Source organism: Sorex araneus, chromosome 11 (assembly GCF_027595985.1).
Source record: "Sorex araneus isolate mSorAra2 chromosome 11, mSorAra2.pri, whole genome shotgun sequence".
Lineage (NCBI taxonomy): Eukaryota > Metazoa > Chordata > Mammalia > Eulipotyphla > Soricidae > Sorex > Sorex araneus.
In genome coordinates, this window is record NC_073312.1 from 2,674,754 (window position 1) to 2,810,728 (window position 135,975).

General features: G+C 67.3%; 4 protein-coding genes across 9 annotated transcripts; 2 read left to right on the forward strand and 2 right to left on the reverse strand.

Annotated features, from left to right (window-relative positions):
• Positions 1-3,606: 3,606 nt before the first annotated feature.
• Positions 3,607-20,833, forward strand: MKI67 (marker of proliferation Ki-67). Its single transcript, XM_055119125.1, has 14 exons — positions 3,607-3,712; positions 5,766-5,844; positions 5,930-6,045; positions 8,035-8,101; positions 8,509-8,551; positions 8,972-9,715; positions 10,766-10,932; positions 11,222-11,447; positions 11,528-11,655; positions 11,737-11,908; positions 12,353-12,508; positions 13,343-19,074; positions 19,295-19,642; positions 20,771-20,833. The coding sequence occupies exons 1-14, from the start codon at positions 3,621-3,623 to the stop codon at positions 20,831-20,833; spliced, it is 8,133 nt and encodes a 2,710-aa protein (XP_054975100.1). The 5' UTR covers positions 3,607-3,620.
• A 1,991-nt stretch (positions 20,834-22,824) lies between these two features.
• On the reverse strand, positions 22,825-105,860 carry PTPRE (protein tyrosine phosphatase receptor type E). Of its 6 annotated transcripts, XM_055118732.1 has the most exons (21): positions 105,721-105,856; positions 69,273-69,292; positions 48,450-48,568; positions 45,485-45,584; positions 45,193-45,266; positions 44,204-44,340; positions 40,322-40,412; positions 38,103-38,179; positions 37,801-37,837; positions 36,198-36,295; positions 34,813-34,932; positions 32,924-33,087; positions 31,552-31,687; positions 31,006-31,155; positions 30,824-30,917; positions 30,073-30,149; positions 29,234-29,368; positions 27,544-27,669; positions 26,797-26,963; positions 26,167-26,302; positions 22,825-25,041 (listed from the first exon to the last, which is right to left on the reverse strand). In XM_055118732.1, exons 3-21 carry the CDS (start codon positions 48,559-48,561, stop codon positions 24,967-24,969), a joined length of 2,106 nt encoding a protein of 701 aa, XP_054974707.1. In that variant the 5' UTR covers positions 48,562-48,568; positions 69,273-69,292; positions 105,721-105,856; the 3' UTR covers positions 22,825-24,966. The 6 variants fall into 6 exon arrangements, with proteins under 6 accessions (XP_054974707.1, XP_054974708.1, XP_054974705.1 ...); XM_055118733.1 differs by lacking the exon at positions 69,273-69,292 and having other exon boundaries at positions 44,204-44,335; positions 105,721-105,860; XM_055118730.1 differs by lacking the exon at positions 69,273-69,292 and having other exon boundaries at positions 32,924-33,084; positions 105,721-105,860.
• Positions 49,541-52,738, reverse strand: LOC129399320 (uncharacterized). The gene is made up of 2 exons (XM_055118735.1): positions 50,915-52,738; positions 49,541-49,619 (listed from the first exon to the last, which is right to left on the reverse strand). The coding sequence occupies exon 1, from the start codon at positions 52,683-52,685 to the stop codon at positions 51,741-51,743; it is 945 nt and encodes a 314-aa protein (XP_054974710.1). The 5' UTR covers positions 52,686-52,738; the 3' UTR covers positions 49,541-49,619; positions 50,915-51,740.
• An 11,910-nt stretch (positions 105,861-117,770) lies between the features above and the next one.
• Positions 117,771-129,845, forward strand: CLRN3 (clarin 3). Its single transcript, XM_055119652.1, has 3 exons — positions 117,771-118,101; positions 124,873-125,052; positions 129,267-129,845. The coding sequence occupies exons 1-3, from the start codon at positions 117,873-117,875 to the stop codon at positions 129,545-129,547; spliced, it is 690 nt and encodes a 229-aa protein (XP_054975627.1). The 5' UTR covers positions 117,771-117,872; the 3' UTR covers positions 129,548-129,845.
• The last annotated feature ends 6,130 nt before the right edge of the window (positions 129,846-135,975 follow it).

Consider the following 135,975-nt stretch of genomic DNA (forward strand, 5'->3'; position numbering starts at 1 on the left):
CGTGGAGGGGTGGAGGGAGGGGCCTAGCTATCTACCTGCCCCCCAGAGGGAGGGGCCTAGCCATCACCCCGCCCCCCGGAGGGAGGGGCATAGCCATCACCCCACCCCTGGAGGGAGGGGCATAGCCATCTACCTGCCCCCCCGGAGGGAGGGGCCTAGTCATCACCCCACCCCCTGGAGGGAGGGGCCTAGCCATCACCCCACCCCCTGGAGGGAGGGGCCTAGTCATCAACCCGCCCCTGGGGAGGGGCCTAGCCATCACCCTGCCCCCCCTGGGGGAGGGGCCTTGCCTTCTCTCGCCCCCTGGGGGGAGGTGCCTCACCTGCACCTCGCCCACTGGAGGGAGGGGTCTCACCTAATCCCCGCCCCCTGAGGGAGGAGCCATATCTAGGCCCCACCCCTGGAGGGAGAGGGAGGGAGAAGGAGGAAGCCGTGTCCAGCTGTGCCCAGGAGTGGGCGGGGCTGGAGCCTTCGTCCTTCAGGGCTCAGTCCTTCAGGGCTGCTGAGGGGATCCGGCAGGAGTATGGGGTCTACTCTGCCCCCCAGCTTCCCGCCTGGGTGCTGGAAAGGTCTGAGCTGGTGGAGGCCCTGACCCCCACACCAGGCAGTGGGGGCCCAGGAAGGCCAGGGGAGGGCAGCCCGCAGCAGGCCACCGCCCTGTGGTGTGCCAGGGACGGGGGTCTCTCCTCGAGGCTCTGCAGGGGCTGGTGTGGGCCTCTCTGGGCATGAGCCCCCAAAGTGACTCCGCATTCAGCAGGTGTCTAATGACTGACAGGCCTGGGCGGACCAGCACTGGACATGGCCGGGAGAGGTCTCAGAGAGCAGAGTCCTGGAGGACAGACTCACAGGACACTGCCCCACCCGCCGCCTTTCCGTCCTGACCCCCACGTTCAGGTCAGTGTGTCCCGTGATCGGAGGGTGGGGAGGCTGTTCAGACTCCGGGCACAGGAGCTGGGCCCCAGGGCCCCGACCTGCCCCAGGACTCCCTCGAGGGCCGTGAACTCCCAGTGCGTGCCCGGGCTCTTCTGGGGCTGCCCTGCTGACTGCCAGCTGGACCCCACTTGTGGGTGGTGGGTGCCCGGACGTCTCACTGGGACCCCTCCGCCTGCGGCCAGCCCACCCCGGCATCCGGACGCCACGTGGAATCAGACGTGACGTTCGTGGGGACTCAGTAAACAGCGGAGCCCTTTCAGAGGTGACTGGCCCGAGGCGGGGGCACTTTGAAAGGTGTCCTCTGCCCTGGAGGGACCTGAAGGGCGTCCCGGGGTGGCTCCTCAGACAGGGGCGTGCGACTGGCAGCTGCCTGGCTGGGGGCAGGAGCTTGTGCAGGGAGGAGCTGGGTGGGTTCCGAGACCAGGTCCCCCTGCCCCCAGGAGAGTTGCTGCTGCCCCGGGTCCGGGGGCTCTGATCCGGCTCCTAGGCCAGGTCTCATTCAGGCCTGCCCACCCCAACGAGGAGGTCAGTGCAGCGCCCACTCCCTGCACCCCCAGCTGTCAAGGGTGGAGTCTAGCTGGCCCACTCGAGTCCCCAGGAAGGACAAAGCTGGCAGAGGAGAGCACGGGGGTCCAAGACCACCCACGGCCGGCCACATCCTCTGCTTTTCTCACTGATCTGGTGTCTGGGTGCTGGTGTCTGTAGGGCGAACTGCCAGGACCCCAGCTGGGGTAGCCCCCCACACACACCGCCCCCGGTCTCCCACATAGCAAGCAGAAATCCTGCCCTGAGCGGCCTCTGCCCAGGCGTGGAGCTTCCCTCGGAGGCGTGGGAGGGGAGGGAACCCCGTGGGAGTGAACACGCTCAGACACTCCCCGTGTGTCTGTCTGCCTCTTCCCGGCCTCTCCCCTGCCAGGGAGTCTCTCTGAGTCCTTTCTCCAGCAGAAAGGCCCAGAGTCTGGGTTCAGAGTTCTTCCCGCTCTTCCCAGTCCCGGAGAGGGGGCTGGAGGGGCGGCCTGAGAGAGCGGCCCCTCGCCTTGCTCCCGGCACCGCGTGTGGTCCCTGCAGGCGTGGAAACCCCAAGGGTGGCGAAGGAGCTCGGGTGTGTAGGGCCAGCTCTGAAAGCAGCTGCACACCGCCCGGGGTTCCACTTCTGCTTCTATTCTTGCGACTCTCTGTCTCTCCCGGAAACCAGCTGTATTCTCACCTCCTCTGCCCTTGGCAAGCCTCACCCTCTCTCCACAGCAAACCAGAGAGGGCCCAGAGTGCATGCTGTGGTCTCCGGAAGCCGCCGGAAGCCTCGCAGAGACACCCAGGGGTCCCCACCACAAACACAGTTCTTGATCGGGAAAGCCGGCCCGGTGTGTGCAGGGCTGGGGCGGGGCTGGAGGAAACGGGGAAGCTGAGAGCTCTGAGCTCTCAGACAACAAAACCTTCTCCCCTTCCGGGTTGGAGCGACTGTGGCCGTGCAGGGCACCTGCCTGGCACGCAGCTGACCTGGGTGCGGCCCCCAGAGCCCCCAGGAGTGATCCCCGAGCACAGAGCTGGTGTGACCCCCAAACAAAAACATACAAGAGGGGCTGGAGAGATAGCACAGCGGGGAGGGCGTTTGCCTTGCACGCGGCTGACCCGGGTTCAAATCCCAGCATCCCATATGGTCCCCTGAGCACGGCCAGGGGTGATTCCTGAGTGCATGAGCCAGGAGTAACTCCTGTGCATCGCCGGGTGTGACCCAAAAAGCAAAAAAAAAAACCAAAAAAAAACCAACATACAAGACACCCTTCTCTCCCGCAGAGGGGACCCCAAGGCGAGTCCCGGGTCAGTTATTGTCTAGCTCAGCTGTCCTGTACGGGGCCTGCCGGGCCGGGGCCTTGGCCCGTCCACCGCGCTCCTGCCCACCCACGTCCCGGCTCCAGGTGTAACCGGGAAACAGCAACTGCTTAAGCGGTTCCCGCGTGCGCAGGGCGGGGCCCAGACGGGCCCCCAGACCTCCCGGCCAGGGGCTGCAGGGCGCGCCTGCGCCTCCAGGAAGCCGCCGGGGCTGGCCCGCCGCCCCCGCGCTGGCCACCGGGGGGAGGACGCGCGAGCCAGCCCCCCCCACCCGGGCCCGGCTCCGGAGCCCGCGCGCCCGCCCCGCGCCTGGCCCCGCCCCACGCCAGGCCCCGCCCCCCGCGCTCCCCGCCCCGCGCCCGCCCCTCGCGCGCTCCCATTGGCCCGCCGCCGCCGGTCCGGCCAATCGGCGCGCTGAGCGCCAAGTTTGAATTGCGGGGCTTCCTTTGAATCGGGAGGACGCGGGACCCGCTCTGCGCGCGCGGCCGGCGCCGGGTGTCGGGACGAGCGGGGCCGGGGTCGCCGGGCAGCGGTGGGCGGGAGCGGGGCTGCGGGGGCTGCAGGGGCCGCAGGGGCGCGCAGGTGGGTCGGGGCCGGCGGGAGGCCGCGAGGGTGGGCGCCGCCCGACGTGTCCGGGCGCCCGCCGGGCTGGCGCTGGACCCTCGGGGGGCGGCGGGGGGCCGGGGCCTGCGCGGGGGCGGGGCGGGGCGGGACCCTCGGGCCCTGCCTCGGAGGCCGACCCCGAGTGGCCGCGGGCCCCTCCCGACCCCCGTCACTGTCCTCGCTCCAGGGCGCGGAGCGAGGCGCGGGGCGCTGTGGACGCGGCCCCCGCGGGGGCAGTTGCCGGCCGGCCGGACATGGGGCCCGCGGGGCGGCTGGTGACCATCAAGAGGAGCGGGGCGGACGGAGCGCCCTTCCCGCTGACCCTCAGCAGCTGCCTGTTCGGAAGGTGCGTGCGGGGCGGTGGGGGGGGGCGGGCTTGGGGCCCAGCGGGGGGCCCGGGGTCCGGTCCTGTCCACTGCGCAGGCTGGGGAGGACACTCGGGCTGCCCCGAGACTCCTGCTGCCCTGCAGAATCCTCCCTGCTCGCGACTTGCGGCTGGACGTGCCCCCGGGCCGGGGTCCGAGGTCTGAGGAGCCTGAGCCTGGCCAGCTTTCACGCTTCCGGGAGCACTGGGGGCGGGGGGCTCGGCCGGGGGCTGCTGGGTGCTCAGGGTCACTCCTGGTGGCGCTGGGACGCAGCCCAGACCCTGCAAGGCGGGAGCCTGATGCCTGCGCTTTCTCCTGCTCGCTGAGCCTCACCCTTACTCTCCCCTCACCCCTGTACTCTCCCCCTTCACCCCTGTACTCTTCCTCACTCCACTCTCTCCCCTCACCCCTGTACTCTCCCCTCACTCCACTCTCCCCTCACCCCTGTACTCTCCCCTCACTCCACTCTCCCCTCACCCCTGTACTCTCCCCTCACTCCACTCTCCCCTCACCCCTGTACTCTCTCCTCACTCCACTCTCTCCCCACACCTCTATACTCTCCCCTCACCCCTGTACTCTCCCCTCACCCCTGTACTCTCCCCTCACTCCACTCTCCCCTCACCCCTGTCCTCTCCCCTCACTCCCCTGACTGTGCTCTCTACCTTCCTCCCCCTGCGAGTCCGGCTTCCGGGCTGGGTTTCAGCCAAGGCTCTGGCCCCTGTCTGCTGAGGAGGGGTGCCTGTGCCCTGCGGGGAGATGGTGTTTGCCCCGCGGGCAACCCGGGCTGGGCCGTGCCCCCTAGTGCAGGAGCTGTTCCCTTGGGAGGGGCCGGGGCGGGGGCAGCGCAGGGCAGACTCCCCCCAGGCGTCTCAGCCCGCAGAGGCTCTTGAGCGGAGGCGTCTGTGCTGGCTGGACGGGCTCGACTGCCGGGAGCCGGGCCCCATCGAGGGTCCCGCCCCGCGAACCCCAGGGCTTTGGGGCTGCCTGAGGCAGAGGCAGGAGCCGGTGGGCGGCCCGCAGCCCTGGGGCCCCGCGTGTGGTGGCTGGCGCCCTGCGAGTCGTGACGGGTGTCAGGCGTGGCTGTGTGTGAGACTTTGCCACGTGTGGTGGTGTGTGTGTACATCTGCCTTGCGTGGCTGTGTGCGTGGGAGTTTCTGCCGCACCTGGCTCTGTGTCTCTCTGTGTGTGTGTCTCTGTGTGTGTGTTCCTGCTGCTCCTGTCTGTTTCTGCCGTGTGTGGCAGTGTGCATGCGTGTTTCTGCTGCTAATGGCTCTGTGTGTGTGTTTCCGCTCAGTATGGCTCTGTGTGTGTGTGTGTGTGTGTGTGTGTGTGTGAGTGTGTGTTTCCACTCAGTGTGGTGCTGTGTGCAGTGGCCTGGCTCTGCGTCTTTGTGTCTCTGTGTTTCTACTGCTCCTGTCTGTGTTTCTGCCATGCACAGCTGTGTTTCTGTTGCTTATGGCTCTGTGTGTGTGTGTGTGTATTTCCGCTCAGTGTGGCTGTGTGTGTGTGTATTTCCGCTCAGTGTGGCTGTGTGTGTGTGTGTGTGTGTGTGTGTGTGTGTGTGAGAGAGAGAGAATCGTGCAGCCCCCTCACATCGGTACTCATGCGACCCCCTCTCTGTATCTGGAGAAACCGAGGCAGAGGCGCTGCCTGTGGTACGCGGGGAGGAGGGGTGGTAAGAAATCTTTGCTGGAGTATCACTTGCAGCTCAGTACAAAGTTGAGAAAGAAACAGAACCAAGGATACTGTTTCCAGACGGCCACAGAGGCTTCCTGCTCGTGCTGGGGAGCGGGCAGGTTTCCATAAAAAGCTGTCAGTGTTTTCATTGTACTTTTAAGACACTTTTAAAGATGTGAAACTCCAGCCTGTACCATTGTGAGAAGCTTTTGCGAAACACTTAAGTCAGTGCTGGGTTGCTGTTTCCTTCCCGTCACTGACGCGTGCCAGCCAAGCGCACGCCCGGTCGTCACCCCAGACACGGAGGAAACTGCTTTGCGTTGCTGAGACCTAAACATTTGACTCTCTTGAATGAAGGGACATCGAGTGTGACATTCGCATCCAGCTCCCGGTGGTGTCCAAACAACACTGCAAAATCGAGGTCCATCAGCAGGAGGTGAGTCGCTCCCGCGGCTGTTTGGGGCCCTCCCTGCCGGGTTTCTGCCGCCCGAGACTGACTGTGGCCCTTGCCCCGCCCGCAGGCCACCCTGATTAACTTCAGCGCCTCGAACCCAACCCAACTCAACGGCAGGGCCATTACGCAGCCCGTCCGCCTGCAGCACGGGGACGTGATAACTATTGTCGATCGTTCTTTCAGGTAGGTGACGCCCGGCCTGGCCCAGGGAGGGGGCCGCCACACCCCCCCGCTGTGCCTCTGATGCTGCCGTGCGAGGAAGCCCAGCTGGCCGGTGCCGTGGGGCGCAGCGTGCCCCGTCCCTCCCTGACACGGCCTGGCCGGCCGGGCGAGCAACAGTGCTGACTGGGTCTGCCACTCCCGGGAGGACACTGGGCTCGGGGAACGCCGCCCGCCACGCGCCCCCTGAACGGACTGTTGTCTGGAGACGGGGCCTGCGAGGGGCGGTTGTGCCACACGGAGGCCCCCAGGGCCCCGCCCCGTGTGACTTTAGAAGAGAGAAGGTCACAGAGGCCCTTAGCGCAGCCCCCACGCCATACCCCCCAGGACCCCCGGGCCAGCCTGCAGCTTCCGGGAAAGGGGCTCGCGGCGTCTCAGGCCACGTGGTGTGTCACTGCGGCCTTGGCTGACGCGTGCGTCCCTGCAGCCAGAGCCGGCTCCGTGCTGGCTCCTCTGCGGCTCTTCAGCCCACCCGTGTTCCTTCTCTGGCCTGAGCACTTAGGGGTGTGAGGCCACCACGCACGGACACTGTCACTGCCAGGTCCTGCCAGGAGGGGGCGCTGGTGTCACTCGCCGCCGAGGCTGGAATGTTCCCAGTGCTGGGTGTCTGCCCCGCCTGCCCCCGCTACTGAGGTCACACGTGCGGGATTATGATTTTCCTTTCCGCCCGTGCCCGCTCTCTCTGTTTCGGAGCGAGCCTACTGCTAGGGTCCAGGAGCAGACGCTGTCCTCACGGGTGCTCTGGAATGTTCTAGACCTTCAGGGGCTTCCTTGGCACAGCTGTGACTTTTCCCATCCCGTCCCTCCGGGTGCTGACCGTGAGGCTGTGTTCTCGACACCCGCTCTGAGCTCTGAGCCCATGGCTTTGTTTTTGTTTTGGGCCACACGCTGCGGTGCTCAGGGGTCACGCCTGGTGGGACTCGGGACCCTAAGGGTGCCAGAGGTTGGGTCTGGGTTGGCCGTGTGCAAGGCGAGCGCCCACCCCTGTGCTGTCCCCCTGCCCTCTGAGCGCGCGTTGTCAGGTGGCCGGTACTTCGGTAGGTGACCCTCTGATCACCAGCTGCTCCTGGTCCCCCGGCCTTCGCGGTCGAACTGTGGGCTCCGGGTCAGAGGCATCTGGGTAGAGGAGACGGGAACGATTTCTCCAAAGGAGGTGCCCAGCACAGGTGTTGGGAGGCGGAGAGCTCCTCGCCAGAGAGCGGGGGACACCTCACAGGAGGAGGGTCCGCGCGGAGTTCTCTGCGGGACCCCTGGGAGCCCGCTGCTCCTCGCCTCCCCAGGTGTCCGGTCAGATCCGACACCTCCGCCTGAAGCAGTCACAAGCAGCCTGCGGCGTGCGGACCCGCTGGAGACGTGTGTGTGTGTGTGTGTGTGTGTGTGTGTGTGTGTGTGTGTGTGTGTGTGTGAGAGAGAGAGAGAGAGAGAATATGCCTGTCCTTGTGTGTGAGACTGTCCTTGCTGTGTGTGTATGAGACTGTCATTCCTCTTTGTGTGTGTGAGACTGTCCTTCCTGTGTGTGTGTGTGTGTGTGTGTGTGTGTGTGTGTGTGTGTGTGTGAGGGAGGGGGGGGGGAAAGAATGCCTGTCCTTGTGTGTGTGAGACTGTCCTTGCTATGTGTGTGAGACTGTCATTCCTCTTTGTGTGTGTGTGTGTGTGTGTGTGTGAGAGAGAGAGAGAGAGAGACTTCCTGAGTGTGAGTGAGTGTGAGTGTGTGTGTGTGTGTGTGTGTGTGTGTGTCTGAGTGCGCCTGCCCTGTGCGGAGCGGCGGGGCTGTCCCAGGGTGCAGGCACAGCTCCTGCACCCTGACCCAGTGGTCCCGGCTTGGCCCTCCTTGTCAGACCCCGCGGCACTCAGCTCTGGCCCGGAGCTGCTGCCTCTGGCCGGCCAGTCTCCGGGGGGAGGGACCCTCAGGGCCACCCACGTCCCACACGCCCCCGTTGCTCTGTGCGCCAGGTATGAAGACGCCCGTCACCAGGATGGGGACAGACCAGCCACGAGTGCGGGGCGGAGACACTCACAGGTGCGGGGGGGGTCTCCCCTGCGAAGACGGGCCGGGTGCGGGGGGAACGGGCCGAGCCACACAGCTGGGCTTAGAGGCGGGAGTCCTGCCCCCCTCGCTGGAGAGGGTGGCGGTGGTGGCGGAATTATCATCATGATTATCATTATTGTCATTGTTATTAATATTATTATTACTGGCTTGGGGCCACGCCCAGCGGTGCTCAGGGCTCACCCCCCCGCTCTGCACTCAGGAGTGACTCCTGACGGGCCTGGGGCCCATGTGGGCTGCAGGGGCTCCGGCGTGGCCTCGTGTGAGCGAGCCCCCGCCTGCTGTGCTCTCCCCCCTCGGGGCCCCCTCTCGCCCCCGAGAGTCTCAGGAAAGCCAGGGCCAGTGGCCCCGGAGCTAAGCGCGTGCGTCTCCGTCCCCAGGGGTCTCTGCACCTGCTCGCTGCACCCGGCTCATCAGGCCACGGTGAGTGTTTGGTTCTGCCCGGGGACTGGCCTGAGGGGCCTTCGGGCCAGGAGGGGGCAGGAGAACCAAGTGCCGGGAACCTTCCGGAAGTCGGGGCAGGGCTGGGGGGCCGCACGCGTGGTCTGGCTCGGCTGTCAGCCTGACTCTGCCCTGCGTGTCTGGGGGGGGGCCTGTCGTGGAGCACGTGCTCGGAGCACTGTATCGAGGCTGCTGTCGTGGGCACCTGAGGCCTTGAGCACTTTAGACCAGAAAGCCACTGGGAATACTTGTGCTGTTTAGGGGGCGGTTCCCCTCGGCGTGCCGGGGATGGAGGGTGGGCTCCCAGGAGCCCTGCCGCGGGCGGTGTCCACTCCCGGGTGGGCGCTCCCGGGTGGGGCGGAGAGGCCCTGACCTTGTCTTCTTTCCCGACTCGCTGCCCAGACGGGAAAGTTCCAGGCTCCGGAGTCCGTGAAGAGAAGGTTCCGGGGCGCTCCGGGGTGCGTTCGAAGAGCCTCGGGGCCGGCAGGAGAACCCCGGAGCTGGCCGGGGAGCCGGGCAGGCCCCCCGGGACCCCGGGACCCGAGAAGGGCCGCACGAGCCTCTCTCCGTTCCAGCAGCTCTACGAGTCGCTGAAGGAGGAGCTGGACGGCCGGGCAGAGAAGGAGAACGTGCCCGGGGCCCCTCGCAGGAGGTCGGGCTCGGCGGGGCCCGGGCGGAAATCGGCCCCGGCGCCCGCAGAGCAGGGGCACACCCCGAAGGAGCGGCGGGGACCCGGGGCCGACCCCGTGAGCTGTCCCCGTCCAGGCACCCCCCTGGCCAGGAGCCCGGGGCGGCCGGCCCAGTCCCCGCCGACTTCCTCCCGGAAACGGCGGCGCAGCGAGGCCCTGGGTGCTGAGGCCGGGAGGGGGTCTCCGAGTCCGGGGCCCCGGAAGCTCCCAAGGAAAAGCCAGACCCCCACGAAGGCGGAAGGCGCCTCCGTTCCCGGGGACACGCCAGAGAAGCCCCTCGCCGAGAAGCAGAGAAGGCTCAGCTCTGGCCGGGCGCAGAGCCCCTCCGTCCTGGCGCCCCTGCTCACGCAGGGCGCGACCCCGCCGGCCCCCCGGCCTGAGAAAGCAGCCGGGCGCGCGGGCCCTCGCTCCCCTGGCCTGGGCCCCACCGACGTGAGCAACCGCGGGAGCCCCGTTCGTAAGTGTCACGCTGGACTGGCCCCAGGTGTGGGCGGGCGGGGCCCGGGGGCCTGCGGGGGCGGTCGGGGGCCAGCCAGGAGGTGCAGGGGTGCGGGCCCAGGAGGGGGGGCGTCTCCCCACACGTGTGTGCAGCAGAACTGAATGGAAAGCTGTCGTGTGGCACACTGGCCTTTCCCGGGGATGTTGAGCGAGAAACTGCCCCCGGGTCGGGCTCCTGGGCCACCAGGGCACCCGGGGGGTCTCTCGCCTCCGCTCTCGGAGCCTGGCTGGGTGCGGCAGGTCCAAGAGCTGCACTGACCCGGGGCTTTCTTTTCCTTTCCTTCTTATTTGTGTTTTGTGGGTTTTGTTTGTTTGGGGGTCAGGGGCCACTCCGGCAGGCTCAGGGGCCAAAAGCGGCGCCAAGGCCCAGTGCTGACCCTCTGCACGTGAGGCCGCGTGAGGCCGACACACGGGGCGGGCTTCCCGGCTCCCTCTTCGCTTGAAGCTGCTGCTTCTTGCGAGGTGCCCAGTGCCCCCGTGCCAGGCCCGCGCCCGGCCGCAGAGCTCTTCTCCCAGTGCTCGCACTCAGACCCGCAGCCGCCCCACACGGTCTCCGACAGTCGTTTCTTTTAAAATTCTACTTTTTAATCTGTCCAGGGGCCTCCCGGGAAGCTCGGCTGGACAGGCCTTGGGGTTCGGGCGCTGGGGCCGCGGTGCCGGGCGGAGCCAGGGCGCGTGTGCTCTCAGTGCTGTCCTGTCCCCACTTGCTCTCGGCGTGTCCTTACAAGTGGCCGGGGGAGGGTGGGCACTGCGGCCGTTTGGTGTCTGTGGCTCCCGTCAGCCCGAGGGGCTCTGCCGGCCTCCCTGCAGGGGGTGGTCTCCTGGCCCCCTCGAGCCCCCAGGCACGGCCCTGCACAGTCTCACGGGAGGCCCCCTGGGAAGGCCCGAGGCCTCGGCCGGGCCCTGCTCACGCAGGGCCGCTGCCCTGGCCAGGCCCGCGTGGGTGGCTCTGTCTGAGGTGGCGGGACTTGGGGCTGCCCCGCAGGCCCTGACCCCGCCCTCCCCGCAGAGTGGGCGGCGGGCGAGCCGGGGAAGCGCCGGCGGGTGTCCTTCGGGGGCCGCCTCAGGCCCGAGCTGTTCGACGAGAACCTGCCCCCCAACACGCCCCTGAAGAGAGGGGAGACGCCGCGGAGGGCCCGCTCGCTGGCGCCCACCGTGCTCAAGACCATCATCAAGGTGAGGCGCCTGCCCCGCGTCTGGACGCCTCCTCGGGCCTCTGCCCGCAGCTGGGCGTCCTGGCAGGGCCGGGTCTGCTGTGAAAGGCCCCGGGAGGGCTCCTGGGGCCTCTCCCCCAAGAGGGGCGGGAGCGAGGGGCCGAGCGGTGGCGGCTGGCCCTGGTCCTCCCCGTCCACCCCCTAGGTGATGGGCCTGGCGGCCGTGAGCCCTTGGCTCGGGGCGAACTCTGGGTGGTTCCCGGGCCTCCCGGCCTGCGGGGTGGGCTCCCCTGACAGTGCCCTCCCAGCAGGGGCGGCCGCAGAGCCCAGCACGAGGCGCGCCCGGCTCAGGCCCGCGCCAGGAGGCTGCTGGCAGGCCCAGACAGCCCGTTGCGGCCGCGGACACACCCAAGCCGGCCTCGAGGCGGAGCAGCCAGCAGACCCCCCGGAGAGCGTCCCTCGGGCGCGGCCAGAGGGGCATCCTCCAGATGATCCGCTCTAAGAGGAGGAGCGGCGCGTCCGAGGCCAACCTCGTGGGTGAGTGAGCACTGCGACGGGAGCAGCGGGTGGCCAGGCGGGCGAGCTGGCGGCTCCATGTGTGGTTTTCCTCGTGCCAGTGGCCAGGTCGTGGGCGGACGTGGTGAGGCTTGGCGCCAAGCAGGCGCAGGCGCAGACCAGGGCGGCGAAGCGGGCGCCCGCCCGGCAGCCACCGAGAAGGCAGAGAAGGATCCAGAACACCCCGAAGGTGGGCGCGGCCCCCGAGGCTAAGACGGGACCCGGGCAGGGGGGAGGCGAGGGGCCGGGGCCTCACTTCCGTGTCTTGCAGAGGCCCGCGGGCAGCGTCCCCGACCACTTCAGCACCGGCCACGCCAACTCGCCGTGCACCATCACCGTGGGCAGGGCCCACCTGGAGAGGGTGCGAGGCCCGGCCCGCCCCCAGTGGGTGCTGAACCCCCTGGTGTCCGGACACAAGGCGGGCCTCCCCGAAGACCTCTCCGGTAAGGCCTGGGCCGGCGAGCGTGCAGGGCCCGGGAAGCCGACGTTCTTCCCGGGGGGTCCCTGCACCTCCTGAACCCTGCTTGGTGCCCCCCCACCCCCCCCGCCCACAAGGGAAAAGTCCATTCCCTCCGCTCCCTGGAGCTGCCCTTGGCCCTCGCCTGCGGAGATGCTGATGTTCCAGCACTTAAGTTAAAACAGGGCCTGGGGGCTTGTTTGAACATAATCACATCTGCAGAACCTCCGGCTTCTTGATGCTCTCAGGGAGGGGCTCCCAAATAGTGCTCAGGGGCCCCGTCTGCGTCGGGCGGAGCTGTGCGCGCCTCTGCCGTGGGCACCTCTTCCTCCCCGGGGAGGGCCCTGGCCCTGCTCAGCCCCGGGGGGCTCCCGGGGTTCCTGGGCGGGCCTGGTGCCAGCGGCCCCTCACGCGGACGCTCCTCCCGCAGGGCTGGCCGAGATGTTCCAGACGCCCGGGAGAGGGGCCTCCCCGAGGGGGAGCACGCGTCCCGCCCGCCGGTCCGCCTCCAGGGGTCTGCTGGCGGCAAAGCTGCCCGCCCCCAGCCCCGGCCAGGAGCCCGTCCCCGCTGCCCCGGACACGACAGGTAGGTGCCCGGCGCTCGGCCCGGCCTGGCTCAGCATCGGGGGCTCAGCTTGCGGCGTCAGACATCTCTGTGTTTGCAGGCGGGTGGGGGGCACCCAGGGGTGGGGCAGTTCGGAGCCAGCCAGGCGCCCGAGGGTGCTGCCGGGCCCACTGGTGCCAAGGACGGCCCGGCCGTGCCAGGGACCGAGTGGGCCAGACCCCGAGCTGCTTGACCCCACGCAAGGCGGCCTTCCCCGTGCAGCCTGCGCCCCACCAGCCCCCGTCACGGCGTCCGGGCTCTGCCCAGCTGGTACCCGTGAACTCTGGCCTTTGCCTTCCCCGCCCCGGGGTCAGAGGGGGCTGCGCACGCAGGGGTGGTCTGGGCTTCCAGGGAGGTTCCGACCAACAGCGCGCAGATGCCCACCGGAAGGCGTCCACACGGCCATGTCCCCCTGTGGCACCCCTGCCCTGTCCCCGGGAGCCTGCCACCCCGTTCTGGCACCGAGGGACTGTGGCACAGAAGCGGGGGGGAGCAGGCAGGGCGTTGTGGGGGGGTGCACAGGCTGCTCCCAGCGCCGAGAAGTGTCTGCGTAGGTCTCCGTGACGGGGCCCAGCCACTCTGGGCTCTGGTGTCCCGCCTGGTGCCAGAGGAGCCGATGCCCAGGCAGCTGCCCCCGGTGCTGCCCTGTCTTGGGTCTAGGGGTGGCGGCTGTCGAGTCAGAGCAGGACTCCGGCGAGAGTGCGCAGGAGGACGCGTGCCCTGCCGACAGCTGAGTCCCCGGCATCTCCCTGGCGCCCTGAGCTGGCCCGGAATGAGCCCACGTGAGCTCACGTGTTTTCTTTTCCTTCCTTACAGCGGAGGCCCCCTCGGTCGGGAAGTCCCCACGCACACCGGGCACGGCCACCCCCACATGCAGAGGACGAGCCAGTGACGCGGGAAAGCTCAGGTTTCTGCAAGAAACTCCACAGCAGGACCCGGGCCCGGCAGAAGGCGGGACTGAAGCCCCAAGGCGGCCGCGGACCCGCAGGGTGAAGGCGCAGCCCCTTGAAGACCTGACCGGCCTGGAAGAGCTTTTCCGAACCCCAGAGCAAGTCAAGGCAGCAAGGCCTGAGGACGGGCCCTGCCCATCTGCCAAGCCAGAGCCAGCCGGCACGCCCAGCTCCAACAGGCGACTCAAGACACCGTCCCGGGGCCTGGCGGAGCCCCCCGCAGCCAGCACGACCCCCCACACACCAGGGAGGGCCACCCCCACACACAGAGAGCCAGCGGGTCTGGATGGAGTCACGGGGCCACAGGAGGCTGCAGGGCAGGACCTGGGCCCGGCAGCAGGTTTCACGGGGACCAAGAGGAGGTCAAGGACCCCCAGAGTGAAGGCGCTGCCCCTCGAAGACCTGGCCGGCCTGGAAGAGCTTTTCCGAACCCCGGAGCACGTCAAGGCAGCAAAGTCAGAGGACGGGCCCTGCCCATCTGCCAAGCCAGAGCCAGCCGGCACGCCCAGCTCCAACAGGCGACTCAAGACACCGTCCCGGGGCCTGGCGGAGCCCGCCACAGCCCGAACAACCCCCCACACACCGGGCAGGGCCGCCCCCACACACACGGGCCCGGCCAGTGACACGGGAAAGGTCAGATTTCTGCAGGAGACTCCAAAGCAGGGCCTGGGCCCAGCAGAAGCTGTTGGCGGGAGCAGGAGGAAGCCGGGGACCCCCAGAGTGAAGGCGCAGCCCCCGGAGGACCTGGAGAGCTTGGAAGACCTTTTCCGAACCCCAAAGCAAGTGAAGGCAGCAAGGCCTGACGACGGGCCCTGCCCGTCTGCCAAGCCAGAGCCAGCCGGCACGCCCAGCTCCAACAGGCGACTCAAGACACCGTCCCGGGGCCTGGCGGAGCCCCCCGCAGCCAGAACAACCCCCTACACACCCGGGAGGGCCGCCCCCACATGCAGAGGACCAGCGGGTGATGCGGGAACGCTCAAGCTACCACAGGAATCTCCAAAGCAGGGCCTGGATCCAGCAGAAGCTGTTGGCGGGAGCAGGAGGAAGCCGGGGACCCCCAGAGTGAAGGCGCAGCCCCCGGAGGACCTGGAGAGCTTGGAAGACCTTTTCCGAACCCCAAAGCAAGTGAAGGCAGCAAGGCCTGACGACGGGCCCTGCCCGTCTGCCAAGCCAGAGCCAGCCGGCACGCCCAGCTCCAACAGACGACTCAAGACACCGTCCCGGGGCCTGGCGGAGACCCCCGCAGCCAGAACAACCCCCCACACACCCGGGATGGCCGCCCCCACATGCAGAGGACCAGCGGGTGATGCGGGAATGCTCAAGCTACCACAGGAATCTCCAAAGCAGGACCTGGACCCAGCAGAAGCTGTCGGCGGGAGCAGGAGGAAGCTGGGGACCCCCAGAGTGAAGGTGCAGCCCCTGGAGGACCTGACCGGCCTGGAAGACCTTTTCCGAACCCCAGAGCACGTCAAGGCAGCAAGGCCTGAGGACGGGCCCTGCCCGTCTTCCAAGCCAGAGCCAGCCGGCACGCCCAGCTCCAACAGGCGACTCAAGACACTGTCCCGGGGCCTGGCGGAGACCCCGGCAGCCAGCACAACCCCCCACACACCGGGCAGGGCCGCCCCCGAACACACAGGCCCGGCCAGTGACGCAGGAAAGGTCAGATTTCTGCAGGAGACTCCAAAGCGGGGCCTGGGCCCGGCAGAAGGTGTCAGCTCGAGCAGGAGGCGGCCGGGGACCCCCAGAAGAGAGGCCCTGGAAGACCTGGTGGGCTTCAAAGAGCTTTTCCAGACCCCAGAACAAGTCACGAAACAGAGTACTAGGGCCGGTGGCAGCACACCCCGCTTGCCCTCCGGGTCCGAGCCGGCCAGCAGAGTGAAGAAGCCATCGAGGGCGTCCCTGGGGCAGAGGGACGTGGAGGGGGGACTCCCCACACCCGGGAAGGACCCCCATGTGCCGGGGAGAGCCACTCCCAGGCGTGGGGAGCCACAGGGCAGCGACAGGGACCCCCCACTGACAAGGGGGGCTGCAGACCAGGGCCTGGGTCCGGCAGAAGGCGGGTCTGGAGCCCCGAGGTGGCCGCGGACCCCCAGAGTGAAGGCGCAGCCCCTGGAGGACCTGACCGGCCTGGAAGACCTTTTCCGAACCCCAGAGCACGTCAAGGCAGCAAAGTCAGAGGACGGGCCCTGCCCATCTGCCAAGCCAGAGCCAGCCGGCACGCCCAGCTCCAACAGGCGACTCAAGACACCGTCCCGGGGCCTGGCGGAGCGCCCCGCAGCCCGAACAACCCCCCACACACCGGGCAGGGCCGCCCCCGCACACACGGGCCCGGCCAGTGACGCGGGGAAGGTCAGATTTCTGCAGGAGACTCCAAAGCGGGGCCTGAGTCCAGCTGAAGGTGTCGGCGGGAGCAGGAGGCGGCCGGCGACCCCCAAGTTCAAGGTGCAGCCCCCGGATGACCTGACAGGCCTCCGAGAGCTGTTCCAGAGCCCTGACGGCACAGGCGGAGCGCAGGCCGATGCTGGAGCCTTGGCCGTGCCCCGCACAGCTGCTCGCACACGCTCTGTCCGCACACCAGGGGGCGGGGAGGGGCGTCCCCCCACCCCACGGGCGAAGGAGGACTCGCACCCCACCCTCAGCACGCCCGCCCTCACACCCGGAGGGCACGGCGGGGAGGCCGAGTGGCTGCAGAAGACGCCAAAGCGGGAGCTGACCCCGGCAGCGGGTGCCGGCGGGAGCAGCAGGCGGCCCGGGACCCCCAGAGCCAAGGCGCAGCCCCTGGAAGACGGCGCGGGCTTCCAAGAGCTTTTCCAAACCCCACAGCAGGGCAGGGCCCCGGGGGCCGAGAGCCGGACCAAGGCTCCTTGCTCGTCGGCCAGGCCAGAGCCAGCCAGCACCCCAACGGACACCGACTGGAGACCCAAGACACCGTCCCGGGGCCTGGCGGAGCCCCCCGCAGCCAGCACGACCCCCCACACTCCAGGGAGGGCCGCCCCCACGTGCAGAGGACCAGCCAGTGATGCGGGAAAGCTCGGGTTTCTGCAGGAAACTTTGAAGCAGGGCCTGGGTCCGGAAGAAGGAGGGTCTGGAGCCCTGCGGCGGCCGCGGACCCCCAGAGTGAAGGCGCAGCCCCTCGAAGACCTGACCGGCCTGGAAGAGCTTTTCCGAACCCCAGAGCACGTCAAGGCAGCAAAGTCAGAGGACGGGCCCTGCCCGTCTGCCAAGCCAGAGCCAGCCGGCACGCCCAGCTCCAACAGGCGACTCAAGACACCGTCCCGGGGCCTGGCAGAGTCCCCCGCAGCCAGAACAACCCCCCACACACCGGGCAGGGCCGCCCCCACACACACGGGCCCGGCCAGTGACGCGGGGAAGGTCAGATTTCTGCAGGAGACTCCAAAGCAGGGCCTGGACCGGGCAGAAGCTGTCGGCGGGAAGAGGAGGAAGCCGGGGACCCCCAGAGTGAAGGCGCAGCCCCCGGAGGACCTGGTGGGCTTGAGAGAGCTGTTCCAGACCCCCGAGCAGGCCGAGGGCCCCCGCGAGGCCCCGCGCTCAGAGCCTGCGGGGAGCAGCAGGGGGAGGCGGCCCCGCGCGGCTGCTGGACTGGAGCACCAAGGCAAGGAGCTGCCGCCTGCTCGGCGCCGGGCCCCCCGCACAGCCCCCCGCGCGGAAGGCGCCGAACCGCCGACGGAGGAGCAGGAGCTGGAGCCCGCCGGGAAGCTGCCGGCGAGGGGCGGGAGGCCGCTGCGAGCAGCCCGGGCAAAGGCCGGGCCCCCGGAAGGCTCTGCCGCGCTGAGGGAGCCCCCCCAGCCCCAGGAGGACACAGACCAGCCCGCGGCTGTCGCTGAGACCCCCAGAGTGGCCCATGCAGACCCTCCAGCCAAGACCACCGTCGTGGCAGCCAGAACGAGGCGGGGCCGAGCCCCTGCAGGTCCAGCGCAGGGAGATGTGGAGCCGCCCGCTGGCCGCCGGCCCACCCGGGCCGCCGCGGTGAGAGCCACGCGCTCGGACCCGGCCAACAGCGAGGGAGGCGCCGCCGCTTCTCTGGGACCGGCCGGGCAGAGGCCCCAGCCTGCAGGAGGAGAAGCAGGAAGCAGGAGGCAGCCGCGAGCAGCCCGGGCAAAGGTCGAGGCCCCCGGAAGCCCGGCTGAGCTGAGGGAGCCCCCCCAGCCCCAGGAGGACACAGACCAGCCTGCGGCCGCCGCCAAGACCCCCAGGGTGGCCCCTGCAGACCCTCCAGCCAAGACCACCGTCGCGGCAGCCAGAACGAGGCAGGGCCGAGCCCCTGCAGGTCCAGCGCAGAGAGATGTGGAGCTGCCCGCTGGCCGCCGGCCCACCCGGGCCGCCGCGGGGAGAGCCGCGTGCTCGGACCCGGCCAACAGCGAGGGAGGCGCCGCCGCTTCTCTGGGACCGGCCGGGCAGAGGCCCCAGCCCGCAGGAGGTGAAGCAGGAAGCAGGAGGCAGCCGCGAGCAGCCCGGGCAAAGGTCGGGGCCCCCGGAGGCCCGGCTGAGCTGAGGGAGCCCCCCCAGCCCCAGAACACAGATGAGCCCGAGTCCACTGCCGAGACCCCTGGGGTGGCCCCTGCAGACCCTCCGGCCAAGCCCACCGCCTCGACAACGAGGAGGCGGCAGCCCCAGGCCCCAGCAGGTCCAGCGCAAGCTGCCGTGGAGCCGTCTGCTGGCCGCCGGCCCACCCGGGCCGCCGCGGGGAGAGCCGCACGCTCGGGCCAGGCCGACGGGAAGGGGGGTGCCGAGGCCCCTGCGGGACCGGCCGGGCAGGAGCCCCAGCCCGAAGACGGGGCGGCAGGAAGCAGGCGGCAGCCGCGAGCAGCCCGAGCACAGGTCGGGGCCCCCGGAGGCCCGGCTGGGCAGGGGCCCCCCAGCCCCCCAGAGGACACCAGCGTGCCGAGCCCTGAGGGCGGACCCTCAGAGGCGCCCCCCGGGGCCCCCCGGGCAGACTCCGCCAGCCCAGGCAGCAGGAGGCGGCGGCTCCGGACCCCAGCGGGCAGAGAGGAGGCGCCCGCCCGCCCGAGGGCCAGCAGAGCTGTGGGAGAAGCCGCGAAGGGTCCCCGGGACGCAGCCACCACCTCACCCCAGGGACCCGCCTCGCAGAAGCCGGGCTCGGGCGACCCCGAGAGCGGGAGCAGGAGGCCGCTGCGGGCCCAGGCTGGCACCCCGGGCGAGGAGGCCAGGCCGAGTGTGCGATTCCAGCTGGCCCAGGCGGCCGGCGCCCAGGCTCCGGAGCACACAGCCCTCGGCACGCGGCAGCGGCCGGCCAGGACTCCCCGGGGCCCGCCGGCAGCGCCCGTGGAGGAGCCGGGGAGCAGCGCAGACCCCGGGGCGTCCCCCAGCCAAGGCCCCGCTCTCCCGGCAACCCCAGCCGGGCGGGTCACCAGAGGGAAGAGGCAGCGCCCGGAGCTGGCGGCCGAGGAGAGGCCGGTGCAGAAGAAGCAGCGGGGGGCGCCCCCGGACCCCGCCGTCACGGCGCAGAGCCAGAGGGTCCGGGCCCGGGGGGCGCAGCCCACGGCGGAGCAGCCCGGCGGCACCGAGCAGGAGCACGCGGAGGACCCCCCGGCTGGCAGGGCCGGCACGGCGCGTCAGGTGATGCAGGGGCAAGGGGGCAGGGGCGAGGGGCAGTGTGGACATTGGCACGCGGGCAACGGGCGTTTCTCCAACCCCGTCCACGCCCCGTGCTCATGGCAAGACTTGCACGGGACATGGGGTCCGCAGGGGGCTGCTGGGAGGTCGAAGCTGCCGGCCCCGTCAGAGCCCCCTTGCCCGGGCCCCGCTGCTGCTCAGGCCCGTCTTGTCTCGTCTCCAGGTGTCCCAGGGGAGGCCCCTGCGCTCCCGACGCCCCACGGAAGCGAGTGTTGAAGCGCCAGCACCCGAGTCTCTGGGTCCAGCGGAGAAGACGCGAGCCAGGAGGGACAGGAGGGCGCCACTGGGAGCCACACAGGACCCAGAGCCCCCGAACCCGCAGGGGGCAGCCCCCACGGACAGCCGGGCCCCGGCCAGGGGCAAGAGGGCGCCTCTGCCCAGGGCTGCCGAGGAGAGTCCAGCCGGAGCCCCGGCAAAGGCCGCGCCCAGGACCAGCAGGACGGCCGTGGGCCCAGACTCCAGGCCCAGAGTGACCCGGGGCAGCAAGCGAGGTGGTGACGACTCAGAGAAGGCAAGTCCCGCCCCCGGTCCTGGCACAGACGGTCACGTGACCCGCGCAGCCGCTGGGCTGCGGAGGGGGGGAGGGGCGCGGGGGCTGCACGCTGGGCTTTGAGCCCGTCCTGGGCTTGGCCCCCTGGGTGAGCGTCCGCGGCTCTGACCTGCCCTCCAGGCTGGGAGGACAAGGCTGACCCAGCGGCCTCTGGCCAGGGCCACTTCCCTTCCCCGTGGGTGACCCGGCTCCGGGCAGCTCGTGTGGCCCGAGTGTCCTGGCACATCCATGGGCTCCTGAGGCCACGCCTGTCAGGAAGCCAGAGGGACAGGTGGGGTGCTGGGCCTTTCCGGGGGCGGGGGAGTGGCCCCTCCCTGCTGGCCCTGAGGTCTGTGTCCAGGGCGGGGCCGAGACGTCCACACCGAGACACGCTGGGCAGTTGCTGGGACCAGGGACCAGCAAGGGGGTGGGGGCTGCAGACCCCGGGGCCTTTCTTGTCTGTCTGCCTTTGCCTTGGGGCCTGCGGCCAGACCCGAGGGGCCCCGCTCTGACCCCCTGAGGTTTCCCGGGGGCAGCTTCCCCAGGGGAGCCCCAGAGACCGGAGCTGGCCTGGACGCTGGCAAGGCCCTGCCCGGCCCACTCCGGCCGGTCGCCAGGCCTCCCTCGGGACGCCCGCCTGTCCCGTCCCTGCCAGGACCTACCCCGAGGGTCCCTCCTGCCAAGCTCAGGCCACTTGTCCCCGACTCGGCTGCTGACCTCCCGACTCTTGTGCTGACCCTGCAGAGCACAGTCCCGGGAGGCTGGGGGGGGGCGCGAGCCCCCGCCGTGGTGCTGCTCGTCCCTGGGCGCCTCTCGGGAGGGTGTCGGGGTCACGCGTGTGCGCCCTCGACGGCTCTAGGAAAGCCAAGTCCGGTGCGCTGGGATTCCCTGTTCACCTGCAGAGCTGGCCCGTGACCTTGGGACAGGCACGAACTCTTCTAGCGAAAGACAAATCGCAAACAGCCAGATGGAAGTGGGGCGGGGGGTCCGGGCACCGCGCAGGGGCTGGAGGGACTCGCCTGCGGGGGAGGGGCAGCCCGCGGCCCCTGCGGGTGGGCAGGCGGGTGGAGCCTGACCGTGCCGTGACTGACACCCACCCTCTCCCCACAGGAGAACGACGCCGTGGACGCCAAGAAACTCCGCCTTCGGAGCCGGCGGGAGCGCGCGGCTTAGCTGAGCGCGGGGGCGGGTGGGCGGGGGGGGGGGTAGCACCCGTGCAGACCCTGTAAATAATGCTCCGGGCGTGTAGGGGAGAAAGTTTGATTTGTTTTGTTTTGTTTTGCTCTTTTTGGAGAGGCCCCAGCAAAGCTCAGGGGCCACTCCGGGCTCAGTGCTCGGGGCTCACTCCCTGCGGTGCTTGGGGGCCCCTGTGCCGGCGACTTTCCTGCTCTTACTCCCTGTCCTGGCCGCAAAGGGGCCGCTTTCCTCCTGACATGGTGAAGCTGTACAGCGGGGTGGGGGGCGGGGGGCGGGGTCTGACGCTGGGAGCCACAGGTCCCCGCACTCAGGAAAACGGGGGACCCTGGAAAGGTCCCTCCACATTGGGGATGTTTGGCTCCAAGCCCGCGTTGGAAGGTGACAGCAGCCCGCGGAAGCCGTGGTTGCTCACTCTTTCTGGTAGGGTGCTTGTCTCAGTCTGGGTGCTTGTCTCAGTCTGGGTGCTTGTCTCAGTCTGGGTGCTTGTCTCAGTCTGGGGTGCTTGTCTCAGTCTGGGTGCTTGTCTCAGTCTGGGGTGCTTGTCTCAGTCTGGGGTGCTTGTCTCAGTCTGGGTGCTTCCTGCTGAGGGCCGAGGGACGCCCTCATCCGCTGTGTCCTGGTCCTCCCCGAGCCTGGTGCCAGGTGGGTACTAAGGGCACCAAAAATAAATGTTTTGTTAAGAAACACAGGAGTGAGGTGTGATTGGGGAGGGGTCTGCCGGGCTGGAGGAACAGCTTGGGGGTGGGGGAGGAGCACCCCAGGGCTGGGCTCTAGGGCACCCACACCCCTGGGCCCCGGGCCCGTCAGAGCACACGGGCCCGTCACGCAGGAGGTGGTCTCTGGCCCGCTGGTCGTGTGGGAGGCGGGCAGGGAGCCAAGCGTGGCTGGGTGGCCGAGGGGACGCCCCGGGGACAGGGCTCAGCCGCAGTGGACACTGGGCACCTGGGCCCACCATCTGCCCTCGGAGCCCCCGGCCCCAGCAGCTTGGAAGTGACCACAGGTGTGTGGACACGGAGGCAAGAGCCGGTCCCGCCCAACTCGGGGGCAGCCGGTGGGCCTGGGCACAGCCTGATTCCAGGGCCCGGGTCCGAGTCTTGTCACGCCATCCCCAGCTCAGCCCCGCAGCCCCTCGGGCCGGCCTGGACAGCAGCGGCTCCAGCAGGGCCTCTGAGCGTGGTCTGAGCCCCCCGAGTCCCGGACACACGCTCCCTGCAGCCCTTCCCGGCGGGGCCAGCGGCTTCTCCCCGGCCCCTCCTGGCGGGACACCCCGGGGGCCGCCACAGCCCGCCACCCCTCGGTCCCCTTCCACGGCCTGTTGGGTTTGGGGCCACCCACACCCGGCCGTGCTCAGGGGCTCCTCCCGGTTCTGCCCTTAGGGATCACTCCTGGCTCCTAGGGAGACCGTCTGGGCTACTGGGACTCGAACCCGGGTCAGTCACATGCAGGACAAAAGCCTGCCAGCTGCACTCTTGCAGTGGCCCCCTTTTCTGTTTTAAACTGAAATCTACGCCCCCCCAAAAGTGCCGCGTCAGCACCAGTGAGCCCCCAGCCGCTCCTGGGAGGGAGACGGCACAGAACACGGCCACGGCCTCCCACCAAGCCTCGACTGCGGAGGCTGCAGCGGGCCGAGCTGGGACAGGAGGGGAAGTGGGTGCCACAAGCTGCAGCGCCCGGCGAGCTGAAAGACGGGTGGGGGGAGGGCGGGCAGGAGGGCTGGGAGAGGGCCTGGGCTCCACCGGGCGGCGGCACCCCTGGAACCTTCCGGAAAGCACCGTTCACAGCTCGGAGCTGCCACTCCAGCAGACCGGGGCCCTCCGGGCGGGGCCCACTGCTCGCTGGGCCCAGGCCGCGTGTCCCAGGCGGGCGCCTCTGCCGGGCTCCCTGCCCCACGCCAGGGACCTCGCAAAAACGCCTCCACCTCCGCCCACCGCCTGGCAACTCTGCCCGGTGAAGAACGAGACACAGGCGAGACTCAAAGATGGCAAGATTTATCCCCGCATCGGAAGGTTCCGGATCTTGCGATCGGCGTATACAAAGAATCCACGACATTCCCCTGCAGTCACCAGAGCAAGATGGAACTGTCCCCGTGAGGAGGAAGTCGTGGCCGGGAGGAGGACACGCGTGGGTGACCGGGGCCGCCTGCGCGTGACGCACATGGGGTGGGGGCGGGACACGGGGCTCGCGGCCGGACGGCGTGGAGAGAAGACGGGGAAGACGGGGCGTCTCCGGGGGCGCCCGCGGGCTCAGGCTCATTTGGAAAGTTTTTAAACACACGTACAAGCCCCTTCGAGGACGGCGGTGTGCGCCCTCTGCAGACAGCACGGGAGACGGTCACGGCGTGGGGCCTGCTGGTCACGTGGGCGTCCGGGGAGACTGCTGTGGGCATGGCGCCGCGCAGGCGGGCAACGCGTGTCCCTGGGCCAGCGGGGAGAGAAACCTGCTCCCAGCGGGACACAGAGGGACTCGAGTCTCCGGTGTCCCCCGGGACAGCCTGGGCCTTTCAGTGACCGGGAACCCTCCACTCCCCAAAGGCAACTGCTGCCTTGGACTGGGGCAGGAAGGTTCTAGAACAAGAAGGACGGGACCAGCGGCCAGCATCCCTGGGGACAGCCCAGGGGGGCAGATGACCACACAGCCGGGCACTTCTTCGGGGCACCCGAGGGCCTCGGAGAGACAAGGTTCATCCCCCGGGCGGCCAGGACTGCGGTTAAGGCACCTCCGCCTGGACCCAGACCACGGCCTCCACCCGGCACCTCCAACCCACAGAACCAGCAGGTTCTGGTGGGGCCAAAGCTGTCGCTCCCCTTTGGTCAAAGAAAGGCTCTGGCTTGGGACCGGAACAGGGGGAACACAGAAGGGACGGTGGGCCGCTGACCAGCCTCGCCCCCGGCCTCCGGGACCCGGGCCGGGGACCTGGCGCAGGGAGGGGGTGGGGCGCGAGCTGGACGCCGCGAGCTGGTGCTTCGTCCTTGCAGCGGGCCACGGGCCCCGGGCAGAGCCGACGAGCTGCTGTCCACACCGCCTTCGAGTGCTCAGAGCCGTGTGCAGTGAGGCCCGGGCTGGTCGTCTCGCGCTGGCCGGGGCTGCCAGGGCCCTGCACACGTCCCTGGGACTGAGCTCAGGCCTCCCGCCCCCACCCGCCTCCCCGTGCGCGGCCAGTCCTGCCGGCAGTGGCCATCGCTGTCCAGTGTCAACCGTCTCAGCAGCATTTTCATTCAAAAATAAGTTACCCTTCCGCGAAGGACCCTCTTCTTTCACTAAACATCGAGAAGGAGGAACTTTAAAAAAAAAACGGTATAAATCTATAGATTTTTTTTTTTTAAAAAAAGATTTCCTTTCTTACAAACAGTTTTTACAAGAGAGTTTTAAATACCAAAATGCATCCTGGAACAAAGTGTGCTCCCCCCGGGCGTCAGGGCGGGGCTGTCTCGGAGGGGTTCAGGCATGCCGGAGGGGCCACTGGGCTCAGGGCTGGCCTGGCGGCACAGAGGCCCCGGCCACCAGCATCTTCCTACCCAGCCCCTGGGGCCCAGACACAGCCCGGGGCCCGGGGGAGAATCAACCCAGGCCCGCACTCCACCGACAAAGACTTTGCTCTTTAAGGTGTGACGCTCAACCGGAGCGGGGGGGCACGGGAACTCTCCCCGCTGCCGGCTTCCCAGTCCCCAGGACGGGGCCTTGCAGGCGGCCGGCGAGAGCAGCGCCAGCAAAGGGGCCGGCATCACTCCTCGGTCCTGGCTGCTTCCTCAGTATTGGAGTCGCCCGGCAGTTTCTTGCACCCTCGCACTGGGGAGCCTTAAAACCGCTAACACTTAGAGGTGTCCAAAGTGTGAAACTCAAGGATAGGAATCTAACGGAAAAATTACAAATATTTACTGATGTTAGCAGAAATATTTGGCTTATGGGATTTACGTGACCTTAATATGTTATTCCAGTTCTTGAGAGGGGGCATTTGGGGTTTAATAACATTACAGCACGTGGCCTTAGACACATAACAAAATATATACAAGGAAATTAGGGAGATATTAATGTGAACCATGAAATAAATTAACATGATTTTTACAAAATATACTGACCATTAAATTAAAAAATAGTTTAAGGCAGGAGTTTCATTTGAAATTAGCATAATCAGAAAATATATCGATAAAGTCTTGTACCACTTTGTAGCAGAATTCATACTGTTCCTGAAAGAGAAAAATCGAGAAAACAGGAACATGAGACACTGCTTCCTTCCTTTCATCGGTGGAAACGTTCAAAGGGCGGGGAAGATCTTGAGACCTCCCGTGGGGATCAGCAGGGACGCACGGGGAAACCCAGAGGCGTGTGGGTTTGGTCTGCTCCCCCAGGGCCGGCACCCGAGCCTCGGGTCCCCACTGGGCTGTCTCCCGGCCCAGGGAAGCCCAGTACGTCTGGACCATTCGAGACAAAGGCCTGTGGTTCTCCCATTTAAACTGGGAGACACTGATTCCTGCGCGGGGGAGGAACGGAGCGCGTCACCTCCGGGGGACGCCCCAGGGGCCCACGTTCCGTGGCAGCTAACAAGGCCATTCACCTCCCACTCATTCCCGTGGGAGACGGGCTCAGAACGGTCCCACAGCAGCCTGGAGCCATCGGCCACCACAGGCCAGAGAGCCGCTCCCGGAAGCTTCCGGGGCCCGAGGGGACTGGAACCGGGGCATATGGATGCGGGGCTGGGGTCAGGGGTCTAAGGCGGGCTTAGGGGGTCCGGCCCTTCTTGCTTGCCGGCCCCGCTGTGGGGCGGGTCCAGGGACAGGGGCACAGGAGCCAGCAGACACCCATGCTCCTGGCCTGCTGGCCCCGGGTTCGAGCCACTCTGGCCCTGGTTCCCAGCTGGCAGCAGCTGTGATGCCCTGCGGGCGGGGCTCCCCTGGGACCCTGGGTGCCAGCGCCAGGGGCAGCCGGGGGATGCTCTCTGCCTTCCGACCACCCCTACCAGGAGGGAGGAGCTACTCCAGGGTCCTGTCCAGCCCCCAGTAGACTGAGCCACAGTCCAGAGGTCAGGGCAGAGTGGACGGGCCAGGGCGGGAACGGGCAGCCTCTGAGCTGGAGGAGAGGCTGGGGCGGGTTATTCCCTGGAGTCAAAGGGCCCAGGAGGGAGCAGGGGCCGGGGAGACGCCGGGAGGGGCTGAGAAGCACCAGCAGGCATGGACCTGGGTCACGGGCTACGTGTCGGCCAGGGCAGCCCCGCCCCCGTCTGCCCGGCCGGGCCAGGCTGAGGCGGGCGCAGGGTCCCCCCGCTGGGCTCGCCCCCCGCGCCCCACCCCCGCGCCGTCGGGGCCCGTCCTCACCAGGGTCTGCACCATGTGTGGCCGCTGCAGCCGCAGGCTCTTCACCGCCTGGAACACGTCCAGCAGCCCCTCGGCCTTCACCCGCTCCAGGATGTTGCTGAGCGCGATGAAGGTCCCCGTGCGCCCGGCGCCCGCGCTGCCAGGGAGAGCAGGCTCGAGCGCCGGCCGGGGGACGAACTGGACCCCGCCACCGCCCAGCCAGCCCTGCCCAGCCCAGCCCAGCCCAGCCCAGCCCAGAGCCAGGCCGACTCCGCCCGGGAGGCAGCTGGCAGGCCACCCCCAGAGGACAAACGGTGTTGGGCAGCTGCTCAAGCTGGACGGGGAGCCTGGGAGGGCATCGAGGGCACTGGGGGCGGGCGGGAGGGTGTGTGTCCAGGAGCTGGGCCACCCGGGTGGACACTACTGCAGTAGACAGTGACAGGGTCACTGCAGTGGACAGTGACGGGGTCACTGCAGTGGACAATGATGGGGTCACTGCAGTGGACAGTGGTGGGGTTCCCTGGCTGGTCACTGCAGTGGACAGTGATGAGGCCCCCTCCCCTGGCTGGGTCACTACAGTGGACAGTGATGGGGCCCCCTCCCCCGGCTGGTCACTGCAGTGGACAGTGGTGTGGCCCCGGGCTGGGTCACCTGCAGTGCACGGTGATGGGGTGGTTCCCCGTCTGCTGCTGCTGCTTCTGCACGGCCGCGATGAGGTCGATCATGCCCCTGCCCTCGGCGGGCACCCCGATCTCTGGCCAGCCGTGGAAGTGGAACTGGCGGACCAGGCGCGGCTGCTCCTCCTGGCGGCCGGGAGGCTGTGGGGGTGGGGATGCTCAGAGCTGACAGGGGCTGTGGGGGGTGGGTGGCCTGCGCTGACCTGCGCCCCAGTGTGACCCCAGGCCCACTCTCCAGGGGCATTCCCAGCTGGCCAGCCCGGGCCCTGTCCCCAGGAAGAGGCCGGCGCACCTTCCTGCAGTTCCGAGACAGACCACTAGAGGGAACCCTTGGTACAGGCTCGGTGGAAACTGCCTCTGGCTTTCCGGGAAGGGGTCACTGTCCCTTCCAGGACCCCAGGAGGGGAGCCTGGGACAGGGGTCAGGGGACGGGGTTGCCTGGGAGGTGGGGACACCGTGCTGAGGGCCTGGGACCCAGAGCTGCTCCTGCTGGGCGACTGGGCAGTGCTGGACCCAGTGGGGCGGGGGCTGACCAGGGGTCCCTGCAGCCCAGCCTTGACCTCACCCACCACCGACTCCTCCTGGCCTGGAGTTGGAGGGGGGACGCCAGCGTCCCAGAGCTGCCCCACCCGGGGCCACACGGGCCAGCGGGGGCTGGGCGGGCCCCCTCTACACCGACCCGGGGCCACACGGGCCAGCGGGGGCTGGGCGGGCGCCCTACCTGCTTGCACGTGACCAGGAAGTCCCGCACGCTGATGCCTTCCGAGAGTGTGTCGCTCCTGGTCTCGATGGTGACCTCGCCGTGGGTGACCGAGCCCTCTGAGGGCCAGTACTGGTAGCATTTGTCCTGGGGGGGGAGGCAGGACCCTCAGGGCACAGCGAGTGCCCGCAGAGCGGACCCCCCCGCCCGCCATGGTTTGGGACGGACAAGGCAGCCGCTCGCCCCACGACGCATTAGGGTGCCCAGCGGTGGTGCCCATGGAACCAGGCTCACACAGGGTGTCCGCGGGAGTGACCCGTGGGGTCGAGCGGGTTGGGCAAAGGGACCCGGAAGCGCTGGTCCCCTGGTAGACCCCCAACGTTAGCCCCCAGGCGGGGGAGGCAGCTGCGTTCTGGACCTTATGACAGGAGGGGCAGTGATGGCTGCAGGCCTGATGCGGAGACCCCCGGAGCCGCCGCACAGAGGACCCCGACCTCAGCCGCAGCACGGCCACGCCCCAGACAGACGTGACCGCTCCTGGGGGAGGGGCAGCTCACGGCCACACACAGGCCGTGGAGGTCTGGAGCCAGGGAAGGACCAGGCTAGGCCCCAGAGAGGGCAGGAGCCGGCCTCCGGCACGGCCCTTGCAGGGTGGGAGCACTTGGGAGTGGAGGGGGGAGCGCTGCCCCCGCCCGGGGCCCCCGGGGTGAGAGCACAGGTGCAACAAGACGAAGGACCCGCAGGGCCACGCCAGCCGCGGCCACGGCGCAGCCTCTGCCCCCGCAGTGCCCGCCTGCATGGTGAGGGCCGGGCCGCCCGGGACGGGGCTGGACACGGGGCTCGGGTTTGGGGAGACGGTCACGTCACCAGGACACTCGGCCCAGGCTCCAGACGGAGATGGCCGTCCGGGACTGGGCAGGAGCCCCCCCGCTCCCACTCTCCCGGCAGGGGCGCGACAGAGAGGTCTGGGCAGCTGAGGCCGCAGGCGGCTTCACTCGCCAGGACCGGCCGGGCCGGGAGCGCCCGAAGGCCTGTTGGGCCCCGCACGCCGGATGCCGTCCAGCAAGGACGCGGCAGTGCTGGCCAGGGAAGAGGCCACGGGGGGTGGGGGACGGAAATGGTGCAGCTGCTTCCCGGGAGCGGGTGGGACGTGCCTCGGGGGGAGCACGGATGCCGCCCGGGGCTGCCCTGGGAACAGCCCCGAGGGGGGAGGCCCAGCCCCGGCCCCCCCACCCCCACACGGACAAGAGCTCGGTACCAACCCAAGGGAGGGAGGGCACGGCGGTCAGTGAAGGAGGAAGAAGGGCTGCGGAGGCAGCCTGGGAAGGACGAGGGCCTCGAACCCCATCCACAGGACACACGCACAGGGGCCAACCCCAAGAGGAGCCTGGGGCTGCAGGGCTGTGGGGGTGCAGGGTTGTAGGGGATTGCAGGGGTGTGAGGGTACAGGGTGTGAGGGCTGCAGGGGTGGGGGCACAGGACTGCAGGGGATAGGGTGTTTCGGGGGGGAGCTGAAGGGGCCCAGAGGCCCTGCTGGGGGTCCCGGACAAGACAGGACACACAGAAGGCCGGGGTCGTCCCTTCGGACCCGGATGCCGTGGGCCCGGGGTCACGGGAGTGCCCAGGACGGCTGGCGCGTTGCCCAGGGCCCCGGCAGGGCAGGGCAGGGCAGCGTCCCCCTGGCGCGTGAGCCGCGGCCGCCCGCTCGGACCTGCTCTCGCTCCTGCACCTCCGTGAGCATGACGATCGTGTGGCACTTCCACTCCCACACCATCCTCCAGAAGTCCTCCACCGTGTGCGCCAGCGGGCCCTGCGTGGCGATGAAGTGGTCCTTCTGCCGGTAGCCCTGCGCGGGAGCCCAGGGTCACCCTCTGCCCCCGGCACACGGACCCGGCCAGCGTCTCCTGGCGAGCAGGGTGGGGCCGGCCCCTGCAGGCCCACACACATGTTCACATGCGTGTGCACCCTCGGGGCCCAGGCAGATACGTGTGCATGCTCAGACCCAGGCACACATGTGTGTACGCTCAGATCCAGGCACACACATGTGCATGCTCAGACCCACACACGTGTATATACAGTCAGAAGGCACACACGTGTGTGCACACAGACCTAGGCACACACACGTGCATGCCCAGTTGCAGGCACTCATGTGCACACTCATACAGGTACACCACGTGCACGTACACACTCATATGCAGGCACACATGTGTGTATACACTCAGACCCAGCACACACATGTGCACACTCAGACCCAGATGCACACGTGTGCACACCCAGACCCAGACGCACACGTGTGCATACAGACCCAGGCGCACACGCGTGCGCACTCTCAGGCCCAGACGCACACCACCCTCCCCTCTGTCAGGGCACTGGGACCCCGGGGCTTGCGGGTTCCCGGGACACTCTGGGGTCGAAGTGGCTGCAGCGGGGAGGAAGCAGGTCCCCAGGAGCGCCTGGGCCACCCCGTTCCCAGCACCCGCACCTCCCTCCCGTGCGGCCAGGAGCTGTGCTGAGGTGGCGGGAGCCGGGCAGGCCCACCCACCCACTCACGTCGATGAAGGAGGCGTTGATGTAGTCCGTGTACTCCTGGCCCCGCTTCATGGACAGGATGACGCGGTTGAAGTCATCTGTGAGGCAGGGGGGTCCGTGAGCGCCGCACCCGCCCGCCTCCTGCCCCCCGCACCCCACTCTGAGGGGAACGGCCGGCCAGCACCCTCGGGGAGCCTGCGGGCAGCGCCAGGGTCTCTGCTCCAGCAAACACGAACTGCACCGAGGGCAAGGGTGGGTCTGGCTGGACGTGAGGCCCCAGGTACAGGCACGAGCACACGCCACGGCTGACCACAGCTGGGTGTGACCCTCAAGTGTAAGCAGGTGTGAGTGTGGTCTCACGTGAGTGGGTACAAGTGAATAGGTGTGAGCAGGTGTGAACGTGATCTGGTGCGAGCGTGTATGAGTGTGAGTCTGAGCGGGTGTGAGTGAGCAGGTGTGAGTGGGTGTGTGAGTGGGTGTGTGAGCAGGTGTGAGTGTGAGCAGGTGTGAGCAGGTATATTAACAGGTGTGAGTGTGAGCGAGTGTGAGTGTGAGCAGGTGTGAGCGAGTGTGAGCGTGAGTGGGTGTGTGAGTGGGTGTGAGTGGGTTTGAGCGGGTGAGTGGGTGTGAGTGGGTGTGGGCAGGCACAACTGTGTGGGTCTGAGTGGGTGTGTGACCTTGTGTGCAGGGACGAGTGTGAGCGGGTGTGGTGTGCGTGTGGGTGTGAGGGGGCGCGTGTGCGTGTGGGCGGGCGTGCGTCCAGGCTCCTCACAGGGGATGATCTGGATCACCCTGGCCTTCTTCATGTTGGCCGGCAGGTTCCCCGTGCGCATGTTCTCCTTCATGATCCGCACATTGGTCAGTTTCTGCAGGGGCGGGGCAGAGGCGGGGTGAGGTGGGGCGTCCGGCAGCGCCCGCCCACCCCGCTGGGCGCGTCGGGCAGTGCCCACCCACCCGGAACTCCTCCTCCAGCCCCAGCCTGTCGCGGGCCGGGGCGGGGCTGTGCAGGGCCTGCAGGTGCTTCTCCAGGGAGGACACGTCCATCTCCGTGTCCCCGTACAGGTAGAACTCCAGCAGGGCCTGGTAGATGAAGGTGTACTGCATCTGCGCGAGAGACACCGCCGTCACGCCCGCGGCCGGGTCCACCCGCCGGCCATCCCACTGCCTGCGTCCACCCGCCGGACACCCGCCGGCCACCCCACTGCCTGCGTCCACCCGCCGGACACCCCGCTGCCCGCGTCCACCCACTGGCCACCCCGCTTCCCGCGTCCACCCACTGGCCACCCCGCTTCCCGCGTCCACCTGGCCATCCACCCCCTGCCCGCGTCCACCCGCCATCCACCCTGCTGCCCGTGTCCACCCGGCCATCCACCCGCCGGCCACCCCGCTGCCCGTGTCCACCCGGCCATCCACCCTGCTGCCCACGTCCAGTGGCCGTCCACCCCGCTGCCCGGGTCCACCGGCCGTCCACCCCGCGCCTGCCCCGCCCAGGACACTCACGTCCGTCTGCACCATCTGTGGGCGCTGGTTACGGATCCTCGACACGAACTCGAAGACGTCCACTTTCTGCTCGGCGAGCATCATGTCCATCATGGCGTCGATGACGATGAAGGTGCCCGTCCGGCCCACGCCCGCGCTGGGTGCAGGGGGCAGCCCGGGGTCAGCCTCTCCCTCTCCCCGGGGCAGGCTCCCCTGCCCACGGCGAGCACTTCCAGGGCGCCGCCACCAGAGGGCGCCGCCGTCCCAGTCAAGAGCCTCAGCTGAGCCTGGGAAAAGACGCGGCCGGCCCAGCTGGGCAGCCCCGCTGGAGTGACCGAGACCGCGCTGCCCGCTCGGACCCTTGGCTGGGGCTCCCGGGAGCAGGTGACAGCTGCCCTCTCCCCCCGGCCTGCCTCAGTAAGGACGGGCCCTCGGCGCCCCCGGGCTCCCTGTGGGCATGGGCCTGGAGACCCCCCACGGCTCCTGGCTGGGGGCAGGGGCTGGGCTGCCCCGACGACCTGGGCATAGGCAGGGGTCGGGCCACCGTCTTAGCCCTGGGGCTGGAGCCCGGCTTGGCACGTGGGAACCCAGGGCCGACCCCCCTGCTCCCTGGCATTGCCGACCTCTGACCCCACGGCCCTGGGAGTAGTCACTGAGTCCCCGGCTGGGGGGGACAAGGCCAGCCCAGGGTCACGGGGACAAACGTCGTGTGCCCCGAGCCGCCGGCTGGCATCGAGCCTGAGAAGCCTCGACATGCGCACGGGGCCGGCACTGAGGGCTGAGCACGGCTGTGAGGGGCCCAGAGCACGGCCGCAGGAGCCCCCAGAGCAAGACCCACGCTGGGCCCGGGCGGGGCTGGCCTGCTGCCGCCCACCTGCCCCTGCAGCCCGTCCCCGCGGAGAGACCCCCAGGGCCTCTGCTCCCGGCCACCGGGGCCCAGGGGGAGGTGCCCAGGGGACGGCTGGTCAGACCCCGGAGAAGCTGCCGGCTGTGAGGGGGTCCCCTGGGAGCCCGCACCCCTCCGGAGGGCCCCACCCCTGCGCTAGAGCCAGAGTGGAGTCTCGGAGCCTGTGAGCTGCCAAGGGACCTGACTCCCCGCCCCGCACCGACTCCCGCCCCGCACCGACTCCCGGCCCCGCACCCACTCCGGGCCCGCACCGACTCCTGGCCCGTCCAGGAGAGACAGGAGGAAGGGCCGGGCACAGGCAGCGTCCGAGCAGCCACCCTGAGCCCCACTCTCTGTGGGGACTCGGCTCCCTCTGACGGGGTTCGGGGCCCCAGGCCTGGGCCAGCGCCCCCCCCCCCTCGCCCGCCCTCTGCCCTCCAGCTGTGCCTGTCCCGGGTACCGGGCCCGGCCCCGCCCAGAGCTGTGCCCCCGAGCCGGGGCGCGTACCTGCAGTGCACCACGATGGGCCCGGCGTGCGCGGGGTTGAGCGCCTTGACCTTCCTCAGGAACTTGAGCATCCCGATGGGGGTGAAGGGCACCCCGAAGTCAGGCCAGCTGGTGAAGTGCAGCTGGGACACCAGGCGGGGGGCTTTGCAGCTGCCGGGGAGCTGCTGTGGGGACGGGGGGCCTGAGAGGAGGGAGCGGCCCCCCACCCACGGCCGGGGCAGGCGGCGGCCCCCCGCAGGGCGCCCGTGGCTGGCTGCAGCTTTGGGCGTGGCCTCGGGCAGAACACGGGAAACGTGCCCGAGAGACACGCGGGCCGCACCCCTGCCCGCACACCCCCGCCTGTCTCACCCCTGCAGGTCTCACCCCTGCCCGCCTCACCCCTGCCAGTCTCACCCCCGCCTGCCTCACCCCTGCCTGCCTCACCCCCGCCCACCTCACCCCTGCCCACACCCCCCCCCCGCTGCTTCATCCCTGCCTGTCTCACCCCCGCCCACCTCACCCCTGCCTGTCTCACCCCCGCCCGCCTCACCCCCGCCTGTCTCACCCCCGCCCGCTTCACCCCTGCCCACACACCCCCGCCTGTCTCACCCCTGCCAGTCTCACCCCACCCGCCTCACCCCTGCCTGTCTCACCCTCACCCACCTCACCCCTGCACAGCCCCACCTGTCTCACCCCTGCCAGTCTCACCCCCACCCACCTCACCCCTGCCCGCACACCCCCACCTGTCTCACCCCTGCCTGTCTCACCCCCGCCCGCTTCACCCCTGCCCGCACACCCCTGCCTATCTCACCCCTGCAGGTCTCACCCCCGCCCGCCTCACCCCTGCCTGTCTCACCCTCACCCACCTCACCCCTGCACACCCCCACCTGTCTCACCCCTGCCAGTCTCACCCCCACCCACCTCACCCCTGCCCGCACACCCCCACCTGTCTCACCCCTGCCAGTCTCACCCCCGCCCGCCTCACCCCTGCCCGCACACTCCCACTTGTCTCACCCCTGCCCGTCTCACCCCTGCCAGTCTCACCCCTGCACACCTCACCCCTGCCAGTCTCACCCCCGCCTGTCTCACCCCTGCCAGTCTCACCCCCGCCCGCCTCACCCCTGCCTGCACACCCCCGCCTGCCTCACCCCCACCTGCCTCACCCCTGCCAGTCTCACCCCCGCCTGTCTCACCCCTGCCAGTCTCACCCCCACCCGCCTCACCCCTGCCTATCTTGCCCTGGGCACCTTTCACCTCAGACGGGCCTTCCTGGGAGACAGGAGGACGCAGTGGGCCTCGTCACAGCCTCCAGCACTTCCCCGCCCCCCACCCCCGCCTTCTCTCCGGCCCTGGAACCAGCGTGAGGGTCCAGGCCCAGACCACGGGCCTGTGGAGGCGTGTACCAGCACCTGCACACACCGTGTGCACACAAGCAGGACCCATGTAAACACGCGTAGTGCATATGTGCTGCACGTACACACGGCGCACGGGTGGTGCACGTGCAGAGATGCACACATGTGCTGTGTGCTGCTGGGAGCGTGCTCGCATGGAGCGTGCGTTCCTGTACACAAGTGTGTGGGCACGACTGGGCATGTGCACGTGGCCCTGACTCTATAATGTGGGCCGTGGACGTGGCACGCAGGTGTGTCTGTGGCTCTTGCGTGGAACGTGGATACATCACGTGTGTGACTCGTGTGGGTCCTGGCACGTGGGTAGGTGCCTGGGGGTGTGGCTCATGCGTGGACCGTGGATATATCACATGTGTGACTCATGTGTGGGCGATGGCATGTGGGTAGGTGCATGAGGGTGTGGCTCACGCGTGGACCGTGGATCTACCCCGTGTGTCTTGCGTGTGGGCCATGGCCGGGCGCGTGGCGGTGCGTGTGGCCCGCGGGGGCAGGCGTGCTTACCGACTGGATGCAGAACTTGCGGACGGTGTAGTCCACCAGCGTCACGCAGTCCTCCACGCACACCCGGACGTGGCCGTAGGTCCAGCAGCCCTGGTCAGGCCAGTACTGGAAGCATTTCTCCTGCGTGGGGCAGGGGTGGGCGGGTCAGCGGGCGGGGCCGAGCCCCAGGACAAGGACCTGCACCCGCAGGCCACACCCCGCCGTGGGCTGCTGCTACCGTCCGGCCACGCCCGGGGCCCAGAGCCCGGACTCCCCGAGCCCGAGCCCAGGAGGGTGCAGACCGGGGGCCTCAGCCGCGCCAGTGACCAGGAGGCAGGCCCGGCTTCCTGGCCCGCCCAGCGCAGCCTCTGCCCCCCCACGACGCCCCGGCTGTGCTGAGCCGCCCAGGGTGGGCTGCACGGCTGCATCCGGGCACCGGCAGGAAGCAGGGCAGTGGGCAGGGAATGGGCTTGAGGGACCGTTTGCCCCAGGAGGAGGCACAGGCGGGCCTGAGTCACCGCGTGGAAGCTGGCAGGGGCCTCGGGCCGGGCCCTGCACGGGCCTGCCGGGCCCCGGGGCCCCTCCCCACTGAGCCCCACGCCTGCACCCCCGGGCGGAAACCGTGGTCAGCACCTTCCTGTGCCTGAGGCGGGCGGGTGGGGGCGACTCAGGACGGCCCCTTCCCGGGTGGGGTGAGGGCACCCCGCGGCCCCTCCCCACCTGGCACGGCCTTGCTGGTGCTGGGACGCAGGGGGACATGCTGGAACATGCTGGAGCAGCCCCAGCCCGAGACAAGTCTCTCAAACCCATCCCTCAAAGGGGGCCTGCCCAGGAGCCCCGCCCAGGCCCCACTCAAGGGGGCCGTCAGCCCAGCCCCCGCTGCGCTCCGGGTGAGCCTGGGGCCCCTGACCGTCCGCCAGGGGCTCAGCCTGCCACACGCCCCGGGCGGGCCTGGTCCCGGCCCCTCCCCCAGCCTCAGGGACCTGCCTTGGCTTCCCCAAGGGCGGCTCTGAAGGCACCGGGCAGGGGTCCCGCTGGGGCCTTTCCTAGCCCAGGCCCTGGCCCCTCCCCTCCGGCACCGTGATGCGGCCTCTGACACCGCCCGGGGGAGGGGCCGGCAGGGGAGGGTCGGCTCGTGGGCGGGGAGGCACAGGCAGGCTCAGGCCTTCTCGAACACGTGAACACGTGGGCACCGGGACCCGGGGGCCTTGGGGTGGGCCCTGAGACTGGGCCCCCGAGGTGCACGAAGGGCCAGACGGCCGCTGCCTGTCCCAGCACCCCCCCTCCCCGGGCCCCCTCGGAGCCAGCAGGAAGCGAGAGGCGCAGGGCACACCGCAGGCAGAAGCGGGGAGAGGAAGCGAGAGGCAGGGGCGGGGGCGGAGGGCGGAGGGTGGAGGGCGGCTCACCTCTTTCCGCTCCTTCAGGCTCGTCAGCATCACGATGGTGGCCGACTTCTGCTCCCAGACCATCCTCCAGAACTCACTGACCGTGTCCTGCTTGGGGCCTGCGCAGAGACGGGCCGAGCCCCCAGGGCAGCTGTGGGCCCCCGCTCGGCCCCCTCCCCGTCCCCACCCACGTCCCCTGGCTCATGCTGCTGACCCCGTCCGTGGCGGCCCCCCCCTCTCCCACCAGCCACAAGGTCAGCGGTGGTCTGGGGGTTCCCACAGAGCCCCAGGACCCAGGCTGGGAGGAACCAGGCCTCTGGGGCCTCCTGCCCTGCTCCAGGCCCCGGGGCGTCGCCTGGGGCTGTGAGTCCCGGGGGGGGCTGCAGAATCTGTCAGGTCTGCTGAGTGTGAACCAGAGAATAAGCATGTGCACCGTGTGCCTGCATGTACCCACAAGTGTGTGTGTGGACGTGTGTGTGCAGCGCATGTGTCTCTGTGTGCACAACATGCATGTGCAGCATATGTGTCTGTGTGCACATACACGTGTGTGCAGCAGTGTCTGTGTGCACATACACGTGTGTGCAGCAATGTCTGTGTGCACATACATGTGTGCGCAGCACATGTCCATATGCAAATACACACATGTGCAACACATGTGTTTGTGTGTATAAGCAGGCATGTTTAACACATGTATCTGTGTGCACGTACATGTGTCTGTGTGCAGCACGTGTTTATGTGCGTACATACGTGTGCAGCGCATGTGTCCATGTGCACATACATGCATGCGTGTCACACGTGTATAAGGAAAGTCCCCCCCAGCTCCCTCTTCCCCTCCTCCCTCCATCCCAGTGGCCTCTCGGGATGTGGGGGACGCAGGTCCCTGCGGGGGGCACAAAGGTGACGCGTCCCTGAGAGGAGAGCCCGGCCGCTGTCCTGTGCCCGCCCCGTGGAGCCCCGCCTGCAGGGGCCGTGGCCGCTGCCCCTAGGCCGTGTTCCTCCCAGGGAGAAGCGTGGCCCCAGTTGCAGCTCAGGCCCGTGCGGGCCCCGCCCCGGGGGCTGTGTCTGGGCTTCCCGGAGGAGCCGCCCGTCCCGCCCGCGCCCAGGTGGCCACCCATGCCTGGGCGCTGCTCACTCTGCTCTGGGCCTGGGCCCCCCAGCGGGGCTGGGGCCGACTCCTGCCGTGCCCTGGGAGGCCGGCGGGACCCGGCTCGGCGTGCGCCAGGTCCTGGCTGCCCACGTGAGCGCCACAGGCCTCAGCCCTAAGGCCGGGGGGACTCGGGGTCGGGCTGGGGGCCTGGGGGGACGGGGTGCTTCCGGGCCGGACTACGCCCTCCCGGCCCCAGGGACCCCCTGGGTCGACTCACTGGCCCTTGGGCCCAGGTGTGGCGAGAGGGCCCGTCTACACGGCACGAGGCGGGCTGGACCCCGCGTGTCTCATTCCCACGTGTCCCTGCCTCCCCCATACACACACGAGCCCCCGGGGCTCCGGGGCTGCTGCTCTGTGTGTCCCCCCCCCCCCCCGCCCACGCTGGGCTTCCCCGTGTCTGCAAGCCGGGAAGCTGCCTCCTCCAGGCAGCCCCAGCCTGGCCGCGGGGCTCAGACGTGGCGCCCGCCAGGAGCTCACCTTGGGCGGCGATGAACTTATTCTTCTCCTTATAACCCTAGGGAAGCAACGTCCGGCGCTTAGCTCCTCGGAAGGACGCGGCAGGGCCGGCCCGGCGGCAGGGGAGGGCGGGGGGGGGGGGGCGAGAGCGAGTTTCCCGTGACAGCAGCGGCGTCTGCTCCTCACATGCTCCGGCCGGCCTGCCTCCCGATCCGCAGGGCCCCTCCCCCCGGTGCAGGGACGATGGGGGGGGGGGGGGCGTCAGGGGGAGGGAGGAGGGGCCCCGCGCCTGCGCCCGCGCCCCAGCCAGGACGGAGACTCACGTCGATGTAGGAGGCGTTGATGTAGTCGGAGCCAGGGACCCCGTCCACCGGGCTGAGGACCACCCTGGAGAGGTCATCTGCGGGGAGACGGGCAGTCAGGGGCGGCCGGAGCCGCGGGAGGGAGCGAGCCCGGCCGTCACCGTGCACCCTCGGGGCCGCTCAGGCCTGGGTTCAAGACCGAGGGCAGAGCTGCCCAGCGCGGGCCCGGGGCGCCCTCCCTGGGGCCCAGATCAGCCCGCGCCGACGCGGAGGTGACCGCAGGAGAGCCCAGGACATGGACGGTGAGTGCCCAGCGCCCAGGAGAAGCCCTAGGGCCCCTGGATGAGGGGACACGGGGGCACGGGGGACACAGACCCCGTCTCTCCTGCAGGCTGCCCGGGGCGGACAGTGAGTCGAGGCCAGGGCGGGGGGAGAAGCAGCCCCGGGTAGTGGGGGGTGGGGTCCTGGGGCTCTAGAGCATGTGTGTGTGTGTGTGTGTGTGCGCACGCGTGCAGTGAACATGGGTGCTGTGTCTCAGTGTATGTAGTGGATGGTGGGTGCTGTGCATTAGTGAAATGCATGTGGATGGTGTGTGTGCGTGTGTGAGTGTGTGTGTGTGCAGTGAAAATGGGTGCTGTGTGTAGTGGAATGCATGTGGATGGTGTGAAGTGTGTGTGTGTGTGTGTGGTATATGTAGCGAGTGGGCACGGGTGCTCTGTGCCACATGCATGTGGATGAGTGGACTGTGGTGTGAATGTACGTGCACGCTTAGTCTTTGAGTGTGTGTGCTGGCACAGTAGTGGATGTGGGGGGTGTGGCATGTATGCGAATGTGCAGTGTACATGGGTTTTTATGTGGGGTGCGTGCACGTGTGTGGAATGTGATGCGTGTGTGTATGTGGTGTGTGTGTCTCTAGGATGAGTGTCTCCAATGTCTGAGTCTGGGTGGTCTGGAGGGGACCCAGTGCATGTGTGTGTACGTGTGTGTGCGTGTGTGTGTGCATGTGTATGTGTACGCATGTGCATGTGTGTGTGTGTGTGTGTGTGTGTGTGGCTCTGCTCTCCCGGGTGCTGTGGCCCCAGGTTTCCGTGTGAGCCTCTGACGGGGCGCCAGTGCAGGGTCGGGGCCGGGTCTCCGCAGGGAGGTCAGGGCTGGCGCTGCCCCTCCTGGCACACAGCGGCTGCTCGGGCAGCACCCCCGGACGTGTCCACGGTGACTGTCGGTGCCTGCAGTGCCCGAGGCCGGGGTCACGCCTGGGCGCTAGACGCCCGGGTGTGGACTGTGTGCCAGGTCGGTCAGGCGCCCAGGCGGCGTCAGCGCCCCGTGGCGGGCGGGAACGGGAGCGCGGCTCAGGCTGAGGCAGGGAGTGAAGATACCCCGGGGCTGGGTTTGGAGCCTCGTCATTTCCGAGAACTTCCTGCTTCCCGCCTGACTCCGGAGTCACGCCGGGCAGAACACGGATCCCAACCCGCCCGCCGGCGTCTCCGGCAGGAGGGGGCCCGGCCGGGCGGCCTCGGCTCTCACGGGCGTCTGGGGCTGCTGGGCCCGGGTGCCACGGGGTCGCCTCCAGGGCTCGGCCAGGGGCAGCGGGGAGGGGCCTGGGCTGAGGATCAGGTCCTGGGCCCCTCCCGTGCCGGACACTCCGTGGGGTGGGCAGCGCTGACCACGTGACTCGGCCAGGCCTCGCGCTCGGCCAGTGGGAGGCTCGCGGCCCCTCGGCGCTCCTGGGCCCTGGGCGGCGGCACAGCCTGTGTGCTCCACCGGGGGACAGGCCGCCCCGCCCACAGTGCTCGGCGTCCTGGAGGGATCCCAGCAGGGGCCGCCCACCCGCCGCCCCGTCCGTCCAGCCCACCCAGACAGGCACGGCAGGGCCGGCGCGGGGGGGGCGTGGCCACTCGCTCCCTCTAAAGCCAACACGGTTTCTGCCTCTCCGTGCTCTGGCCCAGGGGGGCCCGGGGGACCCTGTGTGGCGCCGGGGACCAGATGAGGTCACCCTGCCCACGGGTCAGCTCCCGGCCCCCCGGGCTTCCTCTCTTTCCCTTTGGGCTTGGGGCCACACTGGCGGTGCTCTGGGACTACTCCCGGCTCTGTGCTCGGGGCCCCTCGTGCGGAGCTGGGCCCAGCCTGGGTCGGGTTCACGGAGGCCAGAGCCCTGCCCGCTGCACTGCCGGCCCCGGCCCGCGAGTGCCGCTCTTTAATCAAGACGAGAAGCATCGGGCGCAGACGGGCCGCCCGCTTACTGGGAAGGATGTTGGGGTATCGGTTTTTCTCTCGGTTCTCCTCTCTGTTGGCCACGTCAAACGTCCCCTGCATGTGTCCCGATGGCAGCGACTGGAGAGAGAGAAGAACGAGCGGTCACGCCCTCACTTTGGCTCGGCTGACAGTGCCTGCCCTGGGCTCAGCACAAAGTGCTCGCATAGGACTCACATCACAGTGCTCGCCCGGGGCTCAGATCACAGTGCCCACTGGGTCTGCACCCTGGCTTTGGGGAGGCCATGCCCAGCAGGCAGAGCTGAGGCTCTGCCAGGCAGTGCTGGACCCCCGGGAGAGGACCCTGCGCCTCTCCCGCCCACTCGTCAGAACTGTCTCTTGCTGACCTCCTAGGCTGACCCACACATGACAATGGAGCCATGGTCTAGAACCTTCTCTGTGTCCACACTCAGCGCTCTTGGAGCTCAGCACCGAAACTCCAGAGGAGGCACCGGAGGCCTTTGGGTCAGCGAGGCCACACTGTCCGCACCGCGGGGGCCCCGGGGGCCCAGGCACGGGCCCAGCCTCCCCTCTGACCCGAGAGCACACGGGGACAACAGAGCCGAGGAAACGCCAGCCACCCTCCCTGGGGTCGGGCTGCGGCCCAGGCACCGGACACGGCCGCTCCGGGCTGCTCGAGCCTCCGCCCCCACGGCCTCCACCACAGCCTCCACCCTCAGGCAAGGCAGCCCCGGGCCGCGGCTGCCCAGGTCAGCCCTGCAGTGGGCGCCGCCGGACCCTGCCGGGCGTCTGTCTGTCCTGGGCGACGGCTGTGGGCCCACATCCTGCACACGCAGGCGCACGCTCACACACCCACACCCCACACAGACACAGCCCCTAGCCACGCACACACTCACACCAGACACACCATCCTCACACACAGACACACTCCAGCCTCACACACACACCTCACACCCCACACATCACACACACACTCCACCCTCACACACACACCCTCACACCCCCCCCCCACACACCATCCTCATACACAGACACACTCCAGCCTCACACACACACCTCACACCCCACACACACACTCCACCCTCACACACACACCCTCACACCCCCCCCACACACCATCCTCATACACAGACACACTCCAGCCTCACACACAACCCCACACCCCACACATCACACACACACACCATCCTCACACACAACCCCACACCCCACACCTTCACACACACACACCCCACACACACACTCCACCCTCACACACACCCTCACACCCCACACATCACACACACCACACACATCACACACACACTCCACCCTCACACACACACCCTCACACCCCCCCACACACACACCATCCTCACACACAGACACGCTCCAGCCTCACACACAACCCCACACCCCACACATCACACACACACACCATCCTCACACACAACCCCACACCCCACACCTTCACACACACACACACCACACAGACACACTCCACCCTCACACACACCCTCACACCCCACACATCACACACACACACACACTCCACCTTCACACACACAACCCCACACCTTCACACACTGCACCACTCTCATCCATGCACAACACTCACACACATACCACATCCCCACATTCACGCACGGTCCCAGAGCAACACCGACAAGTAACACCCTCACACCCACACATCCACACACTGCACCCAACACCCTCACACATCCACACCCTGACAAAACACCCACACAAGACCCACACAGACTCAAACACTCAGACAACACCCTCGCACCCAAGATCTTTACACAATCATGCCTCAGACACACAACTTAACTCACACACACAAGACCCTCACACGCCTTCACACTCCCTTCATATGCACACCCAACAGCCTCACACCCACACCCAACACCCTCACACCCACACCCAACAGCCTCACACCCACACCCAACAGCCTCACACACACACAACACCCTCACACGTGCACACACAACACCTCCCAACTCGACACCTCACACACCAAGCTCCAGGTCCCTTGATCCTCCCGCGCAGGCCGGCAGAAGTGGCCTGGGGAGGAGCAGAGGGCAGGGGTGCGGCCCCAGGGCACGGGAGGCTCTGTTCCGGCGGGGCTGTCGGCGCCCTGCCAGGCTCTCCCTCGCCCTGGGCGGGCCGGGCCGGCGAGACCTAACAGGCTGCTGGCAGGTCCCGCTCAGGCCCCGAGGGCGGAGGCCCGGCCAGGCCCGTCATGGCTGACGTCCCAAGCTCGGGTGGGAGGAAGCGGCCGCAGGGGACCCGGCGGAGTCCCGAGTTATTCTGGAGACAGAATCAACTTCCCCTGCGAGGCGCGAGGTTGCACAACTCCGCTCCGGAGCGGCTTTCACTCTGACCTCATTTCTCCAACGGGGCCACAGCTGGCAGGGGCTGCGGGAGGCAGCTGGGCCGGAGGGGGGAGTGGGCGGCCCCCGAGACGCGGCCCCTCCGTGTGGTGTGCGCCCGGGAACTTGCCCCGGGCCGTCACGGCGTCCCTGCTGCCCGAGTCTCCCGCTGGGGCCCTGGCATGGACACAGGCCCCGTCCCCACTGACGGCATCTCCCGGACACGGGATGTGGACTCGGGCCCAGAGCCCCGAGCGGTCAGCCCGCCTGCCGGCACTGCCCCCTGCCATGCCCAACACCCAGCACACGGCCACGCGCAACCGATGGGGTTCACGAAACAGACTCAACCCACCGACGGCAAAGCCCAAGAACGTCTGACTGCTGGCCACTCACCCGGCACCCACCCGGCAGCCGCCCACCCGACCTCCACTCACCTGCTTTATCCGTTTACCTACCCACCCTCCAGCTACGGTCCCACCCACCCGTCCATCCTGCCAGCCACCCACGCTCTCACCCACCCAAACTATCATTCCACCTGTATAGCCAGTGACGCTTTTAATTACCCACCCACCCACCCATCCATCCATCCATCCATCCATCCATCCATCCATCCATCCATCCACCCACCCATCCACACATCCATCCATCCATCCATCCATCCACTCATCCACCCATCCATCCATCCATCCATCCATCCATCCATCCATCCATCCATCCATCCATCCACTCATCCATCCATCCATCCATCCATCCATCCATCCATCCATCCACCCACCCATCCACCCACCCATCCACCCATCCATCCATCCATCCATCCACTCATCCACCCATCCACCCATCCATCCATCCATCCATCCATCCACACATCCATCTATCCATCCATCCATCCACTCATCCACCCATCCATCCATCCATCCATCCATCCACCCACCCATCCACCCACCCATCCATCCACCCACCCACCACCCATCCATCCTTCCATCCACCCATCCATCCATCCATCCACCCATCCATCCATCCATCCATCCGCCACACATTCATCTATGCTTCTACCCACCCGACACCATCCATTCTCCCACCCACCCACCCATCCTTCCATCTGTGTCCCTTCACTCATCCGTCATCCCTCTATCCACGTATCTGTGCTCTTCACGATTTGTGTGACACTGAATAGAAAGCTGACAACAGAAGGCAGAGTGTCCCAAATGCGGAAAATGAGCTACAGAGAGCGCAGTGTCACTAAGGCACGTCCGTGCTTTCTGTCAGGAGCAGAACCCGCGGGCAGGTCCCCCAGTCCCGGCGGGCAGGTCCCCCAGACCCCGGCGGGCAGGTCCCCCAGACCCCAGCGGGCAGGTCCCAGACCCCGGCGGGCAGGTCCCCAGACCCCGGCGGGCAGGTCCCCAGACCCCGGCGGGCAGGTCCCCCAGACCCCAGCGGGCAGGTCCCAGACCCCGGCGGGCAGGTCCCCAGACCCCGGCGGGCAGGTCCCCAGACCCCGGCGGGTAGGTCCCAGACCCTGGCGGGCAGGCCCCCAGTCCCGGCGGCCCCGAGCCGACTCACGTTGAACTCCTCGCGGAAGAGCTTGCCGTCGTCGGCGGAGCGCAGGCGGATCTCCTCCTCCAGGAGCCCCAGCGGGATGGGGAAGTACTTCCTGGGCCCCGATGGGGAGCTGCTGAGGAGCAGCACCCGCTGCTGCTCTGCAGGGCCGGGGGGAGCGTCACCCACGTCCCTCGCGTGACCCCCGAGGGGGTGCCTCACGCTGCCGAGTCGGGGCCGCCTGCCCCCTCGCCCCACGCCCACCCTCGGCCCCCACGGCCCCGCACTCCTGGCTCCGCTCAGGAGGAGACGGGACCCCGGGTGGGCTGCAGCCCCCGGCAGGGAGGGGCCGGGAGCGAGGGTGCTCACACCCGCCCTGGGGTGTCCTGCCCCCTGCAGCCAGGGAGACAGGGCTGCCCCGGGCGGGGGTGGGACAGGGCTGCAGGGGGTCCCCTGTGTGTGTGCGTGTGTGCGCGTGAGTGTGTGCATGTGTGTGCATGTGTGTGAATGTGCATGCGTGTGCATATATGTGCGTGCATGTGTGTGTGCGTGTGTTTGCATGTGTGTGCGTGTGCGTATGTGTGTGAGCGTGTGCGTGGAGGGGTAAAGGCAGAGCTGCTGGGTGTGTCTTCCGAGACTGCAGGGGCGGGGAGTGTCCTGGCCAGGTCTGTGTGGCCCCCAGGCCCAGGGCCTGTCCCCACCTGTGCAGCCGGGAACCCGCCCCAGGGGGCTCAGCAGAGCCACCGATGGCCAGGAGCGAGGGTGGGCGGGCACAGGGCAGGGGGCGGCCGGATGCCCCCTGCGCCCGCCTGGGTGTCGGGAGGACGTGGCCCCGGGGCAGCAGGGCCTCTGCCTCACGCCTGCCCCTTTCCGGGCCCCTCAGCCGAGGCCTCGGGGGCAGGACAGGGCAGGGGCCTGTGGGCAGGGCAGGGGCCAGGAGCCGCGGCCCGACCAGAGCCCGGGGGGGCACGGCCCCGACGGCAGCGGGGGGCGCCGCCCGCCCGCCCACTCACCCTGCTCCTCCAGGATCCCGTTGGGCAGCTTCTTGTCGCCGGCGCTGACCACGGCCTTCCTGTGCTTCCGGAACCTTGGGGACACACTGGGTGAGGCCGCGGCAGGGCCGCCCCCCGCCCAGCCCCGGCCCTACCCACCAGGTGAGCCGGGAGAAGCTCTTCCTGCTGCTCATGGCTGAGCCGCGCCACTGCCGCTCGCGCTCGCGCCCCCCCCACCCCGCCGGCCACACCCGCGGCGGGCGGGCCCACGTCGCTTCCTCCCGGCCTGTCGGGGCGTGTCGGACACTCCTACCTGCAGCAGTAGGCGGCGGGGGGCAGTGCCAGGGCACACAGCAGCAGCGGCAGCAGCAGCCAGGCCAGCGGCGGCAGGGGGGCGCCGGGCTCCGGGGGGCCTGCGGGCAGACGGAGGGGGGGGGGTCCGGGTCTGCCCACGAGGCCCCGACAGTGCGCGGCAGCCACCCCTGCCCGCGGCGGCCGCCCTCCCGGCCACAAGGCCCTGGGCAGTCTGGCCGTGCCCACCGCGGCCTCCGCCCGTGCGGGCCCCGCTGGACAGAGCCCCAGGCGGTGCCTCGGGCCCAGCGCTGGGCGCTTGGGAGGCAGGAGGGCAGGGCTGGCCCCGGGCCTCACGGGGTCGTGCAGACCCTGGCGTCCGTCCCGGGTACCGGCCTCCCCCCGCCCCTCCCAGCCGAGACTCCGCCTGGGACCCCGGCCTGGCCTGGCCCTGGGAGGCTGGTGACGGGCATCACTGCCTCCGGGAGCACTGCCAAGCCCACCTCCTCGCGGGCATCCACACGCTCGCCCCAGTGTGACCCCTCGTGGTCCGACGGCCCAGGTCCCGGGGGCAGAGGCAGCCTGCTGGGTCCTGTGCCACATCCTGTCTCCCAGCCTTCCCAGCACGCCTGCTCCAGGGTGCCCCCGAAGGCACCCTCCTCCAGGAAGGCCCCCTTGGATGCTGCCTGCCCTCCTGTCCCAGGGGAGCCCCTTAAAGTGACCCTGGGCTCCAGGCACCAGGTCTGGCCTGAGCCCGTCCGCTCCCTCCACGTGCCGGAGCACTGACCCTGGCCCTCAGCTTGCCCCGAGCTCCCGCCATCCGCCACCCCCCTCCCCTGCAGCTGCTCTCCGCCTGTCGCCTCCTCCCTGCGGGAGCGCAAACAGGCGTGGGGAGTCCACCGGGGACTGTGGTCACAGGTGCTTCCCCGCGCTGGACGGTCCGCCCTGGGCCAGAGGGAGGCTGGAGCAAGAGTGAGTGGACACCAGCCACGCCCGATCCCTGGTCCACACGCAAAGTCCCCTCCCCGCGTGACGTCAGACCCCGCCGCCTCTCTCAGCCCCGGCCTGGTCGTCCACCCGCCCGCCCCCCCACCCCCCCCGGTCGTCCACCCGCCTGCCCCCACCCCCGGTCGTCCACCCACCTGGCGTCTCCTCCCTCTTCTCGCCTTCTCCCAGCTCCCCCCTCAGCACGCGCCGTCCCCGGCCCAGCCCCAGGCTCGCCCGACTCTGAGGAGCGTCAGCACGGCTGGTGACCCACATCGGCGCGCTGGAGTCTGGGCGAGGTGCCGCCCGCTCCTGCCCACCTCGCCCCTGCCCGCTACCCGCCCGCCGCACTCGCTGGAGGCACAGCCAGAGATCTCTGTCCGGGCGAGGCCACGGCGGGTTTGCCTCCTTCCTCTCCCAGCCCTCGTCCAGCACTGCTGCCCCCCCGCCCGTCTCCCCGAGGGTCTCCTCCGCAGGGGTGGGGGCACCCCCACGCCCCCCCTCGCCACCTCCACTCTCCCTGGCGGGAGCGGGAGCTCAGGGGCGGGAGGGGCAGGGCCAGCGCCTCCCTCTGTGCTGCCTCAGCCGGAGGACCCCCCACCCCCACCCCTGCGCCGCCGGACGCTCAGCCCTGCCCCCCCTCGGCGCAGGCTCACCCCCTTGGCCCCGTGTCTGGAGACCTTTGCTGCCGGACAGGAGCCTCGGGGTAGGGGAGGAGAGGGTGACGCGCCCCAGGCCGCGCTGGCCGCCGAGAGGACACCCTCAGTGCAGGGCTGACCCAGGGCACCTCGGATGCCCAGCAGAGCCCACCGTCACCGCTTCCAACGGTGGGGAAACTGAGGCATGCAGGCAAGGGGAGATTGGTGAGGGGGCTCAGGGGAGAAGGAGATGAGGAGCACTCCAGTGCCCCGCCTCTGCTCTGCCTGCTCCTGCCCTGCCCCTCCTCCCCCTGCTTCCTCCCCCTCCTCCCCTCCTGCTCCTCTGACCTGACCCCTCCTTCATCCCCCTGCTCCTCCTCCTCCCCCCTCCTGCTCCTCTGACCCTCCCTCCTCCCCCTGCTCCCCCCTCCTCCCCTTCTGCTCCTCTGACCCTCCCTCCTCCCCCTGCCCCTCCTCCCCTCCTGCTCCTCTGACACTCCCTCTCCCCCTGCTCCTCCTCCTCCTCCTGCTCCCCCTCCTCCCCTCCTGCTCCTCTGACCCTCCCTCCTCCCCCTGCTCCCCCTCCTCCCCTCCTGCTCCTCTGACCCTCCCTCCTCCCCCCTGCCCCTCCTCCCCTCCTGCTCCTCTGACCCTCCCTCATCCCCCCTTCTCCTCCTCCTGCTCCTGCTCCCCTCCTCCCCTCCTGCTCCTCTGACCCTCCCTCCTCCCCCTGCCCCTCCTCCCCCTCCTCCCCTCCTGCTCCTCTGACCCTCCCTCATCCCCCTGCTCCTCCTCCTCCTCCTGCTCCCCCTCCTCCCCTCCTGCTCCCCCTCCTCCCCTCCTGCTCCCCCCTCCTCCCCCTCCTGCTCCTCCCCTCTCGTGGAATCGCACATGCCCCGCGCACGTGAAGTCCCGCTCCAGGGCAGCCGCAGATCCGTGCCGAGGGCACCAGGGTCTGGTCTGGGGACGTTTCCCGCCCAGCTGTGGGCGCTGCCCGAGCTCCCTGGGCACCCGTGTCCCAGCCTGGGCTGCCCGCGTGGGGACCCGCGGCTGGAGCTTGGCGGCACCGACACTCCCTCTCCGGGCATCAGAGGTGGAGGGTGAGACCGGCCCGTCGCCGCCCGTCCGGCTCCCGACTCCCGACTCCCCGAGGCCCGGGTGTGCCTGCCCCGGGGACCTGCACGCGCCCGGGGGACGTCCCCGCGCGTCTCTGCTGGCCCCCGGGCCGTGCAGGGGGGCCTCCCTGTGCTGCTGCTGGCTCGGGCTGGGGGTCTGCGGGAGGCCACGTGCTCGCCAGGGCATCCCGTCCCAGACCCCACCGGTCCATCCCCCCCCAGGGAGTCCCTGGGGTCAGAAGGGCCTTACCTGAGGTGCCGGGGGTCCAGCTGCCGTTGGCCGTGCTGGTCTCGTTCCCGCCGAGGGCCCTGGCGAGCGGCAAGCCAAGGCCGGCCAGCAGGAGCGGGGAGATGGGCTCCATGGTGGGCCTGCGGGGGCACGGCCGGCTCAGAGCTGCCCGCGGGGACACGCCCGCCCCCCGCGCCCGGCCACCCTGCCATCCGCGGGGTCCCTGACGGGTGCAGGCCCAGCTGGGGGGCCCGTTCGGCCGTAGCTGGTCACGGAGCGGGCAGCGGGCCACGTGGGGCTCACGCCAGGAAGTGGTGACGCGGCTCCCACGCGCCCGGCCCGTGGCCACCAGCGCCCGGCCAGGGCTCCCGGTTTCCTTCCGGGCTCGTCTGCTCTGGGGGCTTGGGGGGGCCCTGAGGGCTGGCCGCGAGGGACACGGGGCCTCAGCCAAGACTGGGCCCGTCCCGCCCAGCACCTGCCCGAGGGGAGGGTCCCGAGATGGCGGGGGGGGCGGGGTCTGGCCCATCTGCCCAGGTCCCACCTCCGACTCTCCGCCCCCAGCACCTGTCCATCCCCCAGCGCTGACCCCGTCCAGGCGCTGACCTGGGGGGCCTGAAGCCCAGCCTGTGCCTGCCTGCGCCCAGCAGGGGTCTCCTACCCGAGTCTCCCACCCTGCAGACCCGTCACCCTCCCGGGGCGTCTCCAGCCCAATCCCGAGCCCGGGGGCCTCCCGCAGCCTCTCCCGCTCCCCAGGCCCCCTGCACCCACCCCTTCCCGCAGGGGAGCAGACACCGAGGCCGGACCCACAGCCCCCGCCTGGCACCCGAGACCCCGGCACCACGTGGTCGGAGCACCAAGGTCTGTGCGGACAGTGCGGGCAGCCCGCGGGCGAGGCCCCCGGGTGCTCGCAGGCAGGGGTGGGTGGGGCAGGGTCTGTCTGGGGAGTGGGGGAGCCAGTGCAACCGGGAGTCCGGGGCGCGTGCCCTGCCCCCTGCAGCCCCCATAGCCCCAGGCACGACCAGGGGCCTGTGCTCCGAGCCCGGACCCCAGAGGGGGACCCCGGGGTCTCTGTGCCCCTCTCCCTCCCGCTGCCCCACCCCCCCTCACCTCCCAGCACCGGGCACTGGGACGCACAGGTCATCACCCGTTCTGCAGTTCTGCACCTGGCCTGCAGGGGGCGCTGGCCACAGCCTGAGGGGGGAGTCAGCACTCGAATACAGGACCGAGGAAGGAGAGGGGAGAGGGCCTCAACCCGCACCCGCAGCTCTGGGACATGCAGCACCAAGGAGCCGTTTAATGTTTTAGAACATTTGGGGCCCCCAGAGGTGCTCAGGAGGCCCGAGAGCTGGGGTCCGTGCGGGCTCGAAGCCCCTGACACCCACCCCAGCCCCATCTCACGACTTTGCTCCCGTGAGGGGCGGGGTCAGCCCATGACCCACCCAGGGGCCCCGGCAACCTCAGGGCTGTCCCCGCAGGAGCAGGCAGGCGACAGCGCCCCCTGGGGGCGGCGGGGCGTGGAGCAGGCGCGGCCCGGCTGGGAGCTGACCTGGGTGACCCTCGGGTCAGTGGGGACCCCCGCGGCTCAGGCCCTCCCTGGAATCTGCTCCTGCTGCTGCAGAGGCTCCCGGATGTCGGGGACCCTGGGGTCACCCCGGAACCCGCAGTCGCCTCTGCGGCCCGTGTGGACGGGGTGTGGACGCCCTTTGCCCTTGGGAAGTGGGACTTTCACCTGCACTGACCAGGCCAACAGGGGTGGGGCGGCCAGCACGGGCCATGCCGGGGCTCTGGGGAGCCCAGTTCTCAGGGCACCTCTCCCGGGACCCGGCTCCCTCGGCCCCTGGGGTGGGTGCGGGGGGCTCTGGTCTTCACCGCGGGGGACACAGGCGCCCGTCTCCAGCTGCCTCCTCTGGGCAGGGCGCTGGAGGCGAGGCCGGGGGGGGGGGTCCAGCCCCCAGCGCGAGGGCCACCCGTTCCCCTCCCGAGGTGCCGTTTCTGGGCCGGCTTCTCCCCAGTCCCGTCGGACGGACGGACGGACGCCGAGCTGACGGGCCCAGGGGCGGGACATCAGGGAGGGGGGAGGCCACGAGGCCACGCCGGGGGCGACACCAGTAGACTGACTCCCGGGTCACTCGGAGAAGCTCCGGGATCAGGGCGGGAGGCCGCTGGGATCCCGTTTCCCGACAGGGGTGTAGACGGAGGGTGCAAACACCGCAGTGTGGACGCCACGGACCGAAGGTCACTCTAGCTCCTGACCTGGGGGTGACGGGCACCCAGCCCTCTGCTCCCGGGAAGCTGGGGGTCCCGCCCGTGTCTGGGCGGAGTGTGGGGTCTCGGCCCTGGGGTCTGCGCCTGCTGGGCCGAGCCCCAGGTCCCAGGGGTCCCTGCCACCGCGCCTGTACCCGCCGGCCTGGCACCACCGTCCCCACCAGCCGGCAGGTGCTTTGTCATCACCGGCAGGCACTTTGCCTGTCACCGGGAGTATTTACCTGGCACCGGGCGGGCAGCGTCTCACGTGCCACCTGGGAGTATTCTGCCTGTCACCCGGTGGGGGTCTGCCTGCCACCTGCTGAGTATCTGTCACCTGGAGGCGCTCTGCCCGGCAGCTTTGTCACCCGGCAGGATCCTGCCTGTCACGACTGGGAGTTTCACCACCACGGCCGGTGTCAACCTGCCACCTGGAGGCATCTGACCTGTCCCTCTGCTGGAATCTACCTGTCCCCTGAGGGCCTGGCACGTGTCCCCTGGTGGGCCTGTCACGTGTCCCCTGGAGGGCCTGTCACCTGTCCGCTGGAGGGCCTGCCACCTGTCCCCTGGAGGGCCAGCCACCTGTCCCCTGGAGGGCCTGCCACCTGTCCGCTGGAGGGCCTGCCACCTGTCCCCTGGAGGGCCAGCCACCTGTCCCCTGGAGGGCCTGCCACCTGTCCCCTGGAGGGCCTGCCACCTGTCCCCTGGTGGGCCTGCCACCTGTCCCCTGGAGGGCCTGCCACCTGTCCCCTGGTGGGCCTGCCACCTGTCCCCTGGAGGGCCTGCCACCTGTCCCCTGGTGGGCCTGCCACCTGTCCCCTGGAGGGCCTGTCACCTGTCCCCTGGTGGGCCTGCCACCTGTCCCCTGGAGGGCCTGTCACCTGTCCCCTGGAGGGCCTGTCACTTGGTGGGCCTGCCACCTGTCCCCTGGAGGGCCTGTCACCTGTCCCCTGGAGGGCCTGTCATGTGTCCCCTGGAGGGCCTGTCACTTGGTGGGCCTGTCACGTGTCCCTTGGAGGGCCTGTCACCTGTCCCCTGGAGGGCACTCCACCTACCACCTGTCACTGCTCAGGGCCAGGCCCAGGAAGCGGTGCTTGGGGCTGGCCCTCTGCAGCTGGGACCCCATGTGGGCTGAAGGGAGAGCCCCCTGCCCGCCCCCTGCCTCCCCGCTGCTCTCTGCTCAGCCCCTGCCCTGTCCGGAGCCCCTGGCCACGCGCGAGTCTGGCTCACCCCCTCTCTTGCCCTCCTGTCCCCGTCTGTCCACCACACTCTGGCCCCGCAGCAAACACCCCCTCGTGTCCTCCGTCCCCGACCGTGTGGGGATCTGAGCCCTGGGGCAGCCTGGACGCTCTGTGCCCGTGTGCAGTGTCCTGGGCACAGGAGGGCCGAAGGTCTTTCTCTGGGAGCCTCCCCTGGCTCCGTCCAAGCTCCTCTGCAGCCCCCTCCCCGCATGGGCACGCCCGTCACCAGCCCCCACCTGGGCACCAACGCCGTGTCTGAGGCAGGGGCAGAAGTTCCGGCAGTTTCCAGAGTCACACGCCCCCACCCCCCAGCGGCGGTGCCACGTGGCCGGGCGTCCTGGCCTGGCCGCAGACACACTAGTCGCGATCCTGCGTCCAGCCTCGCCACCTGGCCACCTGAGCAAGTGCGTGACCGGGGCGCAGCCTGGTCTCGCCTTGCCGGGTGGGCCTGTCCCCCGGGAGAAAGAGGGGCCTGGGCGTACCCCCTGCAGACCACCGAGCCGGGGAGCCGGGACCCCGCGTCTCTGGCCCTCTGGAACAGTGCCCCCTCCCCGCTGGCCCCAAGGTGCCCAGGACCCCTGGGTGCCGCCCACCGGGGTCGACCCGCTTCATGCGCCAGCTGCCAGTCACACATGGGCACGCGGGCACCTGCCCACCTCGGCCGACGCACAGCCAGCCCAGGGCTGTGGCACCACGCAGGGCACAGACCGACCAGGGAGGGCGGCGGGGGAGTGCGTAGGGCAGGAAGAGCCCCAGCAGAGTCCCAGCTCATTCATTCATTCACACCGTCTGCTCACTCTCTCCATCACCCCATCACTCACTCACTCCGTCACTCACTCCATCACCCACCCCGTCACCCACCCCGTCACTCACTCCATCACTCACTCACCCCATCACTCACTCACCCCATCACCCACTCTCCCACTCACGCATTATCTCGGTCACTCTCTCACTCAGGCTCTCTCTGACTCATCCATTCACTTATTCCTTAATGGACCTATCCACTCACTCATTCACTCGCCATTCATTTACTCATTCACTGTTTCAATTGTTTGCTTTTTTTTTTTTTTTTTTTGCTTTTTGGGTCATACCCAGCGATGCTCAGGGGTTACTCCTGGCTTTGCACTCAGGAATTACTCCTGGCGATGCTTGGGGGACCATATGGGATGCCGGGGATCGAACCCGGGTCGGCCGCGTGCAAGGCAAACGCCCTACCCGCTGTGCTATCGCTCCGGCCCCAATTGTTTGCTATTTTGCTGACCCAAATAAAGAGAGCAGCACCCTTGGGCACCCGTCAAAGGTGCTCTCTGCCTACCGGGGCATCTCTGGGACGTTTCCCAGCCAGCTCTGCCCGCCAGGCTGACATCTGTCACAGTCCTGTCCCTGTGTATCACCAGCCCAAGTGCACTCAGGGAAGGGGCTGTCCCGGCTGCCCTAGGAGGGACCGTGTGTGCCCTCGTGTCCACCACAACCAGGGGCTGCAGCTCGGCCCTGGGCAGGACACTGTCCCTCGCACCTTGGCGCCTGTGCACAGCCCTGCTTCCACCGGGAAGGCTGGCCTGGTAGGTGAGGTGGCACGGGGCAGCGTTCTCCTTACCGACGCTCTGTTGGCAAACGGCAATCAGCACCACGTAATTAGGGGAATTAGAACGGCGGTGTGGCAGCAAAGCAAAAAGTCACCCTTCGGGAATATTAATCGGCACTCTGCTCTTTAACACAGCACTCACGCCAGTTTCAGGAAACGAGCTGCTCTCACGCGGGAGATGCCACGCACTGACGTGTCTGAGGGACCCCGATCTCGGTGCGGCCGGGCGCCAGGCGTGAGACGCGTGTTTATTCCCCAGCAGGTGCGTCCTCGGCCCGCCAGAGGCAGAAGCAGCAGTTCTGCCCCCGGCGCTGGCCAGAGACGCGTCCTCAGCGAGTCCCCTGCCCAGGGAGGCCGGGCGGCGTGGCTGGTGCCCCACTGGGGCTGGCACCAAGCACAGGAAGTTGGTGTCCCGCGCGGATTCCGGGACCCAGGTCCTGGCGCTGCCTTTGGGAACAGGCGGGGGCAGCCACGAAGCCTGTCCCCGCCCGGGGACTGGGCAGTGGGAGACGCCCCGGGGTGTGCAGGGGTGACCCGGGTCTCCCGAGGCCGGGGCGGGGCGGGATTGCCGGGGCCTGTCCACCCCTCACCCCCAGGACCGACGTGGCCTCAGGGGACAGCGGGAGGACTTGGGACCCATTTCCGGGCAGCCGCTGCGGGTGGGGCCTGTCCAGGAGACCCTGTACCCGGGGGTGGGCTCCTTCGTGGAGTGCTCGCAGGACCCACAGCTGGGCTCCAGCCCACCGGGCACCCCCCACGCCCCCCGCAGTGCTCACACACACAGAGGGCCTGGTGTGAGGAGGGAGCCCAGAGGAGGGCACGGATGCTCACGACGGGGGTCTCGAAGCAGGACACGGGGGCGGGACGGCGTGTGCACACGTGTGCTGGGCGGGTAGCTGTGCGCATGCGGCAGAGGAACCGCTGCAGTCCCGCCGGTGACCAGCAGGTGGCGCTGCAGGGAAAGCCAGAGTACCTGCCTTGCACCCGCTGGCCCCTCGCGTGCACCCCTGGCCCTCGCCAGGGGTCCCCCAGGGTGTAGTGCTCGCACTCGCCCCCAAGGCCGGCTCCACCAGAGCCAGCGTGTGCTCCCCTGCGCCCCCCAGCTCTGGGTGGCTGAGTAGGGGCCGGCCGGTGGGCACTCCATCTGACCCCCCCCCCCCCCCCCCGCCCAGCCCAGGGTCTCACAGCCCGTCCCTGGGACCAGGAAGCCCAGCCCAGCCCGACGCTGCCCTCAAGCCTGACAGGAACAGCAGGGGGGTGCGGGGCCCCCGGCTCTGCCACAGCAGCTTCTCCGGATAGTGGCCGGCAGGGGGGCGTCCAGCCCGCTACAGGGGTGTCCAGGCAGGAAGTCGCCCAGGGCGTGAGTTTCTGACCGGCTCACCACAGGCCTTTGGTAAGTCAAACAGCAACAGCTAGGGTTAAAGCTCCAGCGTCCAGGGAGATGAGACCCAGCGAGGGGGAGGAGGGGAAGGAGAGGGAGGAGGGGGAGGAGGAAGAGAGGAGGGAAGGAGAGGGAGGAGGGAGAGCAGGAGGGGGAGGAGGAGGAGGAGGAGGAGAGGAGGGGAAGGAGAGGGAGGAGGGGGAGCAGGAGGGGGAGGAGGAGGAGGAGAGGAGGGGAAGGAGAGGGAGGAGGGAGAGCAGGAGGGGGAGGAGAAGGAGGAGGAGAGGAGGGGAAGGAGAGGGAGGAGGGAGAGGAGGAGGAGGAGGACGGGGGAGGAGGAGGAGAGGAAGGGAAGGAGAGGGAGGAGGGAGAGCAGGAGGGGGAGGAGTAGGAGGAGGGGGAGGAGGAGGGAGAGGAGGGGAGAGGAGGCAGGGCAGGGCCAGGGTGACAGGGGAGGGGCGGGACAGCAGACCGCCCGTCCCGGCAAGGGCTCAGGGAGGGGGCGGGGCGCCCCCAGGCCACCCACAGCCATCCAGCTCCGGCCACTGGCCCCTGTCCATGGTCCGCACTGCTGGGACAGCGGCCGTGGAGGGTAGAGCCGGCCTCTGCCTCCAGCCCCGGGACCTGCCGGGACCCCTGCACTGTCCTGGGGCAGGCCTGTCGGCCCTGCCCGCCCCAGCCCCCACAGCGGGGGTGTCGGGCCTCTCCCCCTGCCTCCGGAACCGCTGGCCTGGCTCGCGGGCGTGGGGACAGAGCTGGAGGCCCGGAGCCCGGAGCCCCCTCTCGCCTCGGCCTGCACACGTCACGGGCCCCTCAGCTGCGTCCCTTAGGGAGCTGCCGGGACGCAGGACCCCCAGACCTGAGCTGCCCCCGAGAACTGAGGGGCCCCAGGAGGTGGGGGCTGGCGTGCTGGCGGCCCCGAGGCCTCGCACCCTGCACCCCGACGAGGGCCGCGGCTGACCAGTGCCACCGCAGTGACCACGCGGGTGTCCGACACGCCGGATCCAGAGGTCTCCTTGGCGCGTGCCCGGCGCTGAAGGGGAGAGCACTGGACCCCGGCACCGCCCGGCGTGGCCCAGAGCCTGGCGCCACGGAACCGCACCCACGGGCCAGCCCTGAGCTACGGGCCTGCTCGTCGAGGGTCCCTGGGGTGGCCCTGAGCCTCCAGCCCAGAGGGGCGCACAGCTCTGCAGAAAGGCCCGGCGGGCAGTGGCCCCAGCGGCCAGCGGGGCAACTTAAACTCGGCCCCTGGCAGCTGCCGGCGTCGGGGGGCCGTGAAGGGGAGCAGAGCACGGCGTGGCCGCACGGGGCCGCAGACGACGGGCCCCAGACACGGGGCCCCTCAGTGCAGGAGCCGGCACCCACCACCCAGGGCAGGGCGGGCAGGCACAGGCTGGCCCACGCGCGACCGACAGACAGACAGGACAGCCGGACACTGTGGGCTCAGTAAGGGCCACCCGGCCTCGCGTGCCCTGGACACGGGGGGTGGCACACGGTCCCCCGCGACACGGCGGGAGCTGAGGTGTGGGCGCCGGGTCACGGTGATCTCCGCCGTGGAAAGGGCAGCGGCCAGAGATGGCCGGACGGGGGGCTGGGGCTGGGGCGGCCGCGATGGGGAGAGCCCAGTGCTCCCTCCCTCCCTCCCTCTTTCTCCTCCCTCCCCTCCCTCTCTCCCTCTCTCCTTTCTCCCTCCCTCCCTCCTTCTCTCCCTCCCTCCTTCCTTCTCCCCCTCTCCCCTCCCTGCTCCCCCTCCCCTCCCTCCCTCCTCTCCCTCTCTCCCTTTCTTCTCCCTCCCTCCCTCCTTCTCTCCCTCCCTCCTTCCTCTCCCCCTCTCCCTCCTGCTCCCTCCCTCCCTCCCTCCCTCTCTCCCTCTCTCCTTTCTCCCTCCCTCCCTCCTTCTCTCCCTCCCTCCCTCCTTCTCCCCCTCTCCCTCCTGCTCCCTCCCTCCCTCCCTCCCTCTCTCCTCCTCTCCCTCCCTCCCTTCTTCTCTACCTCTGTCCCTCTCTCCTTCCCTCCCTTCTTCTCCCCTCTCCTCTCTCTCTCTTTCTCTCTCCCCCTTTCTCTCCCTCTCTCCCTCCTGCTCAGTCCCTCCCTCCCTCTCTTTCTCTCCCTTTCCCCTCTCCTCCCTCTTTCTCTCCCTCCCTTTCTCTCCATCTCTCTCCCTCTCTCTTTCCATATCTCTCCTTCTCTCTCCCTCTTCTCTTCTCTCCCTCTCTTTCCCCTTCTCTCTCTCCCTTTCTCCTCAATCTCTCTCTCCCTCCCTCTCCGTCTCTCCCTCTCTCTCTCTCCATCTCTCTCCCTCCCCTTCTCTCCCTCTCTTTCTCTCCATCTCTCTCCCTCTCCCCCTCTCTCTCCCTCCCTCCCCTCTCCTCGCTCTGCCCCCCCATCTCTCTGTGGAGACCCGCAGGCCCAGGCAGGGCAGCACCCAGACACAAGGCACAGTCGGGCGGGCTCGGGGCAGACGGGGGAGGTGCGGGCAGGGCTCAGATGCCCAGAGGGTGCCAAGGTGGCCGCGGCCAGACAGGAAAGCACAGGGACAGAGTGGGGGGCTGGGCCAGGAGAGGGCAGGCGCTCAGGGTCGGGCGGCTGGTGAGGACGCAGGCCAGAGGGAGAGGCCCGGACACCGGGGAGGGACCCAGACCCTCCCCTTGTCCGTATAAACTCTGGCTTCCACCCCCCGGGCTCTGTGTGCGAGTCCCAGCCACTCAGGACGCCCAGCGCAGGGAAGGCTGGTCCCAGGCTGCCGGCAGAGGCCCGGGGCCCGGGGGCTGCTGCCGGACCCCCAGGAGCCCCCAGGAGCCCCCAGGAATCCCGAGGGGCTTCTCCGGACCACGCCCCTCCCCCGCCCTCCGCTCTGACTCTCCCAGGCTGGCAGGAGCCCCGGCCTGTGTCTGCGCTGGGCTGACAGGATGGTGGGGTGTGCGGGACCCTCCCCTCCCCGGGGTGGCTCTGGGGCTGCGTCCCACCCTCGCCCGCTCCTCCCGGTGCCGCCAGGGTGGCCGCGACAGACGGCGGAGAACAGGACTGGCTGCGGGCTCGTACACTCACCACCTAGTGGCTCCCGCTTATTTTTATTGCTTCACTTTCTGATCAGGTTTCACTGCCCCATGCTGCAGGTCTGGGCACCGAGTGCCCTCCCGGAGATGGACGGTCCTCACGGCCAGTGGCCAGACCGCCCCTCCTCCGCCCTGCCCCGGGAGCCATCCAGACTTTGCAGGTGTCTCGGTTTTCCTGGCTTTCTGCATTCCGCACCGAGGGCCCGTCTGGTCACGCGTGTCCACAGGGCTAGTACTTTAAACGCGTCAGGAGAGAATCTAAAGTTTGTTTCCTGCAGCCCAGCTGGCTCTGGCCTGCTTCCAGGAACACGCGTGACCACACGAGGGCAACGGCACCGTCAGGAGCGAGCCTGCACCCTGGGGGCCCGCGGGGAGGACGGGGCCACCTGAGCGGGGACGAGTCTCCCGGCCACTCCCAGGGGGCACGAGGCAAAGCCAGGCCGGTGCAGCCCTGCCGCCACATGGGAGAGACAGTGCTCACGCCTGGGCCGTCCCTGCCTGCGGAGGGCTCCCTGGCCGCATCCACGTGCCGCGCAGGGCCAGGAACTGGGAGACACACGCACACAGACACACACGCACGCATATGCACACACACATACACGTGGACACATACATGTATACACACATGCACAGGCATACATGCACACGTGGACACACAGACACATGCACACGTACATGCACATGCGAACACATGCACATACCATCATGGGCACGGCATACACAGCAGACCATTTGCTCACACGCGCAGAGCACACATGCACAGTACACTCATGTACACACACAACACGTGTGCCACATGCACCACTCATGTACACACACACACAACACGTGTGCCACATGCACCACTCATGTACACACACAACACGTGTGCCACATGCACCACTCATGTACACACACGTGTGCCACATGCACCACTCATATACACACACGTGTGCCACATGCACCCACACTCACGCGCAGGCGCACACAGTCCCCAGAGACCCTGCCTTAGAGGCGACACAGCGCCGTCCCCTCCCTGCTCCCAGTGTGGCACGGGCAGGGGTGCGGGGCCGGGCGGGCGGGAGCCGGGCCGGGCAGGCCAGCTCGGGCGGCGGCGGCCGGAGACTCTGCCCGTCCACCCGTCCCGTTGGTGCCTTTCGCTCTCTGCCGCGCGGGAGCCTTGGAAGCCGCCACCCACCCACGGCCTCTCCGCGCGGCCAACACGCCCCCCAGTGCTCGGCTGCTGCCACGGTTGCCATGGCGGCAGCACACGTGTCCCCTGAGGTCCTGGCACACGCCAGCACCAGGCGTGATGCTCAGCTGCAGGCCCTGTAGAGGCCCCGCCAGGGCCCCCCTGCCCCATCCAGCCCGGGGAACAGCCCCCGCGGGCCGCACGCCCGAGTCTCAGGCTCAGGAGCACCCACGGGGTGCGGCGTGGTGGCCAGTCCAGCCGCCCGCGCCGAGGGTGGACACCGGTATCGTGTCCACACACACAGTTCAGCCTGGGGCCTCTGCGGGGTCCGGCTTGGGGCAGAAACACACAATGACCTTAGCCTGCGACTCAAGGCCACGGGCACTCGGCGCCTGGCCCGGAGCCGGGCTGCGGGGGTGGGGGTGTCCGCAGGCCTCCCGTCGTGGCCCTGATGGCGGCAGCGTCTCCTTGGCCCCCTCGAAGCCCGCACACGTCTGCTTGCACGGACACGTGGGGCTCGGCTGCGATGCTGGGGGCAGTTCTGGCTGCAAATGGTTTTCCCGGGAGCCAGGGAGGGCTCCCAGCACAGTGCTCCTCTCAGGAGGGGAGAGATGACCTGCTCGGGCTCAGAGGCTGCGCCTCAGAAAGCAGGGGGGTGACTAAAGGCAGGTGCCGGGAGGGGCGCGCCTACGCCAGCCCCCACGCTCCGCCAGCCTCCGCTCTGGGCGCTCTGGGGCGCTCTGGTGCCCGGCAGCCTTTGGCTTTGCTCTGAGCTCCCTCCCCTCCTCCCCCCTCTTCCCTCTCCCTCCTCTCCCTCCCTCTCTCTCTCCCTCTCTCTCCCTCCCTCCTCTCCCTCTATCTCTCTCCCTCCCTCTCCCTCCATCTCTCTCCCTCCCTCTCCCTCCATCTCTCTCCCTCCCTCTCCCTCCCTCTCCCTCCCTCCCTCTCCCTCTCTCTCTCTCTCCCCCTCCCTCTCTCTCTCCCTCCCTCTCCCTCCACCGCTCTTCCCTCTCTCCTTCCTCTTCCTCTCTCTCCCCCCCTCTCCCTCTCCTTCTCTCTCTCCTCCCCCCCACCCCCTCTTTCTCTCTCTCCCGCCGTCCTCCCCTCTCTGTCTCTGTGTCCTTCCCCAGCGCCATGAAGCCCGGCCAGGCCTGAAGCTGAGAAGGTTTGTTGTTTCGGGGTCCGGGAAAGTCTGCCGGGAAGAATGCGGCGGGGGCCGGCGGCGGCTGAATAGACGCGCTCTCGCGACACCCACTCCCCAGCCGAAGGAGCTGTGACATTTGCAGCGAGTCCCAGCCCCCGGGCCGGGAGCGGAGCCTGCTGTCGTGAGTGAGGGCAAGCGTGCAGGGCTGGAGGCTGCGGGCACCGCCTTCTTGCCCCTCCCCCTGCGCGGGAGAGAAGAGTTTTGGGCAGAGTCTGGGCGAGGCCAGAAGGGTGGGTGGAGCGGTGGGTCCTGACGCCTCCCCAGACGGGACCCCCCCGGGCCCCGCACTGCATAGTGGGCGCGGGTTCACTGACTGGAGGACGGCCTGGCCCCCGCACTGCATGGCAGGCGCAGCTCCCCGTGGGAAGTGCTCACTTTGGCGCCGGGCTGAACTCCCGGAAGGTTCTGTTACCGAACCTGGAGGTGGGAAGTGCCTGCACGGGCCTGTCCCTCAGGACGGAGACGGGGACGCACTTTCCCCTCAGGCCAGCATGGGCAGGCAGCACCACCCCCGCCCGCGGCACGGTGCCCCTTGGCCTGGCACGCAGAGGGCGTCTGGCTGTGTGACGGTGGGCAGGAAGCAGGCAGAGCCCGTGTTGCCAAGGAACAGAGCTTGGGGCGGGGACTCAGAGGGAAGCGCCTCCCTCCCAGGAGCGGGGCGCCACTCGCTGCTCGGCCCACGTGCCAGGGCACGCCTGCCACCACGCACAGCAAAGTGCACGGCCTCGGCTCCCGGCAACGGGAGGCCACGACAGGCACCTCCCCGAGCAACCACGCTCTCCCGTCAGGCCGGCTGTGGAGCTCGGGGCCGGACCTGAAGGAGGGTCTCGGCACCACGCTATGGCTAGGAACAGGCGTCAGGCCCCTCAGGGGTCTAGGAACAGGCGTCAGGGCCCCTCAGGGGTCTAGGAACAGGCGTCAGGGCCCCTCAGGGGCCTAGGAACAGGCGTCAGGGCCCTCAGGGGTCTAGGAACAGGCGTCAGGACCCTCAGGGGTCTAGGAACAGGCGTCAGGACCCTCAGGGGTCTAGGAACAGGCGTCAGGGCCCTCAGGGGTCTAGGAACAGGCGTCAGGCCCCTCAGGGTCTAGGAACAGGCGTCAGGGCCCTCAGGGGTCTAGGAACAGGCATCAGGCCCCTCAGGGGTCTAGAAACAGGCATCAGGACCCTCAGGGGTCTAGAAACAGGCATTGAGACCCCTCCAGAGGTCTAGGAACAGGCCCCTCCCCCAGGCGCGTGCCCGGCCTCTGGGACACCACACACGGGTCCCGACAGGCGCACCCACGCCGGCTGACCACCACCCTCAGGTCCCGCCTGCCCAGCAGAGCCAGAGCACGGCCACCCCGGCTGGCCCCAGGACCCTGCCCACGGCCACGCTCCCGCCTCCCGGGCCCTGGACGCTGCCACACACCGGAGACGGGTCCTGTGAGTGGCGTGAGTGCGTTCAAGCCCAGGGAGCACCGGGGGTTTCTCTCCGGGCCGAGCGTCCGGCTGGAGTCACCTGGATCTGACGGCGGCAGAGCCCCCTGCACGCCCCGCCCCACCCCCGCCTGGCTGGACAGAGATGCGGCTGGAGAACAGGCCAGCACCGCCTTCCTGCTGGACCTGCCTCCCAGAGAAGGCCACGGATGCCGGGCGTGGGCTCCGGACCCGGACCCCGGTCATCTTTTCTTTTCTCTTTTTTTTAATTGAATCACCACGTGAAAAGTTACAAAGACCTCAGCCCTACAGTGCTCAACCCCCCATCCCTGCACCAGTGCCCATGTCCCACCGCCAGGAACCCCAGTACCCCCCACCCCAGCCCCGCCCCCCCTGTGTAGCTGATCATTTTCACTTTCCCTTTACTTTGATTACGTTCAACGCTTCAACATGAAACTCACTATTATTACTTGGAGTTTCCCCCCGGAATCGAACCTGCTGGAAAGGCAGCATTCGACAGTTTGTTTTCCCTGCTGGGAATGGAGAGATACGAGGTTTTGGATTTCTGTATTTTGGTAACTAGGTCCAGGGAGATCTCTGCCAAGAATCGCATCACTGCAAGCTCGGACCTCTGTTTAGTTGGGCCTTATAAGATGGTGGTGGCCACGCCGGAAAGGAAGAGCCGAGAGAGAGAGAAAGAGAGAGGGAGAGAGAGAGAGAGAGAGAGAGAGAGAGAGAGAGAGAGAGAGGGGGGGGGGGGGCGGCAGGGGCCGTGGCTCAGTTCACAGTCCGGAGGCGTTTCTGCAAGGCGCTGCGGGTAGTGAGATGGCCTCTGGGATCAGGGGCGCTCAGCAACGGGGGGGCCGCTCGTGTGCGGCCGCTCAGATTACATCTGGGCGGAGAGCGGTGCCAGAAAGCTTTTCTTGGAGGTCCTGACCTTGATCTTGACCCAGGCCCTGAGCAGGGTCCTGACCCGATTCTGGTGCCGGGTGCCCGCTGGGCTCAGTCCGCCCTCAGAGCCGGCTGGGGTGTCTCCTGCACCTCCCCACTTGGCGCATGCGGCCAGGCCCCCCATTACCGGAAGGAGGGGGGCCAGCTAAAGCAGAGCCTGGGGCCCAAGAGAGAGCACAGTGGTTAGCACACGTGTCTGCACGCGCCTGACCCCACGTGGTTCCTGCTCATCACGGTACAGCCCTGAGGCCCCACAGCCCCCGGGGGTGTCCTGAGTCTCCCTGGCACCACAGCCTAGCAGCACCCCCCCACCCGCCCTCTCACTGCTTCTCTCTGAGGGCTGCAGGGAGGGGCCCACCCCGAGGGGCGCCAGCACAGACGCCAGGCGCTACTAACTGGCACCCAGCACCTCCGCCCAGGGACCTGGGGATGGCCAGAAGCCCAGACCTCGCAGCGCCTGGGGCGGGCCAGACTCAGTCCCACTGCACCTGCGGGGGGGGTGTGCAGACAGGAGGGGCTGAGGCGACCCTGAGGGCAGGCGGGCGACTCAGGCTCGGGGCCACCAACCTCCCACGGGGCTGCCAAGTGCCACAGATTTGCAGCAACACGAAAAACATGCTTGGGACAGACCACTGGCCTCCCAAGGACACCAGCAGGCGTGGCGCGTGGGGGCGCTGGGGGGACGGTGGCCCCCGGGACGCCCGGCCGAGGCTGCAGGACGCGGCCTGTCCCTTCCGAGCCCGGGGTTACTCAGATTCTATCAAAACATTTTTTTTCTAAAGGAAGCATGACTTCATCCTCGGAGGAAGAAAACATCCCTCGATGGGCCGTGAATCACTCATTAGAAATTAAATAAATCCACCCACACCGGGAACAGCAGGACAGAAATGTGGTCCTGGCTCTGCGTGGGGAAGCGGCAGCCGGCCCGGCTCAGGGACGCCCAGGGCCGCGCCTCGGGCTGGCCCGGCCCACGCCGGCCAGAAGGCCCCGGGCGGCACTGGCGTCCAGGCCTCTGGGGAAGCAGCCGCCCGGCCCGGCCTCACGCGGCCCCGGGGGACATGGGCGGGGAGAGCCCCAGAGTTTAAATTACTTTGTTTCTGCTCAAAAGCCGGATCCCGAGGGTCCTGGCTCGAGGGCCCCATCGAGGCAGCACGGGGGCCACGGGGGCCGTGGGCATGGAGGACCCCGGGGCGGACGAGGGCCACGCGGAGCCAGGGGACGCCCCAACAGCCCCCGGCCCCAGGATGGACAGAGCGGGGCGGAGGGAAGCCTGGCCAGTGTGTGCGGGAGAGCAGGGGCTGGGCCTGGTCAGCAGCTGGGCCGGGACACGGCATGGCGCGAGGGCCCGGAGCCAGCCGAGGCCCAGAACATCCTTCCCGGGCAGCCAGTCACCCAGCGCGGCAGCCGCGCGGGCCGGGCCCCAGGCCTCTCGCACGGAAACTGCCAAGTGCCATTTGCCCGCTGTGGGTGTTTTCATTCCCGTTAGTTCCGGCAGGTCTGCCCAGCCCTTTGCTCGTGATGAACCACAACCCGCAGCCTGTCTGTGTGTGTGAGTGTGTGTGTGTGTGTGTGTGTGTGTCTGTTTTTGATGCTCAGGAGTTACTCCTGGCTCTACATTCCCCAACGCTCGCGCATGTGTGTTCATGTGGTGTGTGTGTATGTGTGTGTGCGTGTTTGCACGGGTGTGTATGTGTGTGTGTGTGTGTGTGTGTTTGATACTGAGGAGTTACTCCTGGCTTTACATCCCCTGAGGCTCACACGTGTGTGTGCATGTGGTGTGTGTATGTGTGTGAGTGTTTGCACAGGTGTGTATGTGTGTGTGTGTGTTTGATGCTTAGGAGTTACTCCTGGCTCTATACTCCCCCTGGCATGTGTGTGCCGCGTGCGTGTGTGTGTGTGTGTGTGCACAGGTGTCTGTGTGAGTATGTGTGTGCGTGTGTGTGTTTGATACTCAGGAATTACTCCTGGCTCTACAGTCCTCCTGCCATGTGTGTGCTGTGTGTGTGCATGTGTGCACACGTGTGTATGTCTGTGTGTGTGCATGTGTGTACAGGTGTCTGAGTGTGTATGTGTATGTGCATGTGTGCACAGGTGTCTGAGTGTGTGTGTGTGTGTGTGTGTGTGTGTGTGTGTGTGTGTTTGATGCCCAGGGCTTCCAGGTCTGGCTCTGCGTTCAGCAGTCACTCCTGGCGATGCTCGGGGGACCAGGTGGGGTGCCCGGGGTCTAACCAGGGTGGGCCACGCCGCAGGCCAACGCCCTCCCGCTGTGCTGTCTCGGGAGCCCCAGGTCTGGCCGTGCCCCCCCCCCCCCCGGGAGAACCCCTTCCCCCGAGCCTGCCTGGCTCTGCTTCCTCAGCCCTTCAGGGTCCGAGCAGACACAGGCCCGGCCCCGGCCCCCGGCACGCTGCCGACATGGCAAAGCGCCATCTTCTGAGACAGGCGCGGGGGCCCTGACAAAACAGGAAGTAGCCCCAGTCCTGCGTGTGTGAAGAATCACTTCCACCAGCCGGCGCTGAAACAACAATTTCTCAGCGGCGGCGGCAGGCGACACTGGCTCAGCGACGGGTGGATTCGTGATCAGGCGCACGAGCGCCGGCCCGGCCCCCACCGCTGCCCCCGCAGCCCCAGCCTACTGGGGTCGGGCAAAGTCAGCGACATGCCCCGGCAGGCTCGATCCCGAGGCTGTCAGCAGCCCACAGGTGGCACCCGTGCCTGGCACAGGCCCTCCTGCGGGCCGGGCAGCAGCTCCAGGGCCCGCGGGGCGGGTTTGGCCCTGCCAGGCCCCGGGGAGCCTCTCCCAGGTCTCCAGCTCTCACGACTCTGTCTACTCCGGGCTGCGAGCAAGCAGCTCCGAGACTTCGCTCCGAAGGACAGTTTTGGAACAGACGGTGGCCCGGTGGCCCACAGCCCGCTGTGAAGGACGTGCGAGCGCTGCCTTCCTCGTCCCCGCTCGGAGGAATCTCTCTGCCCGTCACACCCCGCCCCCCGGGCTCCTGCAAGGTTCTGCTCTGTCCCCCCTGCACGGGGGGTGTCCCCTCAGGGCCTGGTGGCTGATGCGGCCATCTGCTTCCCCAGTGGGAATCACCGCAGAGCCGGGGGGGGGGGGGGAGCCCCGCGCCCAGCCCGCCCGCCCCCTACCCCCCGGCCAGGCGGGCATCTGCCGGGAGCTGCAGAGCACCCAGGGCTGCGACTGAGGATAAAAATAGCCCGAGCGGTAACCGTGGGGTTTCCGGCCGCGGGTTCCCCCAAGCGGGGGCCTGTGGCCCTGAGAGGTGAGACCCCTGAAGTCCTGGGAGACGCCCCCCCGCTCCCTACCCCCATCCCAGAGTGCCGCTGGCCGAGCGGGGCTGGGTTAAAAGGGCTTCCTGAGCCCTAAGTCCCAGATTTCCTGTCCAGGGCGGACCAAGTTGGCTGGGGAGCCGGCGAGGAGGGCTTCCTGCGTGCCCCCACGGGCCTGGTTCCGAGTACGCGGGGACCCCAGGAGGAAGCCACGGGGACTCACTCTCAGGGCAGCTGCAGGTCCCCCCCCCCCCCCCCGTTGCCGCCCCGTTGCCTCGAGCGGCCTGGGCGGGCCCATCTCCTGGGGGTGGGAAAAAGGCTTTTCTGGATCTGCTGTGGGCTGCGTGAGGCGGCGGGCGTGGGCCGCTTCCGCCTCCGCCCGGAGCCATGACTGAGCAGAGGCCTCCCGTGACCAGCCGTGCCCTCGCGCCTGGCCTGCGGGGCTTCTTGCGGGAACGCGGAAACTTCCCGGGAAGTGGCAGGGGGCGGAGGTGGGCGGGCGCGTCCGTCTGTCACCGCCGCGCCAAGGCTCACTTCCAAGCTGCTGTCGGCGTCTCCTGGCAGCCTCTGGCACGGGAACTCTCCTCGCCGGGGGCCCGCAGAAGACGGCCGAGCAGAGGAGGCCGTGACACGCGGTGGGAGGCCGGCGCCCGGGGTCCGGGTCGCTCCTAAGCCAGCACCCTTCGGCTGAGCCCCCTGCTCTGTGATCGGTCCCCGGACCAAGTGTGGCACTCAGTGACACCAGGGGCAGCCTGCACCCGCATAGCTCGCACCAGGGGGCAGAATCGGGGGCCGCCGGGCAGAGGGGACCCGCCTGGGGGCCAGGCACCGCCGCAGCCACGGCAGAAAGCGGGCTGGAACTCCCGCGACCCCGTCTGTCCACGCTGGCAGCCCTGGAGTGTCCTCTCCTCCGGGCGGCAGGAGCACTGGGCAGCGGGCAGTACCCCTCGGGGAGATCCTGCAGAGGCCGCCGGAGCCGGAGCAAGCAGTGAGGGTGGAACTCGCTGACACCTGATTCCCGATTCTCAAGTTCCGGCGTCTCCCGTGGGTCCATGTGGTGGGGACCCGCCGGGACGAGCACCTCCTCGGTGGGCATCGCTCCCGACCCCATCTAGGTCTCAGGGAACACCCGGACGGGGCGTCTGGTCAGCGCAGCTCGGCGCGGGGCAGGGCTCGAGGGCAGGAGGGGGCAGTGCCGTCAGCAGGGACCCGGGCGGGTGTGCAGGAAGGGGCTCGTCCATCTGTCTGTCCCTGCCGGCCGGGCAGGGGCACCAGCACCCAGCCGGGCCCCTTTACACACGCGGGCGAGGCCCAGACCCACACGCCAGCAGGAAGTGAGGACCCCGGGGAGGACATCGGACACTCACCACGGGCACCCCAGCCCCCCGCCCGTCCTCACTGACCAGAAGCGACTCTCCAACACTGCGAGGCGACTAAACTTCCTGACCGCGAGTCCAGGTCCAGAAATGCCCATGAGTGACCCGCTGCCCTCGGCCCCAAGACCAAGCTGACCGTGTCCCGCTGTCCCCGCCATGGGAGACGCCCCTTCGCACCCTCCCCAGCAGCAGGACCCTGAGAGCGAGGCCCGGCCAGGGCGGGTGCGGCTGCCCGGGGGCTGGGCACCAGGTGCCACAGGAAGCGCGAGGGTGGACGACGCAGGGAGCACGGCCTGCCCCCCCTGCAGGCCTCGGGGGCTGGCGTGGGGGCGAAGCAGCCCTGGGGGTTGCTGACTACGGACCCAGGCGGCAGGTCGGGCCACCCGAAGGCCGGCCCAGCCCGGCAGCGGTCACAGCCTCTGGAGAGGCCTGCGCGGGGCTGACCCCCAAATGCTTCACCCCAGCACGGCACCATGTGGCTCCGATGAACCGGAACCATCCCAGAACCATCATGACCTTTCACCCCGGAACCATCATGACCTTTCACCCCAGAACCATCATGACCTCCTACTCCAGAACCACCGTGACCTCTCACCCCAGAACCACTGTGACCTCTCACTCCAGAACCACCGTGACCTTACACCCCAGAACCACTGTGACCTCTCACCCCAGAACCCTGTGACCTCACACCCCAGAACCACCATGACCTCTTACCCCGGAACCGTCATGACCTCACACCTGGGCTCTGAGCAACATGAGATCGAGGCCCGTGGCGGCCGGGACTCCAGCCCCGACTCATCGCTCCAGGGGCCCCAGTGCTGAGGGGTTCAGAAGTCCGCGTGGTTGAGCACGAACACGCACCCCTCAGCTCGCTGGCCACTGGCCAGCCCTCACCGGGGACTCTGGTCCCAGTGGAACAACCGTCTGGAAACCATGTCACGCAGGCCGACGGGCAGAGGGCACCAGCGACACGCACAGCACGGCAGCCAGGACGCCCCCTGCTGCCCGGCGGCCCAGCTTTCCCCGGGGATGGACAGTCCCAGCAAATGACCAGGCCACCCCCGTAAGCCCAGCTGGAACGTTCACGCCTACAAAGGCGCGGGCCTGCCGCGGGAGCAGGCGGCCAGAGGCCCCACACTGGCCTTCCGGGCTCCCGGGGCACGACCAGGGCTGTGGCACCAGTCAGAGCAGTGGGCACCCACCCCCCGCCTCCCGCCTCCGCCACGCTCACGTGGACTCTGGGCCCTCAGCGCTTCAGGGACCCGCAGCCCAGCCACGGCAGCGGAACCACAGGCCCGCGGGGCTGCTTTCCGGGACACGCGCAGACCCGGCCCAGAGTCCTCCCGAGGGCCGCACTGGGGCCCGAGCCACCCCGGGAAGCAGGTGCACGCGAGAGGCATGTCCACGCGAGAGGCACGTCCACACAAGGCACGTCCACGCAAGGCACGTCCACGCAAGGCATGTCCACGCAAGGCATGTCCACACAAGGCACGTCCACGTGAGAGGCACGTCCACGGGAGAGGCATGTCCACGCAAGGCATGTACACCCGAGAGGCACGTCCACACACCGGCACGTCCACACACTGGCACGTCCACACACTGGCACGCCCACGCGACAGGCACGTCCCACCCACGTGCTCCTCTCCCCAGGGCAGGTGGAAGGAGTGTCCCAGGCGGAGTGCTGGGTGTGTCACAGCTGGGCCCGATTTTAAACGCAAAGAATACCGCCCAAAGCACAACCGCACCCGGCCCTGAACTAAGACGCTGTAAGCAGAGCGAGATCTGACGCGGAGAACACAAACTTCCACGGGAACAGGCTGCCCATCTGGCCGCCGCTCCGGGAAACAATGCGGCTCTGGCAGCCAAGCCCACGTGGCCGCGGCTCTGTTCTGGGGCGGGTGACGGCGACACGGGGAGGGGCTGCAGAGTCTCTACTCACCGCGCGGCGAGGGCTACGGCCTGCAAGGGAAAGAGAGAAGGCGGTTAGTGTGCGGACGGCACGGGGCGGCTCTCGCCACAGCTCCCGGCCCCGGGGGGAGCTTCCCACCCGCAAGGCACGCGCGCGGCGGCTCCCGGCCCCGGCTCCCTGGGGGCTGACACCGCCTCAGGACCCGGTGCTCCGCGCCCAGCCCCTGCCGGTCACCCACGAGGTGCCCCCTGCGCCCCTGCAGAGACAGCCTGGGGGGCCTCGCGTGTCACCACCCTCTGACTTGCTCAAACACGGATGAACCGACACGGCCACGAGTGAAATGGGGGCATCCGGTCGACTTAACGAGCTCTCCAGTCGTCACCTGTAGCTTCCTTCTAGAACATTCTCAGGATCTGCCCACAGGGAGAGCCCAAAGCACCCGGGTCGAGGTGCTTGCTTGCCTCCCAGGGGGCCCAGTTCAGTGCTGGCACCTCATGATGCCTCCACGCCCGGAGCCCTGGGGAGGGGACTGGGCAGCACTTGGAAGCCCCCCGGAAGGCCACTGTCTTGTTAGTGCCCCCCAGCACACACCCCCAGCCGCCAATCTGCTTCCTGCACGGGGGCTCCCGCAGCACGTGGCCCCGTGGCTGGGGGCTTTCGCTTCACGTGGGGTCTGAGGGCCGGGCCCTGGCACAGCCAATCCCACCCGCTGGCACGGACAGGCCTCCCGTCCCCGCGCCCCGCCCAGCGGCAGGCACTGTCCTGGCTGGGCAGGGGGGCTGACGCCCGAGTCTCAGACGGGGCTCGGGGCAGCTGCCTGGGTGGCCCGAGGCTCACGTCGCTGCGGTTTCCCCCGAAATAGAGGCTTCCTGGCCGCGCGCGGTCGGCCCCAGCCCAGGGCAGACGCCGCCCAGCGCTGATTACAAGGCGCAGGGCAGCAGGAGGCTGCAGCAGGGCGGGAGGAAGGGCCCCCCGAGGGGCAGGAAGGGTCTCTGCCTGCGTGGGGACACGGCGCTGAGCAGGAGTGACCCACTGTGAGGCCCCGCGGCTCCCGGCCCCCAGACCCGGGCGGAGGCGGGACGGGAGAGCTGCAGGTTTCCGGGGAGCCGCCCGGGGAAGGCCCGGGAGCACCTCAGGGGACGGAGCGAGGCCCCCAGGAGGCTGCTGACGCCTCTCAGAGGCGCCTGCTCACCTTCAACCCAAGATCCGCAGAGGCCACGCTGGGGGTCCCCGGGAGGAAACGGGCAGGTGGGGAGTCAGCAGGACTCAGGCAGAGACAGCACGGAGGACAGGACCCAGCACGCCGCCAGCACGCGTGTTCACTAAGGGGGCTAAGCCCGGCCAGACGCCAACACACATGTTCACTAAGGGGGCTAAGCCCGGCCAGACGCCAACACGCGTGTACAGAAAGGGGGCTAAGCCTGGCCAGACGCCAGCAAGCGTGTTCAAGTCAGCTGCGCGCTAACGTGGCGGTCTCGCCGTTCAGGCACGGCTGACCGCTGCCCCTGCAAACAGGAAGGCTCTCTGGGCCGGCTCACACCGTTGGCGTGAAACCACAGTGGTCACCATCTGCACAGAGAGCGCCAGAACAGCCCAGCGCCTGCCTCCTGCGTCCTGGGAGCGAGCCGGTGGCCGGCCGGGGGCTCCAGGGTGGCAGCGTGGCCCAAGACGGGCTGGGGTGCGGGACGGGGCTCGCCCCAGAGCTGGGCCTCGGGGTCCTCCAGGGGGGCGTGGGGGGGGAGCTGCTCGAGCAGCGCCTCGGCCTGGGGCGGGGGCTTCCCTTTGGAGACGAGGGCCAGAGCTGGACCCCTCGGCCAGTCCTGCGGGCCGACCCCTCTCTGAGGCCCCCTCCCCTCGCCCCGGGCAAGTGGCCTTTCCTCCCCGGCAGGAAGTGTCTGCTCTGCGCGCCTCTGCTTCCGGGCGCTGCTGGGCCGGGCTCCACAGGACCTCAGCTACGCCGGCGCAGCAGGAAGACGGGCAGAGGCCAGCGGGGCACTCGGAGGCGGTGCACGTCTGTCCCCGCGCTCGGACACGGCCCTCCCCGGGGCCGAGCCGCCCGCTGGGCGAGACCCTGGACAGCCCGGCCGCGCACACGCTCCTGTGTCTGTGTGCAGACAGACGGCAGGCTGCAGGGGCTCGCCGGGCCCGGGCGGGCGGAGGGAGGGAGGGAGGGAGGCACCGTCTCCCTTGGGCGCCCCCGCCCAGGGCAGAGCCGCGCACTGTCCTGCAAACGGGCAGCGGGGTGCAAGGTCCGTGGGCTGCACGTTTGCATCCTTTTTACACGCATGCACAGTCCCACACGGCGACGGTAGCCAGGCGTTCTCTGAAGGGCCGGACTTTGATACAGCGAGGGAGCAGCAATCAAGATCCAACTACTGGGCTGGAGCAATAGCACCCGGGTTCGTTTTCCAACATCCCATAGGGTCCCCCGAGCACCACCAGGAGTAATTCCTGAGTGCACGAGCCAGGAGTAACCCCTGTGCATCGCCGAGTGTGACCCCCCCCAAAAAAAAGCAAAAAAAAAAAAAATCCAACTACCACCAGGCCCGCTGAGCCCCCGCCTGCTTCTCCCTCCTGCCACCGGCCCTTGGGCTCCCCGAGCACGTGGGCAGGGGTCTGAGCAGCGAAAAGCAAGTCACCCATGCCCAGCCAGGGGGCACTCCACCCCAGGACAGCTACCCGGGTGGGGGACCTGCAGAGGAAAGGCCGAGGGCGCCCCCAGAGCAGGGCCGGGGACTCCCGCTCCCTGGGCCGGCCGGTCCAGTGGCAGGTGGGACGGGCAAGTGCACGACGGCCGAGCCCCCGCCTCAGGCTGCCCCGCCAGGCTCTTCCAGGCGGCCGCCAGGCTGTGGGTGGCGCGGGCTAGAGGCGGGGCAGTGGCCCCGGGCGGACAGGCCTCGGCAGGGCTGTGAGCCCACGGAGGGCCCACCTGGCAGCCACCCCCAGGCTGCGCCTGAGAAGTGGGACGCCCACGTGCCGGCGACTCTGAGCAATAGCACACGGGCCGCACGTGAGGGGCCGCTCCCCCCCCCCCCCCCGCCGCCGGGGACCCCTTTTGGATAGGAAACAACGCGAAGGAGCACCAGACGATCCCAGCTGTGCACGCACGAGCCGCCGCCAGCTTCCTGCTAGGACACGGTCTGCGCCGGCGTCTCTCAGCCGGGGCCACCCTGGGGCCACAGGGAGGAGACAGGGCAGAGAACGGCCGCGAGCACTGAGCTGGATTCTTGTCAGCACGGACTGATCTGTCTACACCAGGCCCACCAGCGTGGCTTATCCGTCTACACCAGCACACACTAGTCTGTCTACACCAGCACAGCACAGAATTACCTGTCTACACCATGCGCACGTGTGTGGGTCGCGCTACACGATTCTCAGCAGCTGGGCCTGTGTGTCCGCGCCACGCTCACCGGCCGGAATGAGCGAGGTCCTGCTCACCACGTGGCATTAGCACGGCGGCGTGCGCAGCAGAGGGAGGCCATGCCAACGCCGTGCTCATGGCCTGAGTCTGCACCGACTCTCAGTGCTGAGTGACTGCTCTTCACCCCGAGGCAGGGCCTGGGTCATGGTTGAGAGGACAGACACATGTGACCCACCGGCAAGGGGCAGCCCCGGCCCCCCGTCCTCCACAGAGGCTGCCGGGAGGGAATCCAGGGGCTGCGCCTCTGTGGGATGGACCCATTTTGCAGACGGGAAGACTGAGACCCCTGACCCGGGTCACCTGTACAGGAGTCAGACAAGGCCCAGGAGCTCCCAGGACAGAGCGGGCAGCTCTCGGGACAGGCAGGGGCCTTCCCAGGCGTCAGGGTTTGTGCAGGACCCAGTAACCCTGCACGTTCTCTGCTGGGGTCAGCAGGCCCGGGCCCCTGCAGGCTGGTCCACACGCTGCTTCCTTCTCTCTGCGGAGCTGCCACCAACCCCACGGGGGTCTGAGCACGGAGGCACGTGCTGGGCGGGGATTGGAGCCCCGGAGAGAGAACTGGAAGGTTCTCCCACCTCCCGGAGGGTCCAGAGCGCCTTGGGCCAGAGAGCAGCAGAGCGGGCCACAGCAACGGGACAGCAGGAGGGCGCTCTCGTAGCACACGACCGGCCCAGGTTCAAGCCGCAGCACCACAAGAGTCCTCCGAGCTGCCAGGAGTGATCACTGAGCACAGGGCCAGGAGTACCGCCAGGCATGGCCCAGACCCACCCACCAACCAAGGGCCGCAGTGACGGGGCTGGTCCACAGGCAGCCTCGGGCCGCGGGGCTCCCCCAGACTCACGGGCCGGACCCCGGGAGTCCCGTGTCCACCCACCCAGGGGGACCCCGGCTCTGCTGGGCGGGGGAGGGGCGGCAGCCTTATGCCTCCACCCAGGTTTCCACCCGAGGAATAAGGGACACCAGGACTGTCCTCTCGGACCCGCCAGAGCAGGGGGTCGGGTCCACGGACACGCTGGGGAAACGCACGGCCCGCGGCTGCCCTTGTCCTCAGGGGCCGTGCTGGGCCGACGCCCCCTGACCCCGTCCTTACTGCGACCCGTGTGACAGGCGCCTCCAGGCCCCTGATGAGGCCCCTCCCCCCGGCCCCTCCCACCTCTTCTTCCCTGGTGCTCCCAGTTCCCGCCGCAGCTTCCTGCTGATGCGGTAAACTGAGTCACGCTCAGCCTTGTGCTGAGACGTGGTTGGGCCAATTCCCTTCCCGCTCGGGGGCCTGGTCTGAGACGGGGCCCCCCCGGGGAGCCTGGGCTTCCTGCGGGAAAGGGCCGGGTCCAGCTGCGCGAGGCCTCCTGCTTCCCTCCCGGCCTGTGGGTAGGGGGCGCGGGGAGCAGGGGGCGGGGCGCGGGGAAGCAGGGGGCGGGGCACGGGGAGCAGGGGGCGGGGCGCAGAGGGTGGGGGGGCACGGGGGAGCAGGGGGCGGGGTGCGGGGGTCAGGGGCGGGGCTCAGGGGTGAGGGGGCGGGGCGCAGAGGGTGGGGGGGCGCGGGGGGTCAGGGGACGGGGCGCGGGGAGCAGGGGCGGGGCGCGGGGAGCAGGGGGCGGGGCGCGGGGGTCAGGGGACGGGGCGCGGGGAGCAGGGGGCGGGGCGCAGGGCACAGGGGGCAGCACTGCGGAGCTGCCTCGGGGGCGGGGATGTGCTCGCCTCCCTCTGAGCCTGGACACGGTGTCCACTCACTCGGAGCAGAGCCGGCCCGGCTCCGGACCCCCTGTGTGTGGGGGGCCGCAGAGTGCCCCGAGCTCGTCCCCCCACGTTCCTGCCGCTGAGGCCGCTCTCATCTTCTGGGCGAGCCCCTCAGGCCCAGTGTCCAGCTGCAGCTGGCCGTGGAGGGAGAGACCAGCGCTGTCCTGACACTCGGCAGCCACTGCAGAGGGCTGGGGCGGGGCGAAGGCCCCAGCAGCCCGGGGGGCTCTGCTGGCCGAGCCGCTGGACCCTGGGACTACTCAGGAGGACCCCCAGGAGGGAAGGAAACTCTGCCCCGCCTCCCACCCAGAATGAGCACTATTTGAGTGAACCGAGACGGGAGTTACTGCCAATCCCCCGGCCGTGGCAGGGAGCGGCCAAAAGCAGCACGTGGCTGGTGCGCAGGACGGCTCACAGCATGGTCACGAAAGTGGCCACGGTCAGGGGACCCGGAAGTCACACTCGGCCGACGGGTGGGCTGGGCGGGCCATGAGGAGCAGGAAGGGCAGGGGAGGGAGTCGGACCCACCGCCAGAGCCCGGACGGTCCAGCCGGGGAGGGTGAAGCACAGAGGCAGGACGGTCTCCGGACCCCCCTGCACCCCCTCCTCCAGCCTCAGGACACGGGGACCCCACCCCGCCCCCGCCTGGCAGCTCCGTCCCCTTCCATAGGGACCAGCACCCAGTGCTTGTGCGTTTCTCTGTGTGTGACGCCTCCCACTCCTCCCACTTTGGGGCGCTTTTTGTTTTTGTTTTGGGTCACACCCGGCGATGCTCAGGGTTGTACAGGAATCGCTCCTGGCGGTGCCCAGGGGACCCTACGGGATGCCGGGGATGGAACCGGGGCGGCCGCGTGCAAGGCCCACTCCCTCCTGCGCAATGGCTCCGGCCCCTCCGTCTTGTTCCCGGGGCCTTTGCCGCCTGAGGGCGCCCGGCAGAGCTGCGGTGGCAGCAGGCGGCTGTCGTGGCCTGTCCTGGGCACACAGGCCCCCGGAGGCAGGGCCGGGCCGGCGGCACCTTCGGTGGGGACCTGCCACCCAGTTTCGCAGACGCCGGCACCAGCTCACGGTCCACAGCGTGCCGCTCGCGCCCTGCCGTGCCCGCGGCAGCTGTTCCCAGCCCGGGCGGGTGTGGGTGGGCACGCACGGCCCTGAAGGCCAGCACTGCCGCCGGCGCCCGCCGCGCTGGGAGAGGCGGCACTTGAAACCATCCGCCCGGCTTCAGATCTGCTGTCTTCCCTGCGGGGGGCCCGTCGTGCGCGAGGCCGGGGCAGCGCGGGCCAGCGGCTGGGTCGGGCCCGGCAGCCTCTCCCCGGAGGGGGCGTTTGATCTGTCTCACTACACAGAACTCTCTGCCGCCCTTTGCACCCGACTCGTCTCCCCGGGGCTGGTCCCGCTGGCTCTAGCGCCAGCCTCTCTGCAGAGCCGGGCTCCACCCTCCGCTCGGCACCTCCCGGCCTGTCCCCTCAAAGACCCCCGAGCCCCGGGGGGCCGGCGTGTGCTCCTGCCAGGCCCTGTCCTTGCCGCCCTCCCGAGTGGCTCCTTCTCTGAGCCTCGGCCTGGAGCTGGTGCCCGAGGGGCAGGTGCCCCTGAGGCCGCCCCTGAGGCCGCCCCTGCCCGGAGGTGGCCACTGAGGACGAGGCGCAGACACTCCCCCGAGAGCAGCCGTGAGCCTGAGCTTCCTGCCTCCTCCAGCCGGAACCTCTTCGCTGTACGAACCGACCTGGTGCCGCCAGCAGCCCGAGGCCTGCAGCGGCTGGACCCCACGAGGCCCGCTGGGCGGCGCTGGGCTGAGACCCGCGTACATACTTGGGCATCCCGCAAAGGCGCCTGAAGGTGGCCGAGGGGACGACGTGGGGCCCCCTCGGGGACAGGGCGACCTCGCCTCACCTGGTGGGGGCAAATCTCGAGAACGAGAGGCCTGGGCCGCCCACGTGCTCAGGAAGTGAGAGGCTCACGGAATGTTCTGGAAATGACAGGAAAGGGCTCCCCGGCTTGGCGCAGAGCTCTCCATGGGGGGCCGTTTGCCAGCTGCAAAGGGGCTGGCGCTCGTCCTGCACCTGCTGGTCGGGTCTGCGGTGACCAGAGGCCCCGGGGCGGCTGCGGGATGGCCCGGGGTGGGGGGTCTCAGCAGGGATGGGTGTGAGGGCAGCGGGGCCCCTCCTGGGGGCGCACACGGGAAGCGTCAGGAACAGACAGAGCAAGAGCGACGTCACTCCTGGTGGTCCCCGGGAAGAGGCGGCCGGGGCCGGAGGGGAGGAGACCCAAGGTGAGGGGCTGGGGTGCGCGGGGTGGGGGGGCAGCTGAGCCCGGGATGCACTCGCGTGGCTTGGCCACGCCCGGGGAAGTGACAGCAGGAACCAGGCCTGTCCCCCCCGCTCTGCCCCGCACCCTCGGGTCTGCGTCCCTGACGCCCTGCACGGGCTGGCAGGCGGAGAACCCGCGAGACAGACGCACTGGCTCTCCCGTGGGCCGGGGGGGCCTCCTCGGGGAATCGCCACCCCAGGTCTGGGCCAAGCTGAGTTTTCGGGGATCCACCCGGCAGGCCGCGGGCGGGGGCCGCTGCCGGGACGAGCACCTGATCCCCCCAGCTCCGATGGCCGCATCGGCCCTCGCCGCGCCCTCCCCCGCACCAGAACAGAGCAGCATTCATGCGCAAACAACACGGCTTTATAGCGAAAATATGCAGGCTCGGCTGCGACCAAAGTGGCCACTGGGAAGGTCACGCGGGCTCAGGGCTGCCTCAGAGGCCGCTCGGGGCCACTGGGCCCTGGTCAGCCGCGTCCCCGAGTGAGGGCTGAGCCGGGAGGGGGCGGGGCGGTGGGTCCGCAGTTGCCAGTCACGGGGGTTCTCCAGGGCCCACCTGCCTCTCGGGGAGCCACGGGGCAGGAGGCAGCTCGCTCGGGAGCCCGGGCCCCGGGAGCGGTGACTGAGCCCTGCCCCAGGGCCAGCAGGGCCCGGCAGAGGTCAGGGCCAGAGAGGGCAGGGTCAGAAACGCAGGAGAGCCCTGCAGACAGGTCCCGGGGACAGATGTGCCCACAGGTCCCGGGGACAGATGTGCCCACACGCGGGGCTGGGCCCTGCCAGGCCCTGAGGGGCAGGAGGGGCGTGTGCCCACTCAGACCTGCCACCCCGCCCCGGGCCCCGCCCCTCTGGGCTGTGGCTGCGGGGCTGCCCCTGCCCCGCCCGCTGCGGCCGCCCCCTGAGATGCACCTGGCGTGACCCTCGTGGCCCGGAGCAGCGCCAGGCCTGGGGTCCCGGAGGCCCGAACACACTGTCGGGGTCTGCCCTCCCGGTCTGAGGCACCGGGCACTCGCTGTCCACGCGCCTCAACTGGCCTCACAGACACGGGTCCCGCGGGGGAGCGTCCCGCCCGCCTGCCGCTGCTCCGGGCAGGGCTGAGGGCACAGGCCCACCGCCTGCCCAGGCTCCCGAGGGCCCGTCCCCGCGCCCAGCTCCCCTCCCCGGGTGGACACGAGTCTGCAGCGCCCCCCACCCCTGGCCGGCCAGGTGCACACGCGCGCGGAGAGGACACAGGCCCATCTGCTGGACACCGGACGCCAGCACGGCCGCGGACACCAGTGGCCGAGCACCGGCCTGTCAGCCTACGGCCCAGGGTCAGCCCTTCTGCCCGCTTGTTCCAAGGCCCCACCAGAGCGCCAGAGGGGAGACGGCCAAGCCTCCGCCGTGGCTGGCCGGGCCGTCACGGACCCACCAGGCCAGCCGCACCTCGCCGCGCCCGCACACTTGCCCCTGGGCCTGCAAGCCAGGGCGCCTCAGAGTCGGCCTCAGCAAAGTGCTGCTGCTCCCGGGACAGTGCTCCCGCCAGTCCTGGCTGGAGGGGAGCCAGGGCCGCCCCATGACCGGGACCTCCCACAGCCAGCCCAGGAGCCCGCGAGGCCAGGGGCAGTCACCAGAGAGGAAGGGGCTGGGGGGGGGCGGGTGCGGACCCCGCGTGAGGGCCCAGCAGCCTTGGCCTTGAGCGTCGCCATTCTCCAGTTCCCGGAGCTCCCGCGTGCTGGACAACTCGCACACAAGGTCACTCAGCAGGGGAGCAGCCGTGGCTGCCCCTCCGGCCCCAGACCAGAGGGACCCGTGTCCAGCAGCCGCCCGCAGAGGCCGCCCGCGTCGCCGCTGCTCTGTTTGCCTCCAGGCGTATTTATTTGACAATAATTTCCTGGTTTTTAACCCTCTGAATCTCCATTCGCATGTGATCTCTTCTTGGGGGGCTCGGGGCGCGGCTCGGGGCCTTCCTGGGGGGGCCCTGGGTCTGCAGGCGGGTGAGCTCAGGCTGGGCGTGCTGGCCCGGCCTCCCCCGGCCCTGGCCTCCTCCAAGAGGTGCTGGCCTGGCTGGTGACCAGCTGCCCCGCGTGGGCGGGCTGGGGACGCCCCCAGGCTCCCGCTGTGGGGAGGGGGCCTGGAGGGGGCAGCTCGCTTTCCGGAGCCGGGGGTGGGGAGTGGCCGGGGACTTTATCTACTTGCAAAAGATCCGTCCACCTTGGTCGGGAGGCAAAAGCCTGGCGAGCTCCGAGGAAAGTCCCACGGCCCCCAAGGCCACGGCACGGTCAGGGGGACACGTGAGCACACGCGGGGCCTGTGTGGTGCCTGGCACACACGTGTCGGGGCCCCGTCACAGGCCTTCCCCAGTCACACAGGCCACTCGGACCCAGGCAGTGCTGCGGCCACAGGCGCCACTCACGGCCTGGGACAGGGGAGCAAGGGCGGGGCCTCGCGCATGCAAGGGCCTTGGAGCCGCCCCCCAGCCCCCCAAACACCCACCCCACATCCCCTGCTGCTCTGTTGCCCCGGAAACCTGGCCTGGCTCTCCTGGGCTCTGACAGCGACTGGAGACCTTCTGGGGATTTCTGTGAGAATGAGGACGTCCACCCGCCTGCAGGGGGCCAGCGCTGGCCTCAGAGGCAGCCCCCTGCCGACTCCCAGACATCGGCAGCCCCCCCGCCCTCCCCAGACACCGGCAGGACAAGGGTCGTGCGCCCCCGGGCTCGCAGAGCTGCTGGGATGCCGGCTTCACCCCACAAGCTCTGCAGGGGTCTGTCTCTGAGGACCACCCCCCGCCCAAAGGCCCACGGCAGGCCCTGAGGTGCGGGGCCCAGGAGCCCGGGGCAGGCCAGCTGTCCCCGCACAAGGACACGGCCAGGCAGGGCGGCCAGCAGCCCAGCTCGGCCCTCTGGGCCCCTCCCGGCCCAGAGGAGCAGCTAGCGGACGCGCGTGGGCGACAGGCAGACATCCTGAGCAGGCAGGGAAACTGAGGCCGCCCTGACCCGGGACCCCGCGCCCCTCCCCTGGGTGCCGGCCTGCCCGGCAGGGGAGAAGGAGCCGTTGGCAGCCGCCCCCCACCCGCCGCAGCGCCTTTCCGCGGGGAGGTGAATCGATTTCAGGCCTAAAATAGTCCGCGGGGAGAGGGAGAGGCAGCGTGTTTCCATGGGGACGCCGAGGGCCGCTCCTCTGTCTCCAGGGGCCTCCCAGTGCCAAGCCACCCCCCACCCCAGCCCCCAGGCTCCTGGGGAGGATGCACGGGGGGCCGGCAGCCCACGGGCCGGGGAAGCCCCCACACCACGGGCCCAGACCGTCCTGACCTCAGCCGGGGCCCGTGTGGTCCAGCAGCCCGTGTGGACACGCCGCCGTCCCCGGGGCAGGCCCTGACCTTGTGCTCCCGCCCCGAGGGAACCGAGGGAACCGTCACCGCGGGCACAGCCCACAGCCGGGCGCCCGCTGGCCGGGAAAGAAGCAGACGGACGTTCCTTTCACCGAGACGCGAGCCCTCTCGAGGGCGGCGAGAGACGCGGGACACAGGCCTGACCCCGCGGGTCTCCGGGCACGGGCAGGGGCTGGCCAGCTGCAGCCCAGGGCCCTGCCTGTCCCGAGAGTGGCTGGGGGCCGGGGCGGCGCCTGGGTCAGCCTCCTCCAACACGGCCTCCGCGCCCGCTCCTGGCCACGGGGCTCAGCAGGATCCCTGGCGTGGTCACGCTGCGTGGATGCGGGGGACGGGCCTCCCCCCACCCCCAAGGCCACTGCGTCCCGGCCGCCTGCTGAAGGGGCAGCTCTGAGCCTTCCACAGAGCCCCCCTAACCCCCCCGCGGTCAGCCTCTGGCTCGTCCTGACCTTGCCCCTGGCCTGACCCACTCCCCCAAGGCTCACCCCCCCTGTGCTCCCGGGGGCGGGCGGTGGGGGGTGACAGCCCGCACGGATCAGGAGCGGGACCGTGAGCAATTGCGGGGGGGGAGTGAGGCCCGGAGGTGCGGGGCCACCAGACAGGCTGCCCGGGGAGCCCGGCTCTGAGCCCACCAGCCCTCGCGCCCTCTCCTCCGCCCGCGTGACCCTGGCCCAGGCACACCCCGCGGGGAGGCCGGGCGCGGCCCAGCTGCCCAGACCCCTGCCTCACTCTGCTCCCCCAGCTGCAGCGGCCGCAGACGGAACACGGGCTGTCTGGGGACGCCGGGGCCCCAGCTGCACCCCCAGGACAGTGCTCACACCTGCCCCGGGCCGCCCCTGGGGTCCACGTCCCGCCCCTGGACCCACAGCTGTGCTGGGGGCGCCTCCCTGCCGGGCCAGAGCCACGGGACCGCAGCAGGGAGGAAGGTGCAGTCCTGTGCGAGTCGCCCGAACTTCAAGGCCAAGCGACATGGCCTCGTGCCCCCAGCCCAGGAGCAGGAGATGGCGCCCCCCCCTTGAAGGCGCATCTGAGTCGCCCCACACGCCGGGCAGAGACCCCCGCTTCCCTCCCCCTCCCTCCTTCCCACTCTCCTCGTCCTCTTCCCCCTTCTCACCTCCCACCTCCCCCCACCCCTTCTTTCCTCCTCCACTTCCTTCTCCCTCCCCTCCCTGACCACCCCTCCTCCTTCCCTCCTTCCTCTCCCTCCTCTTCCGCTTCCTCCTCCCTCCCTCTCTTCCCTTCTCCTCCTCCCCGTCCACTTTACTCTCCATCCCTCCCCCCTCCCCTTCTCTCCCTCCTCTCCCCCTTCTCTCCCTCCCTCTTTCCCTCCTCTGACCCCCTTCCCTTCCTCCCCCTTCCTCCCACTCTCTCCTCCCTCTGTCCTCACTCTGCTTCCTCTTTCTAGTCTCCCTCCCTCCCTCCCTTCCTCCCTCCCTCCCTCCCTCCTCCCCCCCAGCCCTTCCCCCCTCCCCCCAGCCCAGCCCAGCCCAGCAGTGAGGCTGGGCCTGAGTCTGGGGTGGAGCCTGGGTCCTGCTCAGTGTGGCTCAGGGACGTGAGCTGGGGGCCGAGTGGGACCCCAGGGCACAGTGGCGCTGGGCAGGAGGACAGCCGTGTGCTCCCGAGCTGCCCAGCCCCCCACGCCCCACCTGTGCCGCCCCTGCGAGGTCTGGGCCAGCCCCTGGCGCCTCTCCCGGCCGCCCCGGCCTGCGCACGGCCCCAACAGGCCCACACTGTTCTCCCGCTCCTGCCTCTGCACCCAGAGGCGCGGCGGTGCCAAGGCTGGCAGGCGCGGGCGCAGCTGGGCCCGCTGAATGCAGAGCCGCGTCCACTTGCTGGCAGAGACAAGCACGTCTGTGCCCCCAGGAGCCCACCCAGGGCCGGCCGCGTGGGGGACCCCTGAGATCACAGCGGGGCCTTGAGCAGCTGGCACAGCCCGAATGCACCCCTCTGGCACGGCGGCGGCCCGGGCCCTGTCAGAACGCGCCTGGCGGGCGGCTCTGTGGAGGGCGAGCGAGCCCGGAGACACGGCAGCGCCCCCGGCCCAGACAGGCAGCGATGGGCGGGGCGCACCTGCGCATGCTGCGTGTTATCTGTGTGCAGGTGCTATGTGCGCACGCGCCGTGCCCATGCATATATGTATGAGCTGTGAGTGCCTGCGTGTGCATGTGCACGTGGAGTCATACACCCCAAAGACCAGAGACGTGTTCACTGTGAACCCCGACATCCAGGGAAAGATTCAAACCAACTCTGATCTCCTCAAAAAAAATATAAACATGTGCATGCATGTGCGTGCATGTGTCTGCATGTGTGTCTGTACATGTGAGCATATGTCTGCATGTGTGCACATGTCTGCATTGCTGCATGTGTGAACATGTGTCTGCATGTGTTTGCATGTTTGCATGTGTCCATGTATCTGCATGTGTGCCTGGGTGTGCTTGTGTGTGCGTGTCTGTATGTGTGAGCATGTGTCTGCACGAGTGCTTGCATGTGTGTGTCTGTATGTGTGAGCACGTGTCTATACAAGTCTGCATGCGTGAGCACGTGTCTGCATGTGTGTGCAGACATGCACATGTCTGCATGTGTGAGCACGTGTCTGCATGTGCCAGTGCTATGTGTACACACAGATGTGCAAGAGGCCTCAGGGAGCTGGTGACCTCAGGGGAAGAGGCCCAAGGGCAGCCCCCCGCCCAGACGTGCCTGTGTCCAGGCCGAGGGCTCGGCTCCCTGGCAACAGGAAGTGCTGCGGAGCCTCCGGCAGGCACGGAGGGACACGCTAGATGCCTGGGCACGGGGTTCTGGAAACTTCCCTCCTGGCCCAGCTCAGGGCCAGCTGGTGAGGCGCCCCTCTGGCGTCTCCAGGCCCAGCAGCCCACACGGGGGGAAGTGGCCTCTGGCTGGGCGTCAGCGCCTGGACGCTGCCCTCGCCCCAGCCCGACTCGCCACAGCCTCCCAAGCCCTGCCCAAGGCAGGCAACGACCTTCCAGCCTTTTCTCTGGGGTGTGTGTGGGGGGTTGGCCACACCTGGCGAGGGTCCAGGCCAGCGGGGGACACTGTGGTGGGGGCTCGCCACAGCAAGGTGAGCACCTTCGCCCGCCGACCCGCTCGCCCCTCCCCGCGGTCTCAGGACACCTCAGCACGGGCCCACGGGGAGCGGCCGGGCCCTGTGCCCAGCCTCAGTGCCGGTCTCACACACCCTCCCCAGGGCTGGCGCTGGGAGACTCCCTGGACCCCGCCCACTGAGCCCGTCCCTGGCGAGGGGGTGTCGGCGCTGTGGAAGGGCCCTTCACACCACAGCCCTCCCAGCAGCGCCCGAGGCTGGCGTGAGGCTAAACCACAGCCCAGGGTCCCTGCACACTTCACAGACGACTAGTGGAAAAGTGCTCACACGGGGCCCAAAGGCGGGGGTGCTCTTACACGGGGCAACACCCCAAGGGAGGGCAGGGGGTAAGCGAGCTGCTGTTCAGAGGCGGGACGAGGGGACCCAGCCCCGTCCGCTCCCGCGTCCTGCCGGGGGGACTTGTCCTAGAGGCCCAGTCCAGTTCCACAGAGCTTTCGTTGCCAACTAAACGCAATCCGTCGGCAAAAGCTCTCCCGAGCAGGAACGCCTAGGAGTCCCCAACGCTGAGGGAGAGTCCGTGCCAACTGTCTATAGTCTCCCCCAAGGAAAACGGGAGCAGAAGAAATGCTTCCCAGCTCGTCCTGTGAGACCAGCACTGAGCAAGGGGAGAAATCACAGGCCAGTGTCATGCACGTGTTCTAACGCAAAAACCTTCAACAAAACACTGAAGAGAGACTCCGCAGGGTGGAGGGAAGCTGCACGCAGGGGGCCTGGGTCTGACCCTGACCCTGGAACCAGACGGACACCACCGGGAGTGAGTCCTGAGCCGAGTCAGGAGAGCCTCTGCGCATAGCCGCAAATTGAATGCACTGATGGGTCGAAGACTTACAGATTATGACCAAGTAAGATTTACCCTAGGCAGGCAAGGTTGATTCAACGTTTATAAATCAACCAACGTAATCCATTAACTAGTGCAATCCATTAATTCCATTACATAAGGTAATGAATCCATTCACAATCTACAGAAGAAAACTGGTGTGATCATATCAACAGTCTCAGACGGAACATCTAACAAAATTTAACACACACACACATGACGAAAGCTCTCAGCAAACTAAGAATAGATGGGATATTTCTGTCCGTCATAAAGAATATCTACCCCAAACCCTGTAGCTAAAACCACAGAGGCTTTCTGTGAGACACGAGATGCTGTCGGTATAAGGAACCAGACACAAGTATCTGCCTTCTTTCATCATCCCTCACTAACGCAATAAGACAAGAAAAGGAAACAAAAGGTCCCCCAACTGGGAAGTAAAACATAAACTGTGTTTGCACACATGATAAACTGCCTCTGCAGAAATGCTGCGAGTGTCAAGCAAACAGAAGACTGGAACTCGCGAGCGACGATAGCAATGTCGCAGGAAGGGAGACAATTCCGAAAGAAGCCGGTGGTTTACCGGTAACGAATAAACAGGATTTGAAATTCCAAACAGCAAATGGACTTAGTAACCCCCAAAGAAATTACTTCGATATAAATGTGTGAAAATAAAAAAAAAAAGGGGCTGGAGCGATAGCACAGAGGGTAGGGCGTTTGCCTTGCACACGGCCGACCCGGGTTCGAATCCCAGCATCCCATAGGGTCCCCTGAGCACCGCCAGGGGTGATTCCTGAGTGCATGAGCCAGGAGTAACCCCTGTGCATCTCCAGGTGTGACCCAAAAAGCAAAAAAAAAAAAATGTGGGAACATATGTGTAAGAAATCATCTACAGGAGGAAAACTGCAAATCGAGGATGAATGAGAGCAAAGAACTCAAGCACCTAAACAAACCATGCACGGGTCTGGGCAAGAGAACGCAACGTTGCCAGTCTAGGGATCCCTCCAAACTTGACCCGTAGATGCGGACACAATCGGGTCAACCCCCAGAGCCGTTCTGGGAGCCGCATCCGAGTGAGGCCCGAGCTTCCAGGGTGGAGAGGCCAGAGCAGCCTCCAGGGAGTCCAAGCGGAAAAGCAACGCTGAGAAGACCACCTGGTTTCACCCCTTCCCGCGAAGCTACAGAAGCCCGGAAAGCGTGTCTGGGTGGGAGCGGGACAGAACACAGAGGCCTCGCCCAGACACGCGTAAGCACACACAGCGCTGGGCCGGAGAGACAGCCGTGAGTCGGGAGCTTGCCCTGCATGCACGGGCCCGGCCAGGCCCCAGCAGGGAGTGGACCCCCACGCCCGGGCCCCCAGGAGTGATCCTGAGCTCAGAGTACCAGGTGGGACCCCAGACCAAAGACAAGGACTAGAACTTTGGAAAATAAGAGCACTGCAGCGGGGAAGCTGCTCTTGCCACTAAAGAGCGGGGCCGTGTGGGACGTTCTGCTGGGAAGAGGTAAACGTGGGGCAGAAAGTTCACTGGCCTGAAACGCAGAACCGTCTCATTGACAGGAGAGCGGAGAAGGGGAGCCGGGGACGACCTTGGTTCCGACCCGAGGTCAGACGAAGTCTTTCTGGGTGGAACACTGAGGCGCACGCCCAGAGCCACAGGCGCGGGAAGTCAGGCCCCTCGGGGACTCAGAGCCTCTCCCTAAGCCCCGAGGCCGGCAGCAAGCTTGTGTTCCACCCCAGGACTGTTCCTCTCCTCTCCTAACCAGGGGCCCGCAGCCCCCCACGGCCTCCCGCTACTGCCACGGGAGAGAGAACGCTTGCGGGAGACCTCCCTGACGGCAGGGGTCGGCGTCACAGAGAGGGCCGAGCAGGGGGCCACAGCGAGCACCCTGGTGTGAAAACGGCCAAGGGAGAGACGCGTATGACCCATCAGCAAACCAGGAGCTTGTAGGCCCGGAGCCAGACGCCTCCCGACTGCTTCTCAGAACCGCCCAGGTCCAGAACACCAGCGGCCGGAGGGTGCGGCTCCGCAGACGGGACCGAGCGCTTCCCGGGAAGCCACGCCCTCTTCCACCAGACCCGGGGCAGTCCCGTAGCCACCACGATGTCCACAGCAGGGAGTGGACGGACGGCAACACCTCTAGGCAGTGGAAGAGTGTCCAGTGCCAGAAGACGGTGGGCGGGTGGTGACGCCAGGGAAAGACACGGGCGGTCCTTCAGTGCAGACGACGGAATGAAAGTGGCCCGTCTGCAAGGCCCGAGGGGGCAGATTCCAACCAAAGGACATTCTGGAAAAGGCAAAACCGTGGCCACTGTACAAAGAGGAGTGAGGCTGCAGTGGGAAGGGAGGGAGGAGAGGGGCCGGGGGTCCGGAGGGGGTGTGTGTCAGCAGAGCGAGGCAGCCCATGGCACTGTGCACAGCGAGACGAGTGCCAGCCCCCCGGAGAGGGCCCGGCGAGCACCGGTGGGCACGGGGGGCTGTGGGCTCCGTGATTCCACTGGCTCTGGCCGGGAGGTGGGCGTGGGCAGGCCCACAGGGGAAATTCCTTTACCCTCCAGCCAAGCTCGCTCTGAACCTAACACTGCTCTAGAACGTCGGCCCCTGGCCTGCACACCCCGGCCGTGCAGCCCGACTCCTCAGTCAGCCCAGCCTCAGGTGCCCACCCCCCCGGAGACAGCAGCCCCGAGGCCCTTCATCAGAGGGTCCCACCTCGCCGGGCCCCCCGGGGCTCAGGCCCTGAGCACTGCTGACCCGCCAACTCCCGGTTCTCCAGTGCTGGATCTGGGGGGCTCCTTTCCACTCTGTCTGTGTTTCCTGGGGGCTTCTCCGGGTCTGCGGCGTCCAGCCCGGCCTCCAGGGAGACCCGGGGAAGACGCCCCGGCACCCAGGGGTCCCATGGGTGGGGACGGGAAGACCCGGGGAAGACGCCCCGGCACCCAGGGGTCCTGTGGGTGGGGACGGGAAGACCCAGGGAAGACGCCCCGGCACCCAGGGGTCCTGTAGGTGGGGACAGGAAGACCCGGAAAAGACGCCCCGGCACCCAGGGGTCCCGTGGGTGGGGACGGGAAGACCCGGGGAAGACGCCCTGGCACCCAGGGGTCCCGTGGGTGGGGACAGGAAGACCCGGGGAAGACGCCCCGGCACCCAGGGGTCCCGGGTGACCCATCAGCCGGTGGGACGCGCAGCCTGTGACGCAAACCTGTCGAATACGGCAGGGCAGAGAGTGCGGGGTGGGGGCACGTGCTCCGCCCCGTTCCACCCCGGGCACATCTGGCCGCCGAGCATCGCCACGAGCACCCCGGGGTGTCCGAGCAATGCCAGGGTGCGAGGGCAATCGACGCCCGTGCCAGGGAAACTCATCCTTGCGCCAGAGCAGCTGATCCTTGTGCCAGGGCACTCGATCTCCCTCCATACCCAAGTGCCTTTCACAAAGGCCCAGACGGCAGTGCTCTGATACCAGTGCTCAGTCCTGCACTCACTTCCTGCCTCAGTGTCTCCCTTCCTCGCCCCGCACACGGAGACTCCACGGAAACTTCATGTCTGTACCTACTGCTCACGATCCTGCACTCCTTAAAGCGCAGGCACACACTCTGAGGGACACACGTCCCTGCCGTGTCCCCGTGTCACACAATCACACGCTCTGAGGAACACAGCCCTGCTGAGTGCCCACTCCTGTCCCACGCGGTCACATGCGCTGAGGGACACATGTGTCCCTGCCGAGTCCCCACACCTGTCCCACGTGGTCACATGCGCTGAGGGACACATCCCTGGCGGGTCCCTGCCGTCTCACCTCACAGTGCTCCACTGGCAGAGACAGCGCTGGTGGCTCTGCTCCTGCCGCTCACCCCAGGGTGCTCGCAGAAGCCCCTGCTCCGTCCTTGGCCTGGGGGTGGCGGGCGCGCTCTCAGAGGCCGCTCGTAGTGCAGATGTGGGTGACGCCCAGCGCCTCTCCAGCAGCCCCACGGGGTCTCCACGCTCTCCGGGCAGCTGGGGCAGAGCAGCCCTTGGTCCTGGCCAGCGCGGCCCGTGCCACGCGCGAGGGCTCGTCACCCCCAGCACACCCACACCGGCCTCCACGGTCCTGGGCAGAGGCACGGCTCAGCCCGAACCGCCGTCACCGCTCCGCACGGTCTCGGCGCCACCCTGAGTGTCCGGGGATGTTTGGGGGACGGACCCCCCCATCCTGCACTCTGCAAAGGTGACACACCGCCCGCGTCCCTTCCTCAAGTCCAGCACGGGCTGAGTAAGGGCAGGACCGCCCGGGAGGGCAGCCTCGCCCCTGGGGGAAGGAACTGCCATTCTGACAAGAAAACAGAGTGGCCCCGGTCCCTGTCCTGAGGGCCGTGAGAAAAGCCGTGTCCCCGCTGGGCGGCTCCACCCTCGTGTCCGTGTGCCTGCCCGGGCCCGTGACGGCTTCCTCAGGACGCGTCATGGCGGTGAGCAGCTGGTGCCAGCCCCTCCCGAGGAGGGAGCCCACACGCCCCGCCACGCCGCCTCCTCCGTGCTGTGACCCACACTCCGAGGACAGGAGCCCGACACCAGAGTGGGGAGCAGGTGAGTCCCCGGGGGTGCTCTGGGCACAGAGCACAGCCCCCCGCTGAGACGGGCCTCAGGCTCCCGCCTCTCCGCCCGTTCCACACAGAGACCCTTCAGAGCGCTCTGGAAGCTTCTCACGGCAACCCGGCGCGCGTGAGCGTGAGCGGGACCCCGCCCGCAGCCCGGCCACGCTCCTCGACTCCCCACGGCCTCTGAGTCACTGTTTCCCTACTGTGGCGCTGACACTGTCTCCATCCGGTCACCACTGGCTGCCGTTATCTCCGCTCCCCACTCTCCAGCCACTCGCCGGCTGCCAGTCTGTCCTCAGCCGCATCCGGGGGGAGGGGAGGGGTCTTCACAGGGGGAGGGGAGGGGTCTTCACAGGGGGAGGGGAGGGGTCTTCACAGGGGGAGGGGAGGGTCTTCACAGGGGGAGGGGAGGGGTCTCCACAGGGGGAGGGGAGGGGTCTTCACAGGGGGAGGGGAGGGTTCTTCACAGGGGGAGGGGAGGGTCTTCACAGGCCAGCTGCCACTGTCCTGGCTTAGGGCCGCATCGGCCTTCCACACGGGCCTGACCAGGGTCCATGCTTCCTGCCTCACTCACCAGGGGCAAGACTGGCCAGCTGCTAGCCCACCTGCCTACCTACCCACCTACCTATCCGCTCACCCACCGCCTGTCTAGCCACCTGTCACTAACACGCACCCATCCACCCCCCACCCACCCACTCACAGCCCGTCCATCCACCCCTCATCCATCCGCTCACCCATCCACCCATCAATCATCGACCTACCCATCCACTCACCACCCGGCACACACCATCCATCCCCCCACCCGCCCACCCACTCACCCACCCCCCACCCACCCACTCACCACCCAACCTCCCGCCTGTCCAGTGCACCCCTCCTGGCCCTCCGGAGACCCTCCTTCTCCCAGGGAACATTTCTGCATGGACCATCCCACAGAGGGGCTGTTCTTCACGAGAGGCCCCAGAGTGAGTCCACATCCCCACCCACTGCACAGGGGCCAGTGGGAGGGAGGCCCAGCCACAGCGTGTGCAGGGCCCGGGTGCTACCGTGTCACCTCACTCTCCAGCACCCGCCTTCACACACGCTTGTGCTTCATTCTCCGGGCGCTGCTGGCCTCTCCTCCACAGTGCAGGGGTGGGGTCCCCAACCATGGGGTCTTCCCCAGGTATGCCGGTGCGAGGCCCGGCGCTTCTGTGTCTCGTGCCCAGAGCACAGCCACCTTAGCTCTGGGCACCGCACGGGCAGGCTCGGAACTCTTACCCAACGACTCTCAATCATCTCCCCGATGCCAGTCACTCTGCTTTAGGGACCCCCAGGGGAGAGCCCGAGTTCACACACCACTTTGGAAGGGGCTTCAGACACTGAGCGCCGGGAAGCTGACCCCTGACCCCGGAGGCAATGGAGCTGATCCCCTGATCCCCTGAAGTTGGTTCCCTGACCCCCAGAGCTGACCCCCCGGAGCTGAGCCCTGGTCCCACCAGTCGTGCCCGCGAAGGTGCTCCCAGCATTAGGCTCCCTCAGGACAAAGCCCCTCGAGGCTTCCACGCAGGAACACCTGCTTCCCCACAGCCCCGGGAGGGAGAAGCTTCCCCCCAGTGACCTGCCAGGAGGCGTCTCTCCATCCCGAACTGGTGGGTCGGCAGGTCTGCAAAGAGGCCCTCGGGGGCGCATCCCCAGAGCTGTGCGCGGTCACAGAGCACCGTGGAGAGGGGGACAGCGGGAGGCAGAGACCCCGCGGGGGCCGAGGGCCCTTCCCGGGGTGCTTCAGAGGGGACAGACAGCGCCACCTTTAAGCTTGGTTGCTCTCGGGCAGCTGGGGCCCAGCCGGGGGGCCTGCGGGGGCTGCGGGCTGGGGAGGGGCTTTCAGTCAGGGCTGCTGGGGAGAGGGGAGGAGTGCCGGTGGGCAGAGGGGACAGTGATATGGACGTGCACAAATGCTGGTCGCACCTGAGGGTGCTCAAAGGAGCGCGCGCGGTGCCGGGGTCCACCCTGGGCCCAGCCCTGAGCACCCCCCGCCCGCTCCCCGGTCACCCCGAATGAAAGGCACTGTCAGAAAACTCGGGGAAATCGTGTCACGTCTCCGATGCGGCTCTCACTGGGAGACGGGGCTCGGGCCGGGCTCGGGCCGCCGCAGGGTCTCACCCGGACACCACCTCGGCCCGGGCCCCGCGGGCGATCCTGAGCTCAGAGCCTGGAGTCGGCCCTGAGCCAGCGCCTGTGCCTGGAGCCTCAAACACACCCCGGGGACAGAGCTGGGCCGCACAGGCGCACGGCCCACGGCCCACGGCTGGGCTGAGGACACGGACGGCTGCGGCCCGGGGGCAGAATGGGCACCAACAACCGAGGGTGTCGGCGCGGGCCAGGGCAGGGCGGGCTCCTTACACACAAGGCCACAGTCAGGGGCGCGTGCAGGACGCCCCAGGGGAAGCTGACCGCGGGGGGCGGGCGGGGGAGCAGTCTGTCTGTCTGTCTGTCTGTCTGTCTGTGCCGCAGAGACTCAAGCTGTCACCTCTGCCTCCCCCACGCCAGGAGCTCCTGCCTCAGACGCTGGGGAGGGCCGTGCCCAGGCCCAGGGCAGGTGGCAGGGGCCGGGCACCAGCCCAGGGCCCCAGGGGGCGGTGGAAGCGTCTCCAGGCAGACTGTCACCAGCCGGAGGGGCCTCCCCGGGGCAGCGCCGGGGCCAGGCGGGAGCTCAGGGCCAGTGTCCCCGGCAGCTGTCACATCCGGCGCGTCCGTCACCAGCCTGCGGAAGACCAGGGCACAGCCGGGGCACAGCCGGGGACATCCCCTGGCACCCGGCTCTGCTTCGGAAATGGGTTGACCTGAGACGCTCCCCCAGCCAGAGCCAGCCCGGCTGCCCGAAGGCCCCTGGGGGTCACCCGAGCCAGGAGCAGGAAACCTGGGCCAGGCAGAGCATGGGGCGGGGGGACCCCTCCCAGGGGGCGGCTCTGAGGGCGGGCGGCCCCACCCGTCATAGGGGCCCCCCAGAGCCCCCTTACTCTCCTGAGCACCAACAGAGGGCGGAGGGCGTGCAGCAAAGGGCAGGCCCGGAAAGGGGGCAGGAGCCCCCAGAACCACCGGGAGAGGTGCTCACGGCCCCGGAAGGCCCCTACGGCCTTGTCCCGTGGCTCTCGGACAGGCCTCCCGGAACCCGCAGACACCCGACTCCCAGGATGTGACCGGCCTGGGCCCTGCCAGCTCACGCACCTGCTCCTGCACCTGTGCTGGGCACCTCACAGGGGGCCCGGGGCCAGCACTCACCCTGGGACCTCCCGGGCGGCCAGCACCCACCCCGGGACCTCAGCCTCAGGGGCCGCAGCCCTTCCCCACGGGCTCCCTGCTCCCGGCGGGCTCCCTGGGCAGAGCCGAGCCGGCCAGGGCCCGAGGTGCATGGCCAGGCCTGCTGGGCCTGGGGGAGGGGCAGGCAGGGAGCAGCCAGCCTCGCCCCGCCAGCTGCCAAGTCAACTAGGGTTTCCTGTGGGGAGCGAGCCAGGGTCCAGCTGCGGAGAGGCTGGCCGTGGGGGGGGGCGGGTGGCTTGGGGGGGACACGGATCCCACGGGCAAGTCCCCGAAGACCACGGGGGTAATGCTCTCCCCAGAGCAGGCAAATAGGGTGACAGGCCAAAGGGCAAGAAGGCCTCAGCTCGCAACCCGGGGGCCTGCGGGGACGAGGGGGCCCAGCTGCGGCCGGGACTAAGGAGACGCGTGCTCGGGTTGGCTTATTCCTGACTCCGAGGCGCTCCCCTGCAGAGACCTCCCTGTAGAAAGTCCCAGAATTTCTCAGAACAAGTGTGAGAAAGCAAGCTTGTGAATGACAATCTCTCTCTCTCTCTCTCTCTCTCTCTCTCTCTCTTTCTCCCTCTCTCTCTGTCTCCTGGTGTCACTAGCAGATGTCGCACCCGTCCTAAGTTACACATTATTTCCTTAGACTTAACTTCATTAAATCTGCAGCCAAGATTTCCAGCCTATGAGAGGGGGATGGATATTTGCCAAGAAAAGCCCAGTCTGGGGGGGGGGGCAGGGAAGGGGGGCGGCGAGGAATCCCACCCTGTCCCCAGCCCCGAACTCCTCGTTCAGCCTCACAAAGACACACCTGGGCTCCCAGGACCACCCCAGGCAAGAAGAGGACGACGTGCATCTCCCTCCCCTGCTCCCTGGGCAGCCGGGGACCTCAGGCCGAATATTCTAAGCGGGTCTGGACTATGAGCACGTGGTTCGTGAGCACAGCGACTCTGACAGCCCCCAAACACATCCTCCTCCTGAGCCCACATCGCACCCTCACACTTGAGAATTCTCCCGGAGTTTAATTTGGTCCGTGGTGTAAACAATCCCTCATTTTCATCCAGAACGTGTGGCATGTCGCTATGTTTACAGGGGAAGGGAAAATCGTCCTAATTTATGTAAAGAGTATTCCTAAAGATCTGCGCGGCCGCGCCCGCCGGAGTAAACACCGACTGCAGAAATACCACGGGCGGGGCCGAGCAGACACCGGGACAGCACGGAGAACACCTGCAGCCTCGCGCGCGTGGGGCAGAGGGGGCGGCAGGATCCCGAAACCAGGCCCCGTGATGCCAGCGCCGCCCCAGCCTGGCTCTCGGCGCTGAACACAGGCTTGGCGCCGTGGTGCTTGGGGAGGACGAGGCTGGCTCGGCGGCGGCCAGCAGCAGAGGCGCCTTTAGGGGCAGCACGGGGACCCCCGGAGCGAGGCCGCGGGAGCCCCCAGCCCTGCTGGGCGGGGGTGGGGGTCTCGGGGGCCCAGGGAGATGGGCAGGGTGCCAGGGAGGCCCAGCCACAGCGACACGGGAGCGGGGCCCTGACGTGGAGGGACCGTGCAGAGGGGGACCCCCGGGGGACCCCCCTGCCCTGCTGGCTGGCCAGGAAGTGGGCACCGGGGGACTGCCACCGTGGCCAGAGGCAGCACCGACGGGGGAGTCCACACCCGCAGTAGCCACGGCTGCTCCTGTCTCTTACCTCGTGATCGGAGAGAGGCGAGGACCCCAACGCATAAGTGTGTGGGGGCAGAGTCCAGCAGCCCCCTGGTCTCACTCTAGCGACCCCCTTACCCTCTCCACACCTTCAAAGTCACAGTGTAGCCAGACGGAGAGCACAGAGGGGAGGGCACTTGCCTTGCCTGTGGCCGGCCTGGGTTTGACCCCCGGCACCGTCTATGGGCCCCTGAGCACCGCCAGGAGTCAGCCTGCACACAGCCCCCAAGCAGCGAGGACGGAAACAGAAGAAACAGTCCCGGCCTCCAGTGAGGGGCACCGGGAGGGGCTTCTGAGCCCAGGGGCCGGGCAGGGACGCAGTGTCAGGGTGGGGGGTGACGGTCAGCGGCCGGCGGAGGAGGCACCTGGAGAGGCCACATGTGTGGGCCTGGCCGGGGACACGCAGGGTGGACCCTCTCTGTTACACACTGGGCCTGAGTGGACTCCCGAGCACTGTCAGGACTGAGCCCCGGGTACGACCTCAAAACCTAAAATGAAAGCAGTGAGCCCGGAAGACAGTTAGGGGGCAGGATGTGCACGGCCGGCCGCGGGTCTTGGTTCTGGCCCCAGCACCAGGCGGCTCCCAAAGCACCACAGGGTGTGACCCTGGGGACCCCCAACCCTGTGGAGTGGCCTGGGCAGCCCCGGCACTGCAGGGCCCTCGGGGTCCTGTATGGAGCCGCAGCCCGCGGGCCACGGGGCGGCACTGTGGCGTACGCTCAGAGAATGACTTAGTGGCTTGACCCGTGCCACCAGCAGGGGAGAAACACCAAGTCCCCGAGCAGGAAGAGACGGGGACGCCCCGGCCTCGGGGAACCTGCACCGGGGCCGGCCCAAGACCAAACCCAACTCAGCAACCGCGCAGAGGGAAGAAACTGACGGCAGCTAGCGCAGGCGGAGACGCCGCCGAGACAGCACTGCCGGCGGGGACGCAGTCACCTGGCCGCGAGGAACATTCTGGAAGCTGCTCGGAAAGACCCATTGTTCCGTGTGAGTCAGCCAAGAGCTCGTTCCAGACTCACACGGTCCCCAGGCACAGGGCCAACCCTCAGCACACGCCCCCTAGCCGGGCACACACGGGCAGGGTCCTCTTGGCACTCGGGCACCGTTCAGTGGAGACCCCCAGACCCCCCTACACTGGGCAGGAGCTAGCGGGGGACCCATTTCCATGACATTCTAGAAAAGGCTCATGGGTGAGGGCAGGCCGAGGGGGTAGGGTGGAAACTGGGGCCAGGGTCCTGAACCCCCTGCTGTGTACAGGGGGGCGGGCACCTGCCTTGCACACAGCTGACCAGGTCAATCCCGGCACCCCAAAATGGTGCCCGAGCACCGCCAGGAGAAGCCCTTGAGCGCAGAGCCAGGAGTGGGCATCTCCGGCTGTGACCCCAAACCAAAGCACAAAACACCAAACACCGACACCCCGGAGCCGGGCCCGGAGGAGGCCCAGGGAGGGTCTGCATGGTCCTTCCTGCTTCTTCCTCCACCACCACAGGCCCCCGGCACCACAGGGGGTGCCCCTGAGCACTGCAGGGTCTGAGCGGCACCACGTCCGGGCCTTGCGTGGAACCACCCGCCCAGGCCCCAGGGGGACCGCTGGGCAGCGCCTCCCGGGACAAAACCCAACCCCAGCCGAGCCACCAGGGGGGCTTCTCCCGCGCCCGTCCGGCACCTGGCAGTGCAGGCCTCGGGGAAGCGGTTCCGGGGGCCAGTGAGGGCCGTGGAGGGCCCAGGCCCCTCCCCAGAGCCAGTCCTGGCCAGCAGTCCCCGGGGGCCCAGTGGCAGGGACAGCTGGTGGCCTTGTTCCTTCCGAAAGTCCCTGCAGCTGGCTCAGCCGTCCACCCCCCTGGCAGGGAGGCCGGGGACACATGTCCCAGGACGGAGAGATGTGCCAGGAGAACTGTGTCCTCTTCCGTAGGGGCCCGGACCCCCAGGACACTCCCCGGCAGTGCCCGGCTGGGACTCGGGCCTCTCGCCCCAGGCAGCTGCCCTGCCCCAGGGCCGAGTCAGGCCCCAGACAAGCAGGTCCCAGAGGGCAGTCGGGAGAGGGGGTCTCCAGGCCCGCGCCCTGCCGTCACTTGGGGGGTCTCTGGGCTCGGTGCAGAGCCCTAATCCCCGTGCCCGTGCCAGAGACAGCAATGCCATCTCTCCTTCACTGGTTTCTTTCTTTTTTTTTGCTTTTTGGGTCACACCTGGTGATGCACAGGGGTTACTCCTGGTTCTACACTCAGGAATTACTCCTGGTGGTGCTCAGGGGACCATATGGGATGCTGGGACTCGAACCCGGGTTGGCCGCATGCAAGGCAAACGTCCTACCCGCTGTGCTATCGCTCCAGCCACTCACTGGTTTCTTTAAAAAAAAAAAAAATCCATTTTACCTACTTGCCATTCAACTCCTACCCCTAAGTAATTTATTCGAAATACTTTATTGCGTTAGCATTAAGGAATATGATCATTCAAACATATAAAGGGATTTAGAACTTTATTATTTGCACACATGTTAATTTCTTAGGAGAAATTAACCTGAAAAATTACAGTGGCTGATGTGATTACAGAGGCCACGGGAATAAAAGCACCCTAGCCCTCTAATTTTAATTTATGGCACCTATTAATCCCCTCCCCCACGCCCTCCCCCAGATACAATGGCATCAAGCTGGAACTTGAAATAGAGGCCAATCAAAGGTCTAATCCTGCGTCTTGGAGGAAGGTGCACGGTGTCATTGAGAAGGGACTTGAAACAGCAAGCCGTGTCACCTCCCATGAATGAGGTTCTGGCGCCTGCGAACAAAGTGAAGGCATAAATCTGTGACCCATCCCACACTCCTGAAGCCGGGCGCCGTGGAAGGCCTCGCGGCTCATTTTCCTTCCCAAGGGCTAGAGCAGATTGATGGCAACCTTGACCTCTGACACGGCGCTGAGGCAATCTTCAGAGGCAATCACGAAGCCCAATGCCACGGGCTCGTGCGTCGGGCGTGACCTCTGCAGCGCCGGGTCTACCGCTTTCCAGAATGTTCTCTGAGGAAACAGCTCCCCGGGCCTGGTCCGGGAAGGACGTTTCCTATTTACTTGGCGACGTGGGGCAGATCAGCATCAGACAAGGGGCTGACCTACGGCCCCGGATTATCACGCGCCACCCCCGAGGGCCTCTGGGGCGGGAGCACACGCCCCAGGAAGAGGAAATGCACGCCGGGAGCTTCCCACGAGGGAGGAGGGGGGGACCGGCCGGAGCTGAGCTGGCCACGGCGGCCACGGCCACGTCAGCCTGCACCGTTTCCTTCCTTGCAGGAAACAAGCAGGGCTGCCCTGTCACCGGCAAGACGGAGTGAAAGCGGCAGATTTGCAGCCTGGAAAGGGACGCCGGGGGCCAGGACGGAAAGAAGCCGCGAGCTGTGGGCAGGAGGGGGCCCACGAGGCCGCTCAGAGACGGGCAGCCGGGAGGGCAGTCCCGGGACCCTCGCTGGGGGGACGCTGTATCCGCAGTGTGGCACGGGAACACGTGTCTGAAAGGAACAGAGCAGGAGTCGCTCTCTCCCCTACAGTGCTCAGGGGCTACAACTCCCAGCTCAGTGCTCAACCGTCACTCCCATGGCTGAGGGCTCCTGCACGCTAACCGGACACGAAGGCCCGGAGCCTGGCCAGGAAACAGGCTCCCTCAGTCACCTTGGCCTCTCCTGCCCCGGCCGCCGCAGTCTGGGTCTGGGGGCCCTGCCCCGGCGGCAGAGAGCCTGGCCGGCACCCCCTCAGTGTCGAGAGCCCTGAGGTGACCCTGACCTGACACGGCCGGAGCTGGGGGAACGGGGGGGCCCCCCGAGAGACACGGTCTGGACAGACGCCCCTGGGAGCGGAGACAGGACCACAGCCCAGGCTGGCGCGGGGACAAGGGACGCTTCTGATGGTGGGGCGGGGACCCGGAAGGTGCAAGGGCCAGTCTTGGTCCCTGGGTGCCTGCTGTCTCTCTGTCTCTGCCTCTCTCTGAAGCTGTCTCTGTCTCTGTCCCTCTCTGCATTTCCACCGGCCTCCCTGCCGCTCGCTCCACACTCACACCTGCTCTTGGCTCCGGGGGCTGCCTGCTCCTTGCAGCTGCCAGCAGCCCGCCCCTGCCAGTGCGTGTGTGCGCGCAGGTCTGTGTGCGTGTCTGTGTGTGTGTTTGTGTGTGTCTGTGTGTGTCTCTGTGTGCGTGTCTGTGTGAGTCTCTGTGTGTGTCTGTGTGTATGTCTGTGTGTGACTTTGTGTGAGTGTGTGTGTCTATAGGTGTATATCTGTGTATATGTGTGATGTTTGCGTGAGTGTGTGTCTGTGTGTGTTTGTGTGTGAGTATATATCTGTGTCTGTGTGTCTCTGTTTCTGCATGTGCCTGTGTGTCTCTGTGCATGTGTGTCTGTGTATGTGAGAGTGTGTGTCTATGTGTGCTTGTGTGTGTCTGTGTGTTTATGTATGTTAAGAGAGTGTGTGTGTATCTGTGTGTGTCAATGTGTGCTTGTGTGTGTGTGTGTGTGTGTGTGTGTGTATCTGGGCACTGTGCCCTGCCCGTCTGGCCTCTGGACCTTCGCTCCCCGTCCGTGCAGCCCTGCAGGTGAGTCTGGGAGTGGCTGGTGCTCCTGCGGGCGGGAGGGCTCTGGGGTGGGCGTGGACGTCCCGAACAGCAGGTGGGATCGGGCGTGGGCGGTTCTGTCTGAGTCTGTCTGTCTGAGTCTGTCTGTCTGAGTCTGTCTGTCTGTCTCCCCGGCTGCCCTCCGTCTGAGCTGCTGCTGTTGCAGGGCCCGGCCCTGCCCCTGCCTGAGGACGGCCGACACGGATGGCCTCTGCGCGGGCCCCTGCAGCGGGAGACCCGCACCGGCCACCCGAAGGCCCGGGACAGCCGCCGCCCCGGAGACTCGGGAGTCACCAGCGCCACACTGATCCGAGGACCGAGCACAGGGGCCTGAGAGACAGCCCTGAGGGAGGGGTCCTGCGGGCCCCAGACCCACTGGGCCCAAGCTCTGAACCACCCAGCCCAGTAGGCTGAGACCTGTTGGGAGTGACCCAGCAACCCCTGAGCACTGCTTTGGAGTCCGAATGAATGAATGAATGAATTATACAATGCTGAGAGCGATTTCCTGTTCTCTGAAGGGAAGAGCCCTTACTAAAGGGCCGTCTGCAGATCTCTGGAGGGGCTGAGCTCAGCCAAATTTGACGCAAGGGGCTTGGGGGCTACGCCCGGGGGGCCGTGCGCGGCCCACGCAGGCAGTGAGGGGCCCGCAGGACCCGGCTCTCCCCACACGCTGGCCGGCTCCCTGCCAGCCCACACCCCCCCCTGCCGGCCCTGGAGGAGGGTGGCCCAGCCCCCGTCCCCGTGCCGAGGCCCGTCGGCGACTCCCAGGCCTGTGCTCGGCGCAGCCCTGCAGCTGCCTCTCCCGCCCGCGTGCCGCCTCCCACGGCCCCTGGGAGGCTCCCGGCAGTTCCCCCGGCAACTCTGCTCGCTCGAGTAGCCAGCACCAGGCTCAGTGGGGGCGAGCGACAAGCTGCCCTGCGGAAGGTTCTGGAAGGTTCTGGGTGCTGCTGCTCCCGGGAAGTGGTTCCTCGCTGTGTCCTGCAGCGGGGCCCAGGAGGGCCCTGAGAGACAGACTCGGCCTGGCTCTGTTTCCCACGGTGGCCGCCCACTCTCAGGAGGGGAGAGCCGGGGCCTTGCACCCGAGCCAACACTGGTTCTGCCCACCACGGAGCCTAAGCAACACACGTCCCACGCGTGCGTCACATGTGATCTCGGGGGCCGGCCGGCCGTGCGGGAGCCTGGGTGTGAGCGGGCGGCACCCGCTGCCTGAGCCTGTATCAGGCGGGACAGGCCGGGGGCCGAGGCTGGGGCAGGAACAAGCTGGCGCTGCCCCCGGCGTGGGTGGTGACCACCTAGCACTGGGTCCCAGCACCGCCCCAGCCCCTGGGCAGACTGAGGTCGCCTGGGGAGCCCCCAAAGGGGCCCAGCACATAACAGCCACCCCGGGCAGGAGGGAAACCCCCTGGGGCCCACCACACCGAGAGAAGAAGCTGAAACCCACCGCGAGGCTGGTCTGGAAGGTGGGCCCGTGACGCACGGCCCGTGTCAGACGGCCGGGAGCATGGCCTGACAGGGGACCGACAGACTGGCGCCCACTGCGGCCCACCACGGGCCCTCCCGAGCGAGAGGGAGCTGGGCGCGGGCAGGGAGAGCCCCTCGCCTCGGGACACGGCAGCAGGGAGGGAGGACGAGATGCCCGGGGGGCCGGTTCCTGGGAGGCCCAGGTCCACACGGGCTCCGCAGGCTCAGAGACGGGGCACGAGCCCCGGGGTCCCAAGGGGCATGCGTCGGAGTGTCTGGGACGCGGCACCCACCGCTGTGGATTCTGTTTTCGAGCATAGCACTGTGGCGTGCATCAACATTTTGGGGTGCGGGCCATGGCGCACAGAAGGTTCCGGAGGCTCCAAGTCCTCATGTCCAATCGAGGGAAGCTCTCGAGGGTGGCAGGGGGCACCAGAATCTCTGGCTCCGAAGGACATCTGAACTCCCTCAAGGACCCCCCGGCACCCCAGGGAAGAGCCAACGGAGCTCACGTGGTCCCACATTCCCTGGAGGAGAGTTCCCGTAGGTGAGAGCCCAGCGCATGGCCAGGAACCCTCGGCGCCCCCCCGCCAGCCCCCGCCCGCGCCCCATGTACGCCACGTCCCCCTGCCTCCCCCCCGGCCCTCCTATTGGCGCCAAAGACTCTCCCAGAAAACCCAGCTGCCCGCCCTCCCGTGGGGCAGCCGGGTCCCCTCTCTACACTGGCTAGAGCACCACGCCCCAGAGGCGACCGGCCCGGCCCCCTGGGGATGGCAGGGCTGAGCCAATGCAGGGCGCGGAGCGTCCGAGGGTCTGACATCTATCGCCCCGACGGGGACACGGTCCACTGGGGCGTCCACACCTCCCTGCCACGCTGGACTCCCACTGGGGCGTCCACACCTCCCTGCCACGCTGGACTCCCACTGGGGCGTCCACACCTCCCTGCCACGCTGGACTCCCACTGGGGCGTCCACACCTCCCTGCCACGCTGGACTCCCACTGGGGCGTCCACACCTCCCTGCCACGCTGGACTCCGGCCGGCGAGCGCTGGAAGGAACGTAAACGGGCAGACTGATAACATCTCCCCAGACCAAACCCAGTGGGCGTTGGGACGCTGGCAGAGGGAGCCCTCGGGGCTCTGTGCCAGGGCATGCGGCCACCACGCGGGCCGGCAGGCCGCGGGCAGTGCACGCGAGTGGGGCTCTGTCGGCCCGAAAGCTGCTGGCAGAGCCCGGAGACTCGGTGCTGGGAAAACAGGCCAGTGGCCAGCAAGGACCTGCACCGAGAACAGTGCCAGGAGGAGACGGCTGGACCGGGGGGGCCCGGGCATGCCCTTGTCCTGGGGGGTTTCTGGGTTTCAGGGTCACCCTGGCGGCGTGGGGGGCTGATGGGCTCTGACAGCCCCGGGAGACGGGACGGAGCCTCAGGCTGTGTGTGTAGAGTGCTCCGGCCTCAGGCGCAGACGCGGAGCGCAGTGTCCACCCGCTCAGCTGTGGGGACGCCCGGGGGGGCCCGCCGGGCACTGCCCTGCACCGTGAGCGAGCTGGGGCCGGGGGTCCCACCAGAGCTTCAGGAGGGACAGCCCACCCTGTCCAGCCCTGCTCGTGCTCACCAGGGGCCCGGCGTGGAGCACAGTCGGGGCCGGGTCTGGGAGTCTGTAGGGCGGGGGGCTGACCAGAGACAGGCCCAGCCCCCCAGGCGGGGGCCAGAGCAACATGAAGACCAGAGGCGAGCCGGGTCCAGTGCTGGACACTTCAGGACTCTTGGTCAGGGAGGACAGGGAAGGGTTCGCCTCCTTGGACCGAAACGTCCAGGGAGAGGCAGGAGCACCAGCACGTGAGCACCATGACCGCCAGTGGGCAGGGTGAACACGTGGGAGGTCAGAGCAGGTGTGGCCACGGCACTGGGAACATCTCAGGTCTGCCCCGTCCAGTTGCCCTGAGACTCCAGGACCCTTCTGGGCTCTGGTCACTCTCCCCCGGCCCCCAGCCCAGCCCACGCCAACCCTGCTGGGACACGGCCAGAGCCGGGCCCCTGCGCTGCCCGCCACACCCGCTGAAGGCCCAGCACTGCAGCCGAGCCCTGAGGCTTCCACTCGCTGCGGCATCCAGAGATTGTGCCGCGGGGTTTCTCCACGCTGCCCCCGTCACGAGCACCCCTGCACCCCTCCAGGTCCTGGCCAGCGTCCTCGTCTCTGCGGAGGGCACCTGTCTGGGCCAGCACTGGCCGGAACCTTCTGGAGCTGCGGCCAGAGCCAGGGCCTGTGGCCTCTCCCTTGAAGTCCCTTCCCAACGCATGAACGTCACGGCACGCTGATCTGCTCACACCATTAGGATTACTGCCCCTCCGGCCTCCCCGAGCCCAGCGTGGAGCCGGGGGTCCCCTGCACCCACCAGGGAGGGGTCCCTCGGTACACCTGCACCCACCAGGGTCCCACACATAGACCTCCCTGGGCTGCTGACCCTAAGGCAGGGATGTTTTCGGGTCACTCCCGGGAAACGCGGGGGTCACTCTCGTGGCTCCAAGCCCCCCCCCCCAGCCCAGCGCGCACGCCAGCCCTGTGACCCACCCCCAGCTCCTGGTTCAGGCAGTCCCGGCTGCGTTTGAAGCCAGCTTTCAAATAAGACGGCCCTTGGGAATATTTATTTGGATCCGATGTCCTTGGAGTCAGCATGAAAGGCTCTGCTTATTTGTATTTCTGAAACTTATTGTTATTATTTTTTTTTATTTCATAAGCTTCATCAGCCCCTTTGAAGTAGCGGGGAGTTGAAAGGCGGGAGGCCCACCTCGCCGGCCCCACGCCTGGGGGCGGGTTCAAACAAGCGGTGAACCACATCAAACCCTGCACAGCACCTGGACGGGGCAGACCTGGGCAGATGAGGTTTGGGGCACAGCCACGAGGCGGGGAGCAAAGGAAACTGGCTTGGCAATGCCCCCAGCCTGGGCTCCCGGCTGGGGCCGGCGATGGGCAGAGTGACCCGCCCCGGGCCCCCGCTGCTGCAGGCCCGAAGGTCAGGGAGGCCACTGAGGAAAAGCCCCCGTCGTGGGGAAGACTGGGGGGGAAACGTCCGAGGACGAGGCCGGGGGAAGGCAAGTCTCCCCGGGCAGATGGTGTGTCGGTCAGTGTCCAGACCCAGAGCGTGCCCAAGGCACCGGTCAGCGGCCATCCGCACCCGGGGCAGGACTGTGGCAGCCGGGTCCAGGGGCACAGGCCTGGGGCACCGAGCAGTGGAGCAGGGGGTCAAGGGTGCAGAATGAGCGACACCCCCCGACCGGCCGTGGACGGGCTCTCGCTGCCGGCCCATGGCCAGGAGGGTTCTGGCTCTGTGAGGAGGTAAGAGAAGCAGAGGGTATAGCTCTGGGCTCGGGGGTGGGGCAGCCCCTGGCACAACCCTAGGCTGAGGGCTGGCGGGGTGGGGGGCAGGCCATGGCCTGGAAGCTGTTCTCTGACCCCAGCTGCACCCCCAGGGACTCTCAGACTGCCGTGGCCACTGGCCAGCCCAGGTGGCGTCGTGGGGACCCCAGACCGTTCTAACACCAGAGAGGGCCCAGGGCGTGTAAACCCACTCTGGCCTGGACACAGCTGTGGTCACCTTAGGGGGCAAATGCTCACATGAAACTTGGTCACCCCACTCAGATGAGGGCGCCAGCAGCAGGGCGACCCAGGGAGTCCCCAAGTGTCCAGCGGGCACCTGGGGAGCACCAAGGGCATCTCTTGGTGGGGTCGACTGCCCAGTTATTCCCCCAAACTCCACTGGTCCCTCTCAGGAATCACGGCCATGGTTCACTGAGAACCTTGGTCACGGGAAGAGAAGTAGGGGTGACTGCTCTCTGCTAAGGACATGAACACAGGGGCCAGTGCCGGCCCAGCCCCGGGCACACTGGCACTACTTACTGGTCAGGAAGGTGGGACAGAACCTGCGCAGTCCAGGGCAGGCAGAAAGGAAGAGGCTTTGCACAGGGCTGGGGATTTGAGGAGAGGGGAGTATTTGAAGAGGGTTTTGAGGTTTAAGTAGGAGTCCGAGAGATGTAAAGCAGAAGGAAGGCCAGGCCAGAGGGCTGAGTGGCTCCACGTGGGAGGATCTGGGGGCAGGGTGGGCTGGGGGGGCTAAAGGAAGGCTGGAGACAGCCCAAGCCCATTCCTGCTGGGACATCCAAGTAGAGTGACCATCCTTAGAGCGAATCACGGCGGACACGGCAAAGCCGGGGCCAAGGACGGAATGAAAAGCAGCTTCCCTGGGCCCCTCACGGCTCCCCTGGCCTCCTCCAGGGGCCCCGGGGGTGTCTAGTCCCACTCGGCAAATGTGCTTCTGTTCTGGGCTCGCCTGGCTGTGCTCAGGAGCTGCCGGCTCCGTGCTCGAGGGCCTCCTGGCCGTGCGGGGCGGGGACCAAGCCCGGTCTCCCCCAGCAGACGTGCTGAGCACCTGCCTCCCTCCTCGGCCGGCCCGATGGACACAGCCCCACCTGGCCAGCAGACGCGCCCCCGCCTCCCGCGTCCTGGGGGTTCCGGCAGCTCCCGGCCAGCTCCGGACTCGGGCAAGCACCCAGACACCCACCCGCTGGGCACAGCGAGAGCCAGGAGCTGCCGGGAGGAACCGTGGGGTACAGGAGACATTCACTACCCAGGGAGAGTGCCCAGCAGGCAGAGGCGGGTCAGCGCGCGGCCCGGGGGACAGTGTGGACTGGACAGAGGGGGCAGAGAGGGGACCCAGTGGCCAGGGGAGGAAGAGGTGCAGATTCTGACCATTGAAACGCACCCATATGTCTGACCCGCCACCAACCAGCTGTCCACGGCCGCCAGCTCCTTCCCGCGTCCCCTCTTCCGGCGGGGGCTTGCACCCACTTCACCTTCATCCCCAAGTGTCCTTGAGCCTCAGGGTCGCGCGGGTCCTCACCACGTCCCTGCGCTGGGGTGGCGGTGGCGGGGGCCTGGCTCAGGGCTGTGCCTTTCCAGCTAAGCCTGGTCTTCACAGGGCCAGAGGACTCAAGCTCCTGGCCGGACTCCAGGGGGTGACCACAGGGGACTCAGACACCACTAGCACCAGTGGTCACAGAACTCCAAGGTCAGCTCCGTCAGTGCGGACCCGCGGGAGTCAGGCCCGGCCCCCCACCTCTGGGGCCTCCTTCCTGTTCCTCCCCGCCGCTGCCCCCAGAGTCCCCAGAGGAGTCCTGGGCCTCAGGGCCACTTGACAGAGCTCTCTGCGGCCAGAGAGGTCAGCTGGAGACACTGGGGGGGCCGCGCCAGCTGTGCGGAGGCAGAATCCTGGCAGGGGAGGGATGGGCCTTTGGGACCCGGCCCCCCTCCAGGCGCCCGGCCACGGAGGACTTCCCCTTCCGTGGACTCTGCCGCCCCCCTCACCCCAGCCAAGCCTGGAGCCCCCGGAGGGGCAAGGAGCAGCCCCTGTTACAGCTCCAGGGAGGCAAGTCGCTCGGGTCCAGCCCAGCCCTGCCCCTGACCCCCGCGCGCGGCGGGACGCTCCCCACGGGGGCCCGGGCCCCAGGCTCCTCGCCCAGCTCGCCCCGGCCCCGCGGACAGGGGCCAGGGGCGCCGAGCCTGTCCACTTGGCCCAGGCTGGAGGGGGGCTGCTCCCGCCTCTCCGGAGAGGCCCCAGGGGGCTGCGTCCCAGAGCGCCCCCCTCCCGCGCGCGGAGTTGTGCCAAGTCCTCACTTTGCGCGCAGCCCGGGTGTCTGCCGGGCCGGGGGCGTGCGCGGGGCCCCGCACGGACCGTGCTGCGCGCACACGCCTCCCGCAGCGCCGCCCACCCGGGGCGCACCTGGGCCGGAGCGCGGGGGGCCGGCCGGCTCCGCGGGCCGCAGCGACCCCGCGGGCAGCGGCGGGGGGCCCTGGGCGACCCGGCCTGCGCCGGCCACGCTGACCCCAGCGCGGAGGCGCCCCGCGTCCCCCGCGCCCCCCGCGCGCTGCGTCCCCCGCGCCCCCCGCGCGCGCCGCGTCCCCCGCGCCCCCCGCGCGCTGCGTCCCCCGCGCTCCCCGCGCTCCCCCGCGCCCCCGCGCCCCTCGCATTCCCCGCGCCCCCCGCGTCCCCCGCGCCCCCCGCGCGCGCCGCGTCCCCTGCGTCCCCCGCGCCCCCCGAGCCCCCCGCGTCCCCCCGCGCGCCGCTCACCTCGGGGGGGCCGGTCCGGACGCGCCGATCGCGCCGCCGCGGCGGCTCCGCATCGCCCGCCGCCGCCCGCCGCGCCCGGGGGCGCCCGCCGTCCCCGCCGTCCCCGCGTCCCCGCGTCCCCGCGTCCCCGCGGCCGCCCAGCAGGACCCGAGCGCCGCCGCCGAGCAGGAAACCGGCCGGTCCCGCCGCCTCCGCGCGCTGCGGGCTCGGCTGGCGGGGCGGGGGCGGCCGCGAGGCGCGGGGGCGACGCCTGGTGTCCGGCGCGGGCAGCGCACCCGGCCGGCCCCGCGCCGCCCCGCCCCGGGAGGGCCCGCACCCCGGACGCACGGCCTGGCCGCGGCCGCGCGGCTCTTCCGGCGCTGCCCGGGGCCTGGACACCAGGAAGCGCCGGCGCCGCCGGGCGCCCTCTGGACAGGAGCGCGGGCAGCAGGGGCGGCCGCGAGGACAGAGGGGGCCCGTGTGGGTGAGGGGCCCCGGGGGGGGGGGGTGGACAGATGCCCTGAGACCCCCTTTCTCCCAGGCCCCCCGGTGGGAGCACCCCTAAGTATGTGGGAGACGTCAGGGCTGGGCAGGGCAGCGGGGTGAGCAGGGCCTGGTGGCCTCCTGGCGCGTGGACCTCTCCGGGGACCTCCAGCCCTTCTTGTGGGGTGCCGCGTCTCACGGACGGCGAGAGACGGCTCTGGGGGTCTGGCACCCCAGCGCCGCGGCTCAGGGCAGCGGGCCACCCCCACGGCGAGGAGGCTGTGACCTTCAGCCTGACTTGTCCCCGTAAGAGCGTGGGGGACCTGACCCCCGCTTGTGTTCTCCGACTGCCCCCACAGCCGGCCTTGTCCTTGGCACTCGCGGGGACTCCCAGCGGGCTCCTGAGCCCTTGCTCGGCTCCCAACTCAAGCCGCGCCCTGGCCTGGCTGGAGCAGGGGGAGCCTCGGGCTGTGGTGGGCGCGTCCTGCAATGCTGGGGCAGGGGGTGTTCTGTGCGGGGTGCCGACGGGGGCTGCCTCTCTGGAACGTGGAAACTTGGGTAGTAGAGCCCGCCTGCGCTGGGCTGACTCGGTTTCCCTGCGGCACCCACTTCCCCTCAGCACCCCAGCCCGCTGCAGAACACCGTGACCGCGCCCCACTCTCCGCTGGCTCCTTCCTCCCCCAGTCCCTGCCCAGGGCCCCGATCAGCCTTCAGGGGGCGTCTGACCCTGCTCACTCCCCCCCACCAAGGCCCCCCAGACCCCCAGGCGCTCGGCCCTTCCCTTGCCCTCAGCGGTCAGCGCCTCCTGGGCCCCCAGCCTGGCTCTCTTCTCCCTTCACACCCAGCCCGTCCTCTGACTGCCGCACCCCTCCCTGCCCTGCTCTCGACCCAACGCCCCCGAGCGGCCCCAGCTGCGCCCGGCCGCCTCTGAACCTGGTGCAAATGTGGGCAGCAGCAGACGGCCAGGGGGCCCCGGGCTCAGCCGGCCCCCGGGAACAGCCCAGATGGCGCGGGGCGGGTGGCCCGGTGACAGACCCGGAGGCCAGCTGCGCGGCGGCCACTGCTTGCTTCCACGTGGGCACGCAGCAGCCGGGGAGGTGGGCAGGCAGGAAGCAGCCGCCTTGGCAGACATCTGCTCCCGGGCGGCGGCAGCCCGAGCACAGGACGGGGAGCAGATGGCTCCGCTCCCCGTGCTCGCCGCTGTCGCACCCACCGCTCGGTTCTTCCAGGAGCCAGGCCCGACTCCTGGGGGCCCCAGGCCTTCCCCCCAGGCCCACCCAGGCCCCCTCAGCGTCCCTCTTCCCACCTGCTGCGGGGTCCAGCCACCGGGAATAGCCCCTGTGCGTCGCCGGGTGTGGCTGGAGCAATAGCACAGCGGGTAGGGCATTTGCCTTGCACGCGGCCAACCCGGGTTCGATTCCCAGCATCCCATATGGCCAGGGGTGATTCCTGAGTGCAGAGCCAGGAGTAACCCCTGTGCATCGCTGGGTGTGACCCAAAAAGCAAAAAAAAAAAAAAAAAAAAAAAAAAAAGCACTAGTCCTGTCAGCCTAAGCACTCAGAGGCGGGTGGAGAAAGGCGAAGGCTTTATTTGGGGTCAGAGAATGGCCGGGGCGGCGGGACAGGAGTGGGGGAGGCAGCTTTGCACGTGGCCCTTTGGGAGCTCGGGGGAGGGAGAGGGGATCCCACAGCTGAGCGAGTTCGCGGGTGCCCAGAGCAGACGCTCTTGGCTGCACACCCGGCTCCTGGTTCCAGCCTTGGCCGCGGCGTCCCTGTGAGCCTCGTCCAGTCACGAGTGCCAGGTCACCGCGGGGTGATTTCTTCGAACAGTAGCCCTGGCTCGTCCAAGCGAGGGCTGACGCCTGCCGGGCTCCAACTAGAAACAAAGTGAATGTCTGAATGTTTCTCCTCCCAGGGCCCCTGCAAGCTTGTGTCAATGTGTCCCCGCAGAAACATTCCCTTGGGAGGGCGACAATCCCGGCGCGATAACTGGCGGTCTGGAGAGCAAGGAAAGACGGACTTCAGGGCCCGCGTTCTGCCCAGGAATGTTCGGGAAGCCTCTAGAATGTGCCGGAGGCGTTAACTCGCGTGGTCCGGATCTTGGTCTTCACAAGTCCCCTCATCCTTCTCCCGGGACGCCAGCGGCCCCTCGCCTGATGCTGGAGGCCTGCCCTCCTGAGCCTCCTGCGACTCAGAACCCCCGTGGGCCTCTCCCCCCACCCCCCACAGGCTCGAGGATTCCGTCTCGGGCCCTTTTCCCTGGTGAGTGGAGCTTGTATGTCCCACAGATCCCCCGTGTGGTTTCCTGAGTGAAATGAACTGCATCAGCAAGGGCCGTGCGCCCGCCTCCTAAGAAGCAGATCTTTCCCTTCGCCCTAGATTTTTTTTTTTTTTTTTTTTTTTTTGCTTTTTGGGTCACACCTGGCGATGCACAGGGGTTACTCCTGGCTCTGCACTCAGGAATTACCCCTGGCCATGCTCAGGGGACCATATGGGATGCTGGGATTCGAACCCGGGTCGGCCGCGTGCAAGGCAAACGCCCTACCCGCTATGCTATCTCTCCAGCCCCTCCCTTCTCCCTAGAAGCTTCCACGCGTGCCTGGGGGTCTGACTTGGCTCCCCGGGGGCAGCCCTGGCTGGCCACCGCTCAAGTGCACCGGCCCCCGGAGAGCGGAGGCCTGCGGAAGGCCCGGAGCTAAGCACCGGGTCAGCTAACCACAGGCAGTCCAGCAGGCGCGAGACCCCTCACTCGGGGCCTCCTTTCGGCAAACAGACATTTCCTCTCCTCTCCAGGAAGGCTGCAGCCTTCGGTTGCTCTGTCTTTACTCTAAATTCCGGGACACTTTCACGTGTGAAATGGTTTATTATTGGCCTTATATTTAATTTCTGCTTCTGTAGGAGCAGGGCAAGTTAGCGCTAAGCTGGCACAGTGGCTGAGATGCCGAGAAAACTCTTGGCAACAGGATCTCCAAAGTGTTTCTTTTTTTAAAAATTAATTTATTTATTTATCGTTTTGCTTTTTAGGTCACACCTGGCGATGCACAGGGATCACTCCTGGCTCTGCACTCAGGAATCACTACTGGTGGTGCTCAGGGGACCATATGGGATGCTGGGAATCAAACCCGGGCCGACTGCGTGCAAGGCAAATGCCCTCCCTGCTGTGCTATTGCTCCAGCCCCTCCAAAGTGTTTCTTATTAGTGCCACAGGACAGGTTTTTTTTTTAATGTCAATTATTTTTAACCATTTTCCTATTTCCCGTTTGGGGGGCTCACCAGGGTTGCTCAGGCTACTCCCAGCTCGACGTGTGGGAGCTGCTCTTGGTGGTGCCGAGGGGGTGCATTTGGTGGATCAAACCCCGATCTCAAAGCTCTCGGCCAATTGAGTCTCTCTCTCCCTCCTTGTCCCCCCTCACTCCAGAAACTTGACTTGAAATGTTTGACTTCCTCAAGCATCACAACCATAAGAGATACTTTTAGGTATGAAAAATTGCCTCTTGAATGGAAAATCATTGTGTCAAGGCAATGTTTGTCTTCAAATGATCCCTAAGTACAAATAAGCCACATGCAATTCATTAAAGAAAGATAAATGTGTATTTATTATTTAGTTAAATAAGAAAACAAATCATATATATTCTAGAGCTTTCTATGTACCGTAAGGTGCTTTGTGATTATTATTTTTTTAATAATAATAACAAGGCTAACGACATTGAATAACCCTTAAAATAAGCAGAAGAAAAACCAGCACCTTCAAATGACAGGAAAAGGGAAGAGGAAGCCCCTTGTCCTGGTGCATGCTGGTCACTCGAGGGCCAGCTCTCTGGCCTCGGCGAGCGTCTTCCCGGCAAGAATGCGGGAGTGAGCAGGTAGCCTGGGGTGCATTCATTGGCTGGTTTGCTCGGGGCCACACTGGTGTTCTCAGGGCCTGTCTGTGTGTCTGCGGGGGAGAGGCAGGGCAGCCAGGAGCAGGCAGAGGCCCAGAAGGAAGCCCACACAGGCGGTGGGACAGACCCCCGGGGGAAGCATCAGCGAGGTGGGAAATACCCTCGGGAATTACAGACTCAGTGAAAGGGGAGAAAGGAGTCACAAAGGCGGCTTCCCCCGTCTCGTCCTACGTAACAGACATGCAATAAAACAAGGGGTTCATCATGGCTTAATGAAACAGCGGAGAGGAGATTAAAAGGGAAAGAACTGGAACTCTAAAACCATGCAGCACCGAGGTTATGCAGAGTTGAGGAGGACGTGGCCGCAAGGCGAGTTTCCCCGAGGAAGAGGAGAAACAGGCAGAGTCCGCAGGAGGAGGGGCGCAGAAGCCAAAGGTTCCCGGCACAGGACAATGAGGGGACCCAAGGTGAAATCCCGACAGACGGGACTCAGAGCTGAGAAACATGAGACAGTATCTTCTCTGCGATGACTGTGCAGAGTGAAAGAGAATCCGAGAATGGGGACATGAACAGGTGTGGGACAGTGGCCACACAGCACACAAGTGGCCGAGTGTACATTCCAGCTCCACGGGACCGTCCAGTGGGAGGAGCCGAGGCGGGCACAGACTCATCCGTGCTTCGTCCGACGTCACAGGACTGGGTGTGGGGGTGCCGAGCTGGGCTGGGGGACGGGAGGCGGGAGCTGAGCTGTCACTCAGGAACTGGCGCTGGGGGCCGGAGAGATAGCACAGTGGGGAGGGCGCTGGCCTTGCACGCCGCCACCCCAGGTTCGATCCTGGCATCCCATCTGGTCCCCCGAGCGCTGCCAGGAGTGACTCTTGAGAACAGAACCAGGAGAAACCCCTGAGCATCGCCGGGTGTGACCCCCAAGCAAAAAATAGTCCCCAAATGCTCTGACACTGATTCCCCTCTGTCCACCATGGAGCCACAGCGACCAGACTGGCTCTTGGGTGTCGAGAGACCCCAGGGGCAGAGGAGAGACGGTCTGCGGTCTCTCCACAGAGAAGCGGGGCTGTGGTTCCCGAGAGACGCGAAGCCAGGGGCTACACTGCGGGCGAGGCTGGCCACTGCGGGGCCCTTCCCTGAGGCCGAGGAGACCCCGAGGGACCCAGGCCTCTGCAACTGGACAGAGGGCCGGGGCGGGGGCACGCAAAAGTGACTGGAACGGGGGTCCCGAGAGGGCCCCGGGGGCCGGCTGTGAGCCACGGGGAGGAGCCCCTGGGGCAGCAGCTCTCCTTGTCCCTTCAGCTCGGGAGCGGCGAGGCCAGCCCGGAGCTCAGGGCTTCCTCCTGGCTCTGGGTTCAGCGTCACGCCTGGCTCAGCGACCAGGTCCAGTGCCGGGGGCCACACTGGTCTCCGCAAGGCAAGAACCGTAACTCCTGTTTGGTCCCTGGCACCTGAGCGTGACCTGAAGGAGGCCCGGGGTCAGGAGCCACACACGCGGCCTGTGCCCTACTTTGGTTTGGTTTTTGAGGCGGTGTTGGCAGTGCCCAGGGGTCCGCGTGGTGCCAGGAATCAACCTGGGGCTTCCCCCGTGATTTCTTAACAAGGGGCGCTCTAGCGACCCCTGGTCTGGCGGTGCTCGGCCCAGCAGTGCTCTGAGTCACAACGCCACACCCCAAAGTGCTGGGGGAACGTGGTGGGGACTCGGTCTCTCAGTGCCAGGCGTCGGTACCAGCCGATGGTTGGCAAAGATGCCGAGGAGGTTCCCGAGGGAAAGAGCATCTCTTCAAAGACTCCAGTGCGAGCCACGGTGGGCCCACGTGTAGGAGAATGGCTGGCAGCCTTTCTTCACCACCGCCATGAGCTCACAATAGACAACGACCACAAATACGGGCATGGGATGGAGATGTTCCATAAGAGAACATAGGACAGAAAGACCTTTGTCATCTTGGATTAGGCAACACCCCTTGTCATACAACATTTCGTGCGTAAGCAATAAAATAAAAATATTAGTAAACTAGACTTCATCAAAGTAGAAATAGAATTCCGCCTTAAGAGATAGTCTAAGTAAATTAAAAAAAAAACTGAATTGTGGGAGAAAATTAGCTGGAAATGTATACCTAATTATAGACTTCACGGAGTATATAATTTACTTATTTTGTTTGTTTGCTTTGGAGCCTCATATTCTGGTGTGCTCAAGGCCCACTGCCGCCTCCGACTTACTCCTGGCATTGCCGGGGTGACCTCTGTGGCTCCGGGATCAAACCTGGGTCGGCCCCAGGCTGCACCCCTTGCTTTGGCTCCCAAGATAAACAATTTAAATATCTTTTGTAACAGTAAAAAGGTGACCAATTTTAGAAAGTGTTCACAAAATTCAAATAGACTTTACCAAATAGAAAGCATCTGAGCAGTAAATAAGCATACGAAAGGTGTTAAGAGCCAGAGTGGCGTAGAACACTGCATTTTGCAAATAGTGGGCTACCACGGAATACTCATCAGAGTGACAATTTTTATTTGCAGTGCTCTGCATAGAACCCAGGGACCACACAGGGCAAGTGTTCTGCTGCCGAGCCCGTCCCTGGCCCAATAAAGCCATTTTTTTTTTGGTGGGGGGACTTTTTGGGTCACACCCGGCGATACACAGGGGTTAGTCCTGGCTCTACATGCAGGAATTACTCCTGGTGGTGCTCAGAGGACCATATGGGATGCTGGGAATTGAACCCGGGTTGGCCAAGTGCAAGTCTTTTCCACTGTACCATCACTCCAGCCCCAATAAAGCCAAATTTTAAAGGGAGACCTTGGGGAGTTTTGGTGAGGACATGGAAGCATGAAGCATGAAGCTTCTCTGTGGGGGTCCCACTGAGACCCCTGCCCAGGAAGGCACTCCTCGGGCTCGGCTCAGGTAAGTGCACTTACCACGTATCCCGAAGTTCCACTCCGACTGTTCACCCCAGAGGGAAGAAAACTTCTAACCACACAGAAGCATCAACTCACAGGTCCTTAGCAATTTTATTCACTTTTGTCAAGAGCTTGAATTGGTCCAAACACCCAATCAAAATGCCCAGAGGAATGAAGCCAGTGATGGGAGATTAGACACCACATTGCTCTCATTTCTAGGAAATTCTAGAAAAGGCCGAGCTACCAGTGAGAGGAAAGCAGGCACAGGTTCACAACATAACGCAGCATTGCTTATGAAAACTCCTACAGGTAGAATTTTAATACCTAGTGGTTTTCAGCTGTCTAGGAAAGGAATATTTCTCCGACATTGCTGGTGGGATCATTAATTGGATCTAATTTGAGGGTCGAATTAAATTTGGTTTGATCCAAAAATATCTGCCACAATCAAGAACTTTGCCATGAGAACTCGTGGTAAGGGTGCAGTGTAGGATAACATTGGTTTGTCCCTCCTCCCCTGCCACAAGGAATTTAGGTTTAAGTGCTCTGGAGATACTCCCATTCCTTTGTTTATCTGTAAACTCTTCTCTGCACCCTCCTTCCCAACCAGTTAATCACCTTTTCTCTAATCAGATTCTGTTATATTGTAAGATCAGATTCTTCTAAGGACTCTGAATTTGTATTGTAAGTTAGTGTCTTTTGCATAGTTTACCTTAGAGCAATGTCCTTTCTGTATGAACACAGGAAGACAGTTGATACTGTGCTTTGTAACTTGGGAGTTGATTGACTCCAATCATATTTACTCCTGGGCATCTGCTTTCTCAACTCAGTTGCCCTTGGTTCCTAGCACCCCAAAAGCAGGGTCCCGATGAGGAACGGAATGGACCCAGGGCAAGCTGTGAGCTACCCTGGCATTGAAATGGGCCAGGCCAAAGCACCACAATACTCAACTATAAGTTGAGGGCATGATCATGGACAATGCTGTCATGATCCTAAAGTAACGACTAGACTAGGACCCTGCAGGGGTTAGGAAGACTAACCTGGCCTGAGGACTGTGGTCTGGAATATAAGTGAATGTCCTCAGGAAGAACCAAACTTTAAGGTGATATCTCTTACTGTGCTCATACAGAATGACATTGCTAGAAATATTAGAAGTAGATTTACTATAACTATTTAAGCAGATTACTAGCTCACACCCTGACACACCCTTGTTTGGACCCCATCCTTGAGTGGATCTCCTTAGATGAGATTTCCTTAGATGAGATTTTGTTAATCTCCTTGAGAAATGGTTTTACCCTTCTTTGTTGATTTGTTAATGTTAAACCCACCTTTGTGCTACTGCCCTATGCAATTTGCTATATAAACTGAGACTGCAAGACAGAGACAGAGGAGACGGAGGAAGAAGACAGAAGAAGATGACACAAGAGAAGACACATAAGCCACATGGGAAGACACAGAAGTGAAGGAGACAACACAGACAGGACACAGAAGCAGAGACAGAGCGGTCGGAAGAGACCAGAGGAGAGACTACAGAGACAGAGACAGAGAGACAGACAGAAGCAGGGGAGACACCGAAGCAGAGCTCAAGGTGAAAGAAGTGCAAGTGAGCGGGGGCGAGAGAGAGAGAGAGAGAGAGAGAGAGAGAGAGAGAGAGAGAGAGAGAGAGAGAGAGAGAGAGAGAGAGAGAAGCAGAACGGGAACGGAGATTGGAATAAACTGCAACTGAGACCGACCAGCCTGGCCCTCATTCCTTCCTTCGCCTGCCTCATCATCGCCATCAACCTCCCCGGAGTGGGGAAGCGGAGTGAGACTACCGAACGTGGGCGGCGGGAGAGATAGAGCCCCCCTGGCCCCTTCCTTCTTTGTGTGCTCACACCGTGCAGGGTGGCCTGTGTTCAAGCACGTTTAGGTGAAGGAAAAACGTGATATCCCGGTGAGCTTCAAAGAGCGCAGGGTTGAATAAACAAAGGCAAATCCAGGAGCCAGACTAAAGTACCAGGAATAGGGAGCTGGCCTTGCACGCGGCTGGCCCCGGTGCAATCCCGGCACCTCAGACCGTCTCTGAGCCTTACCAGGAACTAATCCTGAGCACAGAGCCAGGGGTGCGCCCTGAGCACCAATGGTTGTGCCCCCACCAAAAGAAAAAAAATCGAGAAAGAAAAAAAGACAAAGTTAAATCCATAAAATAACTTTGAATGGCATATAATGAAAGCCTTAAAAAATAACTACGAATTAATTACAAAGAAAATATCAATGAAATTCAGAAAGAAGAATGATAAAACAGAACACTGTAGCACATAGTTGTCCTTTTTCCTCAAAAAGGAAAAATTAAAACTTATCATTCAAGATGGGAAATGATTATTTAAAAAGGTGTAGGAGGGGGCTGGAGCAATAGCACAGTGGGTAGGGTGTTTGCCTTGCATGCGACTGACCCAGGTTCGATTCCTCCGCCCCTCTCGGAGAGCCCGGCAAGCAACTGAGAGTATCCTGCCCACATGGCAGAGCCTGGCAAGCTACCTGTGGCGTATTCAATATGCCAAACACAGTCACAACAAGTCTCACAATGGAGATGTTACTGGTGCCCGCTTGAGCAAATTGATGAACAATGGGAGAACAGTGCTAGGCAGTGCTAGAAAAAAGAATGACGTCAATATGTAGAAGGGAGCAGAGAACAGAACAGGAATCTCTCTCCTGCTCACCCTGTAGTTCTCCTTGTCCCCTTCTGTTCGGGAACTGTGAGACCAGCCAGGAGCTCGGGGCTTCCTCCTGGCTCTGTGCTCAGCATCACGCCTGGCTCAGTGACCATGTCCAGTGCTGGGGACCAAACTGGCCTCCGTAAGGCAAGAACCGTAACTCCTGTTCTGTCTCTTAACCCAATCTCGTATCCTGATACTTTTGCTTCAAATAGGATTGAGCTGGGTTTTGTACTTAAAAAAAAAAAACCTTAATGATTTTGAAATTGTGTCACCAAACCCAGGAAGCAGAAAACAATATTTGACTCTATAGACCATTGAAACTTAACAAAGTCTACAAATACGTCAAGGCAATTCTTTCAGTCTCGGGCAAGTACGACCCAGTCGATACATAAATCTGATGACTCTATACTGATTATATAAGAACCATGTGGTATTGACGGAAGTTAATCACCTTTTCTTTTCAAGTTTTGGATTGATGTGCCTTAGCCAAGGGTGCTCAGGGACCATCTCTGGCTCTGTGCTCGGACCCTTGGCAGTGCTTCCACGGGGGCTGGGGGTAGCATATGGTGCGGGGTCGGGGTCGGTGGGGGGGGTGTGGAAGCAGGGGCAGCTGATCGCAAGGCCAGTGCCCAAACTCCTCCCGCCCTCCCTCTCTGCTCACAGGGCATTTCTGTTCTTACTGTGCAAAAAGATGTTCCACGTGAGAAGGGTTCCCCCATCATACATGAACAATTTTGTAAAGAGAAAACGTGTAGGAATAAAAATCCTGATGGCTGAGAACCCTAGGAAAACGCGAGCAGGCCCAGAAGCAGGCGCCAGAAGGCGCGCTCTCCTTCTGTTTGTGAGAGATGAGAGGTGCCACCCCACTGGGGGGCGAGTGCTGGGTGCGAAAGGGCCCCCGCTTCCCGTGGGTGCCGTGTGTCTGATTCCAGAGACTCGCCCAGAAAGGTCTGCACGATGGAAGGTCAGGGAGAAGCCGCTCGTCCCGGCGAACTCGGCGAGACGCCCTTGGTGCCTCCCATGCTCCGGTTCCTCTGGGGCTGGGGCCCTTCATCTGGGGCAGGCCGTTAGGGCCACACTTAAGGGTGCTCAGGGACAGCTCCTGGCCCTGGGCTCAGGAGGGTCCGTACGCGGCGCCAGGGATTGAGCCTGGGTCGGCCCCGTGTGAGGCAAGTGCCTTCACCCCTAGGCTAGCTTCCCAGCCTCCCTGGGGCCCGCTGGACGCGGGGACGAAGAAGCACCTGGGCAGACAGGCGGAGAGGACGGTCAGGCTGGCCCCGGGCTCCGGAGGCTGGTTCGGGCATACGGTCGGGGCAGCCTCGAGGCCTGAGCCTAGGAAGCTCCCAGCACTGTGGGCTACGGGGTTATCCCCAGCTCTGGGGGGTCCACAGGCGTCGTGTCCTCGGCCCCAGCCCTGCACCGCCACCAACCACCCAGACACGGCGGGTCTCAAACGGCAGCGTGACAGCAGCCCGGTCGCGCCCACGGCCCCGTCCTGCGGGGGGCACAGGGGGGCCCTCCCGGCTCTGAGGAGAAGAAGACCCCCCGGCTCGCATCAAGGAGGGCATCTGGGGGGCCGGAGAGGCAGTGTGGCAGGTGCGGCAGGGCCGGCCCGGGTTCGGTCTCCACCCCATCTGGTCCCCGAACCCACCAGGAGTGACCCGGTCACAGCGCCGTGGGTGCTCCCCGAGCACCGCTGGGTGCGGCCCCAAACAAACGGGGGAACAGGCGGGACGGCGAAGGGGCATCTGGAAGGCAGAGGGGCCCTTTCTCGCCACCCCTCTCCAGGGCTCCCTTCCAGGGCGGCGGCTAGGGGCCCCCCTCTGCGCCCACCCCCACTTCCAGGACATGCTGGAACTCGGGTCTCCAGCCACTGGGAGCAGCCACGCCTGGCAGCGCTCTCACGCCCGGCGTGCTGGCCGCAGGGGCCTCCTCGGGTGGACTGTGTGGCCGGGGAAGTGCCCAGAAACTGGGCACAGCTGCCCCCCCCCCCCCGCTGCCCCCTGGGCACTCCTCCCTCGGGGTAAAGTCCAGCTGCTGTAAATCTTTATGGCTGGGCTGAGTTCAAGGTCCGCAGTGCGGCCCGGGGGAGCGTTATAGCTCACAACAAACGTGCCAGCCTCCATTTCCCGGCACTGGACTGCAAATGACCAGGCCCGCGGGCCGGCGCCAGGCTCTGCGGTTGTCCGGGCCCGGGCCGCTGGCTCTCTGAGACCATGCCGACGACGAAGAAGACGCTGCTCTTCCTCGGGGGCTTCTTCACCAGCTTGGGGTCATTCGTGCTGATCTGCTCTATCCTGGGCACCGCCCATTGGGTCAACAGCAGCGTGTACATCAGGGACCCTGCCTCCAACAGCACCGTCTCCCTAACCTACGGACTTTTCAGCGGCGAGAGCAGTCAGCACTTTGACAATGGGCTGCAGGAACTCACGAGACACTTTAAAGGTAAGCGAAGGAAGTGGAGCGGGTATTGCGAGCTTGGGGGAGCTGGGCCGGGTATTGCGAGCTTGGGGGAGCTGGGCCGGGTATCGCGAGCCTGGAGGAGCTGGGCCGGGTACCGAGAGCTTGGAGGAGCTCGGTTGGGTATCACCAGCTTGGAGGAGCTGGGCTGGGTACCGAGAGCTTGGGGAAGCTGGGCCGGGTATCACCAGCTTGGAGGAGCTGGGCCGGGTATCGCGAGCCTGGAGGAGCTGGGCCGGGTACCGAGAGCTTGGAGGAGCTCGGTTGGGTATCACCAGCTTGGAGGAGCTGGGCCGGGTACCGAGAGCTTGGGGAAGCTGGGCCGGGTATCACCAGCTTGGAGGAGCTGGGCCGGGTATCGCGAGCTTGGAGGAGCTGGGCCGGGTATCGAGAGCTTGGAGGAGCTGGGCCGGGTATCGAGAGCTTGGGGGAGCTGGGTCGGGCCCAGGCTGTCTGTATTTTGAGCTGAATATTTGCTCGGAAGTCATTTCCTCCCAGCCTAAGAGCGGGCGGGGGTCTTCACTTGGGACACACGCTGTCTCGGGCTCAGCCCCTCGGGTCTGCTAACGTGACGGGTGGAGTCCTTCCCGCTGGGCGATGCTGGTGAGATAAGTCAATCATTAAGCAAACCTTTGTGGCAACAATGGGGCTTCTAAGGGCTAGGAGGAATTCCAGGACAGTAACAACCTCTGGAGCTTCCCTGGGGTTTCTGTCCCAGGGCACAGCAAAGGGGAAAGCAGTCGACTTCCTCTTTCTGCGCCTCCGCTGCTTTCCTTCCATCCACCCGGATTTGCACTCTGACTTTCCGGAGAATGGGTGCTGTCAGGCACGGATTCACGTTCCTTCATTCTACAGCGTCCGTGTCGTCTCTGGTCCCGACTGAGGACGTTCTGCCCTGAGCCCGACAGGGGGGTGGAAGCTCCAGGGGTCACTTGGTTGAATCTTAAGGCTGGACTAGACCCTGATAATGTTTTCTAAGTGTCAGTAGGGGCAACGGTCACCAGTGATTGGACACTGCAGGTGGGTTTGGCTCTGAGCCACGGGGCCCGAGGGCGTCCTATTGGCACTAACAGGTGCCGGGCGGCCCTGCCTCACGGAGGGAAACGTCGGTTCTGCCTTCTACAAACAGGTGCTTCTGGGGCGAGGCTGCTTGTGGCTGGGGCGGCTAGAAACGCCCGTTTTCAGCTGTGGACGCTCACACAGCGGGCATCTCTGCGTAGGAGAAGGGATGTGTGCGATTCTGTGTGTGTCCACTGGCCCTTTGGACGCCGGACCCTGTCTGCCAAATGACACCTGGCAGGGCCTCATTCTGCCTCTCTGGGGGCAGAGCCGTGTGGACCCCTGGGGTGGCCAGGCGTGGCCAGCTGTGTCCTGACCAGCTGCTGTTCCCACTGGGGGCTGGGAGCGGGCCGCGAGACATGGGTCTGTGCTCGCTCCTCTCCGTCCCGGGACCCAGTCCAGCCTCACCTGCCATCAGCTCTGCTCACAGCGGCGAGGCCCCCGGCCCCGGGGTGGGGTCCTCACTGTCCCGGTGACCTGGGCACCCCGGATGCACGCACACTTGGAGCGATCAGGGTCCTGGATCGCAGCGTGGCCCCCGAGTCGCAGGACACGGCGCTGCCTGCTTGGGCCAGCCAGGGTGGACGGCGCGTTGAAGCGGGACGGCGGAGTGCGCTGGACCCTTGCAGCCAGAGGGGCGGGGCAGGGGGCGGGGCAGGGGGTCAGGAGACAGGGCTCTCGGGCCACGCCCAGGCTTCCAGGAACTGTGCCAAAGGGCAGTGCCAGCCCCGCCCGGAGCAAGGCCCCTCCCCACCTCCGCGCCCACCGCCTCAGGTGCTTCCCCACAGGCCCTCGGAGAGTGACTGCCCGTGGGCAGGGGTGAGGCTGGCGTGGGGTCCCCCTCAGCATGGACACATGGACAGACTCGGGGACACGGGCTGCCGGGCGGCTCATATGTGGCATCTGCACCCTCGGTCATGGCCCGGGGTCCCAGTGACCAGGAAAGTCTGGGACAGCAGGCCCGGCTCTCGGCAGAGCCTGGGGGGTGCTCTGAGCACCCGGCACGAAGGCGGCACCGCGGGCAGGCGGGCGGGAGCGGGAGCAGGCCCCACGCCGAGACCACCCTGTGTGTGTGGTGGGGACCGGCACCCCGGGGACAGCCCCCGCCCAGGTGATGTCACAGCTGTGACCCAGGCCCCGGGCAGGCCCAGGTGAGGCCTCGGGCTCCGTCCCTGACCCGCCTCCCGGCGTCTCACTGTGCTCCTGCCTGGCCCCGAGTCCCGGCTGGAATCGGCCTGTCTCGCGGGCGAGGCCCGAGCGAGAGAAGCCCAGGCCGGGAGTCCAGCCTCTTCTGGGGGCAGTTTCCCCGCCCGCCCCCACCCTGCCGCTCGCCTCCTCTCCCACCTCCTCTCCTTTGTTCTCGGGAGCTCACGATTGTACTATTAGTTCAAGCTAAAAATAACTTGGAAAGCGAATCTCCTGCGAAAATGCAATTAATTGCGAAGAGCACAAATGAGGCTGATGTCTCCAGCATCCCTGAGCTGGTCCCCACCTCGCCCTCTCTCGGAGCTGGACACCGGCCAGGGCCTCTTCTCGGCCTGGCGCCCCACAGGGACTGGCGTGGCCAGTGAGGGGAGGGGTCTGCCCGGGCAGGACAGGGAGGTTCCACCCCCACCCCCCAGACCCTGGTGTCCATCTGAAGGCTCCACCCCCAGCCCCCAGTGTCCATCTGAAGGCTCCACCCCCAGCCCCCAGTGTCCATCTGAAGGCTCCACCCCAGCCCCTGGTGTCCATCTGAAGGCTCCACCCCCAGCCCCTGGTGTCCATCTGAAGGCTCCAACCCCGAGCTCCCGGTGTCCATCTGAAGGCTCCACCCCCAGCCCCCGGTGTCCATCTGAAGACTCCACCCCCAGCCCCTGGTGTCCATCTGAAGGCTCCACCCCCCCCAGCCCCCAGTGTCCATCTGAAGGCTCCACCCCAGCCCCTGGTGTCCATCTGAGGACTCCACCCTCCCAGCCCCCAGTGTCCATCTGAAGGCTCCACCCCAGCCCCTGGTGTCCATCTGAGGACTCCACCCTCCCAGCCCCCAGTGTCCATCTGAAGGCTCCACCCCAGCCCCTGGTGTCCATCTGAGGACTCCACCCTCCCAGCCCCCAGTGTCCATCTGAAGGCTCCACCCCAGCCCCTGGTGTCCATCTGAGGACTCCACCCTCCCAGCCCCCAGTGTCCATCTGAAGGCTCCACCCCAGCCCCTGGTGTCCATCTGAGGACTCCACCCTCCCAGCCCCCAGTGTCCATCTGAAGGCTCCACCCCAGCCCCTGGTGTCCATCTGAGGACTCCACCCTCCCAGCCCCCAGTGTCCATCTGAAGGCTCCACCCCAGCCCCTGGTGTCCATCTGAGGACTCCACCCTCCCAGCCCCCAGTGTCCATCTGAAGGCTCCACCCCCAGCCCCCGGTGTCCATCTGAAGGCTCCACCCCCAGCCCGTGGTGTCCATCTGAGGACTCCACCCCCAGGCCCCGGTGTCCATCTGAAGGCTCCACCCCCAGGCCCCGGTGTCCATCTGAGGACTCGCAGGAAGCAGCCCTGAGAGGGCCAAGGGCCTGGGGTCAGGCATCCCAGCCCCGCGGCAGGACGAGCCCCTCTGCCTGCCGATGGCGCCCCCCGCCCCCCGCACTCTCTCCTCAGCTGGGGTCGTGGCCTGGCTCCTGGCCTGCAGCACTGGACGAAGAGTCCCGAGTGAGCGGTGGCTGCGGAGTCGCACGCCCGACCCCTCCGCGAGGCCGCGGGAAGGAGACGTTGGCTAAATTCGCGGCAGCGCGAGCAGCTGTCAGCTGGCCTCGTCCCCCGAGCCAGCGTGTTCCGCCGCTCAGCGTGTGCGCGGAGCCTGGGGGTGGGCACGGCTCGTGGGGGCCGGGGATGTGACCGTGAGGCTGGGCCGTGCCGTGGGGGTGGGCAGGCCGCGGGCTGCCACCTGCTCCCAGGAAAGCGGGGGTTGGGACTCTCACCCAGAGCCAGAAGCCAAGCCATGCTGCCCGTCCTCTCGGGGCTGAGGCTGGCCCCACGCCACGTCCTCGTCCGGGCGAGCGCCCCGCGGGGCTTCTCTGTAGAGAGGAACCTTCCCCTGGGACTTCCCGGCCCGCGGGCAGACCCAGACAGCTCCTCACCCTCAACTTTCCTCCCCGCCTTTGTGCTTCATTTTGGGTGATGGTGGTGGTGCTCCTGGCTGAGTGCTCGGGGGTCCCTGGGTTGCCTGCACAGCGGGAGCTCCAGGCAGCTGCGCCGTGTTCCTGCCTCTACCTGGGCTTCCAGCTCTCTCCTAAGCCTCCTCAGTGTGTCTCGGGGAGGCCAGGGGCCGTGTGGCCCCCACAGCCCACTCAGGGGTGTGAGGCGTGGGGGTGAGTTCTGGAGACGTGAGGAGGTTGGAAGCTGAGGCATGGGGGTGAGGAAGGAAGCTGAGGTGTGGGATGGTGAGGTGGGGGTGTGAGGTGGTTGGGAAGTGAAGTGTGGGGTGAGGTACAGGGCATGGGATGAGGGGCTGTGAAGTGTGGGGATGTGAGGCGTGGAGGAGAGGCATGGGGGTGAGGTGTGAGAAGGTGAGGTGGTTGGAAGTTGAGGTGGGGAGGTGTGTGATGTGGGGTGTGAGGTGTGAGGTGTGGGGTGTCAGGTACGGGGGTGTGAGGTATGGAGTGTGAGGTGTGGGGGTCTGAGGTATGGGGTATGAGGTGTGGGGTGTGAGGTGGGGGTTGTCAGGAATGGGGGTGTTAGGTATGAGGGTGTGAGGTATGAGGTGTGAGGTATGGAGTGTGAGGTGTGGGGGTCTGAGGTGTGGGGTGTGAGGTGGGGTTGTCAGGAATGGGGGTGTTAGGTATGGCGGTGTGAGGTATGAGGTGTGAGGTGTGTGGGTGTGAAGTGTGGGGTGTGAGGTGTGGGATGTGAGGTGTAAGGTGTGAGGCATGGGGGTGTCAGGTATGGGGTGTGAGATGTGAGGTATGGGTCTGTGAGGTGTATGTGGGGATGTGTGTGGGGCTGTGTGGGTGTGTGGGGGTGTGTGTGGCGTGTGTGTGTGTGTGTGGCATGTGTGTGGGGCTGTGTGGGGCTGTGTGTGGCATGTGTGTGGGTGTGTGTGGCATGTGTGTGGGTGTGTGTGGCATGTGTGTTGGTGTGTGTGGATGTGTGTGGGTGTGTGTGGGGATGTGTGGGTGTGTGTGGATGTGTGTGTGTGGGTGTGTGTGGGTGTGTGTGGGGATGTGTGGGGATGTGTGGAGTGTGTGTGTGTGTGTGGGTGTGTGTAGGTGTGTGGGTGTGTGTGGGTGTGTGTGGGTGTGTGTAGGTGTGTGTGGGTGTGTGTGGGGGGCTGTGTGGGTGTGGGGGTGTGGGAGCCGCCTTGGTGCGGTGACTCAGCCCACAGACATGCGCGGTGTCTGACAGGCCCACTCTGACTCTTTCCCTGAGTCACCTCAGGCCTGAAGCCGCATGTGTGACCGTCACCGCACGCTCGAGCAGACTCGGGTTCCGGCCGAGCTCGTGCCTTGGGTGTGGCCTGCGCTGGCCCCGCTTCGGAAGGTTCCGCCGCCGGCTGCTCGAGGCCCCGGGACTCCCGACGGTGTGTCCCGCGGGTGAGGCCCTCACCTGGGCCTGTCTCCTCCGGAGGGTCTCAGCCCACCCAGTGCTCTGGCCCCCCCGCTCTGACCCCCAGGTCCCGGGTTCCACCGCAGGCACAGTCTCCGGGGACTCCGGTGGTGCCCGGGTGTGACCCGACGTCGGGGATGCTGGTGGCCGCGGGGCTGAGTCTCCCTCCGCTGGCTCCCGCCCTGGCTCCCGCGGCCGCAGGGGCAGAGCTCAGGGCAGCGAGGACCCGCCCTGGGCAGGGCACGGGCGTCGCGGTCCCCTGGCCACGCACAGGCCGATGGGCTCCTGCAAGGCCTGTCCAGCCCCGGGCGCCTTCGGGCCATCAGCACAGACCGAAGGCCCAACGGAGCGATAGCACAGCGGGGAGGGCATTTGCCTTGCACGCGGCTGACCCGGGTTCAATTCCCAGCATCCCATATGGTCCCCTGAGCACCGCCAGGAGTAATTCCTGAGTGCAGAGCCAGGAGTAACCCCTGTGCATCGCCAGGTGTGACCCAAAAAGCAAAAAAAAAAAAAAAAACAAAAACCAAAAAACGAAGGCCCAAGGGGTTCGCGGCGGGAGCAGAGGGAGGGACTCCAGGCCTGGCCAGTCTCTGGGTCCGGGGGCCTGACACTGGAGCCGTTTCCCGACTCCCGGCCAGCCCTCCTCAGGCCTTCGGGACAGCAGCCGACCGCGCGGGCCGTCCGGGGCCCCGGAAGTGTCTCAGGAGACGCGCTCAAAGGAGGGCCCTCCCCCGGGCAGCTGCAGCCACTGACCAGAGGCGGGAAGGGGCCTGGGGTCCCCGTGGCAACTCCTGCTCCCTTCACCCGCGGCCTGGGGCACGAGGGGAGGCACAGCCCCAGGGCCCAGGCCTGCTCCGGGGGTGGGGGCTGGTGGGAGGGAGCCCCCGGGGGAGGGGGGCTGGTGGGAGGGAGCCCCCGGGGGTGGGGGCTGGTGGGAGGGAGCCCCCGGGGGTGGGGGCTGGTGGGAGGGAGCCCCCGGGGGTGGGGGGCTGGTGGGAGGGAGCCCCCGGGGGTGGGGGCTGGTGGGAGGGAGACCTCGGGGGAGGGGGCTGGTGGGAGGGGGGCCCTGGGGGAGACGCGGGCCCCGCTCCCACACGCGCTCACCGGCCCGAACTCTTCAGTCCTAGACCAGCTGGGCACGTCCACGGCTCGGACCCTGCACTCGCTCGTCATCTTCTTCCTGGTGATGGCGCTGGTCACCGCCCTGCTCAGCGCCGGCTTCTCCCTGTACAACAGCGTCAGCAACCCCTACCAGACGTTCCTGGGCGCCGTGGGGGTCTACACCTGGAGCGGCCTCAGCAGTGAGTAGCCTGCAGCTTGGGTGCGGGACCCCGGGGATCACTAATCACTTCCGGGTGGCTTCGGGGTGGGGGTGGGGGTCACCCGCGTGGTGTCCAAGAGGTCGCTGGGCCCCGCCTGGAGCCTCTCGGCCGACGGGGCGGCGGGCGCAGGTTGGAGCCCAGGGGGCAGCGGCTCAGGGCTGCGTGGGGGCGTCCCGGGGCATTGGGGGGGCCTCCAGCTGCACCCGACAGTGCTTCAGGGGGCCACGAGGTGCCACACGCAAGGACACGCCTGAACTTGGCACCGGCCCAGCCCCTTCGGCGAGTGGAGCAGGCAGGGGGGGGGATCGTTCGCTGTGAGGTGCCTCCACAGACTGGACTTTGCTTGGCCGAGCCAGACGGGCCGAGCCAGCCCCGCGCCTGGCTCGACGCTCCCTCACTCCCCCCCTGGAGACGCCCCCTGACCTGGGAGCTGCCCGGGGTGAGTCGGCCGGGTCGGGGTGTGGCAGGTGGGGCCGCCCAGTGGGGTCTCGGCTCTGAGTCACGGCCACACCCAGCCTCGGGTGACCCCCGCCTGTCCCTGCCCCCAGACCGCGGCCCCTTCGTCCTGCCGGGGCGCCCTGGGGGCTCCCGCTCCCCTCCGTGACGCTGACCCCCAGAAAGGCTCGAGCCGTGACCAGGCGCTTGCAGCCCCGCCGGCCGGGCGGCACTGCCGGGAGTGGCTGTGCGGGCGCTGCCCCTCCCGGGCCGTCCTTGCCCGCCGGGGAGGTGGCCAGGCCCCGGTGCTGTGCTGGTGTGCTGGGCGGCGCCCGGGGAGGTGGCTGGCACAGCCCCACCCTGGCCCCTGGTGCCAGCATTCGCGCCGGGGTTCCCGCTCACGGGCGGCCGGGCACATCTGAGCCCCCCGACACCGTGGGCCCAGGCCCAGGGAAGCTGCACAGGCCCCGTTCAGGGCCGAGGGGCCACAGGGACCCCGCTTGGGGCCGGAGGGCTGGTCCCCCGCCAGCCACAGTCAGAACAGGCTGTCCCCTCCCGGACTGTGGACACTGGAGCCCGCTCCCAGGCCCCGCGGGGAGCACCGAGGCCTGAGCGGTGAGCAAGCATCCCCCTTCTGGGCCCCGGGCCCAGCCAGAGGGTGGGGGCAGCCTGGGCAGCGCCCGGCTCCTCTCGAGGGTCGCCCTGACCCTGTGTTCTTGTGCCCCTCTGGCACCCGGGCCCAGTGAAGACCAGCAGCACTGCCGGGGTGGAGCCTGGCTGGCCAGTGTGGTCAGAGGGACAGGGGCAGCCTCAGGCCCATCCTGAGCCGGGCGCAGCCCTGGGGCACTCAGCAAGAGGGCAGCGGCCTTTCCCGACACGTCCCAGGGCAGCTGAGACCTGACTGTCTCTGTGATTCAGAGAAGTTTGAGCCGACCCGCCCCTCACTGGGACAGCCTCCTGCGTCCCAGGCCTGCGGGGGGGGGGGGCGGCCCCCAGGGAGGAGGAGGAAGGGGAGGAAGGAAAGGGAAGGGGGAAGAGGGAGAAGAGGGTGCAGGGGGACGGAGTGTGGGAGGGAGAGGGAGGGAGAGGGGGAGGGGAGGACAGAGGGGGAGGGGGAGGGGAGAGGAAGAAGAGGGAGGGAGGGAGGGAAGGAGGGAGGGGGGAGGGGGAGGGAGAGGGAGGGAGGGATGGAGGGAAGGGGAGGGAGGGGAGGGGAGGGAGGGGAGGGGGGAGGAGCACTGGGCCCAGCCCTCTCCTCCTTCCCGTGCCCTCAGCAGGGCCTGTGGGCCTGAGCCCCTCCCGCCTCACCCCGTCCTGAGCACAGGCCGTGTGGGGAGACCCCTGGCCGACCTGGCGGAGGCTGGTCTGGGCCTCGGGCTCGGGCTTCCCTCCCTGAGGCGCCATCGGCCTGCTCTGGGCTCCAGGGGGCACAGCTGTGGGCGCCCTCGTCCACGGCAGAGACGCCCCCGGGCCCCTGAGGCAGAGCACAGGGGCCAGGGGTGCGGGGCCTGGGGGTTGTGGGTCCAGGAAGGGGGATTGTGGGTTCTGGGGGATTGTGGGTCCAGGAGGGAGTTGTGGGGCTCAGGAGGGGGTTGAGGGGCCCAGGAGGGGATTGTGGGTCCAGGAGGGGGTTGTGGGTCCAGGACGGGGTTGAGGGTCCAGGAGGGGATTGTGGGTCCAGGAGGGGGTTGTGGGTTCAGGACGGGGTTGTGGGTTCAGGAGGGGGTTGTGGGTCCAGGAGGGGGTTGTGGGTTCAGGACGGGGTTGTGGGTTCAGGAGGGGGTTGTGGGTCCAGGAAGGGGGTTGTGGGTTCAGGAGGGGGATTGTGGGTCCAGGAGGGGGTTGTGGGTTCAGGACGGGGTTGTGGGTTCAGGAGGGGGTTGTGGGTCCAGGAAGGGGGTTGTGGGTTCAGGAGGGGGATTGTGGGTCCAGGAGGGGGTTGTGGGTCCAGGAAGGGTGTTGTGGGTTCAGGAGGGGGTTGTGGGTTCAGGAGGGGGTTGTGGGTCCAGGAGGGGGTTGTGGGGCTCAGGAGGGGGTTGTAGGTTCAGGAGGGGGTTGTGGGGTTCAGGAGGGGGTTGTGGGTCCAGGAGGGGGTTGTGGGGCTCAGGAGGGGATTATGGGTCCAGGAGGGGGTTGTGGGGCCCAGGAGGGGGTTGTGGGTCCAGGAGGGGGTTGTGAGTCCAGGAGGGGGATTGTGGGTCCGGGGGGGGGTTGTGAGTCCAGGAAGGGGTTGTGGGTCCAGGAGGGGGTGTGGGTCCAGGAGGCTGTTGTGGGTCCAGGAGGGGGATTGTGGGTCCAGGAGGGGGATTGTGGGTCCAGGAGGGGGTTGTGGGTCCAGGAGGGGGATTGTGGGTCCAGGAGGGGGTTGTGGGTCCAGGAGGGGGATTTGTGGGCCCAGGAAGGGGTTGAGGGGCCCAGGAGGCGGTTGTGGGTTCAGGAGGGGGTTGTGGGGTCCGGGGACTGTGGGCCCAGGTGGGGAGGGCAGGGCCAGGCCTGAGCTCTGGGCCCTGGCGCGGCCTCAGGGCAGAGGGAGCCCCTTCCCCGTAACCGAGGGAGGAGCAGGAGAAGCTCGGGGGCCTGGGGACCCTCGCGTGGCCCCGCCTGGCCGTGCCCGGGGCCAGCAGGCCCAGCCCTGACGGTCCAGGCCCAGGAGGTCCAACTTGGTCCTGTGTGTGGGCCTGGCAGACTCTCACCCACCCGAGCGCCCACCGCAGCTCGTGCCCCCTGACCCCTGCCCCCACGGGACCCCTGTGGCCCTGAGCACGTGCGGCCCAGACACGCGGTCAGCGTTTTCTGCCCGTAAAGCGGCAGGTGCGCTGGGCTCAGGCGGGGCCGGGCCGACCCAGACGGGCCCGCAGGCGCCGGCGTGACTAAGCGGGGGGGGGGGATGGGGGGCCCTTCCCAGGCGCCCGGCGAAGGGGCTGACGCGGCGGCACGGACGGAGACGCGAAACCCTCAGCCTGAGAGTCTGCCGGGCCGAGACCCGCCGGGCCTGTCATTAGATCGCCCCACCCGCCCGCCAGCCTCCCCCCGCGGCGCCCCCCCACGCGGGGAATGGGGGTGGAAGCAGAGCCTGCGCTGCTCCCGGGCCTCAGTGGCCGGATTCCGCGCCTGCCCCGGGCCTGCGGCCGCCTGGCCGGACACTCCCGTGTTGACTCAGGCGTGTGCAAAGTCCAGAGAGGAAAGTTCCGGGCGGAAGGTGCCGGAGAGGAGGGCGGGCAGGGGCTGGGAGATGGCGCCCCACGGGGGTCTGCCCTGCTGCCGGGGCCCTGGGGGTACAAGGGACAGAGACGGACGGACGGACGGACAGATGGACGGGCGGATGGACAGACGGGCTTCAGAGAAGCCAGGCTCACTCTAGGCTGCCCTCAGGGGGTGACTCCCAGGCTGGGACCTGCTCTGTGTCGCCCCCCGGCCCCCCACCCCCGCTCTGCTGTGGCCTCGTCTGGCCCGTTTCTCCTCGGTCTCTCCGAGTTTCCTCCAGTGCTCCTGCCTGTCGCCCACAGCTCCGGGGGTCGGGGGGGGCCTCGCTCTCTCGCCGTGTCCTCAAGGAGCTTCTGTAACACTCGGCCCAGCCCCTCTGCCCGTGACGAAGCGACATGGGGTCAGCTGCCCGTGGGCGGGGAGGCGGCAGGGCACCCGTGCTCCCCGAGGGGGGCGCCGGGCGGGTCCGGCATCCTCGGGCCCTGGAGAGCTGGGCCCCGGGGAGGCGGCCACCCCGGTCACACGCGCCTCTCTCTCTCTCTCTCTCTCTGCAGTGGTCCTGGCGCTGCTGACCATGATCCTGTTCGTGGTGAGCACGCAGTCCGCCCGGCTCTCGGAGACGCTGGCCTGGGGGGTGCACCAGGTCCCCTCGGTGGCCACGCTCCGCTACACCGGCCACGTCTACGGCTACTCCTTCTGGCTGCTGCCGCTGGCCGGGCTGCTGGACCTGGGCACCCTGGGCTTCATCTTCCTCTACCAGAAGGCGCGCTACCAGCGGAAGCAGGAGCAGAGGAAGCCCATGGAGGAGGCCCCGCGGGACGGCATTCTCTTCTGAGCTGGCCCCCCGGCCCTCGGCCCCACGACACACACCCCCTGCCCCAGGGTCCTGCGCGTGGCCGGGCGGGAGACGGGCCGAGGGGCCACTCCGCTGACGCCCACGCCTCCTCTCGGACTGAGCCGCGGCCTCCCGACCAGACACGTATTTATTTCCTTCTTCCGCAGTGACCCTGGCAGCCAGGCTGCCGGTCGGTCCCTTGTCCCCCCTCTCCCTCGCCCCTACCCTCCCACGACCACCCCCGCCATGCAGCCCCCGAGCCGAGGGTCCCAGGCCCGGCTCGGCCCCTTGGGCTGTGCCTCCCCCCTGCACTCGCCTTGGTGCCCCCGAGTCCGTCCACGCCAGAGAGGTGGACGGGCCCCGCTCGGGCCTGGCTCGGGGCGGCGAGAGCCGGAGCGAAGGGGGGTGCCGGGCCGAGCCTGACGCGACAGGCCTGGCGTGACTCTTGGCTCCGCGTGGAGCCTGCACCCCACCCCCCGGCCAAGCGGCCCCAGGCGGAGAGCCCAAGCCCACCCACCTGCCTGGGAGGGGCGGGCCCCGCGGGCCCCCTCGCGGGAGAGCAGGGTCAGTGGACACGGACGGTCACCGCCGCAGCCCGGCCTGCTGGACGCCGGGCGCGAGGGCGGGGACTCACGGCCAGCCCCACCCACTTGCTGAATAAAAGCCACGGAACCCCGACGGCCTCCGAGTGGTGGGGAGGCACAGCCTGCGGTGGAAGCTTCTGGAACCCCCCCAGACGCTGCTGGGCGGGGAGCTCGGTGTCTGCAGGGCTGAGGGTGGGCCCGGCGGGTCTGTGGCGGCGCTTGTGCCCGGCTGTCCTGACTCGGGGACGGGCAGTCGGGGCGGGGGGGCTTCTCGGGCCACAGCTGTGCCCACCCCGCCCCTGCGCTGGTGACTGTCAGCCCCCGCCTCGCACGCATGGAGGCCTGGAATGCTGGGACCTGAAGGTTCTGGAAAGTTCCAGCAGGCTCCCCCGTGCTGCCTGCCCGCAGCCCAGTTTTTCACTGGAACCAGCTGTTTTTGTTCAGGTGCGTCTCGCTGCTGTGTCGTGGGGCTGCTGAGGCTGAGGCTGAGGCGTGGGTGCCCGTGGGCCGTGAGCCCCCCACGCGGTGCCCGTGAGCACACTGTAGCACACTCGTCCCAAAAGAAACAGCTCTGTCCTTGTTGAGGGCAGCCTAGTATTCCACATGGCGACCCTGTCTGGGTGCTGCTTCCAGTGGTGTGAAAAGGGCCGTGGGGTGTGGGTGGGGGGCTTCGTCCCCGAATACCCTCATTCTCCTCACCCCGGAGCCCAGCTCTCAGGAATGCAGGCCCGAGCCAGCAGCCGGGGTGGGGGGAGTCTCGGAGGCCGGAGTCCCCAATAACAGCTGGGGGTGTGGCTGCCCTTGGCCCCGAGACCTCACCCCCAGCCCTCGCACCGGGACCCAGCACAGTCCCCCACTCCCACAGACGCCAGCCTCGTCCCGCCCCGGGGGCCAGGCCCTCCTCCCCCCACCAGGGGAGCCGCGGGGGCAGAGCTGGGAGGCTCAGGGACCCCGCGGGCCACTGCATCCCCCCAACTCTCAAAGCTCCTCGCAGAACGGCCTGGGAGCAGCCGCTGAGGAGCACTCGGGAGCACGGAGATGCAGTGCCTCGGGCGGACCCGGGCTCCAGACCCCCGTCATCTCCCGCATTCCGGTTGGGCCTAAGAAGTGGCGGGCACGGGCGGGCAGCAGTGGGCAGCCCCCGGCTCTCCCACCAGACTCGCACGGCCTCCCCTGCAGCACCACCCCGGCGTCTCACAGTCCCAGGAAGTGCCTCTTCCAGGAAGCCTTCCAGAGCCGCATTCTGAGCTCAGACCTCGGTCCCCGCCGGCCATCGCCTCCCCCGGTGCGTCCAGCGTCCCGTCTCCAGCCACGGGGCCCATCAGGCGCCCGCCCTGGTGTGGAGGGAGGCAGGGCCCTGCGCCCCCTCTGGAGACCGTGGGGGTCCCTGCGGGATCCCCGGGGAGTCGCTGCTCTGGGGGCCCCTTTGCCCTCCTCAAAGTATCCACGACCCCAACGTGGGGCAGGAACACGCACGCGTCTGCGGCTGCTGACGGGCTGTGGCCGGGCAGGCTCACGGGTTCGGGGCGGCCCGTGGCGAGGCTGCGCGGGGAAGCACGGCCCCGGCAGGCAGGACGCGGCCGGGGAGTGGGGCCTGGCCGTGCCCCTGAGTGGGCGGGAAGCCCCGTGTCAGACGGGGGCCCAGCCTGCCCCCCCCGCTGGGCCGAGGGACGGAGGTAGGGCCCTGGCGGGCTCCCGGGCCTGGGGTCCACTGCACCCCGGGAGCTGGGTGGTGGCACCTCCCGGGCACCCCTGGGGGCACTCAGGCTCTGCCCCAAGAAGGCTCAGGCCGGCCGGGGCAGGACCTGGGCCCAGACCACGTGACCCCCCGTGTGGTGCCGGGCTCCCCCGGGGGGCTGGGCTGCTCCCGGCGGAGTTTGGATGAGAGGTAGGTGGGCAGCCGGGCTGGGGGCGAGCACGCTGGTGACTTCCAAGGCCCCGCGGTCACTCCGCACGTGCAGTGGGCCCAGGGCCTGGACCACCAGCCTCGGCCGGGGAAGATCTGGGGGTGGCACGGGGCAGGCTCAGAGAGCACCGGGAGGGGAGTACCCAGGAGGCTGGGGGAGGGGGAGGAGCTTCGGGCAGGGGCGGGAGGGGCAGAGGCACTTGGGGACGGCCGGCTCTCACCTGGTCAGCCCTCACTTTCTCCCAACCCGGCCGGGCTGGGGTCTGCAGCTGCCCGCTGCCCAGGCGGCCGCTGTTCCCGGGTTTCACACCTGGTGCCTCTGCAGCGTCTCTGCCCCTGGTCTCCCCCGCGGGCCGGCCGGTGCCCAGGCGGGTGCCCTGTTCTCTGGGGTTCCTTCGCCCGTCAGGGGGACGGCTCTGGGGCAGCACTGCCCTCTGGTGGGCATTTTGGTAACTGCGTTTGGTGAGTGGCGGGTTCACTGCCGCTTTGCTGCATGGCAGGGAAGAAACTTTTTTTTCCCTTGGGATTCAGAGCATCATCGGGCAGGACGTCGACAGGCATCATTGCCGGCGGGGATTTATTTTTTTATTATTATTATTTTTTTTAATAAAAATTTTATTTTATTAAATCACCGTGTGGAAGATTACAAAGCTTTCAGGCTTAGGTCTCAGTTATACAATGCTGAAACAACCATCCCTTCACCAGTGCCCATATCCCACCACCAAAAAAAAACCAAAACCACACAGTACACCTCCCATCCCGCCCCCCCACCCCCTACCTTGTAACTGATAAGTTTCATTTTACTTTCTGTTTACTTTGGTTACATTCAATATTTCAACACAAACCTCACTATTGTTGTTAGGAGTACCCCACTAGAGTCAGACCTACTGTGAAGACAAATGAGGCTACTGCGGCCGCGCGGTTTTGAATTTCTGTACTTTAACAACTAAGTCCAGGGAGATTTCTTCCAGATATTGGATCATTGCCGGCTTGAAAACCCAATCTGTGGTCATCTTAATATGGCGGACACTGCGCCCTTCATCCCCGGAGAGAAAGAGGCGAGAGAGAGAAATACCTTTCCCCTCCTGGGGGGGCACGGGGCCGAGGCTTAGTTCTCAGGCTGGACACATTCTGCGAGGAGTTGGCGGGCGGGGATTTAGAGGGTATTGATATTTTTTAAGTTTAAAAATTAAAAGTTTGAATAGAGCCTTTCTCTCTTTCTTTCTTTCTCTCTCTTTCTTTCTTTCTTTCTTCCTTCTTTCTTTCTTTCTTTCTTTCTTTCTTTCTTTCTTTCTTTCTTTCTTTCTTTCTTTCTTTCTTTCTTTCTTTCTTTCTTTCTTTCTTTCTTTCTCTCTCTCTCTCTCTCTCTCTCTTTCTTTCTTTCTTTCTTTCTTTCTTTCTTTCTTTCTTTCTTTCTTTCTTTCTTTCTTTCTTTCTTCTCCTTCTCCCTCCCCCCCTCCCTCCCTCCCCCCCCTCCCTCCCTTCCTCCCTCTCTCCCCCCTCCCTCCCTCCCTCCCTCTCTCCCTCCCTCTCTCCCTCCCTCCCTCCCTCCCTCCCTTCCTTCCTCCCTTCCTCCCTCCCTTCCTTCCTTCCTTCTCCCTCCCTTCCTTCCTTCCTTTTACTGAAGCAGGTTCACACAATCTCCCAGCGCCCACCCCGCCCCGTGCCCATCTCCCACCTCCAGTGCCCCCAGTTCCCTCCCGCATGCCCTCCCCCGCCCCTCCCTGGCAGGTGCTTCTCTCTCCCGCTCCCGCCTCTGTCTCTGTCTCTCTCTGCCTCTCTCTTCCTTTGGGCATCCTACTACCCTGAGAACGTAACACGCCCTCCCCGTGGAGGCTGGCCCGGGGTCCCGGGCCCTGAGGGCCACTTCACGTCACTCCGGGCACACTCTTACCCAGCGGTGTGAGGACCCCCAGCTCTGAGAAGCTGCCTCGCGTGGTCCAGCCAGCGTTCATGTCAGTGTGGCGCCACCAGGGGGCAGCAGAGACCCGGCAGCTGGGGGACAGTGGGTCCAGGGCCAGGCAGGACTGGGGACACGAGGCTGGTGGACAGTGGCCCCGGAGCACAGCCCAGGCGGGGGTGTTTGCGGAGGGACCGACTTGCCTGGGCCCGTCTCTGGCATCCCAGCCCCGGGCTCTGGGGAGACGCTCTGTCCTGGGAAGGAGCTCCTCGGGGGCCGCCTGGCCCTCCCGCAGGCCACGGGCAGGGGCAGGAAGCCAGGGTCAGTGCCCCACCCAGAGCCCGCCCCGCGCCCCCACTGCCTGGGGAGGGGGGAGGAGGGGAGATGAGGAGAAGTGAAGGGTAAGGGGAGAGTGGGGAGGGGAGGGGAGGGGAGGGAGATGAGAAGTGAAGAGTAAGAGGAGAGCGGGGAGGGGAGGGGAGGGGAGGGGTGGGGAGGGGAGAGACAGGTGAGGGAGGTGCAGAGAGGGAGGGGAGGGGAGGGGAGATGAGGAGAAGTGAAGGGTAAGGGGAGAGCAGGGAGGGGAGGGAGAGAGGGGAGGGGAGGGAAGGTGAGAGACAGGTGAGGGAGGTGCAGACAGGGAGGGGAGGGGAGGGGAGGGAGACGAAGGGAAGTGAGAGATGAGAGGAGATAAGAGGGGAGGGGAGATAGGGGAGAGGGGAGATGAAGGGAGGTGGAGGGAATTGGAGGGAGGGGAGGGGAGATGAGGGGAGTAGAGAGGAGGGGAGAGGAGTTGGGGGGGGAGAGCAGATGAGGGGAGGGGAGGGGAGGGGAGGCCGGCCAGGGGCCCCCAGGAGAGCACTTGGTGCCGGGGAGCAGGGCCCTGGCTGTCCCTGTGGACCCCATGGCTTGGGCTGGTTCCCCACCTCTGGGGGCCCGAGGACGGGGCCGGACACAGCCTGGGAACCGGAGGGGGGGGGAAGGCCTGGGTGCCCCCTGGGGACACGTCAGCCTCGAGGTGACAGCACAGGGGACACACCTGAGGACCCCCGAGACTTCCTGTCGGCCACGGACTCAGCACTCGCCCAGCAGGCATGAGAGACCGAAAGTGCACGTGTATGTGTGAGTGGGTGTGTATGAGTGTGTGCGTGTGACTGGCGTGTATGAGCGTGTGCATGCAATTGAACATGTGTGACTGACATGTAGGAGTGTGTGTGACTGACATGTAGGAGTGTGTGTGTGTGAGACTGAACATGTATGAGTAGTGTGTGTGTGACTGGATGTGTATGAGTGAGTGTGCCCGTGTGACTGGACACGTGTGAGTGAGTGTGCATATGACTAGACACTATGACTGCGCATGTCACTAGACACGTATGAGTGTGCGCATGTGACTGGATGCATGTGAGTGCATGTGTGACTGGATGCCTGTGAGTGTGTGCATGTGACTGGACGCGTGTGAGTGTGCGTGTGCCTGAACACGCCTCAGCACACTCGGCGGGTGTAGACGCTCTCTGTGCAGGCCGTGTGGCCGCCCCTGCTCCCGGGTCCGAGGGCCCTGCCTGCTCTCAGCCGCCCTCACTGCCAGGTGGGTCCGTGGCCCCCCCGCGACACTGCCCTCCAGAGAGAGGCGCTTGGTTCCTGTGCGACCCTCGGAGACCCCCAGCCCTCCTGCCCGGCGGCCCGCCTTAGTCTGCGCCCGGCTCCTCCCCTGTGCCTGGTGCTCAGAGCACTGTGGCCCATGGCCCAGCGAGCAGGAAGGCACCAGAAGTGAAGCCCAGGGGCCGGTCAGCCAGGGCGAGACGCCAACAGCTCAGGCGAAAGTGCTCAGCTGGGCGCCCCTTCCCTCCTCCTCCCCCTCCCGCCCGCCCTCGACAGCCAGTCCCCGGAGTGGCCAGCAGGGGTCACTCTTGCCTTGGAGATGGAGCCAGGAACCCACTGTCCTGGGCTGTACATTTCCACAGTGGAGACTTCAGCGGCCGAGACCTGGGGCTGAAGGTGGTCCTGGGGCCTCGGTCAGCTGGTGCAGGTGGCCGTGGCC

Coding starts and splice junctions, on each gene's coding strand:
- PTPRE (XM_055118729.1), bottom strand. CDS start 105,773: ATGCGGAGCCGCCGCGGCGGCGCGATCGGCGCGTCCGGACCGGCCCCC. Junction 36,296..37,800: donor TAAGTTCATCGCCGCCCAAG/GTGAGCTCCTGG, acceptor GTCTCTGCGCAG/GCCCCAAGCAGGACACGGTC. Junction 29,369..30,072: donor TCAACGCCTCCTTCATCGAC/GTGAGTGGGTGG, acceptor GCTCCCGCGCAG/GGCTACCGGCAGAAGGACCA.
- MKI67 (XM_055119125.1), top strand. CDS start 3,621: ATGGGGCCCGCGGGGCGGCTGGTGACCATCAAGAGGAGCGGGGCGGAC. Junction 8,102..8,508: donor CGGGGCGGAGACACTCACAG/GTGCGGGGGGGG, acceptor CTCCGTCCCCAG/GGGTCTCTGCACCTGCTCGC. Junction 8,552..8,971: donor ACCCGGCTCATCAGGCCACG/GTGAGTGTTTGG, acceptor CTCGCTGCCCAG/ACGGGAAAGTTCCAGGCTCC.
- LOC129399320 (XM_055118735.1), bottom strand. CDS start 52,685: ATGAGCTGGGACTCTGCTGGGGCTCTTCCTGCCCTACGCACTCCCCCG.
- CLRN3 (XM_055119652.1), top strand. CDS start 117,873: ATGCCGACGACGAAGAAGACGCTGCTCTTCCTCGGGGGCTTCTTCACC. Junction 118,102..124,872: donor ACTCACGAGACACTTTAAAG/GTAAGCGAAGGA, acceptor CGAACTCTTCAG/TCCTAGACCAGCTGGGCACG. Junction 125,053..129,266: donor CACCTGGAGCGGCCTCAGCA/GTGAGTAGCCTG, acceptor CTCTCTCTGCAG/TGGTCCTGGCGCTGCTGACC.